The following is a 141,577-nucleotide window of genomic DNA, read 5'->3' as shown; positions in this document are numbered from 1 at the left end:
GGAGAGTGCGTGGAGGGGAGTAGAGTGAGATGAGAGGGGAGAGGTGGGAGAGTGCGTGGAGGGGAGTAGAGTGAGATGAGAGGGGAGAGGCAGGAGAGTGCGTGGAGGGGAGCAGAGCGAGATGAGAGGGGAGAGGTGGGAGAGTGCGTGGAGGGGAGTAGAGTGAGATGAGAGGGGAGAGGCAGGAGAGTGCGTGGAGGGGAGCAGAGCGAGATGAGAGGGGAGAGGTGGGAGAGTGCGTGGAGGGGAGTAGAGTGAGACGAGAGGGGAGAGGTGGGAGAGTGCGTGGAGGGGAGTAGAGTGAGACGAGAGGGGAGAGGTAGGAGAGTGCGTGGAGGGGAGTAGAGTGAGATGAGAGGGGAGAGGTGGGAGAGTGCGTGGAGGGGAGTAGAGTGAGATGAGAGGGGAGAGGTGGGAGAGTGCGTGGAGGGGAGTAGAGTGAGATGAGAGGGGAGAGGCAGGAGAGTGCGTGGAGGGGAGCAGAGCGAGATGAGAGGGGAGAGGCGGGAGAGTGCGTGGAGGGGAGCAGAGCGAGATGAGAGGGGAGAGGTGGGAGAGTGCGTGGAGGGGAGTAGAGTGAGATGAGAGGGGAGAGGCAGGAGAGTGCGTGGAGGGGAGCAGAGCGAGATGAGAGGGGAGAGGTGGGAGAGTGCGTGGAGGGGAGTAGAGTGAGATGAGAGGGGAGAGGTGGGAGAGTGCGTGGAGGGGAGTAGAGTGAGACGAGAGGGGAGAGGTAGGAGAGTGCGTGGAGGGGAGTAGAGTGAGATGAGAGGGGAGAGGTGGGAGAGTGCGTGGAGGGGAGTAGAGTGAGACGAGAGGGGAGAGGTGGGAGAGTGCGTGGAGGGGAGTAGAGTGAGATGAGAGGGGAGAGGTGGGAGAGTGCGTGGAGGGGAGTAGAGTGAGACGAGAGGGGAGAGGTGGGCAGGGACACATCCACATATGATCTTGAAGACTGGGAGTGCGATCTTGTCCTGATTGGAAGCCAGTCGAGAGTTGTGGTGACGCGGTCGTGTTTGTGGATGTGGGCTCGGAGGCGTGTGGTGGAGTTCTGGGTTGTGTGGAGGTTGGAGGCGAGGGATTTGGCCGTGGCGGAGAGAGCTGCAGTCATCGCGTTGGGAGGTGATGGAGGCATGCAGGGAATGGCAACGGCCCCATGACCCGCACGGGGCGTAGAGGCCTTCATCCAGCAGTGGAGTGGCAAAAGGGTTGTCCAGCTGCTGTCACCATACAGCCCTCATAGGGGACTGTAGGAGACTAAGCCTGAATCCCGTGTAACGAGAAATGTCATGCAAACGCGCATCCACAAAGGCAAAGATCCCCCGTGTAGCCTTGAAGAGACTGTTGCGGGAAAGTGCTGTTAGTGAGCACCTATTAAGGCCAGCACAGCACGCAAGAGGGTGGGTGGGCGGCACCACGTCTAGATTGAAAACTCATTTCTTCAGAACTGCTTTTTGTGTTTAGTTTTGTCTTTCACCCGCACCTCCGATTCGCACGGTTGGCTACGTACGGTACGAAAGAAGTTCGGCACACGTGTATATAGGGGATGATACGTGTGTGTATAGGGGATGTTGTAGGCAATGATCCTTCATCGCATATTGGGGTCCATTGCGGGCTTTGGGGATGTGAGTGACCGTGGCATTTTTAATGGACAAAGGGGACCGGCGACGGGGGAGATGGAGGGGTTGGCAAAGCTGGTGAGGAGGGCGCGGGGCTGGCGTGGAGCGGCAGTGTGGGGTCAGCGTCGATAGGAGACGCGATCCAGGGTGGGAGAGGACTCGCTTGGGTCGGGGATGAAGGTCGTGATGCCCTCTGGGGTGGCTGGAGGGAAGACGTCAAGGGGGCGAGGTGTAGTCAAGGAGGGCAGCTCAAGGGAGAAGACAGAGAGGCTGGAATGGCTGTGGATTTTGAGGCGAGTTGGATGGCAGGTCGGCGCAATGGTAACACTCGTGCCTCGTAGCAAAAACAAAACCTCGGTTCGATTCCCGACTCTTTTCTGGGTGGCGTTTAAACATCGGTCTCTCCATGCTGTGCATGACTTTTCATTGAGTTCTCCGGTTTTCTATACCACAGCAGAAAAGCACGCAGCCTAATCTGTATTGGTCATAACAACCCAATGCCGAAATATTTCCTGCAAGTTATTCAATTCGAATCAGGCAGCGGCAGCAGCAACAACATCACCCCTCTACTGCGAAAAATATTGTCAGGATCGTCTTGAATAATACGTTTGAGACTCGCCGAGGCTTTCCTGGGTAAGCGAGCTTAGTCGAGAATAATTAATAATTATAAATTTAAAAAATGATAATTGAGTTGGTCCTGCTTGCCAACTGACGGTGGAGTGGTGGGTGCAGCAGGTTCAAGTGTCGTGACGAGGTTCAACACGGAGACCCTGGCGTGGTGCCCAAGCCCCTCGGCGTTCCTTCGCGTTTTTCGTGGATCCGCGTACGGGCACGGGTGGGTCTCGTCAAGTGGAAAAACACGACCACGCAGCCGCGACCCGGTGTTTGATATTCGTTTGAATTTTTTTTCGCTACGACCTCGCATGGCCACGGGAAGAGCACTCCGTGTTGCTTCTCAATGCTGGACTGCGTCTGGAGCGACCGCCACAGAGACTTTAAATTATTTCCACTTTTTTGTTCGGTCGCTGTTTTGTGCGCGATGCTGCTTCGGTAGGTGGCGCACAACTGTCACCAAGCACTGAACAGCACTGCCCCGGATAGCAACAAATGTATAGAATAGAGTGACGTTTCGGGCAATGGCCCTTCTTCATGGCAGCATACATCGAGTATGTCGAGGGAATGTCTTGCGAGCACAGGCAGCGCGCAACAGATGCGATCCCTTTTTCTTCTGTCTGTCTGTCTGAGCTGGGATCACCAAATCCTCCTCCCCGCCGCCTCCCTCCCTCCCTCTACCTCCAACCCCTGTGCGCCTTCCCCTCGCACCGCCGTCGACCTAAAGCCCCCGCCCACTTCAATCGGCTGAAAAGATCTGCCCGCGGTTGCTAGGCAGCTTCGTGGGAGCTGTATTAGTCAAAGAAAACAAAAGCCCGGGTAGCCGTGTGGGGCGGGAGGAGGAGCGGGAGGAGGGGGGTTGCGAGGTGATGTCCGTGTGAGTGCCGCGCGGCGCTGCTGCTGCTGCTGCTGCGGCGGACGGAGGAGAGTGGAGGGGGGTTTTTTGTGTTTCGGGGTCGGCTGCTCGCGAGAGAGGGTGGAGAGAGGAGGAGGAGGAGGCAGCGTCGAGTTTTTTTTTGCGCGGGAAGACGGAAACGGCAGAAGCATCATCAGCAGCAGCAGCGGCATCAGCCGTGCGCTCGTTCTCGTGTCACCGATCGCACGCGCGCGAGCGTGCGCGCGCGCGCGTTGGCGCACACACAGCACACAGCACACGTGTGAGTGCGTGCCCGGGCTGCCATCTGTCTGCGTTAATCGGCTGCCGGGGCTGCGGCGAGCGAGCGAGAGGGGCGGGCGGGGAGGGGAGGGGAGCGAGCGAGCGAGCGATGCTGTCGGGGATGGTGGTGGCGCGGCGCTCGGCATCGCCACATCCCGCGGCGAGCGGGGTGTCCCTCGCGGCGCCGTGGCCGAGCCGGGCCCGCGGCGCCGCGGGTCGAGGAGGCCGCTAGATGAGAGGCGCCGCCAGAGCGCGAGGACGAGGAGGAGGAGGACGAGGGGGAGGAGGAGGAGGAGAGCCGCATCCCGAGCACATCCGAGCAGGCATGGCCGCGCGTTCGCCGCGGGGACTGTCGGCGCTCGGGGTCGGAGAGATGTCGTGCGTGGCGGAGGAGGCCGAGCTGGAGCTGCTGTACGAGGAGGAGGAGGAAGAGGAATACGAGGATTTGCGTTGTTTTAGCCGATACTGCGAATCACCGGTAAGACGCCGCCGATGCGCACACCGCTGCACAGATACCTGTTTTTTTTTTTAGCACGCAAACGCTGTGGCTGGCTGCGGTGCGAGAGAATCCGCGATTCGTGCGTAAATAAATAAAGAAACTGATTCTCATGGTAAGGCAGAGGTGACATTTGAATGAATCGGGCCGAGCGAGGCCGCGTGTGTGGGCGGTCGTGAGCAGCAAGGGGGGGGGCATTGGGTGGGGCGGTGGTGACGGTACGGATCTCCCGGGCCCTGCTGCCAGCGAGACAGCGCACGCGATGCACCCAGGGCACTTTACCTGCACGGCAGGAGGAGAGGTGCTGCACTGCAGAGGACATCAACAACAACAACAACGACCCTCCCCTCTCCCCCGACTGACCACGTTGAACCACGGAGCGCGTGCTCGTGGACAATGCCGTTGAGCGACGTCGCCAATGACTTTGGATTTTGGAACACATCCGCTGCGTCATTCACTCGTCGTGAATAATAATAATAAGAATCGTTTTGGCGAGAAACATTTGGGACCTTGCTGTGTCGTGCAAGGCTCTGGTTGCGTTTTCGCGCTGCTCGTCCTCGCTCCTGTAATTCGTTTTGGGAATGCAAAATTAAAGGGGGGAAATCCGTTATGCAATGCAGTGTCGTCCCCGATCAGCGTTAATGTCATGCTTGTTAATGATTGCGAATGGGATGTTTAATGAGTGCTGAAGGCTACTGTGAGTGGCTAAGCTATTGCTGCATTGCAAGCGGGGCCCAGAGCCTACAGCACGGTGAAGTTATTGTCGGGGGGTTGATTGGTCAGTACCAGCTGGGGTGAACATTTGTACCAGCAGTGTCCACCATCAGCAGTGTCCACCATCAGCAGTGTCCACCATCAGCAGTGTCCACCACGGACAGTGTCCACCATCAGCAGTGTCCACCACGGGCAGTATCGTCACGTGCAGTCTGTTCTATAGAGACGCTTTTTATGTATCCTCACATTGCATCGATGTGTCATAGACATTATTTTCCAAAACAAAGTACTCAATCAAACATGCGACGGTAGTCTGACCTTACAACATTTTCACCCATCACAAAAGCTGCCACCGTGATCTTGCGTTCATATCCGCGTGCGATCTAGAGATACAAGTTTCAACAAGATGTTCGCAATTGCCACCCAGGGTGCGAGCCACAAGACGTGCTTGGGCCAACGTCTCAAGGACCACAAATGGCATTGAGAGAGCGTGACACCTCGCTGTGTCACCCTCGTCACTGCCATTGGTGAGTGGCAGTGCGCAGAGGAACGGCGTGAGCGCGACTTTGCCCCCCCCCCCTTGCCACCTCTGCGGCCGGGGAAAAGATTCGATGTACGCTGCGGCGCGGTGCCACATGCCTCGTGGAGTTCGCATGCTGTGTGGTCGACAGTGCGGTTATCTCTTTTATTACCAAATCAGTGGGGAGGTGGTGGCGGCGGCGGGGGGGGAGTTTCGCGATTGATGGCGACGCCTTCACGACGACGATTCGATTGAGCGATTTTCCGCGAGGGTGGACCACACTCGTACCGCCCCGTCGCCAGCGTGTTCTGCACAGCTCCCATGATGCATCGTGCTCCATCGATTCCTGCGCGAAACCGATCGGTCCCCGACGCGTATTGATCACTTATTGATCACGCCGGGCAGTTGCCGGAGTTGGGACAATGCCTGGCGACGCCCACTCAGATGGAGGTGCCGCCCCCCCCTTTGCGATGCAAAATCGAGCGTCGGACGCCGACGACGTTTCGTCTCACGAGCCTCGCCGTGCTCGTCCAGCGGGAGCCCCCGTCTTGACCGAACCCCGCGTCCAACACGAACCCCCCCCCCCATTCGTTCCCCCGGCGGTTCTTGCGAGCCGAACCGGGGGGGGGGCGGTGGTGATGTGCGGGCGAGACGCAGGCCACGTGGGGGGGGGGGGGTCTCGGTCACACGCCACCAGCAGCAGCTCGCGGCCCCTCGCTGGTGCCCTGAATTAAAAAGTGAATTCAGATTTTAGTACAAAGGCCTCGAGGCGTGCCCAGTCTGGTGTGAGAAAAAATAAATCCAAGCGCAACCCCCCTCTTACCCCCCCCCCCCCCCACACACAAATACTGTAATCTGTCTGGTAGTGTGAGGGTTGTATCAGTGGTGCTGCATGGCTCTTCAATGTTGTTTTGTTGGGCTGCGGTCAGCACCGTCTATGGGGGGCACCCTCCGACGCCTTCAAACTAAACCGGAAGTATTGCATCTGATACCGTGACGCCAAAGCCCCCCCCCCCCAAAGCGCGGGGCACGGGGCGGTCGCACCGATTCACCGTTACCCGAGCGACGGCTCTGGCTGCGGTGTGTCGTTTGCCCGACGTTTCGCTCCTCCGCGCGTTGTTCCGAAGAGTTCCCGGAGAAGCTCCCCAGCACGTGGAGAGAAGCAGTCGGGCGCAGTGCCGAGACGAGGTGCGGCTCGCACCGCGTCGGGGAGCTCCCGGGTCTCGTCGCTACGCGCCAGGGGGTGTGGGCTGCGGGGAGCAGCTACGCTCTGACACAGCGGGAACTTGAGCGGCGTCGTTGAGTGCCGCCCCATGCGGGTCCTTGGGTGGAGGCACGGCGCGGGAGAGTGTACGTCAACAGAATGCATTCAATTTCGATTTAAAGCTTTCGTAACTGCAGGGATTCATCTTCTTGGTTCTTTCGGCAAAGTCACGTAGAATGTAAATAATAAAATAATAAAAATAAAACATAATAAAATCATTCTCACGACGTCTGTCGAGAGGACAGAGTCAGACTCTGTCTTCTAGACAGACCTGTTCTCCACCTGAGGACGGCTGCTTGCGTTGTGGCCGAAACGTCGTGAGAATTATTTTATTATGTTTTTTTATTATTTTATTATTTCCATTCTACGTGACTTTACCGAAAGAACCAAGAAGAAGAATGCATTCAACAAAAGCGTTTTTGCGTGGGTTTTAAATGCCACGTTGCGCCGTGCACCGGTGCGGTAGCCCGTAAAGCTGTCTCGCAGGTTAAAAGGAACGTGGCTTGAGGTCGCGGTCAAGCGGAACGGCGTTTGGGGCATGCTCGTGACGTCCGCGCGCGTTTGAATCCAACTCGCGTGCCGCTGCTCTGGTGGAGCATCCTGGGCGTCATTCTCTCTCTCTCTCTCATGAATGACGCTTCCAGCTGGTGGTGGGACAGCGTGAGGACCCGCAGCCTCTGCGCTCAGCTGCACGACGAGAGTTCTTTTAAATGACAATAACCAATCTTGATTTGAAGCTTTCGTGACTGCAGGAATCCACACTCTTTGGTTCTTTCGGTAAAGTCACGTAGATAGAAAATTCATAGATCGCGACGTTTCGATCGCAACTACAAGCAACCGTCATCAGGTGAGACAAGCACAGCAGGAGAACTTCTGAGGCCGGAGAAAGAGCTGCTCCAACAAGAGTTTATATAGGCTTGAGGGGGCTCAACCCAAGGGTGAGTGGGCGGAGCTAGAGACGGAATTTGCACGTAATAATCAACTCACCCGGAACGCACCCGATCTCGCCAGATCTCAGAAGCGAAGCAGCGTTGGGTGTGGATCGCGCTTGAATGGGTGACGACGCCCGTTGTCACCGGGGGAATGCTTTGATGTTGACTGTCGGCTGGGTGGCCCTTGAAAAAAATCTTCTTATCTCACTGGGCTTTACTCGGAAATGAACTTTTGATTCTCCCGAAACTTATGACTGCAGGGCCATGGGTTTGGTGGCAGAGGGAAGTGCAGTGTTGTACGGTACTTCTAGGCTTCCGATTCTACGCCTCACCCCTTCACCGCCAACGCGCACTTCCCAGCGTTTGGTGAATCACGGCCAAACAACGTCGGTGACCTGCGCGGCACGGGGAGGCCCTCGTCCAGCAGCGGGCGGCACGCGTCCGTTCCTCTTAGCGTCGTCCCTCGCGTGGGTGGCCGCGTCGCCCGCTCGGTCCCGACATCGACCCTCAGCCCGTCCCCGTGCGCATTTGGCACCGACGCCCAGGCGGCCGAAAATCAAAACGCTCGTGGCGATGGAGGCGACGCGGTGACGCGAATTGTCCCACTCGCCCGACTGATCGATCCGGTGGTTCGTCAGTGCCTCTGTCGAGCAGCGGAGCCGAATCGGGCAGTTCGAGCGCTCGTCAAAGGAAACGAGGCGGCCAGCGTGGCACCGCTTTGGTAGGCACCGTACATTTGCCTACCTGGGAATAATCTGCAGGCGTCGCCTGGACATCAATTCCAGGCACCTGCGATTGCGCACTGGTTAGCGCGCTAGTTTCATTGCTGGCCACGGCCAACATCAGTGGCGAGCGACATCTGAACAGGGCCTGGTTCCTCCGTTCACTGATCCTGGTCAGCGTGATGAAGTATGGGCAATCAACCCCGCGTGACCACCACGGCAATGGGGAAGCATCCTTCCAGCAGCAGATTGACAAAGGGCTACAATGCACCCCAGCCACGATGATCCACCACTCACCGATAATAATAATGATCCCTCCGTGCAGCTCACAAACTGCCCTCGGCCGTGGCCATGGCAGTGGGAGGGCGGCATTGGCCTCGTGGCAGCCGCCGCTGCCAGGCGAGGACTGCGTCTTTTCACAGTCTCCGCGCAAATTAAACCTCTCCCGAGGGCAGTGGAGTCGTTGTGTGTGGGGGGGGGCACCTTAACAGTGATACCCCACGAAAGAGAGTGAACTTTGGGACGGGGGGGGCACAGGGACATGTGGTGGTGCAGCCTCCTCTTTCCTACCCACGCCCCACCCTCTCCGCCCACAGGAACCGACGCTGCCCAGATGTTGCCAAGTGTCCGTGTCAAGAGCACTCATTACAGATAATTGAAAGAGCGATGGCACCAGACGTCAATTTCCATCTCATGCCGTGAGACGGCCGGGGGCGGGGAGGTGGTGCCGGAATGCAGCCGCCCAGCGGAGTGAGGATCGCAATCAGAATACTTATTTAGACTGGAGGAGGAATCCGATGAGCTATGAAGCTCTTTTTCACAGATGTCCAGTCGGGGTGCGTGAGAACGTTACAGCAACAAGCCTAAAACACGATAGGAGTGCAAAGTGAAGGTGAACAAACCACTTAAAAAAATGTATACAAATAAAACTAAACCCTTTTTTATATATATCACCAGGTAAAGTCTACCAAGGTGTTTGACTTATTGTTCAGAAGCCACCTGGCCACGGATGTCCGTGCCCACGTGGCACAGTTGCTTCGTCGTCGATGCAGCAGCAAGGCAACTTCGCCTTGCCGTGGCACGGGAGAGACGCAGCAGCAGCAGCATCCAAGCCGCCGGCTGGCCAGGCGAGCCGAGACGGGGCTGCGGGCGGGAGGGGTTCATTGAAATTCACGTCTGGGATTGTCAACGGGCCAGGAGGCGGTGAATATTGGCGAGGCGCTGTCACGAGTCGACGTTCTGCTCGAGAGGTTCCGCTTGTACAAGAAAGAGGCTTTCGCAAACGCCACGCCGCGTAGCCCAGTCCACCCGTTTGGCTTTGCCGTTCATTTCAACGATAACGCATCAAGGGTTGTGGCTTCAACATAACTTCTTCGTGGCATTTGTGCGCTTCGAGTCTCCGCATGCGTGTTTGTTCTGCAGTTTTAAGCTGATTGACATGCGGAAGTCACTCTGAATAACAGAGCCGATATTTTTTAGAATGTAAAACGTCTTCGTGCGCAGTGTTGACGAGCTCGGGTTGTCATTAAACAATGGCCGAGCCAGGATTTTCAGGTTAGGGGGGGGGCAACCCCTCCAGCAATGAAAAATGATAGGAGTTGTTATTCAGTAAGGACTTGTCCCTTGCTTTTTATTCGACGCGTGTGCGGCGATGGCGCAGCCATCGATTGAGGGTCGAATTCGAACCGCGTTGTGTGATCGGCATCGCGCTCGCTGAAGGTGAATGCCTTCAGGGAAGTCGTGTACTGTATACGCAACTGCACACAATTCTGAGTCACTTATAAGTGCTTTGCTGTTACTTATTGCCAATTATGGACTCAGACTATTGTCCTATCATCTCATAGAGTCCCTGGCATTTATTACAAATAAACCCCACTGATCCGATAAAAATTAGGGATTTCAATCGGATCATTGGTGGGGCACGTGCCACCCCCCACTGGCTCCGCCAGTGGCCATATATAGTGTTTCGGCCTCGCTGTGCGCTGCGTTGCACCGCTAGCTGAGTAGTTAACCTCGCGTTCAATAAACCCTCGGAGCCAGGATGAACGTCCGACTCCAAACGTCATTTATTGAGTTTAACGAGGTAAAACTGGTGAGAAAACACAGATACAGCATCTGTTATAACCCGGAAACACCAACACAATGAATGAATACCACAGCATCATAACCTTGTCTTAGATAACATATGTCTAAACAATAGATCCTGGAGGGGGCAGGCACCTACATTATCATCACACTGCACCCCAGATGTACCGCACTACACATAACACTGCACTATGGATGAGACATTTTGTCATCCTTGCTCTCAAGATCGCAATGTAGTTACTTGGGTACAAGTTTGACTCGACGTATTAAATTGCAAGTAACATTCACAATAGGGAAAGTTGCAGGCTTCGTTGTTAACTAGGCCTCGTATTTAACATAACAATTGAACGGCATTATAAAGGCATTTACATCATTATAACGGTCATTCTTTCATTATAACAGCATTGCCAATATTATAAGAACATAAACGAACTTAGAGACAATGTCTTCTTGGTTCTTTCGGTAAAGTCACGTAGAAGGGAAGTAATACAATAATAAAAATAAAACATAATAAAATAATTTTTATTATGTTTTATTTTTATTGTTATTATTTTATTACTTCCCTTCTACGTGACTTTACCGAAAGAACCAAGAAGATGAATCCCTGCAGTCACGAAAGCTTTAAATCGAAATTTAGAGACAATGCTTCTTAAGCTCCCACAATGGACAATTGCGGCTGTTTACTTATTGCCAATTATGGACTCAGACTATTGTCCTATCATCTCATAGAGTCCCTGGCATTTATTACAAATAAACCCCAATGATCCGATCAAAATTAGGGATTTCAATCGGATCATTGGGGGGGCACGTGCCCCCCCCCCCCCCCCACCGGCTCCGCCAGTGGCCATATATAGATATCTATATAGTGCTGCACCTCTATAAACGAGATTAACGCGTCGCGCTGCTCGTAAAGTGTTCCGCGGATTTTTATTGTGTATTCTTTGCAATAGTTTGTTACCCGGAGAATCCCTTGAGATGGAAAGGTCGTAGGGGAAGTCCATGCAGCAGTCCCCAACCTTTTTGGCACCAGGTTTCGTGGAAGTACATTTTTTTACGGACCGGGGTGGGAGGGGGTTCATCATTGGGTCTTTCCCCATTTTCAAAGAAGCTCTCCAGCCACGTTTGTCTTTTACTCATTGTGGCTAGGGGTTAGCAGCTTCTGGGCTTACAAAAACTGTGACCGAGACAAGTGCGCGGTGCGGGAAAGAGGCGCGGATGGAAGTGGTGAATAATAAAATAATTTGGCGGGTCACGCGCGGACTCACCGCTCACCATTATGCGGTGTGTAAAGTGTGTACACACACGGACTCACCGCCCTCACCTCCTGCTGTGCGGCTTGGTTCCTAACAGGCCACGTGGACCGGTCACCGGTCCGTGTACCGGGGGTTGGGGACCCCTGGGCTAAAGTGCGAGTTGCGGGCAGCCGTGGTTTGACTGCCAACCCAAACGGCGGCTCCCCCCACTGCACGATGATGAGCTTGGTGGTTGGGCGAGGGTTAGGGGAGGCGAGCCGGGGCCTTACTCACTCACTGCGGTCACTCGCTCGTTGGGGGTCAGCCACCTCCGTATCCCTCTTCTATCGCTACTGCTGCTGCTGCCATGGTCACTGCTGGCAGAGCGGCCTCGCTCTGCGGTCCCTGGCGTCGGCGACACCGCAGCTCCTCGGGTTTATTGGCCACGCTGGAGAGAGAGCGGGGGGGGGGGCTCCGCGTAGCTACGCTCGCTGGGAACGCAGCGTGAGGATGAAGATCCACAACCACCCCCACCCAACCGAGCCCTCCCCAGGTCCCTCGCTTGTTGGGTCCAGGACGACAGAGACGCGTCTGGAACTTGCCCTCCCGACGAACGTTCTCTCACGCTCTCTCACGCTCTCTCACACTCACTCACGCTCTCTCACGCTCTCTCACACTCTCTCACGCTCTCTCACGCTCTCTCACGCACACTCACTCACGCTCTCTCACGCTCACTCACGCTCTCTCACACTCTCTCACGCTCTCTCACACTCACTCACGCTCTCTCACACTCTCTCACGCTCTCTCACACTCACTCACTCACACTCACTCACACTCTCTCACACTCACTCACGCTCTCTCACACTCTCTCACGCTCTCTCACACTCACTCACACTCACTCACACTCTTTCACGCTCTCTCACACTCGCTCACACTCACCAGGAATGAATCGCACTGTTTAACGAGCCCAGTGTGGATATAGAGGATTACGTATTCACGATTAATGATACTGTGCATAGTGGGATAATGTGAATCATTAGCCCACGTGAAGTATAATAAAATGTGAATACATTAATTTGTAATGGGTATTCTTTGGGTCTTTCGGTAAAGCCACGTAGATAGAAAAAACAATAAAAATATCACGACGTTTCGATCGCAACACAAGCAATCGTCATCGGGTGAATATCCAGTTGAAATGTGGCGGGTTGTTGCTGTGAGGTCATGGCCACTGTTTAATGAAACTGGGTCAGGTGACACACACTGACTCTTAAAATTCTGGATCTTTTCTCGATTATGCTTTATGCAGTTTCAAACAAAGCGTCGCAGTGTTCGCTACTTTTTTGTGAGGATTATTCTTCAGTTTGCCGGTGGGGATCTGAAACAAAAATCACGAAAGGCTTGCACAGTACACCGAGTGACTATTAATTTGTTTGGCTGTGTAGGGTGGGTGGAAGGTTAATGACACAGATTCGTCAACGATGGATCAGTCATCTGGCTGTGAGATATCCGCCTGGAGTCCTTAGGCAAGACAGTGCTAATGCTGATGATAGCCGTGGTGATTCAGTAAAAAATAACTTTATATATACCTGTGTTTTACAAAAAAACACTACCTATTATTTGTCATAAACGTGAATTTAAAATAAGTTTGTGTCTGTTTAAAAGCTTTAGGCGGTGTCGTCACCCGCGATTGAACGCGATGCTCCATTGCAACGCGATGCTCGTGAACAACGACCGCCAACAACAAACACGGCCTTGGCAGCAATTTGGTAGAACCAAGCCCTGGCCACCGAGCCATCGTGTGGCCCGGGTCACGTGCGTGTGGGGCATGAGATGAGCAGCCCCGACACGCACCGTCGGGGTACACCGGCTTGCGTGGCCGCCTTCACCGACCCGCTCTGACCAGCGTGGCGAAGTGCGGTCGGGTAACGCGTGCGGTGCCGTGTCGCCTTGCCAGCGGAAGCGTCTCCCGAGCGATGGTGAACGGCCGCGAGTGATAATCAATGAACGCGTCGGTCGCTGTGCCCGCCAGGTGGATCAGTACCACCGGCACTCGCTCTCGCCCGTGCTGGAGGAGTCCGGCGAGGAGCAGGAGGAGGAGGAGGAGCCGTGCGGCGTCTCCGCGGGGTCCGCCGGCTCGCGCTCGTCCTCGTGCGAGGACCTCTCGCCGGGGGCCCTTCCCAGGGACGGCTCTCCCAAGCGGGTGAGATGGCGGCGCGTACTTCGGGAGGGGAGGTGGGGGAAGGCGGGGGAGGGGGGTGAAACAAAACCACAAAAATCCCCACCGTCGGCGCTGATTGGGAGCGTTCACGCCTGTGGGCAGAGGGAAACGCACGCTGTGCCGGTCACCGTAGACACGCCGCAGATCTAGCAGCAAAATCGTGATTATAAACCCCCATGAGCCCTGGGGGCCCGCCACACCTACGGTGGACACAGAGAGGGGGTGTGAGCAGGACGCTGGGCACGCGGCCGCACTGCGGCGTTGGTGCGGCGAGGTTCGCCTCCAACCCCCACCCCGACGTCGTGACGGATCAGAGGAGTGGCACCGCGCTCTCACGAACTACGCCAACGCCACGCTCCTCGTGCCGGCCGGCTCGGCACCGAGCGGCCCCGTGTACGGAGAGACGCTGCGCCATCGGCACAACCGGCAACCATCCACGCCGAGAGAGAATCGCACGCGGGGTGTCTCTTAGTCGCTCGATGTGAACGTGCCGGTGTGTGTCCGGAGGCGGGCACCCAGGGTACGTGGTGTCTGAGAGCGCTGACGTGAGCCGCCGTGCGCTCACCCCCGCTCACCCCCCCTCCCCGTGCCCCTTCGCTCGTGCAAGGTGGCGACGGCGGCTGCTGCGGTGACTGCGGTGGCGCAGTCCGATTGCGAGCAGGAGCTGCTCCGGGCCGCGGCGGTGAAACTGCGCACGCTTGCCACGCCGCGGCTGCCCGGCACGCGGAGGCGCGAGGAGGAGGAGGGCGAGGAGGGTCCCGAGGACGCCGAGGAGGTCGAGGAGGTGCAAGACGAGAAGAGGCCACTCAGCTCCTGGGAGACGCTCGAGTACCTTGTACGTGCTGAGGTGGTGGGCGGCGGTGGGCGGATAAAACACAGCGGGGGTGCACGGTGTGGTGCGTCAGTCAACCCATGACACCTGGGTCTGTCCCGTGACAAGAGCCAGCGAGCCTTCGACACTTCACGCGGCCTCAAAGCGCACCTAGCCTGGCACAAGCACCGTGGTGACGTCACGATAGGCGGTTGTTGTTGAGGGTGGTGGCCACAGCGCCGGCCTTCATAGAGGTGTTGCTCGCTAACAGCACTTGCCCCAACAGGCTGTTGAGGCTACACGGGGGGTCTTTGTCTTTGGGGGGTGGTGGGAAGGTGCTGGGGTGGAGGAGGCGGGTGCGGCACACGCCTCCCCAGGGCTCCCGCAGCTCCCCCAGTGTCACCACCGCACCGCGTGTTTGCGAACACATCCAGCTCGCAAGCTGAGCAGGGGCTGAGCCTGGCTAGCGCCTGGATGAGTAGCCACCGCGCGCCTCACGTCGGCACAGGCGGCTACGAGCCCACACAAGGTGGGCAACAAAGGGCAGCGCGGCAAATTTCCGTTTGTTTTACCAACCCGCACCGATCAGCGTGGGGCGGCACTCATCCAGCAGTGGAGCGACTGGCGGGCTGTACACATGCAGGTGGTCATGTTTATGACGATATGTTCCGATGCACCCATAACTCATCGATTTAAGTTTGAATTGAAGGCATAATTTTCAAGAGCGTTTTGAATGTAACTGATTAAGTGAACGAGAGAGCGAGAGAGAGAGATGGCTCACGCACAATTTAGAGTTTCTCTTGCGTTCATTCTCAATCGTCCGTGTGCATTGTCGACGATGCGTGGAGCGCCGTCTTTGGTGTGCTGTCACTTTCCCAACCGAGTGGACATCTCAGATGCCCCTTGGCTCTGGTGCATCGAGACGTTCCGCACTGCAGGCTTCGCGGTGCGAACGCTCACTCCGGCACGCGTGCGCTTGGAGCGGGTGGCACGGTGACCGGCACCGTGTGATTCTCGGCGACAGGACCGACCGCTCCAGGACCGGGCCGGCGTTGCGTGGCAGCAACGGAGGAGGAGCAGTGACGACGAGGAGTACGTGGAGTACGAGGAGGAGGAAGAGGACCTCGCGCGGTCACAGCCGAGCCGGCAGGACGGCGTGGCCTCGACGCTTGGCCCCGACGACCCGTGGGGGTGCAAGCAGAACCGTCGGGACGAGAGCGAGCGCCGGGCGGGCACGGGTGGCCGCGAGCGCGAGGAGAACGCGGTGCGGGAGGCAACCGCCGCCGCCCGGCACCGCGCGTCCAACGGGCAGCAGCCCCGGCAGCGGCACCGGCGGCTGAGGAACGGCTCGGCCCCGGAGGCGAGCGGAGAGCCGGACGATCGCTACGAGGAGGAGGAGGAGGCGGCGGCGACGATGGCGCTGTCGCGCGCGGCGGAAGGCGGCGGCGGCGCCGCGCAGGAGGGCGGCTGGGCGCTGCAGGTGGCGCTGACCGAGGCGGAGCGAGTGCAGAGCTGGCTCATGCAGGCGCACGCCTCCCTGGGGCGCTGCGGCGCCGTGCGGTGGGGCCGCACGCGCGACGTGGCCAGCCAGCTCGTCGACTGCCAGGTGAACGGAATGCTCGGAGGGTGCAAGGGATGATACTGGACACCTGTGAAAAAGTGCTTTAGAGCTCATCGGATTCCTCCAGTACACAGGAGAATAATAAATCTTGACTTAAAGCTTTCGTGACTGCAGGAATTCATGTTTTGTGTCTTTCGGGAAAGTCACGTAGATAGGTTAAAAGAAAATAACAAAAAATAACAAAAAACTACGATGTTTCGATCGCAACGCAAGCAGTCGTCTTTTTTTTTTCTGAAGACGACCGCTTGTGTAGCGGTCGAAACGTCGTAGTTTTTTGTTATTTTTTGTTATTCTCTTTGAACCTATCTACGTGACTTTACCAAAAGACCCAAGAATATGGTAGAATAATGCTGAGAGATACCACGTGCTCTGATCTAGGTGCTGTCGTGCCTCTCTCTGGAGTCGCCGTTTGATGTCGTCGAGTGGCAGGAGAGGAGTTTATCTTCGCAGCGTGCCTCTGTCTAGAGAGGCCATGTTATGCATTGAAATTCTACGAAGAGAAGCGCAAATTAGTGGCACCGTAGGAGGAGACCCTGAAAAATGGAGCGTGGTGTCTCCGAGGAGAGGGGAAATTGCCTTTCCGTAGAAAGTCCCGTCAAGAATTCTTCCTCCGATGGAGCGTGGCACGCTCACCGGGACGCTGGAGGTCAGTGTTTATGTTGCGCTCCTCCTGCTCCCAGAGTTTGCGAGTCGCACGCGAACGAACACCCTCTGTGTCGTGATCAGGCCAGGCGTATTCATGAGTCGTGTTGCTTGAGTCGTCAGGGTGAGGCGGGCATGTCCCTCCGATCTCTGTCCCCATCAAGAGCGATTCACAGACAAGCCAAAACTTGAAGCGGTGCGAGGTGGAGACAGATAATGATGTGTAGAGGTCTGATTTGTGAACGTCTTTAGACAATGACAATTATAACTGCACCAGGTGTGGGCGGGTAATTGGGCCGGGCGCATATACGTGACGGTTGGATATGTCACTTTGGACTACATTGCTGGCAGAAATCCTGTTGTTGGTCTGGGGAGGTAGTCCCGTTGTCAATGGGCTCTGCTCCCCACCGTCACCGCTCGGCCGCCGCTTTCCCCCCTCTCGTGCGGTGACCCTGCTCTCATTGGCTCCGGCACCGTCGTCCTCGTGGGCCATGATCTACCCGCTGCTGGACGAAGGCCGTTGCCATCTCTCACGGGTCACGGGTTCAACGCGATGCAACGTTCCGTCTCGCTCCTCCCGCCCACAAGCTGATTTCGCCGCTCCGTCTCCCCGCGGCGGGCGCGTTCTCTCCACCGGCTGCCGTTGGTCTCGACCGCCGGCCATCGTCCCTTCCAGCGACGACGCGTCCTGCCCAAGCCCGCTTCATTTTCTTCGCGGTCAACACGACGTCCGCAGCCTGCGTGCATTCGCTCGCCAACCTCTTGCCGTTTCTCACTGTAATTCCAAGCGTGCGCCTCTCCGTGCGTCTCTCCGTTGCGCCGTTCACACTTTTTTCTCCGTCCTCCTCATCGGTGTCTCCGTGCCACCGATCCTGTGCGCCACAGCGGGTGGGCGACACACCCCCCCCCCCCCCGCAGGCACCGAGAGGTGACCCAGCAGTGGCGAAGCGAGCCGCGCGATCGCCGCTTCGACGCTTCCTTCTGACCGCAGACCTTGCGCGTCCACAATGCACTCGCGAGGACGCTGCCACCAAGCGCTCGGACCGCCTCGCCCAGATTGCTGCGCATCTCTCCATCGTTTTTCCGTCGCGAGCGCCAGACATTGGATCTCCGGCCCGCTTGTCGCTTTGCTGGCGGAGCCCTCGGGTTGGTTTGTAGGGAGCGAGCTTCGAGCGTCTCTCTCTCCCTCCGATTGCGGCGACGATCGTGGAGATTGCGTCTCGAAGGGCCCCGTCAACAAGCGCGTGCGCGCACGTGTCAAGCCGCATCGTCCACATTCCTCCCACTGCCGAGTCGAAGTATCCTGTGCGATGTGAGCATAGCACACTGTACTTGTATACAGCTCGTACATGTTGCGATGTAGTCATCTACACGTGACTTGAAGAGAAACCAATGGAATCCTGTTTTTAACCGTAAGAAGAGACAACGGTGGCGTGCTCTTTTATTCCATTTATTTCTTTTTACAAATTAAACGTCAAAGGGCCCCTGTCCTGTTAGTGAGAACGTGGCTGTTCATCCAATTTTTATGAAAAATATCTCAATTACCAACACCAGGGAAACTCACCCATGCGGTGTGTTTCTGCCTCCCTCTCACCTCTCCCCTCTCATCTCACTCTACTCCCCTCTACTCTCCTACCTCTCCCCTCTCATCTCACTCTACTCCCCTCTACTCTCCTACCTCTCCCCTCTCATCTCACTCTACTCCCTTCCACGCACTCTCCTACCTCTCCCCTCTCATCTCACTCTACTCCCTTCCACGCACTCTCCTACCTCTCCCCTCTCATCTCACTCTACTCCCCTCCAACCATTCTCCTACCTCTCACCTCTCATCTCACTCGACTACCCTCCACTCTCCTACCTCTCCCCTCTCATCTCACTCTACTCCCCTCCACTCTCCTACCTCTCCCCTCTCATCTCACTCTACTGCCCTCCACTCTCCTACCTCTCACCTCTCATCTCACTCTACTGCCCTCCACTCTCCTACCTCTCCCCTCTCATCTCACTCTACTCCCCTCCACTCTCCTACCTCTCCCCTCTCATCTCGCTCTACTCCCCTCCACACACTCTCCTGCATCTATCATCTCACTCTACTCCCCTCCACGCACTCTCCTACCTCTCACCTCCCCTTTCACTCTACTCCCCTCCACGCGCTCTCCTCCCTCTCACCTCTTACCTTGCTCATCTACACTCAACTCTCCTCCCCTCTCATCTCACTCTACACCCCTCCTGCACGCTCCCTCTTATCTCTCCCCTCTCACATCTTCACCCCCATGCTACACAAGTTAGAAATGAGTCCACGCCATAACCAAATACACCCAGGGCACCCTTCCCTCATCACTCCGGATCATCGACAGACTTACTCTGCCTCTACTCGAATCATTGATTTGAATCAAAAACGCGAATTGCAAATGTGGACATTGTGCCATCTGGGCACTCACGACCTTGCACAGCCCTGGTGTCAATCCACTGCTGGATGAGGGCTTCCCCGCACCGTGAGGGTCCTGGGGGTTATTGGACCATCCTTCGTCACGCTGGGTGGTGCGGGTTGGTGAAGGCGTCGAGCACAGACGTGGGGAGCGTAGAAGTGCAGGACAGCAATGGACTTTGCTGCACTGTTGCCACCACGTCCGGGTGTCTGTGTGTCGGGCGGCAGCAGGAATTGGTGAGTACCGAGATCTTGTGCCGGCGTTGCGTTGCACTTGAGTTCAGGAGGCGCCTCGGCTGACTGAGAAATACGTGTGGGGTTTGGTCTCCGGTGGAGAGAATGGCAAGCTGCACCTTCTCAAATGCAGCCACGCAGTAGCCTATAGCGCCTGTTTTGCGCATTGTGGTCACTCAACCAGGGCTCATTCTTGTTTAACCCGGTTACCCTTGCACACGGGGGTCGTAGGTTCAATCTCAAGGGATTATCTCAGAAAACGATGTTTTTCTAAATGAATTAAATAAAAATCGCTTCCGTGGTGTGACGAGACCGGGCTCGTCCCGGGGTGATTCGGTCGGCGTTTCCGCTCGCGCGGCACTCCCCTTGATCGCGCCGCCGCCGTTGGCCGTGCCACTGGCCGTGTCGTGCGCAGAGCCTGCTGACGGAGATCGAGCGCAAGGTGTCGGTGCTCGGCGCCCTCATCACGCGGAGCGACGCACTCCTGGAGGAGGTGCGGGCCCGGGCGGGCTCGCGGACCCCCGTCCCCGCCCTCGGCGCCGCGGGCGGGGACGGGAACCCGGCGTGCCTCGACTCCGCGGCGGCGATGGAGGGTGTAGAACGGGCCGCCCCCGACGACGGCCAACCGACGGACGCCGGGGCCGGCCGCGAGCCGGACGACGACGACGGCGACGACGACGACGGCGACGCCGGAAAGGAGGTCGCGTCCGACGAGCCGGAGAGTGACGTCCGCCCCGCCGAGTGGCCGGGCCGCTGCTGCGATGGCGAACAAGTGGATGCGCAGCACGTGGACACGCAGCACGTGGACGTGCAGCACGTGGACGTGCAGCACGTGGACACGCAGCACGTGGATGTGCAGCACGTGGACACGCAGCACGTGGACACACATCACGTGGACACGCAGCACGTGGACACGCAGCACGTGGACGTGCAGCACGTGGACGTGCAGCACGTGGACACGCAGCACGAGGACACGCAGCACGTGGACACGCAGCACGTGGACACGCAGCACGTGGGCGTGCAGCACGTGGACACGCAGCACGTGGACACGCAGCACGTGGACGTGCAGCACGTGGATGCGCAGCGCCTGCGGAGGAGGGCGCACGCCGAGGAGATCTCCGCACGGCTGCGCACGCTCAAGGGCAGCTTGCTGGGGCTGCAGAAGGTGCTGCTCGACCGGCAGACCATCCTGCAGGTGAGCCCGGAGCGCAGTCGATCATCGGCCACCTCCACCCAGGTGGCTGAACGGCGTCGTTATTGGGCGACGAACTGTGCGAGTCAATTTTGAGAGTCCACGCAGGCGCTTTTGTAGTTTTTTGGGGTTTTTCGCGGTTAGAAGATCATTTCAGAATCGAGGAATCACCGCGCAATCTGCGCCCTAAGACGCCCGTTACGTTACGGGCGCATTACAAATGTTATTTTTTTGTTGATCGCGAGTTAAAATTCTGGTCGGGGCTCAACTCGGCCCCTTCATCACTGCGGAGTGGATCAAATCGGCACTACCACGGTACGGGAAGTCGTCGGCGGTTGTTACGGACCGACCCGCTGCTGCCATGACGATGTGGACTCACCACCACAGGCTCGTGGGCCGATGAGTGCCTGGGCTCTGACTCGACGTTGTTGGGTGAGGACGTGCGTGGCGGTGGCGTTGTGTCTCGCAGGGACGGTTAACGCGGCAGGAGGCAGAGGGAGAGGAGAGCACGTCTCACGTAAATACCGCGCGCTCGTCGTGTGGTTTCGAACGCGGCCTTCGCGGCAGTGCCGCGCTGCCGCTTGCCTGCACGTTACTCGCCTGGTACTAACCCCTAATTACCGCTGCAGACAAAGGCAGGTTTTGTGTGTGTGTTCGCTGCAACCCCCCAACGCCGCACAAACAAATCTCTGGGTCACAATAAACAATGTTGTTCAAACTGTACGGTGACTGAAAGCGCCTTTAGCACATTGCGAGAGAATAAAAAGGGATAATCGCTAACCCCCCCCCCCCCCCGGTCGGTGGGTTGTTGCTGTTCTGCGGATCGTGGCGGTGACACGGGCCGAACGGTAACGCGTTCCCTGCTCGACTCGAGCCCACGGGCGCCCCCGGCTAATTTACCACGGGTGTGTTCGCCGTAAAAAAAACCACGACGTGCCGTCTGGTTCACGGTGAACTTCAAGGATTCCGTGACGCCGATCGAGGGAAGAGGAGAGTCCACATGTGCCCAGGTCATGGTTCAAATTTTCCGAATGTGAATAATTACTCGCACGGTGCTCGATTGGGAAACACGAAGCGACCATCGCGCTTGTCTGCGAATTCTTGACTATTTTTTTTATAATAATGACAACAACAATCAATAACAACAATAGCATTACTCAATAATAACATAAAACAATAACGGCGGCTGACGTCCACCCGGGGTTCGATTTGTTGGGGGTGAAAAGTGGCGCAGCCAGCCCCATTCGGCGGGCACCCTGAGCCAGCTGCCGGGGGACGGTGCCACGCTCCGACCTGAGCACCTGCGCAGATGGACCCTTGGAACCAGAGGTCGCAAACGGGTTTTGATTCCTTACCCGTACCCGTACTCGGCCGCACCAGGGTCGCAAACGGGTACGCCTACCCGTACCCAGACGGGTACGGGTAGGGTACGGGTATCAGGTACCTGATTGCGACCTCTGGGATGAAGCCATGTTGCAGGCGCGGGTGGGTTGATTCTAGGAACCTTGAATTGTGAGAAGAGACAAGACGTTGGGAAATGAGTGACAAACAGTTACTCACCAGTGACTCATGGCCTACCCGTACCCGTACCTGGCCGCACCAGAGTCGCAAATGGGTACCCGTACCCGGCCGGGTACGGGTAGCTGGGTATCGAGTAGGGTACGGGTATCGGGTACCCGGTTGCGACCTCTGCTTGGAAATCCCCACCCACCCCCCCACCCCCGCCGATCCGCGGGAGAAGGTGGGGTGCGGGGGGCGGCTGTCCGCCGCACAAAGACTCGGAATTCGCGCCGGAATCCCTTTGTCCACCCGCTGGAGAAACGTCAACCTCCGCTTAGCCGAGCGGTATTTGGTTTCGGCGCTTTGGCGTCGACGCGCCACCGAGATGCAGCTCGCGTACGGCACGAGCCGGCACGTTGCCATCGATGTCTCACGGACATGAAGCCGACCGTGCAGATGCGAGCGACGGACCGTCTTGCCGCGAACATGTCGAGCGTTCAGCACGAGAGACGCTTCACGAACATTCCCTTTCGGCGCTGTCTTAATTCAGCCTCACTCTCATCAGCCATGGCCAATGCACTGCTGGATGAAAGCCTCCCTAAGCCATCGCTCGCGGTTCTGCGATGTAACATCGTACATTCAGACACACTTTTCTTGTCTCTCAATTATTGTAATATTACACATATATACAGGAAAAAACACACGATGTTACGTCACACTGTTGTACACTGTAATTTATAAATATCCAGATAGTATGGTGGACAGCGGTGGTCTAGCGCCGAAAGCACTTTACTATGAACCCGACCACCTAAGTTCGATTCCCGACCAGGGCTAACGTCTTGGCACTCCCCCCTCCTTCACCAACCCGCGCCGCTCGGCACGCTGAATAGTGTGGTCATCCAGCCCCCTGGATTGCCCGGTAGCTTGTTGCTGTCTTGCTAAACGACAGACAGTAGAGACTAAAAACAAACGCCGGTCGGGTTACACATCCTGTTGGCCTCCCCGGCGGGTCGCGATCGCCGCACCTGCGCACTCCACCCTGCCCGCGGCTCGCCGCCGCTATTGTTTGCCTGCGGCGTGCGAGCCGCAATGCTTTCCTGCTGCCGCTGTTGTGGCGTTACCACTACCACCACTCGCTTGCACCGCCCTTCCTATTCCACCGCCCACGCCCACCACCACCACCAACCACCACGGCGGGTGCCGGTGTGGTCATCGACGGTGCCAAAAAGCTCGCCCGGTACAGTGTCACCGCGAGACACGTGGTGACCCTCCGCCAAGTTGGCTCAGCGTTGGCGAGATGTTGATCATCTTGCCTGGTATACAGGAGGTCGTGGGTTCGATACCTACCCAGACGCCTGCTGTATATTTGGAGTTTTAATGTCTCTATCCACGTGGTTGCATGGATTATTTTTATCCGGGTATTCAGATTTTTTCCTACACATTTAGAATCAACGTGTGTTTAGATTATTTGGCTGCTATAAATTTCCACACGATAAGCCACTTCGTTGAGTCATCCTTTGTGGCCAGGTCACTTCTAAAAAAGAGTTACATAGCTCAGTGGGCCTTACCTAGTAAAATTAAAAGAATAGTTTCAAATAGTTTCATAAAAAGAATAGTTTCAAATAGTTCCATAGTTTATAGTTTGTTCTGCCGGCTCCGTGTCGCCAACACAGGAGCATCTTAGGATTCAGTCCCTGATAACTTTCTCTTACAGCTTGGGTGGTGACGCAATTTCTGTCCGAAATCACGAGCGAAATGAAAAGAGCGCCTTATTGACGTGCGCGGGCGCACGTTATTACGGCCATGGTTTGGCAGACGCACGCGGAACTTAAATGCACCATCCCAGCACGGATGAAAAAGTCACGGATTGAGTGCGTCCCACAACGTGGTGATTGGCGAGCGAGCGTGCCTCCCGTACCGGGGAAGGTGGACGATTGACTTCTCTCTGAATGACAGTTCTGATTGGTTGATGTACTTTGTCAAAGTAAAATGCCGCTAGTATACAGTAATCAAGGGTTATTATGGATAAGCATAACCGTATACTCTCGTGGTTGTACCTTAAGCTGACAACACAAATTTGTTCATGTTATTAATTTATGTAAATGGGATGCACATTGCTGCCGTTACACAGGTTGTAGGATAACGGAGTGAACCAAACTGTTGAGGCAACCCAGAACCGAACGGAATAAAAACTCGACGAGTATTGATTTTGAATCAAATTGTGGCCCAGAATTGTGATAATCGATCGGCTCTCTGGGGCAGTGAATCGATGGAACCGTGCCGCCCGGAGACCGGCGCGGTGCCCCCCCCCCTCCCCCTGGGGCGCATCGTCTCCTCTCGCACGCCGCTCCGCACGGCACTCAGAGGGCTCCCTCGCCCACCGAGCGAACGCCGCTAACGATCTCACTCGCTGTCAGACACCACCGATTCATCGTTATGACGCGTTAAATGGTTTTAGGTTTGATGTGTTTGGTTTGTTTTAATGACCCTTACTCACACATTAACTGTTTTAGTAAGTGCTTGGAGTGTATTTTCCAGCGCATGTTGCCGCGGTCGAATCTTCATGTTCGAATAATCAATGTTTGCGGGTTCACGACCGGCGCACTTGCTCCATGAATCTAACGGTTTGAGTTAGATACCCATCCAAGGCTAACTTCAGCGGCGAGTGACGTCTGAGCTTTTCAACAACCGTTAGGGTGAAGTATGGTGTAAATACGCCTTGACTGGCCAGAGAGGGTGGTGCACTCCAAGATTGCCGTGCGCCGCCGTGTGCCCCGTTGGTACCGTGCACACGAGACGCTGCCCAGACGCAGTGGGCACTATTGGGGCCGAGCTTCAACGGGTGGCAGGGAGTCGACAGCATGGATGTCTGGGGCAAGGGTAGTTCAAGATCAGGGGTCGGCAGCCAAAATAATAAGAGGAGCTATTTTTTTCAAATTGGGTAAAAAAAACCTCGATGATTCAAGAGCCACAAGGCGTGTGAATATGAGATGGTGGTGCTCCTTGATAAATAACATCATGAAGCGCTCCTTAAAGAGCCGCATGCGGCTCCAGAGCTGCAGGTTGCCGACCCCTGTTCTAGACTAAGGTCACAGCACAGAAGAATGATCGTGTGCGTCCAATCTTGACCCGGTCCCAGGAGGACCTCGTGCTGGAGGAGTACAGCGAGCGCGTGGAGAGGCTGCCCACGGGCTCGCTGCTGTCCGGCGGGGTTTCCCTCGCGGCCGCCGCCGGTGCCGCTGCCGTCTCCGCCAACGTCGACCACAACTGTAACCGACAGCCGCAGGTGCCCACTCGCGCCTTCGCCCGTCGGGAACCGGTGAACGCGCCGTGCAGTGCAGTTCAGACTCAAAAGTGTCTGCAGCAAGAGTGACCTGGCTCAACGAGTTGGCGACAGAACCGGTCTCCCCATCCCGGCGCGATTCACCCACGGCCGAAGTGCTCTCGCCGTGTAGCTCTGCGACGCGTTTTCGGGTCGTGCCGTCCGGTGCGATGCCCGACGTTTCGCGCCCACGTGCTCGGAGCATCTTTGCTGACAAAGCTCCCGGCACGTGCGCCTCCACAGACGCTCCGTGGCCTCCTGGAGGAGCTGAAGCTTCTCCTGGACGAGGCGGTCTCGGAGCACGAGGCCCTGTCAGCCGGGCGCGGTCAGGCGAGCGGCACGGCCCGGTCGGAGGCCCTGGGGGAGGACCGCCGACGGCCCCCGTGGGGCCTCCTGGAGCAGGAGCAGCAGAGCAAGATGAGGGTGCTGGCCGACCTCCTGCACTGCCGCGACATCTCGGGCCCGGTGAGGGGCGGCTCGTTTGGGTTGTCTTCCCGTGTTGTCTATTTCAGTGGAAAACACCGGTGTACATGAGGACATTTGCATTATTATTTTTGCTATCAAGGACTTGAAATACCAAAGCAAGCCTGTGTTGTGCTTTATTAGGCCCTGTGGTTTTCATTTATAATCGGAGACTTGTGGTGATAATTCCAGTCCCAGTGAGACTCAAGCGAGTTTGTCCGCATCGTGTCCAATAGTTTGTATAGAACACCTGGTGTGATTGAGTAAATATCAACAGTGGGGCATCACGCGCACGATTCGCCGCACGTTGCCATTACGTGTCGGGTATACAAGTCATCGCTCGTAGCAGCTGACGTTTGCCAGTGGGCTGATGTTTCAGGCAATTACCCCACTGTAATCGGCCTCCATGAGTGACACGGCATGGGGAAGTTTTGATCCAGCAGTGGAATGACAATGGGCTGTACACTGTTGTTATTGTTGTTGTTATTATTATTATTATTGCACATGGTTGCAGCAGCAATATGTGCAGGAGCTAAATTCCAGCGTCGAGTTCTGCTCGCCAGAACGAGAGCCCTTCAGGAGAGAGTTAATTCCTCTATGGAAGAAGCGCAGACGGCTCCTTCACCGGAGGTGTACCGTACCACGGTACCGTATGGTAAACCCACTGTGGTCGCTGCTCCTTCAACGGAGGTGTTCCGTACTACGGGACAGTATGGTAAACCCACTGTGGTCTCTGCTCCTTCACCGGAGGTGTTCCGTACTACGGTACCGTATGGTAAACCCACTGTGGTCTCTGCTCCTTCACCGGAGGTGTACCGTACTACGGGACAGTATGGTAAACCCACTGTGGCCTCTGCTCCTTCACCGGAGGAGCAGGAGACAGTACTGCTGTGAGCGTGTGCCTTGGCTGGCGAGAGCCGGCCATATTGATCCGATGTCACCCCGCTGTGTAGCGGCCTACGTGAGCAGCACGGTAACGACGCCCTCGCGCCCGCCAGCCGACATCGCTGAGCGGCGCGGCACGTAATTATTCGAGTAAAAAAATATATATAAGTGGTGCTTGGCGCCGAGTAATTTGACATTAAAGGCCGCGGGTGAGATTGCATAACGGAGTGGGGGGGGTGGGGTGCGGATGGCGATTCATTTGGCGCTGATAGGACTGGCGGAGGTGCGTGTGGCGGTAATGCGTGTGCCGAATAGGGAGCTGGGTGGAGCTGACAGGAGAGTGATTAGGATGCTAATTGGATCAAGCAGCAGGACATGTCAGTGGGATAGACTCGCTAATGACGAGATTAGTCGGCCGTTGTGTGCAGGGGTTTAGTGCCTGCCCTTTAACGAACCCATCCGCAGTCACCGATTGACGGACCGCCACGCGCTACGCTTCTGGAGTTTGCATTTCTAACATTTTTAAGGGATGCGGAGAGTTCGCTTGAAACAACACTCACGCCTCTTCTGCTGAAATTGTTATCACGCCGAAAGGACGGGAATGTGCACCTTAGGAATGAGGAATGTCCACCCCTGTCACCCAACTCAGACGATAACCACCGAGCCCAGCAGTGGCTGGACACACGCGCACACCTTGCACGAGCACAGTTCTGATCTAGGCAATGCGCGATTATGTTTCACTGGTGGCGGCAGGCCAAGGGTAACCATGGAGACGAGCACGCCGTGCCCGCACAGCTGGCCGTGCTCCCAGAGGGCCGTGCTCGTGCACAGCCGCTGCTCTGCTCGTCGGAGGAAGGAGACGTGACATTTCTCTAACCGACTGTGCGGGGAGGGACGCGCTTGCTGGGAATTCCACCGAGGGTTGAGGGAAGAGGAGCGCACGGTTTGGGGACACACACGAGGGCCGCTCGCGAAGCAGAGGTCTCGCTCGTGCTGGAACGGATGATGGCTGATGGACAGGACTGGTGATTGAATGGCAACCAAGGGAGGGAATGCACTTTGGAGGATGACCACCACGGAGATGAGATACGTCTGTGTGCGTGTGTGGAGCAGCGGTGCGATGCTTAATGCACCGGGGTACGGACCCAGCAATTTGAGTTCAATCGTCAGCAATGGCTCGCGTCGGTGCCATCAGTGGCGATCGGTATCTGAATCCCAGGCCTTCCCTGAGCTGAATTAAATAGCTGGCTCGGTGTGCAAGCATCAGCACTGGGGAGACAAGAAAGGCTGAACTTGGCATTGGTCACGCCGCTCACTCGTGCAACTGCGCTGGCCTTGATAGGCGCTCGCGAACAGCACCTGCCCCGACGGTCCATACGGCCACGTCGCGATCGTTTCACGAAGCGGATTGTTGCATCGGCGGGGCCGTGAGCGAGGGGTGGCGAGGCCGTGAGCGAGGGCCTTCGTCCAGCAGCGGACTATGGCCGTGACGGCCGACGAAGGCGAGTACCGACTTTACCCCCCCGCGCGCGCGTGCAGGTGCCGCTCGCCTCGACGTCGCCGCTGGAGGAGGCGTGGGGGCCGGGTCGGCCTCCGCCGGCTCCCCGCGTGGCGGTGGTGGCGCCGCGGGCGGCAGCGAGGCTCGGACGCTCGGCCGGGGGGGGCGCCGGCGACGGAGAGGTGAAGCGTGGCGGCCCCTCGCGATCGCGCCCTCACCCGCTATTCACCCCTCTCGCTCATCCTTGATCAGCACAAAACCATTTGCCTTCTCTCACTCCCCCACTAAAAGTTCGATGAATTGTCACCATTGGTCTCCAGCAGCCCCGTTGGGTGGAAGGGGGGACGGGGGGGACTGAAAGGGGCTGACCTCCCCCCCGCGCTGAATTCTTGTCATCAATTCCCACACCTCCAATTAGCACGGCTGGCTACGTACTGTGCGAAAGAAGTTCAACGTGCATACGTTGAACTTCTTCGTGCATACGTTGAACCTCTGGCTACGTCCAACAACATTGGCTGCTTCTGCTGTTGCTGCTGCTGATTCTCATCCCAGGTGCAGAACGGTGTTGAGCACCATGGGGAGGGGACGGTGGAGGAAGAGGTGGAGGAAGACGGTGAGGAGGAAGAGGAGGAGGAGGGGGAGAGGCCACGGGACCCCGAGTGGAAGTGTTTCTCCGCGCTGCGGGCGGCGTCGCGCCGCCTCGACGCCGTGGAGGAGGCGCTCCTCCTGCCCTGGGTGGACGGCGACGAGGAGCGGGAGGCGCGGCTGGAGGAAGAAGAGGTGACGATTCGGCGAGGGGCACAGTTGTTGTACGGTTACACCTCGTGTTCATTCCACACCGGAGTGAAATTGGACAATGATGATGATGATCCTCATGATGACAGCACTAATTGTGATGATGATGATGACAGTAATGATGATGATTATAATGATGATGTTGAGGTTGGTTCTAATGATTGTAGTGATTATGACAAGGTTGATGATGATGTTGTGGGTAACATTGAAGATAGGATTTTTGATGATGATGATGATGGACGCTTAACGATTGCGGCGGTGATGATGATCATGCAGACGACGAAACAGAGGACGGCCGTAGTAGTAACAACAACGACGATAGCAACGTTGCTCGCGACGAGTGGCCTAACAACGGCAAGCGTGCTACCGAGCCGCACGGCGGCGGTGCTCGCCTCACCTCGACCTCCGACCCCGTGTGCGCCGGCCCTCGGCCACGGCAGGAGCTGTGCGTCCACCTGGCGGAGTTGGACCGCGAGTTGCGCCACCGCTCGTGGGAGGACGATGCGGCGAGCGAGCCGGGCCCGGGCGACGCCGCCGCCGCCGCTGCCACGAGGAGGGGCGTGCAGCTGCGGCTGGGTGCCCTGGAGGCCGCCTTGCGGGCCAGCTGCTCGGCCCTCAGGGACGGGATATCCAGAGTCGCCGAGCACCAGGTGCCAGGGCCACTTCATCATCATTACCGTGATCATCATCATCATCACCATCGTCGTCATCATCTCATCACCGTCATCATCATCATTGCCATCATCATCATCACCGTTGTCATCATCATCTCATCACCGTCATCATCATCATTGCCACCATCATCACCATCGTCGTCATCATCTCATCACCGTCGTCATCATCATTGCCATCACCGTCATCACCATCATCATTCCAATTTTTCAACAGCAGCTACCGATAAATGGCTTTTTGTGTTTAGTTTGCTGTCCTTCCTCCGCACCTCCGATGAGCACGGTTGGCTACATACAGTGAGAAAGAAGGTCACCATACACGCAGCAGCAGCAGCAGTAGCTGATCGACGTGGCCCCGACGCGCGCTCTGACGTGGCTGGGATGAGGACTCCAACTTCGCAATTGGCGAGAACAGGCGCACTCGTCAACAGGCGCACTCGCCGTGCACGGACAAAGGGGAAGCCACTGAGACGGAAGTGACTCACTCGGAGCCCAGCAGAGACCGGGGTTCCTCCCTGGATGAAAGCATTTGTTTGCAAAGGAAAGATAGCCCCGGTGATGTTGCTTGTGATCAACGACTCGCCTTGCTGGCATGACAAACACACCGGTAGATGGCAGGTTTTCACAGCAGGTTTAATTATTATATTTTTCGAAGGGCTGGTAATGATACGGTGATGGTGTGGTGCGTGTCTCCGTGCGGTGACGGTGCGGTGCGTGTCTCTGTGCGGTGACGGTGCGGTGCGTGTCTCTGTGCGGTGACGGTGCGTGTCTCCGTGCGGTGACGGTGCGGTGCGTGTGTCTGTGCGGTGATGGTGCGGTGCGTGTCTCTGTGCGGTGATGGTGCAGTGCGTGTCTCTGTGCGGTGATGGTGCGGTGCGTGTCTCCGTGCGGTGACGGTGCGTGTCTCTGTGCGGTGATGGTGTGGTGCGTGTCTCTGTGCGGTGATGGTGTGGTGCGTGTCTCTGTGCGGTGATGGTGCGGTGCGTGTCTCTGTGCGGTGACGCTCCGTGTCTCCGTGCGGTGACGGTGCGGTGCGTGTCTCTGTGCGGTGATGGTGCGGTGCGTGTCTCTGTGCAGTGACGGTGCGTGTCTCCGTGCGGTGACGGTGCGGTGCGTGTCTCTGTGCGGTGATGGTGCGGTGCGTGTCTTCGTGCGGTGATGCTGCATGTCTCTGTGCGGTGATGGTGTGGTGCGTGTCTCTGTGCGGTGACAGTGCGGTGCGTGTCTCTGTGTGGTGAAGGTGCAGTGCGTGTCTCTGTGCGGTGATGGTGTGGTGCGTGTCTCTGTGCGGTGATAGTGTGGTGCGTGTCTCCGTGCGGTGACGGTGCGGTGCGTGTCTCTGTGCGGTGACGGTGCGGTGCGTGTCTCTGTGTGGTGAAGGTGCAGTGCGTGTCTCTGTGCGGTGATGGTGTGGTGCGTGTCTCTGTGCGGTGATAGTGTGGTGCGTGTCTCTGTGCGGTGACGGTGCGGTGAAGGCGCGGTGCATGTCTCTGTGCGGTGACGGTGCGGTGCGTGTCTCTGTGCGGTGATGGTGCGGTGCGTGTCTGCGTGCGGTGATGGTGTGGTGCGTGTCTCTGTGCGGTGATAGTGTGGTGCATGTCTGCGTGCGGTGATGGTGCGGTGCGTGTCTCTGTGCGGTGATGGTGTGGTGCGTGTCTGCGTGCGGTGCGTGTCTCGGTGCGGTGACGGTGCGGTGCATGTCTGCGTGCGGTGATGGTGCGGTGCGTGTCTGCGTGCGGTGCGTGTCTCTGTGCGGTGATGGTGCGGTGCGTGTCTGCGTGCGGTGATGGTGTGGTGCGTGTCTCTGTGCGGTGATAGTGTGGTGCATGTCTGCGTGCGGTGATGGTGTGGTGCGTGTCTGCGTGCGGTGCGTGTCTCGGTGCGGTGACGGTGCGGTGCGTGTCTCCGTGTCTGCGCTGCAGAGGGAGGTGGCGGTGCTGCAGAACGCCGTGTCGAGCGAGCGGCGCTCCGTTCAGCGCAAGCTCCAGCACTGCGCTGATCACAGCCCCACTCAGCAACTGGAGGCATGCGGCTGCACCACAGGGGCGCACGCTGATGGCGGTGATGCGCGAGAGCGCTCCCTTTCCTTCTCGCTCCATATTTATCCCGACTGTGCGTTTGGCGTCACGTCGCTATAGAGACGCCATTCAGAACGCTCACAGGAGTGCCGTGAGGCCACGTGATGCGTGGAAGGTTCACTGACAGGCGATCACAGGACCCAGGTGTTACGGGTTAACTGACCGACATGACTGGCAGATGCGCCTTCCGTGCTCCCCGCTGCACTTACTTACTGTATTTTAGCCGACCGATGCTCCACTCGATGTTGTGAGCATTGCTCCTCCACCCTCCATTGTTGCTGGAGGGCGACTGCCTCCGACTGCCCAGTGGCGTCCTTCACAAGCCTCTTCCAAAGACAAAGATCCCCCACGTAGCCTTTTGGGGGCAAGTGCTGCGGAGCCTCCTGTACACGCACGCCGTGTGCCAGACGGCGCAACCGCCGTGCGGCACTGACTCGGTCCCACGTGCCTCTCCGCCAGGTGCTCAGAGAGGTGGCGCGGTCCCTGGACAGCCTGAGAAGCCAAGCGGCGTCGCTCCGGCAGCGCCAGCTCGAGGCTAAGCCCACGTCGCCCGCTGGCACCGACCTGGCGCGCATCGAGGTTGGTGCTCGGGAGGCCCCCAGTCCTGGTTTCCCCACCATCGTCCTCTTGCCATCCTATTGAGGGAGGTAGCTGCCCTGGGGAGTCTCTAACTCTTCCCACTGTGTCTCTCCCTTTCTCTCCATCTTCCTTTCTCACAGCGCACACTGTCTTATAGCCTCATGGGACACTCTGTTTCCCTGTCTCCCCGTCACTCCATCTCACAGTCCCACGGGACACCGTGTCTCCTTGTCCCGCAGCACATGCTCGAGACGCTGGAGGAGGACGTTCATGGGCGGCGGCACGCCCTGACGCGCGCTTGCGCCGTCGACCGGCGCTACGAGCAGGAGCTGCGGGCGCTGCTGATGCTCGCGCGTCTCGCGGACGAGCGGCTCCTCTCCGCTCCCCGGCTGCTGCTCGCCGCCGCAGACCTCGAGCAAGCGGAGCGGCAGTGTCTGGCGCTGCAGGTGCGTTGCCTTTTGTTTAGAGCCAACGCATTTCTGGGAGGACACGTGGTGAGATGGGCATGACACTCGGAAAATGTAAATCGGAATAAAATAAAACATTTCGCAAATGCTGTGGGACACTGGGAAAAGCTTTACTGGAAGCCGGGCTGCCCCAGCCAAACCATGACGTCTGGCATCGGTAGATATATACTATATATATACAGTGCATTTTTTACTGTATATACGTGTACTGTTGACGTGAAGTGGCGGTGGTGAGCGCACGTGATGCAGCCGCTCCTCCGTGACGGTCGGTAACGCGGCGTCGCGACCTCCACGCAGGAGTTCTTCCGCCGGCTGGAGGAGCGGCGCTTCGCGGTGGAGGAGTGGGTGCGCCGGGCGTCGGGGCGCCGCGACGCCGCGTGGACGCGGCTGCAGGCGCGCCTCGACACGCAGCAGGAGAGCCTCCGAGCCGGGGTCGCCGATCATCGCTGGATCATCCAGGTGCGGGGACCTCTCGTTACGATCGCATTTGTGTTTCCCTCGATCCAGCGCAACGGCTCACCATTCGCTTTGTCCCCGCTGCCCCGCTGGCGCTCGTCAGGCGTGGCGGCAGCTGGAGCGGGAGCACGAGGATCTGAGCCGGCAGCTGGAGCACGCCGAGGGCTCCATGGTGGCCCGCGGGGTGGTGGAGGAGTCGGAGGAGTGGCTGTCGGACCGCATCGCCGCGCTCCTGGTGAGCATTGGAAAGATCCGGCAACGACGGTACTCAAAAGCCACTTGCTGTCCTGCCATCTTCGCTCACCTTTGTACGACGCAGCCCCGGCGAGTTTGTGGGTCTCACGGATCGCTGCGCGGTCCGCCGGACCCTCGCCTCCCCAAGCGTCGGGTCGCGTGCGCCACCACGCCCGGCTCGTTCCCGTCCCAGCGTAAATTCCGTCGCGCGTCTCTCCTCCTCCTCCTCGCTCGGCCATCGCCCCCCGCGCAGAGACTGCGGTCGCACCTGGACGAGCACCTGCCCCGGGTCTCGCAGCTGCTGGCGGACGGCAAGCGGCTGCACGGCCTCCTGATGGCGCGGCTCACCTCGGCCGACGAGGCCGCGCGGGCCGGGCGCGACGACGGGGATCCTGCCGAGTCGACCCTCCGGATTTCCGGTGAAGGCGAAAGGTCGCCGGCCGCCCCTGCGTCGGACGGCGGCCCCGAGGGACGCTCGGCGCCAGAAGGCGAGCCGGGAGACGGGGCCACGCGCCCGACGGCTCTCGCGCTGGGCCTCGCTGCCGGGCCGGGCCTGACGTGCCACCTCGAGGGCTTCGGCCAGCGCTGGGCGGACTGCGGCGGCCGCTTGGGCGCGGAGCTGCGTCGGCTCCAGGCCCTGCTGGCGCACCTAACACGGTACGGCGATCGCGAATCCACGCCGCGCTCGCCGTAACGCCGCAACGGCGTCTGGGAGGGGCCGGCCGATACGACGCCGTTGTTAACGCGCCGCTTACTCTCGTTTGCCCTCACCCGCCGACCTCCGTTCGCCCCGAAGGTTCCGCTGCGAGTGCACGGAGCTGCTGCTGTGGCTCGCCGAGTCGCGGGGCCAGCTGGACTACTGGAGCAACCAGGCGGACACGGTGGCTCACGAGCCGTCCACGGCCCAGGAGCTCTTCCATCGGTTCATGGTGAGGATGCGGGTCAGGTGACGCCACGAGGGTTCGGGCTGTTAGAGTCCAGTTTGTGTGACCGGGTGAGAACTCGAGAGACCAGGATAGAGGAGTCTCACTTGCAAGATTGACCTGCGTCACTCAAGATCGCTGAAAGCCCAGCTCGCTGAGCAGAGTGAAGGGAATGAGACCCAAAGTGGTTTGACCAAGGCAAGAGGTCATTAGGCTTGGCCACAGACGCTGAACCACAGGCCCACCGGCCAACAACGCAAAAACAGCCAGCGGTTGAGGGCTCTCATGTCGCTACGTAGCAGATCAGAGCTCATATGTTTCACAGGGACAGCTGCCATAAGGGGGTCTCCAAGGATATAAAAAAAAATACTCCTGAGACGTTTATTGCATTGCTAGCTTTTTTGTCCGTCCAAGGACGAGTGTATATTGCAGTGAATCTGAAATATTAAAGAGAAAAATTGTTCAGCTCATGATTATTAATGAGGGGGGGGGGGTTGCCCCATGCGGAGTGACGTCACCCGTTAATGTTTATTGTGGAGGGGTGCGGCATGTGGAGTGACGTCATGCGCGGGACACACACACAATCTTGGCTTATTATAATAGTAATGGGTGCAATATAAATGCTGTTGGAATTGTTGTTGTTGTGAATGGAGCAAGGTTACAGGAATTTGGGTGACGGGGTTTGTTTACTGAGAGGTGGGAGGGAGGGGCTGCTGCTTTGCCACCACGTGTCCCGGTTGAGCCTCCCCGAAATTCGGTCGCTGTACCCGTGCGCATGCCTGTGTGTGTGCGTCCGTGTGTGTGCGTGTGCGTGCGTGTGTGTGTGTGTGCGTACATGTGTGTGCGTGCGTGCGTGTGCGTGCGTGTGTGCATGCGTGTGTGTGTGTGTGTGCGTGCGTGTGCGTGTGTGTGCGTGCCGTGCGGCGGTACTCCCGTCCCGCCAGGCGTTTGTGCACGAGGCCAACGTGAAGGCGGCCCTCAAGGCGGCGGTGGTGGCGGGCGGCACCCGACTGCTGCAGCTGCAGCAGGGCGAGGCGACGGCGCCGAGGACGCAGCTGGCGCAGCTGGAGACGGCGTGGGCCGAACTGACGGCGCGCGTGCCGCTCGTGCAGGAGCGCCTGCACCAGGTGGGCGGCGCCCGCGTCCCCCCGCACGCGGCAGTCGCGTCCCCTCGCCGCGTCGTTACCGGCGGTGCCGCCACCGCCGTCGTTGTTGTCCCCAGCGACGGCAACGGCAGCGGCAGCAGTAGCCACGTCTGAGTCGTCATCATCATCATCGTCGTCGTCGTTGTCTTCGGCAACAGCATCTTAAGTTTCACGAAGAATCAATTGCCGTGCCGCCGTCTTCAGGCCACCTCGCAGCCAGCCCCAACCCTATGGCACACGCCCACATTGGCAAGCGGCCCCCCACGCAAGCACCGACCAGGCCGGCAGTGTCAAGTCAGCGTCTTGTATCCGCGTGGGATAACTGGATTCTCCCACCCAGGAACTAACGAAGCCAGGGAAATCCCCCCCCCCCCCATGAAATCGCGCCGTGACAGCAGCGGTCGCAGTGTCTGCACCATCGTCGATATAGAAGGCAGCCGAGCCTCCAGCAGGGAGGGGGGAAGGGGGAGGCTCGGTCCCCCTTGACGCTCCGGGGCTGACGTGAGCCGTGCGTGTCCCCGCAGGCGTTGGTGGCGTGCCGCCCCTCGTGCCAAGCCATGGCGGAGCTCCTGGACTGGGTGGACGAGGTGGAGCGGAGGCTCGCGAGCGACGGAGACGAACTCTCCGGCCTGGTCGGCGCGACGCCGCTCAGGGTTCTGCTCGACGAGTACAAGGTACCGACCGCCGTCGAGCCGCCCGTCGTCCGGCACGGAGTCCCGGCCGTTCCGCAACGCGTGCCGGCAGCCTGGGTCCCCCGCGTGCGGAGCGTGCTGGGAGCTCGTAGTTCATCGGAACGAATTGCCGTCCTCGCAGAAGCGTGTGTCGGCAATCTCGTTCCGCAGTCGCTCGTCCGACAAGCGCAGGGCGTTGCGAAGTTCTCTTCTGCATGGAGTGACAACGCTGTAGGACGCGAGCGGACGCCGCAGAGTACGGAGAGTTCCTAACGCGAGCCCGCACGAGGCCGTCCGTGACGGGTGCCTGTGAATGCACGCGCGCGTACCAGACGGTGCCTGATGGGTCCACTTCCTCATCTAATTACTTTTATTTCTTGCTGTGATTGCCAGCGTGAAAAAGGCCTCCAGCCTCCCACCTGACAACCCCCTCCAGATGCCTCCATCATCCCCTCCGTGAGCCCACGTCAAAGCGGGCCTTGAAGTTAATCCGGCGGCACAAATCCCCGGCACAGACCGCTTCATCAGATGAAGCCCTCTCACTCGGCCGTCGCGGTTCTGCATATTTTTCATCAGCGTCGCTTCAAATCCCATTACGCCTCTGAGACGAGAGGCGAGCGTGCGTGTGCGTGAGCGAGCGCGCGTGTGAGCGAGCGCGCGTGTGCGTGAGCGAGCGAGCGTGTGCGTGAGCGAGCGCGCGTGTGAGCGAGCGAGCGAGTGCGCGAGCGCGCGAGCGTGTGCGTGAGCGAGCGCGCGTGTGAGCGAGCGAGCGAGTGCGCGAGCGCGCGTGTGCGTGAGCGAGCGTGTGCGTGAGCGAGCGAGGCGCGCGTGTGCGTGAGCGAGCGAGCGTGTGTGCGAGCGAGCGCGCGTGTGCGTGAGCGAGCGAGCGCGCGTGTGCGTGAGCGAGCGAGCGCGCGTGTGCGTGAGCGAGCGCGCGTGTGAGCGAGCGCGCGTGTGCATGAGCGAGCGAGCGCGCGTGTGCGTGAGCGAGCGAGCGCGCGTGTGCGTGAGCGAGCGCGCGTGTGAGCGAGCGCGCGTGTGCGTGAGCGAGCGAGCGCGCGTGTGCGTGAGCGAGCGAGCGCGCGTGTGCGTGAGCGAGCGAGCGCGCGTGTGAGCGAGCGCGCGTGTGTGTGAGCGAGCGAGCGAGCGTGTGCGTGAGCGAGCGAGCGCGCGTGTGCGTGAGCGAGGGAGCGCGCGTGTGCGTGAGCGAGCGTGCGTGTGCGTGAGCGAGCGAGCGTGTGCGTGAGCGAGCGAGCGTGTGCGTGAGCGAGCGAGCGAGCGAGCGTGTGCGTGAGCGAGCACGCGTGTGAGCGAGCGCGCGTGTGCGTGAGCGAGCGAGCGTGCGTGTGCGTGAGCGAGCGAGCGTGTGCGTGAGCGAGCGAGCGAGCGCGCGAGCGCGCGTGTGCGTGAGCGAGCGAGCTTGTGCGTGAGCGAGCACGCGTGTGAGCGAGCGCGCGTGTGCGTGAGCGAGCGAGCGCGCGTGTGCGTGAGCGAGCGCGCGTGTGAGCGAGCGCGCGTGTGCATGAGCGAGCGAGCGCGCGTGTGCGTGAGCGCGCGAGCGCGCGTGTGCGTGAGCGAGCGAGCTTGTGCGTGAGCGAGCACGCGTGTGAGCGAGCGCGCGTGTGCGTGAGCGAGCGAGCGCGCGTGTGCGTGAGCGAGCGCGCGTGTGAGCGAGCGCGCGTGTGCATGAGCGAGCGAGCGCGCGTGTGCGTGAGCGAGCGAGCGCGCGTGTGCGTGAGCGAGCGCGCGTGTGAGCGATCGCGCGTGTGTGTGAGCGAGCGAGCGCGCGTGTGCGTGAGCGAGCGCGCGTGTGAGCGAGCGCGCGTGTGCGTGAGCGAGCGAGCGCGCGTGTGCGTGAGCGAGCGAGCGCGCGTGTGCGTGAGCGAGCGCGCGTGTGAGCGAGCGCGCGTGTGTGTGAGCGAGCGAGCGAGCGTGTGCGTGAGCGAGCGCGCGTGTGCGTGAGCGAGCGAGCGTGTGCGTGAGCGAGCGCGCGTGTGAGCGAGCGCGCGTGTGCGTGAGCGAGCGAGCGTGTGCGTGAGCGAGCGCGCGTGTGAGCGAGCGCGCGTGTGCGTGAGCGAGCGAGCGCGCGTGTGCGTGAGCGAGGGAGCGCGCAGCAGCCGTTGAGCACTGATAGCCGTGCGCTCACACTGCCCGGCAGCGCCGCTGGCCACAGCGACGCGCGGCGCCGTGCTGTGTTAATCCCGGCTAAAGCTTCGGGGCAGGTATGGTTCGATACAATAGTTTCATCATCGTCATCAGACATGGTCAATCCACTGCTGGATGGAAGTCTCCGCAAATAGACGCCGCATCCCAAGCCGACGCCACATCTCAATAATCCGCCCAGCGCTAGCTGCACACGAGAGCTGATTTCATCGCTGAATGATCATCCTCACAGCCACATTCGCCACCAACAATCCCATTCTGTTCTTCCTCGTCTTGTCAATCACACTGCTGGTTTTCAATAGAGATATAAACAAGATAAAACGTAAAGAGTTTGTTTTCTTCCGTGTTCTCTGCAATTCTCTTGTTTGAGCCATTCTGAGAAACATCTCGCCTCCACTATGTGAAGTTTATGATTGGATCTGCAGCTCATGACATGACCAGGATTACAGTTGGGGTAGAGGCCGACGTTTGCTGGAACCTGCTCTATTTAAGACCGGAAGCAGGTGGATTGCTTCACTATTCTGGCAAATCGCCCGATGATGCTGGATGTAATTTGTCAGCGAAATGTCACGTGACTCAAATTGTAAATGTTGCGGATTTACTCTCCAACACACCGGTGGGCTGAAGTAGTCACTAATTGGTGCGTTGATTACTTACGCGATATAACCCAAAAACCTTTATTATTAATAATATTGGTCGCGAAAGCATACATGTTAAACTGAGAATGAGTTGATGATGGTCTCAACCCAGGCACCAATTTTTATGCGAAACAATCATCACACCAAATGTGGTTTTCACCTCATTTGGCAACGTTCTAGCTCTGAGAATGAAATAAGATTTCACGTGAGCGTGTGGTGAACATCGCTGTCGCAGGGCGCATGCTGAAGTGCAGTGCCTCTTGCAGGGATCTCGGAAGTAGTTCTGCAATATACACTTCAGAAGGCCGTTCTCTCACATGGCTTGATGCGTGGCTCCACAAGAAATTGACACTTCTTCCGCTGCACTATGGTCGGAAAAAAATTACAAAAATAAAGAATACGGAATCACTTGTGACAACATCAAGCACTGCACGGATTTCTTTGCTGACCTCCCGTTCCCACCCACGGCCAATTGTGGCCTGTGAGAGCCCGAGGGAGGCTCAATCGGTCACGTCTCGTGGCGTGACTCCTGGACCATCTGCTCACTGCTGGCCGCTGTGCGTGACCAAGCGCACGTGTTTGGGGAGTGGGAGTGCAGTGGTTAGTGCATCGCACTACGAACCAAGCGAACCGAGTTTAATCCCCGCTCAATAACAGTGGCTATATTCCTGGGCCTCCTCTAGGGTGACTCAGCCTTGAATGAGTACCTCGTCCAGTGTGTAAACATCAGCACTGGGGAGCCAAAGGCGACCGGGCGTGCCGTTGGCCGCCCACCCCCTTGTGCGCCGTGCCGACTTTAATACGTGCTCGCTAACAGCCCTCGCCCCAACGGTCTGCTCGTGCACCTTGGTTTGTGTTCGTGACGACGCAGGGCTTGACGCTGGACACGCAGGCTCGCCAGCCGCTGGTGGACAGCGTGAGCCAGGCGCTGCTGCAGCAGCAGCAGGGCGCGGCGCACGTGCAGGCGCGGCGGTGCGAGAAGCTGCAGCTGGCCGAGAGCGTGGGCGTGCTGGACCGGCGCTGGCAGGCGCTGCTCGGCCGCCTGGCCGCCACGGTGGGTAGCGCCGATGGCGCGTGCGTTGACGCGGCGGCGGTGGTGGTGGTGTTGAGTCGATAGATGCTGCCAAGCACCAGTCCCATTGACAAACGGGCCTCGGGTGTCAGTTTACGCGCACGTGGTCACGCGTATTCAAGTGGTTTTGTGTACGGCAGCAAGTCGATCAGCAGCGTTCCGCTGCTTGTGTGGAGGTCGCTGAGCGAGCCGGTGGACGGCTTCAGGAGGAGTGGCCCAAACAAACATCTGAAACGCTGCCAGGGAATGATCGATGCGGGCGGAGGTGTTTCCGTGTGGTCCGTAGTTTTGGATGTGTATGTTTGTATGTATGCACGTTGACACCCATCTACTCATCTTCTTGGTTCTTTCGGTAAAGTCACGTAGAAGGGAAATAATAAAATAATACAAATAAAACATAATAAAATACAATGTTTCTTTTATTATTATTATTTTATTATTTCCCTTCTACGTGACTTTACCGAAAGAACCAAGAAGACGAATCCCTGCAGTCACGAAAGCTTTAAATCGAAACCCATCGACTCGTATAGAGACTCGCAGGCGAACGGTCGACGGGGGCGGCGTTGTTACGACGGTTCGTCGCTCGGAGCGCGTCGAGGGTCGTGCGTGACCGTCGCCGTGTGCCGGCGCAGACGGAGAAGCTGGAGACGCGGCTGGAGGCCTGGACGGAGTGGGAGGCGCAGGCGCGCGCCGTGCGCGACTGGCTGGAGGCGCAGGCCGCGGGGCGACTGGCGGCGCTGCGGCAGTGTCGGGGTGGCGGGGCCACGGCGACCCTCGCGCTCGGCGCGTGCTCGGTGAGGCCCCCACGCCGCCGCGTGCCGCTCGAGCCGCCATCTTGGTTGACCATGGCCCCTTGTAGAGCACAGAGACATCCGGTCGTAGTTAGTAATAACGGCAGTTAAATAGTATTGGCGGTTATGAAAGGATAATTGCGAAACAAAAAATTAGGTTTGTTTTGAATGTGCATCATTAGACATAATTGTTTAATATTAAATTGTAATATTACGAGAATAGGTTTTCCCCTTTTTTCTGGCAACAAAACAGGTGTTAAGATTTTAAAACACCAAACTGAAACCTTTTACAAGGAATCATGTCTGCATTAACCACAATACTTGTGGTCAGAATACAAACAAAAACATAATATATGCATTGTCCTTGAAACTGATTGGTCCACACCAGAGACAGCTTTCTTTGGAGCCTCGTTTCAAAAGGTGTTAGACCAGAGGATGCCAAAAGGACGCCTTTAGACCAGAGGATGCCAGTTTTGTTGCCAGAAAAAAGGGGAAAACCTATTCTCATATTTTGGTACTGGCAGAGGAGGTCCCAGGTTGTAATATTATTTTATTCACTCATGACAGCTCATCACATCGAAGTTGAAACTGACACTGAAATGTCTGGGGAATACACCACAGCCGGTTGTTAAATGAGCAGCACTGTAATCACACACCAAAAGCCACGTGCAGATGCAATAACACTCCCAGAAGGCCATGCGACGAATGGGATGAGTAAAATATACATTTTACTGCTGCCAATATCAGCGCAGATCCGCTCACGGTGAGCGGTAAGACGTGTCGTGCTGCGTTCGTCAGGAATTGCAGGACAAGCTGAAGGCGCAAGTGGAAGAGGTCGACAAGCTCGAGGTGTGTGGCGGCTCCGTGGTGCCGGCCGACGGGAGGTCCCCCGGGGGTCTCGTCACAGAGACTCTGCGCGAGCTGCGGGCGTCGTGCAGCCGCGTGCAGCAGGAGGTGCGTTGCCTCCACCGCCACCGCCAGCTGCTGCTGCTGCGCTAACACGCATCACAAGAATAGCCAGCGCTTACAGCCACCGAGGGCAGTTGCCGTAGAGGCAGCTAGACGGCGTTCATGATGATGCAAGAGAGGACCGAGACCATCGTTCGCAGCAGCAGCAGCAGCGATGATCAATTCACTGCTGGAGGAAAGCCTCCCCAAGCTGTCGACTTTCATGGTCTCGTAGTGTAACGACCCTCCTAGCTTCTGCACACCGGCTGCTTGTGTCACTCCACCTGCCACTCCATCGTGAGTCTCGACCCCTGTCGACCCCTTCGATAGTGAGGCCCTTTCCGTGCCAACTCACGCTTCTTAACACTCAACACACAACAGATTATTTCAAAGCCTCTGCATGTCTCCCATCAATCTCAGAGCACTTAGTACTCATTTAACACTCCCCTGATACACGTTGCCCAACGTGGCCTGTCTTGATTTTTCCGAGTATCTATAAGCGGATCGCCCTGTGTTTGTCCACCAGCTGTCGCAGGCTATGGAGCAGCAGCGGGGGCTCGTGGAGGCGTGGGGGAGCCGGGACGCGGCACACGAGGCCGTGAACCGGGCCTTGTGGGAGGCCTGGCATGGCCTCAGCAGGGCCAGTGTCCTCACGGGGTCTGCTCAGGCTGCCCAACGGCAGACGAGCATCCTGCAGGTGCGTGTGCCGCACGACGACTTGTATGCGTGTTTGTTCAACTTCTTTCACACCGTACGTAGCCAACCGTGCTAATGGGAGGGGCGGGGGAAGGACCACAAACTAAAGTTTGGCTTTTGGCCACCAAATGAACCGCTGTCTGGGCGAGTTGTCGGAATGTAACCATTCACCCACCTCTCCATCCACTCTTCCTCCCCCCCCACCATGTGCCATGATTCGTTGAATTATAACGATTCAGGGTTTACAGCTGTATTGAAAAATAATTGTCCATGCTGTCTCATTTGTACAATCTGCCTTGGGCACATTCCGCATGATGTGGCCGTGAGTAACGATTCATAAATAAACTCGACCTCGGTGACCCCGTGACCCCTATGACCTGCGCTTGAGCTCAGCAAGGCCTCTTCGCTCGTCCTTGGCAGCGTTTGCAGGGAGAGGGCGAGCGCAGGGCGGAGCTGCTGCTGGAGCTGGTGGGGGTGACGGGGCGGCTCCGCTCCGCGTGCCACCCAGTGCTGCACGCGCGCCTCTCTCGGGGCCTGGACGATGCGAGGAGGAGGTAAGCAGCGTTCGCTCACGCTTGCGCTCGCGCGTTTAAAGGCGCCGTTCTTGAATAGCCGCTCGTAGATCGGTCAGCGGGCCGCAGTCTCCGAGGACTTAACTGCGAACCGCACAGTGGTATGACGGCCAATCGGTTAGCGAGCACCTGTGGTAGTGGTGGTGTGGTTGGTGAGACGAGGTGCATTCTGGGTGAATCGGTCATAGTCCAACCGAATAATCCTACTGCAGCTATTGGGGCTGAAGGGTGGTGTAGTGGTGGCACCCGTGCCTCACAGCCTATGGCTACTTTGTTTTATTCCCAACTTGAGCGCATGTCTGTGCAGTTTGTATGTTCTCCCCCTGTTCTGCATGGGTTTCCTCTGGGTTCTCCAGTTTCCTCCCATAGCTAAAAACAATACACACACAATGTAGCCAGTATTGGCCAAAAAAGCATATCCCCATGCTGAAACATAACTTGCACATCACTCAATTAAGATCCAACACAGCAGCAACATCTCCCCCTGTGGAAAAACACTTTTGAGGACCCTTCTGACACTGAGGCTTTGAATGGTAAAAACCACAACGATTATAGTTGTTGTTGTGGCAAGATATTATCCTACCTCGTCTGGTATGGAGGAGGTTGTGGGTTTGATCCCGACCCTGACGCCGGTTGTATATTTGGAGTTTTTTCCCCTCCACATTTAGAAAGATGCCTTGAATATATATGTATTTTGAACTTGTTTTGCACTATACGTAGCCAATAGTTTTAATCGGAGGTGCAGGGGAAGGACAACAAACCAAACACAAAAAGCAGTTCTTGAGGATTTGGTTGTTATACATTTCCACATGATAAGCCACTTCCTTGAGCTACCATTTGTGATGGCCAAGTCGCTTCTGAAAAAATTAACCCGTAAAAACAAAGTTTTTCACTATAAATCCTTTATATGCGTGGCGGCTAGAGTCCTCTCGTCCTTTGGCTTGAGATGGCTGCCACCTATGGGTCAGATGATTGCCTGCCACCATTAAGCAATTGAGCTGATATTTTTTTGTTTCTAAAAAGTGTAAAATTTTGGAAAAAATTTTTCACTAAAATAAATTGTCACGCACAACGAGTCTGTGTGCAAAATATCAGCTTGATTGGATCACGCGAAGTGGGTTAAAAAACGACCGAAAGATTTGCACGGTCGTAAGCGCGCAAGCAAGCAAGCAAGTGAACTTAATATAAAGGATTTAAAAAGAGCTACGTATCTCATTGGGCCTCACCTGGTAATGTACAAATAGTTTCGTTTTAAAACTCCGCTGTCTCTCCACGCGGCGCGCAGCCTGGAGGAGCTGGAGCGGGCCCTCACAGAGGGCCGCGCCCGGGCCGCCGAGCTGCGGGAGCTTTGGGCGGCACTGGGGGCATCGAAGGCGGCGGCCCTCGGCTCTCTGTCACGCCTGGAGGAGGAGGCCGCCACGCTGGGGGCGACCGTCTCCCCCTGGGACCTGCCGCTGGAGGAGGCCCACAGCTGGCTCTCCAAGTGCCAGGTGACACCGACAACGCAAACGCTCCTGCTCCTCCGACTCCAACCACCAACAACAACAAAACACACGGAGCACGGCGCTGGACAGAGCTTGCTCAGTCGCAGCACCACAACCTCTGGGACAACCCCCCACAAGCAATCTGCACACTCGACTCAACCATCACCGCATTCACAAGTCAACAACTCTCTCTTGCACTTGCACAAATCAACGATTCATTCATAGCAACAACTTGCTTTATATATATTCTATTTTTACTATAGACAGTTTGTAAATAAATATATGCTTTTCTCATGGTTTAGAATCTTTCTAATTTCATGTTTAGTTTGAGTGTTAATGCGACTGGCAACAAAGTGCTTTGTTTCCGCCGAAACGGTCGGGAACGGTCCGAAACGCGGTTTTGGGAAAGCCAGGGTGGCTGCCGAACCTCCAAGGGGTGGTGTACATTTCTGTCTCCATTGCTGGGCCCCGCTAGGAGATGGAGGCCGGCGCCGATGCCGCAGAGAGCTCGCTGGCGGCCCTCTCGGCCCGCGCGGACGAGCTGAGCCAGCGCGCGGGACACACGGCCGCGGCCCCCGCCCGGCTGGAGGGGGGGGCCCTCGCCCACCGGCTGGGCCGTGTGCGGCGCTCGCTGCGCTCCAGCCGGCTCGCACTGCAGGTACCGGCGTGGCTTCATTATCATCATCATTATCATCGAAATCGCTACTCTGTTTCAGGAGGGTCCTGCTGAGTTTTCGCATGTTGCTGCTGCTGTGTGTGATCCAAATTGAGTAATTTACAAGTGATGTTTTAGCATTGGGATACTTTGGTCAATACCACCGATGGGAGGAAACCAGAGAACCCAGAGGAAACCCATGCAGAAGCGGGGGAGAAATTCCAAGCTCCGCACGGAGTTAGGAATCTAACCCAGGGGCTTCTTGCTGCGAGCTACAGTGTCACCACCGCGCCACACCGCCGCGCCTAAAGGCGACCGTAGGCAGAGAAGAAAGACGAGCCTCGAGCCCGCCCGTTAGGCCAGTGGTGCCGCCGGCGTGGCGACACCGGTCTGTCCCACGTGGGGGTTCGGCCCCCAACCCTTGCGTCTCTCCTGCAGCACGGCAGCAGCGTCCACCGGGGCCTTGTGGATGGCCTGCGGGCGCTGGGGGCCGTGGTGGAGGAGGCCGAGGCGGTGCTGGGGAGCGAGCGGCACGACGCCCGTCCTCCCGGGGAGCCCGGAGGAGCGCACGGCCGCGCAGCGGAGATTAAGGTGCCAACGCCGCAGGGTCCGGCGTCCGCATGTGTTCCGCACGTGTTCGCCAGTCGCTCGCGAGCCACGCACGCGTATGCAAATATAGGCGAAATGCGGGTACCCAAGCGAGCTCCCCGACATCTACCCGCCGGTGGACTGCCGTAGGCTTCCGATCGCTCGCGTGTTGCGGATGCATGCTCAAGATCTCCTGGAATGCGCCCGATCTCAGCAGATCTCGGAAGCTGAGCAGGGGTTGAGCCTGGATAGTGCGTGCATGGGCGACAACCACCATGCGTCAAAAGGTGCGATAGGCTGTTGCGTTTGCTACGTTGCGGTCAGCAGAGGGCATTGCGGCAAAATCCGTCTACACCCACACGCGCTAACCAAATAACTCCCACGACCTCGCACGGTGCGGGGAGGCCCTCATCCAGCGGCGGATTGCCAAGAGGGCTGTACGTGGACTCTCTCACAGGCAGTATTGCGCTGTCACATTAAACGGTTCCAAGTGGCTCCCTGAGGTTCGGTAGCGGCAATAACCGCGACACCGACGCCCGTGACCTTGACCGCTCGGTGCCGCCCCCTGCACCCCCCGTGCCCCCCGCGCTCCCTCCGACGATTCCGCTTCAGCTGCAGCTGCTGAGTCTGGCGGCGTCAGTGCCGGCGCTGGAGGCGGCGCGAGCGGACGGGCGCCAGCTCCTGCTGGACGGCAGCGATGCGCAGCACCTGCGAGCGCTGTCCGCGCGCTGGCACCGCGCTGTCTCGCAAGCTGCACTCACATCAAGGTTTGTTTGTGTGGGTGTGTGTGTGTGGGTGGCTGTGTGGGGAGCGGTAGTGTAGCAGTTAGCGCGCCGCCCTACGAACCCGGGGACCCGAGTTAGATTCCAACACCAGTGACGATTACCTGAATCGGCCCTGGGTCTCCCCTAGGTCGACTCAGTCTCAAATGAGTACCTGGTGCGTTGTGTAAACAACGGGGGGGCAAAGGCGGCCGGGCGTGGTGTTGGCCACATACCCCCTCATGTGCTGTGCCAGCCTAAATAGGTGCTCGCTAACAGCACTTGCCCCAACAGTCTGTCAAAGCTATAGGGGGGATCTTTGTCTTTGGTGGTTATCACACTGCGCTGTGAAAGGGGAGATCTGAAGTGAATTCCCAGCCATAATTAATAGCAGCGCTTCATGTCTCGATGAGTCGGTCAGTATCTACAGTATCAGTAGTTATCCCCACTTTCGAACACAGAGACATCAGCACCTGTCCATCACAAAAGAAACACACGAGGATCATTTGATGACGTTCGGTTCCGGGACGCGTCTTCGGGGTCGCGCCACCGCACGTTGTTCGTCGTGACGCCCGAAGTTTTGCACGCGTTGCTTTGCCCTGATGGCGTCCGCCTGCATCATCATCATCATCATCACCGTCGTCGTCGTCATCATTGCACCTCTGCGCCCCCCGCCCCATTCTGCAGCCAGCAGCAGGGCCAGTGGCTGCAGCGACGGAGCTTCGTGGAGAAGTGCAGGTGCTGGAAGAGGCTCCTCCTGGAGATGGAGCAGAGCCTGGACGTGGAGGAGGCTCCCGGCCTGGAGGACGGCCGCCACGCCAAGGAGAACGGGCAGGCCGCTCGCGTGGACCTCGCCACGCCCGGCGCGCGCTCGTCCCCGCTCGAGCGCCACGGGGAGCGTCCCGACGCCGGCGACGCGACGGCGCTCGGCGAGCGCTACGACAATCTGCTGGAGCGGCAGAGGACCGTGGAGGTGCGAGGATGCGTAGATTTTATTTTGACGTGAAAGCCTGTGGCAAGAGGTTCGCGGTGGTGGTGGCGGTGGTGGCGGTGGTGGTGGTCGTGGCTGAGACTTCATCAGGATGTGATTGTGTCCTGAGGGTGGATTCTGAAATCATTTATCCAATAGTGGATTCTATTCTATTCCTGCGCGTGATGGCAATATGTTCAGGAGCGAAATGCCAATGTCGAGGTCTGTTAGCCACAAGGGGTTTCAGCAGAGAAGTGTTTTGGTCTTTCTCCGTTGAAGGAGCACATATTACATTGGTTCACTATATGGCCCAAAGTTTGGGTCGCCTGGCCACAATCACACGGTGGCTTGTGTTGAATGTATCTCTATGGGTTTCTGTGTATGTCTGTGTGTTTCTACGTCTCTGTGGGTTGCTATGGGTTTACTATATGGTCCATACTTTGGGTTGCATGGCCACAATTGCACTGCTGTGGCCTTTGTCTTAAAGGGGATGTGCATACCAGAACATCCACAGGCTTTATGAAGGGCTGTTGATATTCTGATCAACAGGAGGTGCGATAATGTCTGGCTTTGGAATGAGGGGTTTATTGTGGACTTCCCCGTTGATCCACTCTGTTGGCTAGCAGCATCCTTCCGGATCCTGGTGAGATTCCAGGATGGTATTAACAGCAGCAGAAGCGATCCTAAGAAGGGGGGGATCGGGCTTTGAGTTGGCGGCACGGTCGTTAATTCGAACAGTGGATTGATACTGGGGGACGACGGTGGTGGTGGTGGTGGTTGTGTCCAGTGCCTCCTGGTGAAGGTGCTGAGCCAGCAGGCGCTTGTGCAGGAGGTCGTGCGGGAGGGCCGGGAGCTGCTCGAGAGCGGGCGAGCAGCGGACCGGTACGCTGGGCAAGGAGGACACGCAGGGACTACCCAGCACTCGCGCACACGTGGCAACGCTGCGCATCTACGATCAAAATCGAGTACATTCAGTGCTTTGCCCAAATCATCTTATTGTGCTTGGCAATATAAAAACATATTTTAACTTATTATTATTAAAACCATTGAGACTGCAACCAATGGCAGCGTAGAGGGCAGCACTCTCCCTGCATCGTGAGAGAAATGTTCGTCACGTGACAGCCAAACCGATATTTTATTTCTCAGAGCTCGATTTCAGACAAATGGAGCGCAGCACCGCCGTCAATGCTCACACGCGTGCCGCTTCTCGCCACGCAGCTCGGCGCTCGGGTCCAAGCTGGCGCTGCTGGCTGTGGTGTGGCGCGGCACGGTGCGGCGCACGCGGCACGCGAGGGAGGAGCTGGCGCGCCGCGCCGCCTCGTGGCGCCGCTACCTTGAGGCGGGCGCTGCCGCACGTGACGCTCTGCACCGGCTGGAGGCCGAGGTGACGGAGCTGGAGCGGGGCAGCTCCGGCCTCTCCCACTCGCGGGTGGCCCTGCTGCTGGAGGACACGGAGGTACGGCCCGCCCATAGCTGCCAGTGTGCACGTCTGTACCGGTACACGTTCGTACAGGTATAAGTCCTTACAGGTACACGTGCAGCCTTTTCAGTAGGTACGTGGCCGGTGGCCGCAGTCATTGGAAGAGGTATACTGGATGTGGTGTGCCACAGGGCTAATCCTGCTGGTGCCCACACGTGGAACACACACAGGCCTCTTGTCAGCCCCTTGCTGGTCGAGAGGCTGGGGTGTTATTTGAACATACTTCACCACACTGGTCACTGTGGGTTGGTGAAATCAGGGGGAATGCACCAAATCTCATCAGATCTCGGAAGCTTAAGCAGGTGTGAGCCTGGAAAGTGCTAGCGTGGGCGACCACTGTGCATAGCACAGGCGTTGTCGGCTGTCGCGGGCACCAAAGAGAAACGCACCAAGATAAATTATTGTACAATACTATGCGCACTCACCAACGTGGTGAAATAAGGATAAATAAACTCCCATAATCCACAGGGTGTTGTAAGGCCCTCATCCAGAAATGGATTGACAAAAAATTGACTCTATGACCAGCAGATTAATTTCAGCCGGGCCTGACCTGGCCTACCAGCGACCCCGGAAATATTTCCGCACGCGGCACGCCGCGTCCAGCGTACCTCTCGCGACGGCTGGGGCTACTCTGGTCACGTGCCACCTATTCCAGCCTTTCCAGCAGCGACCCGCGGAGATATTCGGTGATAAATCAAACCCCGGGGTCTTGGCACTGGAGGTGAAATCTACGACCCGTGGACGATTCCCTCTGCACCCCGCCCCATCCACGACCGTACCGCGTGCCGTGCGTGCCGCAGGCCGTGACGCGCGCCACGCAGCGCACGCTGGGCGGCCGAGGGACGGCACTGGAGGCCGCTGCCGCGGCCGCGGCGCTACAGCTGGAGCCGGCGGTGCGAGGCCGCCTGCGCCACGAGGTTGTTGCCGCACACGAGCGGTGGAAGCAGGCCGGGCTTCGTCTGCACATCCTTCATCAGCGGCTGACGTGCAGCTTGCAGGTGCCGTGTGTGACGGGGGGGAGGGGCGGGGAGGCCAGGGAGCGCAGAGCAATGGGAGGTGTCTGCAGCGATCCTATCGAGTTTGGAGACACCGCGTGGATTACGTAACGCTTTCCATCGCGCAGTCAGGGCATAACACGTTTATATTTTTGCAAATACTTTCCCCACTTCGGTCTGCCAAGTATTTGGGCGACCCTTTGATCAATCCCACTTGCTCTGGTGGTGCTGATATCTCCTGGCCACATCACAACTCAGCGGGTTTTGGAGTTTCACACACACAAGTGTGTATGTGAGATCCCAATTGAGATTATTTTTTTTTGCAGGTAATTTTTTAAATGTCGACCATATCACGGGCACACAGTGGCCTACTCTGGCGATTGACATTGCAGGGCCTGTAAAGGTTGATAAAGCCGCAGTGTTAGCCAGGGTGGCCTGCCGGACTCGAACCACGAACTTTCCCAAGAAGCAGAGAAAGCACCACCATGAGACCATGTTACGCCACCCTAACCCCACAAAAAAATTAAATCACAGGAAATCTCCGGTAAAACCTCGCACTTGTTTTAAACGGGAGCATTTTAAGTGGGATTACTTACGACACGATCTGAAATTCACGTTAAAGGGAGTTTCATCATTTTCATTCCCAACAAAATCGTTCTCAACTGTGTGTTCCTATATCAATGGCAATGCCAGTCCTTTGACTGTCCAGTAGAGCGTCACTCTGCAGGCTCTGCAGGGTATTCCTGCAACCGCCGTCTGTTGTTGTGGTCGTGGCGTCCGTCCACGTCCTCCCCCCGCAGTGAACGGAGGGCCTCTGAAGATGCGCGAGGACGCGTGGCCAAATCTCAAAAAACTCGCTTTCATGCCAAGCTGGCTGAATGAATAATTCAGCCGGTTTGCTCGTCTTGTATATTTAATTAAAATCGCAGCTCGCTTTGAACGCAAACGAGCGGCAAAACGCGTGTGCCTGTTTACTCTCGCCAGAGCGCTCATCGCACGCAGTGGCCTCCCCGCAGAATTAATTAATCGCGCGTAATTGCTGCGATGCGTCTGCCGGGCGGTGGTCCGGGTGCGTCGTTAATTGAATCGTCGGCTTCTTAATCTGGCCAAGAGTTTTTGCCTCGCACGCATTGCCGCGGCGGGGCTCCTCTGCAACTCGGCGTTGGCTGCTGTGGTTGCGGATGCTGCCACGGTGCGATGGCGCGACGCGGTGGCTCAGCACGCTTAGCTCGCGATCCAAGTAGTTGCTGGTTCCATCTCCCGGCGCAGCAGTTGAAACCATGGTGCAAGTTTCTTGAAGCCCCCCGCCCCCCCGCCGCTATCGTGCATGTGTGCGTGCGTCTGTTTGCATGCGTGCGCGTACGCGTGTGTTCGCTAAAAGCACTTGCTCCGACGGTCTATTAAGGCTATGCGGGGGATCTTCGTGTGCGTGTGTATGAATGCGTGGCCGAGCAGGAGAGGGAGGGCTGGGAGTGTGTGCTGGAGGGCTCTTTGGAGAAGCAGGCCCTGCTGCAGGAGAGGCTCTTCCTGCTGCTGCTGCCATCACAAGAACCGGAGCTGCAGGAGCAGCAGCTGCAGTGCAGGGTGCGCGTGGAGACAAGACGAACACCGCCATCACACCAATCATAACATGATGATTGCCGACTCGGCACAATGAATGCCGACTCAGCACGACGAATGCCGATTCATCGTAGTGGCGAGACTGTGGCGGGTCGCCAGTGAACGAACGGTGTTCATTATCTTAATTTGTTTATTATTCTTTTTATTTGACTTGGTAGTCGGGTTTTCATTTGCTTGGTAGTGGCTGTATATGGGATTTGGTCCTTATATATTATTAATGTACAGCATTATCGGATGCTATTAGCATGAATGACGCTATATTTAAATGAAGCTATTATTATCTTTCAATGTTCGTGCCCGTGTCATCACGTGCTTGCGATGTATTAATCAACAGCAGAGTGAAATATTTCAGTTTAACACGTCGGCTTTCGCGACCAACATTATCCGTAATAAAGATTTTTCGGGGGGGTTAGATCTCGTAAATATAAATGCGTCGTTAAACGCACCACCACCCGACACGGCCAATTAGCTTAGGTTGAAAATTATCCTCTTGAAATATTTCAAGAGAGTAAAATCTTTTCCTGCACCGCGAGCGCCTGTGCCGGGCCTGCCGTTGAGTGTGGCGCCGTGGGCCAACGGAGACGTGACGCTGCGCCGTGTCCCCAGGAGCTGGGGCAGCTGGTGGGCGAGTGCACCGAGGAGCTGGAGGGGCTGGAGGGGCCGGAGGGGCCGTGCTCTTCCCTGGAGCTGCCGGCGTCGGACGAGGACCGCGCACTGACGGAGGCCCGCGTGGCTGGCGTGCGCTGGCAGTGGGCCGAGCTGCAGGACCAGGTGAGGGGCCACACCCCTGGGGCAGGCGGCAGGAAAGAGCGTTACGGCGTTCTGAATACGTCGGGTTTTTGGGGTCGCGCTGCGTGACGTTAGGCGTCGTGTCCAACGTTTTGTTCCACGTTCTGGGAGCTTCCTATTCGGTTGAAGAGGAAGTTTTTGGCCGACCAAGCAAATGCTTAGTGCCCCTAGCAGCTCAAGGAGGGCATCAGCTCAAATTCGAATTATACTGTAAACATAACCAGCCAATCTAAACATCTAATTAGTCCCTTTCATCCCTATCATATCTGCATTTATTTTCTCTTATCTCACTAAATCTTCGTCTACAATTCTCGCGTAACATTACACCTCTATCTCTCGTCTACATCTGTTTCTCTCATCTTGCGCAGAGTGTTTTTGCCGATGGCACACAGCCAGGTGGCTCAGCGGCAGAGCGCGCGTCTGACTATCGGTAATCCTATTTGGGGGTTGACTCGGCCCATCATCCCGCGTCAACGTCAGTACGTCGAGCATCTTTCGCACCGTACATGGCCAACCGCGCTCATCGGAGGTGCGGGGGAAGAACAACAAAGATAAAACGAGTCCCACTTCGTGGGAAATTCATCATCGGTTTTTTTAGAAATAGTCTCGCCCCTGCCACAGGAATGGGAAGATTTCCACCACTGGGTCATCTTTGTAAATAGGAAATGAGTCCTCATTTGAGCAAAATAATTACGTTGAGTGCCCCCGAGAGGTGACCACCAAACAAAGAACCCCTGTATAGCCTTTAACAGACTGTTGGGGCAAGTGCTGTTAGCGAGCACTTGCCCCAACAGGCCGGAACGGTACATGAGGGGGTGGGTGGGTGGCCATCACCACGCCCGACCCCCTTTGTCTCCCTTGTGACAATGTTTACACACCGCACCAGGTACTCATTTGAGGCTGAGTCGACCTAGGGGAGGCCCAGGACCGGTTCAGATAATCGTCACTGGTGTTGGCCGTGAGCGGGAATCGAACTCGTGTCGCTCGTGACAACTCTGCGCACGTGTATGCCCGCCGGGGCGTGCAGGTGAGCCGGCTGTCGCGCTGCGCGTCGGAGCGGCACGAGGAGTGGGAGACGTTCGCGAGGCGCGACTCGCGGCTCTGCGAGTGGCTCGTGCGCCTGGAGCAGGCGGTGTCGCGCGGAGGCGAGGGCAGCCTGGAGGAGACGCTGGGCTGGCTCGAGAAGGTGAGGCCTCCGGACGTGGGCCTCCCTACGCCCTGCGGGTCTGAGCAGGGGGGCTCATTTTGACCACACTTCACCACGCTGGTCAGCGTGAGTTTGTGCCGGCCGGGATGTAGATTAACGGTGTAACGGTGGATGTTTCTGCTGTGCACAGCATACGGCCCCACAGCCTGTAACACCTGTTGTACATGGTGGTCGTCCATAGAAGCACTCTCCTGGCTCAACCCAGCCTTGCTTTAGATATTTGACGAGATCGGTCCCATTCCTACAGGGGAACCTGTCTCTTCATGAGGGCCCTATGGGACTTCCACCTATCTTGAGCAGGAAACACATCAGCACTCAGCTCGGTCACGTATTGAATTAGCAGTGCTGAAGCCGACACGTAGCTAATAGCCACACAATGCAATACTTAAGTCTCGTTCGTATCGAATCGTCTTTATGAGAGTTATCGTGCCCCCTCCCTCTTGTTACAAGCAGAGAGAGTTAATACCTTCAACCTGAGATGGAAAGCATTAATAATGGAAAGCATTAATAACAATATCAAACAATATCCTTGGGGATGTTTGGAAAATTTTTATTACATTCAAAAGTTATAGAGTGGAACACAGACAGACGGATGGACGGGCGGACAGATTTAATGCATCGGCACTTTCACCCTTAACATGGAAGCGTTAAACGTGACAATCTGCAGAATCTGCAGAGCCGTGATCTGCCGGTGCTGATGCTGCTGCTGCCGCCGCGCGTTTTGCCGTGCGCTCCGCGCTAGGAGTGCAAGGACGAGGTGGAGGCGGCGGGCGACTGCTGGGCCCGGCTCCAGGCGTTCGGCAACCAGCTGGTGGCGGCGAGCGGAGCGACGCGTGCCGCCGAGATCAGGGACAGGCTCGGACGCACGGAGGACCGCTGGAACCACCTGCACTACTTCTGGGCCACCAGGTGAGACGGGCAAGCGAGCGCGCGCGACAGTTGCCACCTGCCCTGGTTTTTCCCAGGATCGTACTCGCATCGTGGTGTCAGTAGCTGTCGTGGGGGAATATTTCGTGAGTCTTCACATCCGTCACAGCCGGTCCTGGCTCTTGTCGGGACTCGGCGATGCCCTCCTGTGGTCGGGGCCGGTATTTCACGCTTTGCGGGCAGGATGTCTGGGTCTCTGGGGTGTCTCTGCTGCCATCTTGTGGCAGCTTCTGAAAAAGAGAAAACAGACAAAGGAGCGGGGTTATGCCCCCTCCCGTTCATTCTGCAAATTGTTTTTTTTTGTGAATCACAGCAAGCAGCACTTCACTAACCTGCATTGAGCATCGTGGTAAAGTATGGTCAAACACCTCCCATGAAGGACACGGCGTGGAAAGGCACGCCATCATCCAGCAGTGGATTGACAAAGGGATAACAAACGTCATCGGTAATGCGTAGCACGCGGTCAGTGACCCACTCGGCGAGTAACCGGTGAACAAAGTCACGTGGCCTGCAGTGCAAAACCAGCGTGTGGCGTCGGTGAGGACCGTACAGCCACGTGGTTTGGCAGCACCGCAGCAGCAGTGGCTTCTTGCACGCGCGTGCAGCTCCGTGGCGACAGCGATGGCGGTGGTGGCGAGCGGTCGTCCCCACGCGCCGCCGCGCCGTCTCCCGGCGCGTCGACCCGCCCTCCATCCCCGGCGTTGACGCCGATTGTTCGGCCGCGGAGAGGGGAAAACGAGGCCGTGCCGGCTGCGTTGCTCGAACCGACGACGGCGGCGCCGCGCGAGACGTCGCGACGCATCGGCCCTCGTTTAAGCCGCGTGCGGTGACGTGCGGAGGCCCGGGCTGATCAGGCTCAGCCGTGATGAACGGAATGGGGCGGAGGGGGGAAACGGTCGTCAGATTAGCGTTGGTTGGCTTTGTGAGGGGAAGGGCATCGCATTACCTTCGTCCGTTTGTTTTCCTTGATTGTGAGCCGTGGATCCATGCTCGCGTCATGTTTCCAATCGGGGTTACGAAGAGCACACAGAGATGACACGTCGACACCTTTAGTCAATGAGGTGTTAGCAAGGCACGTGTTGCATGTGTATCAGTGTGTTCTGCGTTAGCAAGGCATGTGTTTTATATTGCGTGTCGGTGATTTTTTTTCGCCACAATAAGGCTCTGAAGTTCCTCCCCATATTAAACATCCTGCATGGTATCAATGCTGCAGCCTGCACCCTTCTGTAAGATGCTGTGGTTGAGAACCATTGATTGTGCGTTGCATTTCTTGTAACATATCACCCATAGAAGGTACATTTCTCGTCTTGCATGAAAATGTTGTTTTTAACAGTCTCTGACAATTGCACTCTTTCTCATCTCTCGTCAGCGTTGGCATTGCCTTCGAGTGTTTGTGTTGCTGTGCCAAATGGAGCAGCCGCCCCTTGAAAGCGTGCATCCTTGTTTACACTCAGCACAGAACTCCGTAGCAGAATGTCCTTCAGTTCAAACGTCCGTGGCTGATTTAATGGGAAGCACCGGAGAAAATCAGAGCACTTTAAACGTGAATCGGGCATTTAATGAACTTTTCAGCTTCGGCGCTGAAAAAAAAAGCCGCTCGGATTGCGCAGAGTAAGCGGAGCAAGGTTCTTTTTTAAACTGATTGGTTTTTACAGCTCAGCTCATTACCGCACTAAATTTAGCCGAGCCAGTGTGAACGGCGCTCAAGGCACCAGTCGGGTCAAGGGGGACTGGCGCCCGTCGGAATAAAAGTCCTTCTCACGCCAGCTCTCGTCCCCGCTTCTGCGGCAGCAGTGTCCGCTGGCCCCCCCATCGACTCGCCGTTGCTATGCAGAGGCACGAAATGCCTCGAACGCAAAGCAGCCAGCCTCCACAAGTGCTCTTGACCGGCAACATCTGCTCAAGGGTTTGCCCACAGGCCCTTGAAAGGAGTAGAAAACTGAAAAAGGCCACCCATGAGTAATGCACTACTGACCAACATTTTTCACCAAACGTTGAAATAAAATAAAACGAACTAAAAAGGCCAAAAGCGGTGCAGCCCTGTGATGGCTTGTTCACACAACTGCTGGTGGACGGGCGTGCAGAGCCCCCCGAGAGGGGGTTTGGCCTATTCTTCAACACTGTCCAGACATCTTGGAAGATGTGAGAGCACCCACACTTCACTCCACCACATACAATCTTGGAGTGGGGGGACATTTGAACCATTTCTACAGCTACCTTGCCGGGAGACGAAATTGAACGGGCGATCTCTGGACTGCAAGTCCAGCGTGCTGACCCTTGCACCGTGTTAGCAACCCACACACGGAGAGCATTAGTCGAGAAATAATGATTGTAGCAGGGAGGGTGGATGTAAAGCAGAAAAGAGGATGGCAAAAACTGAGAGTGGCTGATAACATCGGGACACCGTCACAACTCAAGACGGGAGCGTCAAGGGCAGCATAAGATCAGACGATCGCTGTCGACCTCTCACAGAGCGTTACTCACGGGTCCCAGAGGGACGACAAGAGGAGTTAACCCCCAACGGGGTTCTTAGCTCACATCGCCCAGACTTGAGGTATCCGTCTCAAACCGCTGTGCCGCTCAAGATGAGCATCGGGACCTTTGTGAGGTCGGTTGCATCGGTCTGGTTGGCGGTTGTTTTGTGGGTGTGGTTGGTGGTTGGTGTGTGGATGTGGTTGTTTTGTGGGTGTGGTTGGTGGTTGTTTTGTGGGTGTGGTTGGCGGTTGTTTTGTGGTTGGTGGTTGGTTTGTGGGTGTGGTTGATGGTTGGTTTGTGGGTGTGGTTGGTGGTTGGTGTGGTTGGTGGTTGGTGTGTGGGTGTGGTTGGTGTGTGGGTGTGGTTGATTTGTGAGTATGTGGGTATGTAGGTGTGGTTGATTTGTGAGTGTGTGGTTGGTGGTTGGGGTGTGGGTGCAGTTGGTGTGTAGGTGTAGTTTGTCGGTGCAGTTGGCTTGGCTGCCCTCTCTTGGATGCTACTCCGCAATGGTGGCGAGGGCTCTGCTCCCCAGCCAGCAGCGTGAGCTCTCCCCATGGCCCCCATGGAGCATTGCCACGCCGGAGCTCTTGACGCCTCTCGTCGATCGGCACCTGCCGCCCGGCTGTCAATCGGCATGGACTTGCGCGACGGCGCTCGCCGCGTTCCACGCAGGCGGGCGCCTCTCGCGTTCGTGGGGCCCCGGAGGGAACGTGCGAAGGGCCTTCAGCTGCAACGCACGCACGAGCACAGAGCCAACAACATAAGTCCCCTGCTTACGCTGAGTCGCACGACGCTGTAGCCGGTGGGGTGACGATATCCTCCGTGTTGGTGGAGGGAGCTCTTTCACAACATTCGATGTGGGTTATCAGTGACCTACTTTCTGTTTTTGGGCTCGCAGGCACCTCGATGCCCTGCAAGGACTAAGGTAGTCTGTGTAGCCTGTTGATAGCCTGTTGGGGTTTAACCTTTGCTTAATGAAACTGTGTTCACGCTTACCTATTACAAATGTGATGGTGCTGTTTGTTACTGGCCGCTTGATGTTTTGGGCCTTTGCGACTCTGCTCCGCAGCTGCAATGGGCAGCTGGTAAGGTCAGCATGGCACAGGATAGCGTCGTGTGGCCAGCACCAGGCCCAACAGACCTCCTCTCCCCAGTTCTGATGTTTACACGCCACACAAGGTGCTCATTTAAGGCTGAGTCGACATGGCGGAGCCACTTGACAGGTTAAGATCCTACCGGCCACAGATTTTTGCCATGTTCGGTGATTGAACCTAGATCACCAGGCCTGAAGCGCAGTACGCTAAGCATTATACCACCGCTGGCCTTCAAGTTGGTTTTTCGCACACGTGGCCTGGACTTTTGCAGCTGTTTTAGACTAATTTCAGGGTGCTGATTCCAAATCTGATCTCAGATTTGCTCTATCACATCTCATTTTTATGCTATCGGCATACCCCATTTTCATTGATTTTACCCGAAATTAACTCTGTCACTTATGATTGCAAGTTGTTGCGAGTCAGTGACTGCTTTAGTGTTAAAATATGGGTGCTGTATTTGTAGGATAGTGTGTTTATAATATCATTTTATGTAGATATCCACATTTATTGAACATTTTTCTTCTGCAGTTTTTATTGAAAATGCAATATTTGATATCTCAAAAACCTGATGTGATAAGACAAAAACTGATGCCAGATTTGGAATCAGCACCCCAAAATTACCTTAAAACCGTTGGAATACCTTATGCCAGAAAAAGTGTGTTGACCAGTGATACAGTAGAACCTCTGGTCACGACCATAATTCGTTCCATAACTTTGGTCGCAACCCGATTTGGTCGTGACTCGAACCTAATTTCCCCATTGGATTGTATGTAAATACGATTAATCCGTTCCAGACTCCTACGAACTGTATATAAAGTGTTTTTTAAAACATTTTAAGCACAAAAATAGTTACTTATGCCATATAATTCACAGTGTAATAGTAAACTAAATGTAAAAACATTGAATAACACTGAGAAAACCTTGAACAACAGACAACTAACATTGCCGCGTAAAGGTTTAGAATCGTTGAACAAGATGATTGTTTCGTCTGCGACATCAGTCGGTCGATTCTGAGAGAGAGAGAATATTCGTATGAGCAATTCATGTTTCTATTGAAAAGTAAGTTAATAGTAATATTTGGGTACAGTATTGTTTTTGGAAGCATTCACCGTAATATCGTATGAACGTTTACTTCACCGCATCATCGTATGAATGATGCGAGAAGAGATTAACGGGTTTTAATGTTAGCGATTTACGTACTCAGCGCTTTCTCTCTCTAAATTACGGCTTGAATGAGGGGGGAGGGGTATGACTACACTCACAAAATTAATATCTTACTAGGAATTTTATATAACAAAAGTTATATATATATATAACTGTTACGCTTTGTGTTGTTTGTTGTAAACAAACAACAGGAAATTTGGCGTTTACAAAAAAAATGGCGCGGAAGGGGAAATCGGCCGCGGCCGTGTTTGATCGTCACCCGAGTTTGTGTTCGTGACCAGATTCAAAAATTTTGTGAATTTTTTTGGTCGTAACCTGATTTGGTCGTAGTCAGATGCGTTCGTGACCAGAGGTTCTACTATATATCTGAACCGGTCCCACCTGTGCTCGCTCCCCTTCACCAACCCGCACTGACAACCCACACGACCTGAAAAGCATTGGGATAAACTCCCGTGTATAACGAGCAGATCTGGATCAACGACTAACGACCCTTGCCCTCATCCTCCCCGTCCGCTTCACGCGACCAGACTCTTCTTCCTCCCCCGCCCCGTGAGTTGTGTCTGTGGCTCTGAGTAGGGTGAGTCTGCTGTAGCGTGTGTTGAGTTTGTTGTCCTTCCGCCGCACCTCCGATTAGCACGGTTGGCTACGTACGGTGCGGAAGAAGTTCAACATACATAAGAGACAGATAATTACAAGAGAGACAGTCCAAGCGCAATTTTATTTTATTTTATAATCTCATTGTGGACCCTGGTTTGGGACGATTCCTCAATCCGCTGGTGGGTGGAATTGGTGCAACCCTTCATAATTACTGTACGCCACAGTGGCAGCTTCGCCGCTCATTAATTTGAAAAGACGTTCCTCGGCCAAGTACTGACCCCCGCGTTATTCTGAGCGACCTCTTTGTTAACCCAACAAAAAAAACGACCCTCGGCAGCAAGCACAAGCCTCTCCGCTGTGCGCGTCGCGATGCTGCGTCACGTCCTATTAATTTTACCGCATGCCAGATTTCTTTGATATGTCGTCGTCGTTGATGTGGTGGGGTTTTTTTTATTCGCTGTCCCGCCGTGAATGTCAGAGCCGCACGGTTTCCCAGCCAGGGACCATCGCTGAGCCTCCCCACGCCAGCTGAGGGAACCCTGAGAATCGCGAGAGACCTACTTTACGCCTCACTGCTATTTAATTGCCCAACCGTTGAGTCTCCCACGTTAATCCTTTTACATTTTCATCGGCCGTGCCACTGAATTAAAGCCAAACGTGGAGAGACATATTTCTGTGAATACACACGACGTGCGTATATCGTTTTGTCTCGTCTATGTAGCAAATTCAAACTTGGCAAGGCTGTCAAATTTGATGTGAAGTGAATAAAGCTTCCAAATCAATAATTGAGCCGAGCTCTTCCGCGCGTGGGAACGATTTACATTTGAATTTCGCTGGCCTGTGTGGAGCCGCCAAGGGTATCCACGAAGCCTACTGAGGGTACACATCATATGCCTTAATCCCCTCGTAAATAAACTTATGAAGTGTGGGGGGTGTCATACGCCTTCCCCTCCCTTTCCACACTAATCCCACACTACTCTTTGTTTTTTTCGGTAAAGTCACGTAGGTAAAAATTTAAATAAATTGAATCACGACGTTTCGGAGGCAACACAAGCTTCCATCTTCAGGTGGAACCGTCACAGCAAAATTACTGCATCACTTGATACAGCAAAATTGCTGTATCACTTGACACAGCAAAATTACTGTATCACTTGCTGTGACGGTTCCACCTGAAGACGGAAGCTTGTGTTGCCTCCGAAACGTCGTGATTTAATTTATTTAAATTTTTTACCTACGTGACTTTACCGAAAAAACTAAAGAGTATGAATCCTTGCAGTCACGAAAACTTCAAATCTACAATTAATCCCACACTCACACTAGGGGCTTAATTTCTCACTCGATTCTCCGGAACGCTTCTAGGCTGGCTTGGAGTAGGGATGATCGGCATAAGGCACTACGACGAGAGTACAATCATAAAATCAACAATCCTACATCCTTTTGATTTAAAGCTTTCGTGACTGTAGGGATTCATATTCTTGTTTTTTTCGGTAAAGTCACGTAGAAGTGAAATAATAGTACATTTTTATTATTATTTTATTATTTCCCTTCTACGTGACTTTACCGAAAGAACCAAGAATATGAATCCTACATCCACCGAATCACACGAACGCGTTAGAACAAAATAAGGCGAGAGGGATGTGTCGAGCCCAAAGTAAGCCTTGGAACACCCACGGCATACCGCTTACAGACCCACCACAACATCCAGTTTCCATTCTCTCCTTGACGTTTTATCACCAATTGACAAGTGGATTGGGAGGGGGGGTGTCCGATGTAAGTTTGTTCGGGAGATCAAGGGTGGCACAGTCGGGTTTTTTACAATCGGGTTTAATTGTCTTTTTATATTAAACCCGATCATCTGAGATTGGGAGAAATCCGGTTTAATTGGTTCTAATTGCAGAACCGCACTTCTCAACGATGGGCTTCATCCATTCCAAGCTCAGGAACTCACTGGCACCCACGATTGTGGAGGAGAAACTCGTGTTCATCACGACCAACCTGCCCGCATTCTACGCTAGCAGCACCAACGAGGAAGCAGCCTAAGCCGATCAGAGTTTCGTATTCATTAAACCAGGTTTTAACTCCCCGAAATCGGGTTTAATTGTATTAAATAAAAAACCCGATGCCTGCCGCTGGAAAAAAAAATCGGTTTTTCATCCATGCGAGAGGTCAGCGGCTCGCGTCTGCACAAGACGACCCACACCACGACCCCACGTGCCACACAGGAGAGGGCCTTGGGACCCGAGACCGACGGATGAGTGGCGCTGCCAGGTAGCCGGCCCCCTCACTTGGTAACAACAACAACAACCACCAACTCGCCAGCCAAGCCAAGCCGCTTAGTGGCTTTGTGACGTGGTAATGTGGTCGCGTCGTGGTGCAAAAGTGGGGGTGATGCCGGATCTGAGTGCGTGTGGGTGGGTGGGGGTGTGCTAGACGAGGGTTAGAGAGAGTGTGAGTGTGTGTGTGGGGGGGGGGTAGAGGAGGAGGAGGCGTGTGTGGGAAGTAAGAACACGTCTGTCCGAGTTCAAATCCGCTTGGCGAAGCCGGGCAGCCGTGCGTGAAACGGTATATATTGTCAACGTAACCTCCTCGTCATCCTCCTCCTCGTTCGTTGCTTTTAATTGGTACATGTTTCGTGTGTTTGAGAGTGAAGTTGCGATTTAATTGGCGATTAGATTCCAGTGGATTGCTGTTGCTGCTGCTGTTGTTGTTGTAGTTGTTGTTGTAGTTCGTGGTCGTTATTTTGGCGTTGAGGGCGACAGTAGCGGCCGCTCGCGATCCGCGCGGCGTCCCCACCACCACCCGCGTCTCGCTCGCAGAGTTTGTGGGTGGGTGGCGGAGTGTGTGTGGGTGGTGTGTGTGTGGGTGTTGGGGTGTGTGTGGTGTGTTTGTGTGGGTTGCGGAGTGTGTGTAGCGGTGTGGGTGGCGGGAGGTGTGTGGGTGGTGTGTGAGTGGGTGGCGGGGTGTGTGGGTGTGTAGGTGTGGTGTGTGTATAGCGGGGGTGTCTGGGTGGGATGTGTGTAGCGGTGTGTGTGTGTAGCGGTGTAGGTGTGTGTGTGTAGATGTGTGTGTAGCGGTGTGGATGGTGTGTAGGTGTGTGTGTAGCGGTGTAGGTGTGAAGAGGGTGTGTGTGTAGAGGTGTGTGTGTAGCGGTGTAGGTGTGTGTAGCGGTGTAAGTGTGTGTAGAGGTGTGTGTGTAGCGGTGTAGGTGTGTGTGTGGGGTGTGTGGGTGGCGGGGTGTGTATGTGTGGTGTGTGTAGGTGTATGTGTGTAGCGGTGTAGGTGTGTGTGTAGAGGTGTGTGTAGCGGTGTAGGTGTGTGTGTAGAGGTGTGTGATGGGTCTTGTGCGAGTTCTCCCTGCGCGGCGAGCGTGGCGAGGCGGCGGCCATGGGGAGCAGGAGGTGCCCCCCCCCCACCCCGTCGCACTGTACGTGTGCTGGCAGAACCTCGTCCCTGCTCCCCACCACCTCCTCACCCACCTCCTCACCCACCACCTCCTCCACCTCCTCGTCCACATCCTCGTCCACCTCCTCCTCCTCCTCACCCACCTCGTCCACCACCTCACCCACCTCCTCACCCACCTCCACCTCGTCACCCACCACCTCACCCGCCACCTCCTCACCCTCCTCGTCCACATCCTCCACCTCGTCCACCTCCACCTCGTCCACCACCTCCTCCACCTCCTCACCCTCCTCCACCTCCTCACCCACCACCACCTCCTCGTCCACATCCTCCACCTCTTCGTCCACCTCCGCGTCCTCCTCCGCCTCCTCACCCACCTCGTCCACCACCTCACCCACCTCACCCACCACCACCTCGTCACCCACCACCTCACCCACCACCTCCACCACCTCCTCACCCACCTCCACCTCGTCACCCACCTCCACCTCCTCACCCACCTCGTCACCCACCACCTCACCCACCACCTCACCCACCACCTCACCCACCACCACCTCCTCACCCACCACCTCGTCACCCACCACCACCTCGTCACCCACCACCTCCACCACCTCGTCACCCACCGCCACCTCGTCGACAACGTCTCCGCTCCCACCGTGGGACGCGCTGCCCCGGCAGAATCCTGCCCCGTGGATCTCGATCCGCATTCCGGTTACGTCTCTCCTTTAGTTCACTTCCCCCGCCCGCCCGCCTTTGTCTTTCTTCATCATGTCACTGTTATTGTTGTTGTTGTTCTCGTCATTGCTTTAACCTCCTAACGGATCGCGCCGTCACTGAGTTGTTGTTAGACGCTGGGTGCCGCTGCCATTCGCTCCCGTGTCGGATTCGCACGAGGAGGAGGCCCGTGGGATGCTGCTGCGGTGATGTTAGAGAGGCAGCTGCTGCTCCTATCCCATCACCACCATCATCACTATCATCCCATCACCATCATCACCACCACCATCACTACCATCACCATCATCACTATCACCACCACCATCATCACCATCATCATCACCACCACCATCATCATCACCACCATCATCACCATCATCATCACCACCACCACAACAATCATCGCCACCCAAGCAGCCTGCGTGTTGCTGCTGTCTCAGCCTCTTGCGTGCGTAAAGCACCGATTATTTAATGCTCAAGTCGTCTTCTTCTTGCAGTCATTATTTATCGTTCTGGGTGGAGGAGGAGTGGGCGTTGTAGCAGTGTGATCGCAGTGTATCCTGGTGTCGGTTCAAATATGCGTCCTGCTGGTGTGTTATTAGTACAGTGCGGTGTTTATGGAGGCCTTGGTGGTGTCTTGGTGGTGCAGTGGATTTGGTGCAGGGGCCTCTCTCAAGGCGCTGCCTGCGTCTTAATTACTCTGTGAAGCTGACCGGGGTGGGTGGAGGAGGAGATGATGGTAGTGGGAGAGTTGCTGCTACATCACTTATTCTCAAAAGCAATCTCCTCCTCCGTTACTTCCCCACCCTCCCCAAAAAAATATAAACTGCTCGGACGGGACCGCGGATCAAATGACTCGACTCGGTTTGTTGCGGGGAGAGTTGATGTGGATGGAGGGAAAGGGAGTTCGTGGGTGAGTGGGTGGGTGGCTTTTGGGGAGGGATGTGGCTGCCCCCGTGGTTTGATCTCACGGAGTGGGTGGGTTGGTGGGTGGGAGGATGGGCGGGCAGAGGAGTTGATGGGTGGGTGGGTTGGTGGGTGGGCGGGCAGATACGTTGGTGGGTGGATTAAAGGGTTGGTGGGTGGGTAGGCGGGCAGATGGGTTGGTGGGTGGGTTGAAGGGTTGGTGGGTGGGCGGGCAGATGAGTTGGTGGGTGGGTTGAAGGGTTGGTGGGTTGGTGGGTGGGTTGGTGGGTGGGTGGGTTAAAGGGTTGGTGGGTGGGTGGGTTAAAGGGTTGGTGGGTGGGTGGGTTAAAGGGTTGGTGGGTGGGTGGGTTAAAGGGTTGGTGGGTGGGTGGGTTAAAGGGTTGGTGGGTGGGTGGGTTAAAGGGTTGGTGGGTGGGTGGGTTAAAGGGTTGGTGGGTGGGTGGGTTAAAGGGTTGGTGGGTGGGTGGGTTAAAGGGTTGGTGGGTGGGTGGGTTAAAGGGTTGGTGGGTGGGTGGGTGGGTTAAAGGGTTGGTGGGTGGGTGGGTGGGTTAAAGGGTTGGTGGGTGGGTGGGCGGGCAGATGGGTTGGTGGGTGGGTTGAAGGGTTGATGGGTGGGCGGGCAGATGAGTTGGTGGGTTGGTTAGTGGGTGGGTTGGTGGATGGGCGGGCAGATGGGTTGGTGGATGGGCGGGCAGATGAGTTGGTGGGTGGATGGGCGGGCAGATGAGTTGGTGGGTGGGTGAGCGGGTTTGTGTGGGGGGCTGGGTCGTGTTTGGTTTGCTCGGGGGGGGGTCGGAAGAACGGACTCGTCCAGGGAGGGAGTGGGTGTTTGTGTGCGTGTGTAAAACAAAAGGCACACATGGAGGAGGGAAAGGCCGTGTGACACACACGCACAGAGAGAGAGGTAGACGAAAGAGATGGACGAGGATGGCGTGGGGCTGATGTGGCACGGCACGGACATGGAGTTCGCTAACTTTGAGCTGGGACGTTTCACGACCGCCTTTCGATCTCCCACCACGAGTCCGTGAGTTCGTCCTCCCGAGACGCTACTCCCACCCCGTGTGTGTGTGTGATGGAAATCTAGCAGCAGCAGCGGCCTCTGTAGAAGTGGAATGTTTGTTGGGCAAGTGAGGGAGGCATGGCTTTTCCCCGCTGCCTTTTGTTCGGAATGTTGTGACGGTCCCCGGCCTAAATGTATTTATAGCAAAGCTTGAAGCGGGCTTTCGTTGTCGTTTTCCTACACGTCTTAATCGGTTTTGGTTTGCGTTCCATCCCAAGCTGTTCAGTGCTGTATGATGCCTTTGCACAAGCAGATGTTGTTTGGGTGGCTTTTACAGTCATCTCCCGTGTGCATAGTGCAGCACCTCGACTCAAAGAGCGATGCAAACACAAGCTCGCGGTTGCTGTTTTACTGCTTGCTGCACGCCGTCGTCTTTAACAACCAGGGTCATTTCAGGTGGTGCCCCATTCATGCTGCAGACATGAATCACGTGCAGTATTTTTCATCTGTACGCCTGCTTTCATATTTTTTGTAGCTTGTGATTATCGCTGCTGTGTACGTTCTTGCCTTGTGCATTGCATAACATTGGGGTTCTCCACGCTTGTCTTATCCGTGGGTAATTGTACTACATTGACACCAACAGCATTGTTTGCATAAATTGCATTGCTAATGACACAATTACACAATTATAATTGAGCCCGGGTGTTTGTGATGCGTTGTTTGAATGGCAGGCCAGGGCTAAAGAGGGAAAGCTCTCCTAGGTTCACAATTAGGTTTAGTGGCACGTAAAGAGAACGGTGCCAATTCGTTACTAGTGCAGCACACCAGTGTGTCGGAGAGCAAATCCACAACATTTACAATCTGCACTAAGATTGTAAATGTCGGAGAGCAAATCCACAACATTTACAATTTGCACCAAGATAGTGAATGCCGGAGAGCAAATCTACAACATTTACAATCTGCACTAAGATTGTAAATGTTGGAGAGCAAATCCACAACATGTGCAATCTGCACGTGACAAACCTTACTAATTGGCTGTGTCGTGTGGTGGCGGGTTTAACGACACATTTATATTTACGCGATCTAGCTAAAAAAAACCCTCAATGATGCCTCCACAAACTCGGCCCAACACAGCCGAGCCGGTTTCTGACAAAAGCCGATGGCGTGGACCTTTTGAGAATTTCTGTTTTTAACTCGTTCCTAATCTGCTAAGTGATCAGTAAATAAAAGGCTTATTGAGCAGTGGTGTTTATTTTAACTGAACAAACGAGAAGATGCCCGGGCTCTCGTCTGCGATGGCTTGGGGCATCATTTGTAACCTATGAAGGCTGAGAGCAAAGGTCCTCTTACACCCAATCGTAACCTTGTAACACGATTTATGTTCCTGGGTAGTGTTATTTCTAATTGCTTATGCCTGAAAATTATAGAAAATGGCTAATATTACCCCACAAACTTTGCTTTTGTGACCAAGACTTTATGTGGAGGAATGACACAAATGCACACCACGTTTTCTCATTAATTATGGGTACATTTCAAAACATCACTGTCCTGGTCGCAAAAGCAAAGTTTGTGGGGAATAATAGCCATTTTCTGTACTTTTGAGGCATAAGCAATTAGGAAATAACACTTACTACCCTGGAACAAAATAAATAAATTTGTTCCACAGTGTTATTAATGGAGTGGATGATTAACTTTGCTTTTGTGTCGTGGTCACAAGCAAAGTTTGTGGGGAATAATAGCCATTTTCTGTAATTTTTGAGGCATAAGCAATTGGAAAATAGGATTTACTACCCAGGAACAAAAAAAATATGTTTTTGTTACACAGTATAACCATCATTCATTGGGCTCTTGTAGCATGCGAATTAGTTTGAGCTCTTTCTCTCTTTATCTATTCTTGTTTGTGCGTCGATGCGTTTGCAACTGGGCTTTGATGCTGTTGTTTCATATCCTCCACGTTGCTCCACGGATTGGCGCACTTGCTCCAACTATGCTTAACGCTGTTGCTATACATTGAAAACTCATTCCTTTATCCACTGCAGTTTGTGCTCAGTGTTGTTGTTGCACCCCCACACGTGCATACATGGCAATAATGATGAGTGTACAGTGCAGTACTGCACGTGAGATTTTTCACTGAAATTTACATATCTGTATTTATTTTTTATAAAAGTGTACCAGTATGTCGTATTACCTTGCTCTGTTGAAGTGACTTGACCTTTTGAAAAGTAAACCTCACCGACCTTCCACTCCGTTTCACTGTAGAAACATTGCTGTTCAAATGTTGTTAGGAGTTGTGTTGATTGATGGGTTGTAAATTGATGGTGGCGTTCACATAGACTTCGTAAATGTAACTGTCGTAAACCGGATGTAATGTTTCCCAAACTTGAAATCATAGTTCTTTCCTGATATTTAAATATACATTAATTCAATACTCAATTGAATGTTTCACAAATGTAAAAAGTATGGGCGGAGTAACTAACGCACACTTGCTCCATTATAATAATAATTCAAATGTATAATGCGCATTCCATCTTAGTATCCACAATGTGCAATTCATGGAAAGCAGGAAACAAAAACAGAACCAGGGCCAACCGACCAAGCTAGAGAGAGAATGCCACTTTAAAGAGATGGGTTTTTAAAGCAGGCTTAAATATATCTACCGACTCCGATTGCCTGATTTCAAGTGGGCAAGGCGTTCCAACATAACTTGGGTGCCACGCTAACAAAAGCCCGATCACCAAAAGAGCACAACCTCGACCCTGGGAGTGCTGAGCAGTTGGAGATGCGAAGATCTTAAGGACCTTGATGGAATATATAAATGTATTAGTTCCTGAAAGCAATGTGGGCTGAGCCATTTTAAAGCCTGTTAGGTTAATAGCAGTATCTTAAAATCCACTCGGAATTTGACGGGTAGCCAAGGAAGGGATAAGAGGCCCGGTGTAATGTGCTCACGCAGTGGTGTACGTGGTGTAAGCACTCTAGCAAGCTGCATTCTGAACAAGCTGGAGTCTGCCCATTACTTTGCTCAATATCCCAACCAGTGATAGTCGAGTCGGGATAACACAAAAGCATGGACCAGTCTCTCCAAGTCAGCAGGTGACAGGAAGTGATGCGTTATGGCAAGGTTTAGTCGGTGGAAATATGACATTTTAACCACCTTAGATATATGTGCCTCAAAGGATAATGACTGGTGAAACTGAACCCCGAGGTTTCTCACCTCCTGTGAATGAGATGACGCTCTCTGTGATCTCCATTCTGAGTACCTCTTCCGTGGGGTGTTGAATAGTTGCACAACTCCATGACTCTGAACGGACATTGCAGACAATTTCGAGATGTGGGTTTCTCATGAGTTTTGATTGGATTACACATCGGGCAAAGTGTATGCCGTTCAGGGTGTGTGGCGCATTTCTTGATAAGGGAGAAATGCTCGCAAAATGCTATCTGGTGACAACTGCCTTGACATGCACACTGGGATGTGAGGGCGTATTCGGTTTTGTGTACACGTGTCAAGCAATTGACACGCTCCATAAATAAGCCCCACATTGTATTCCAAAGTGGCACGTAACATTATTGGGCTTTGTCAGCAAAGGGGGCAGTACAGCAACCTCTATTGTAACTGTACTGTGCTCTCCGCCTTAACCAAACCCATTCTAACCAGTGTGGTGAAGTATGATCATCTAATCTTGACAACTCGTACCATATGGGAAGACCCTCGCTCTAGCAGTGGATTGACAAAAGGGCTGTACAGTTACACATGTATTATTAGGGTGATTTAAAAGATTTTCACACAAGTTGCTTAAGTTCCGGATTGGCCCAGCGGGGTGGGGGATCTATGCGATTTAGGCTTCGACAACAGCTGGCGTGACTGGGGGACGGTGGACACTGAAGGCATTCCCAGTAGAGCAATCGTTAAAGACGCCACCAAGGTGCCGGCCGTAAATCCTCGTGATGGCTGTGCGCTATTAAACGGACCACACGCGTAAATGTTGTTGTGCTGCCAACGCCTTTAAAGTGGAAATCGTCAAACGCGCTTTAAAAAAAGTCACAAGTTCTCACGAGATGGACCGTCTCTGTCAAAAAAAAAATCACTGCACAATGTAACTAGTATTAAACATAAACTAATTGGAAAAGGTACAGCCCAGCAATTCCTCACTCCACTCCACTGCTGGTGGAAGTGCCGTTGCTACAGTGCTAGAAATACCTCCTCTGGAGAGGGCGTTTTTGGTCTACTCTTACACACTGACCAGACATCTTGGAAGAACATTAGCTGATACCGGAGCCTAAAAACATGCCTGGGATGCCTCCTAAATCTACGTAATGCCCTCGCCCCTGAAGTAACGAGATTTGCCAAGTAATGTTTTGCTCGGGAAACCCAAAAAGTCGCTGCCAAGCCGCTGAGTTGGCTAGCTAAAATGTTGGCAGGTTTATCGTTGGTCTGTGCAAGCTATTTTAGCTGCTGGGTACTATAGTTGTCCTCTTGTTCATGCATTCTTTTTGAGTGAAATTTTTTGTATGGGTGGACATGAGAATGTATCGTATGTATCGTATGTATACGTTTTCCTGCGCTATGCATTGTTGCACGTCGTCCAGTGACATGCCCTGGAGCCTTTGTGTGGGTGACAAAACCCGTGGCGTGGACAGTAACTTAATATCGCCTGCTCAGCGTGACTTGTATTTGTGCGTCTTTACGATGTAGCACAGTTGTCGCGGCCTCTGATTTAGTGAGACCACTGCACGGGTTGCATGTGTGAAGCTCTGTGCCTGAAATGGTTGCTGGGTTAAGAAGAAAAAAAAATGTCAACTTAAATAAACTTTTGTTAATTACTGTGTTTGTAATTGCAAGGGTGTGTGAAGTTTAATGTTCACAATTTACATGCACAGCCCTTTTCTATTCTATTCATATAGGATTTAAATAGCTCCCTTTTGCCAGCCCACTGCTGGAAGAGGGTCTCGCAGGTCATGGTGGATTTTACTGTGCTTCACCGCACTGGTCAGTGTGCGTTGTTGAAAGCGGGGAGCATATACATACGGTACAACAATGCATTATGGTGCACTGCCCTCTGCTGCCCACCATCCAGACACTGTCCAGGCTTATCCTAACTCGGCTTACGAAATCTGGATAATTGAATCCGTGAGTAGACCGTTTAATTATGGATTTACCAACCCACACTGTCCAGTACTCTTAGGCATTGCTTAATAACACACCCACAACCCACACGGCATGGGAGAGCCTTCATCAACAATGCACAGGATATATATTCTGTAAATATATTAGATGGGGGAGCGGTGCTGTCACAGTGGTTGGTGCACTCTGGAATTAAGTAACAAATTCACAAATGCATGGTGCCAGAAGATAACGTGTGAAATGCTGCTGGTTGAAAACAAAAACAAAACGGCTGGGGGTTGACACCGGCCGGTTCAGCGCAGCAAGCTTCGGTGACCTACAACGGGGAGCGCTAGAGTCACAACGTGGCGCGCTAGCGTCGGACCGCGTGTTGAGCGACGCGTGCCGTGCGCGGCGTGCAGGGTGCGCTGGCTCCAGGATGTGAGCGGCAACAAGCAGCATTTGGACAGTGCCATGGGCAGCCTGCGCTCCTGGCTCGCCTGCATGGAGGCCACGCTGGCGCAGCCCATCGTCTACCACGACTTCGAGGCGACCGAGATCCAGCTGAAGCTGGCGCAGCAGCAGGTACGTGCTCGGCAACGGGAGCCGGCGGCGATGGCACGGCTGACCTCTCGGCGCCGCACGTTCGTTCTCCTGCTCGGAGATTCGATCGCTCTTGCCGATTCGCAGCGAGCGCCGGCTATTACGCACAGTGTAACACAGTACAGCCACGCAGATGATTCTCATCATTGAAAATACGAGTTGGCAGCCCGTCATTTGGACGGGTGACGCGACGCTCGCGTGACCCTCACTTGACCCCCCTCGTCAGACATTAACTCGCCTAGCACCACTCACTAGCAACTCACCTGCCACTCACAATTCAGCTTGTCTAATACTCACCTGACCCTTTGCCCCTCATCAACTCACCTGACACAAGTCATCAACCATGTGTCCCTTCACCACTCTCCGTTGTGTGATTTTTTTAAATGGGGTTGCGGGGCTCACGTCACACGCCTGGCTATAATTTCAAATGGTTGAGCCTATTGGCAGCCCTGGAATCGTGAAGCCAACTTATCAAGTCAGCGGTCAACGTCTTAAAACAAATTGACTTGTATTATGAGCTTTCATTTCATTCCTCATTAAATCATAATGGTGGCGTGGTCTTGGAGTTCTGTGGAAAATAGGAAAGTATGACTCCGTACTCGTGTACTCCAGGGTAAATCAGCAGCCATCAATGGTTGGTGCTGAGCCAGTGGTGGAATTTTGGCAGACAACGCCTCCGTACAGATGACCGTACAGATGACCGTACAGATGACCGTTGTTGACTTTCCAGAAAGTGGCGATTATTATCATTGACCCCCACAGGGATTACGATAATAATCGTAAGGCTGATGGTGGTCACTGCATTTATTATAAGGGTGGTGATGATAATGACAATGATAATTATCATAATGGTGGTAAGGGGGATGATGATGACTAAGGTTGATTAATGCTCATGACAGTGATGATCATTACAGCAATGGTGATCATGGTAAGAACGGTGTGATGATGATGATCATTATAATGACGATGGTGGTGGCCTGATTCGACCCCTGACCATGCATTGAACTTGCTTTTCTGCTGATCGTGAGACACAATGCACCCTGCCCACAGTGCCATATGATCGGATTTCATACAAAATTGACTCACATAGAGCTAGTCCACTGGGCACCACCCTGAACTAACAGTGGAAAATGAAGCCGGCTGTAAATAAGTGACATCATCTCCCAAACACAACACCACCACCACCAGCACCTGCACACGCATATGCACTTCGTGCCCTGCGTATGCCGGCCAGGCAAACATGAAGTATCCAAAGGGCACACAGGTGTGCAACTGCTGTTTGCCATTTTATGGTCACCGTTTGCTACCTCTTGGGAGGAAAAAATATTTTGGTGGTGGTGGCTATGCACGTAGCAATGTGGAAGCAGCAAGGGTTGGTGGATTGCGCAAAAGTTGTGAAGCTCCCTTCCCGAGGGCGTCGAGGAGGTGCCCGTACTGTGACTCACCAGGAGAAGGCAGCACAGCGTGTGGCCTAGTTGCCATCCATTTCCGTCTGTACGGGGATAGTGTTTCCCCCCTTGCACGTGTGGGTTGCCTCTGGCTGTTCCGCTTTCTTCCCACTCGTGTAAACACTCACGAATTTAATGTCTGAAAATATCTCAAGTAAAATCCCAATGCAGCAGCAGGATCCCTCCTGAAAACGAGTCCTACAAATCAGCGTGGCTCTGCTGGATCATTAAGTAAATTAATCATTCAATAGAACATTGTCTACGCCATCATCATTATCATCAGCTTCAGCCATGGTCAATCCACTGCTAGATGAAAAGCTGCCACCAACTCTCACAATCTTGCAATGTAACAATCCGCCTAACGCCGCCACATGAACCGATTTAATCGCTCAATCTCCTCTATGGACGTCATCTCTGGCACGTTCCATTGCTAGGCTGCCACTGTTATTATTGGAGTGCAGCTCATGACAGTCAGACACAGTGGTTGCAAACATGTCTATAAACAAACATCTGGTGGGCTAACTTTATTCAGTACTCAAAATAACTCTTAACCAACAAATCTACGAATCGCACCAAGACAAAAAAAATCCCACTCAGCACTGGTAGACTTCAGATGCGTTTTTAAGACTTTAATCACTGAATTGAGGTCTCTAACCTAACATTGACTGGCAATGCAAACCCACCCCAGTTAAGCTGAGAAACACAGTAGGTGTTGTTTCTCTGCTCTGTTGCAAAAATAAGCCAGCCAAATCAGGACCCTTTAAGATGGTCCATTGTATTCTTTCTTGAGAGGGATTGAAGACACACCCATTCGACATGCTTGCATTCCTGCAAGAGGCCTTACCTTCAGTCATACCATGGCCAAGTTTCCCAAATCACTCTGACCAGCATCCAACCTGCCTCTCAAAGCGGCAGCATTGCCAATGCAAACCCAAAACACCAGTCCAAACCACCCCACCATGAAATAAAGCCATCGTTGCAGCCTCTTGGATGTGGCCATGCTGATATATTTGATAAACTTTCACGGGGTGGCGTATTTTATAATGGACATTACGATTTTTAAGAGCATCGAAAGGATGTGAGAATTGCGTAGATTAGTATTTTTAAAGGAAAGGTGTAAACCGATGGAAGGAAAACAAACAGGTTTTCCTTCCATCGGTGTCGGGGAGTGGGTGGGGCTGACAGAGGGTGGGACAGGGTGAGAGACAACGAGCCCAGCGTGGCACAAGCTCGCTCACCCGTTGGCTCGTTCGATTGCGCTGGGGCGTAGTCGAGACATAGTCGAATGCCACGGCGCGGATGGAGGGAGGAAGTAAGGGGGTGGCGATGTGGAGGGGGTTGGGCGTGGGAGCCAACCTGCACCTGTATCCACGTGAACAGTATCCCTAGCAGCCGGCTTTGCTCGCTATTCCAACCGCCCAGAGGAGGGAGAGTGGTAGATCGAGCGAGAGAAAGAGAGGGGGGCGCACAGACGTTCCCGAGTGTGGATGTGACAAGACTGGCGATTCTGCGTTGGGATGAAATTAATTGTGGATACGGCCGTGCGACGACATGGTGCCTGGAGCGTACTTTGACTTGAGTGCATCGTAGCTTCGGGGCAAGTTGGGATTCGCCTGCAGGTACGGTAGTGAGATGTTGCCTCTGTTTGCTTACGCTGTACGGTAATTGTTGTGTGTGTGTTTTTAATGCGGGCTGTATGTATGCGTGTGGTGGCAGGTAATGGATGCCCCTTTGTACTGGATGCATGGTAAATTGGTCGTAGTAATAATAATAACTATGATGTCATGGAAAAAGGGGCACTGAGATGCTTGCTCTGTGTAATAGCTAACATCTCCAAGACATTAACAGTATTCTGTGAAAGTCATTAGACGTGTTGAAAAACAGAATAACTTAAACGTACAATCAGAAATCAAGCAGCAGAGTGGCTCACAATTGTAAGGTTTCCAGTTAAAAGCCCGGTTGGGGGTCAACTCAGTCCATCATAATCTAGGATTTAAGCTTTCGTGACTGGAGACATTATACTCATTATTTTTTTCGGTAAAGTCACGTATGTAGAAATAAAATGAAATTAAAAAAAATTAAATTAATAAAATTTAATTAAAGTCCATCATCTCTCCGGGGCCAATATGAATACCACTTTGCGGGCAAGTTAAAAGTGGTTGTCCTATGGATAGGTTCACCCCGGCATCATAATGTGGAATTTCCACCACTGGCCTAGGGCTGCATAACGTAGATGAGCACTGCCTCAATGCTCATTCGGAATCCCTTCTAACCTTTTTTTTCTGACAAGCAGAAAAGCAATCTCAGTGCAGATCAAAATGAAGTGTCGAATTCTGACTGCCGTAAAGTTTGCATATATAGCAAAGTTAATGCTTATTTACGGCCTCTCAAAGTCCCTTATGACGGCTGCACGTTGGATAGTAAACAGTTTGAAGTGGGTTTTTTTTTCCTCTCCCCGAATCGCCCCGCCTGTGCGTGACGCTGGTCACGTCCGTCACGCAAGCGTGGGCTTGGCGCCTTGACACTCGTTCGGTCAGCGAGGAGTGAGCTTTTAGCATTGGGGCTCGAGTGAACTTCGCCTGTGGTGTGCACACGGTCTTGTTAGGGAGTGTACTGTCCCGGCACGATTTACAAGGGAGGCGTTAGAAAAACATATGAAACGCAACATCAAAAAACCCCGCAAATTCCCGTCAACTGAAATGCATAAACAGGGGTCTTTTAAATGCATATTTAAAATCTATAAATCATTCATGCGTCGTTTTTTGAAAGGCGAGTCTCGATAGATGAAAGGTGTGTTTGTGCGTAATTATATTCGGCACCTTTTAAATAATGGAAGACTTGTGAAGCGCGTCGAGATTTATTTGTCTTGCCGAGGGATGGGATTGCATGAAGGCGAATCGCTTTGCTAGTCAGTTACCACGTAATAGCGGGACCCCCAACCCTCTACTCACAATGAGACACCCAAGCTCTTTAAGCCGGCAAGAAGGAAAATGGGACCTTTCTCTATTGAGCTGCCGAAACAGGTGCACCATTGCCTCCAGAGCGTGTTTGTGCAATCACGCACAGGGATTCTTTTGTGAGGTGGTATTTGATTTGGTCCCACTGCAATGCGATCTTATTACTCTTGTGGCCTGCACACGCTTACATAAGGGCCACTGTCGCATCGCAAATCTGTGCAGTCCTCTTTCAAACTGTACCCCGTTTCGAACTGTCCCCAGTGGATTCAAGAGCGTAAACAACGGGCAGCAAGTGATGTGTGAAATACAGCCGAGGTTCCTGCTCAAGGGAATTTCTCTTCCCCGAACTATAATCCACACGGACTGAAATGTTGCTGTTAGGCTATTAAGCCTTGTCTAGCGGTACTATAGGTCTTTTTTCGCAAGTGGTTTCCCTCGTCTCTGTGTTCCCACATGACGGTGAACAGTTTCCATCGTTTAGAATGCCAGTCTTAGTTTTTTTGCCATTTCCTCCTAATTAATTGATCTTGTGATGCAATTCCGATATTGAGATTGGAATGTTGATAGAAAAAAGGAAAACAAATGCAGATTCACATTTGGGATCTCAGCGGTGCTGGCTCAGGGATTTTACACTGTTAGACTTCAGAGGCATCCGACCACCTCTGCTTCTCTTAACTAAATATTTTTTTGTTGTCGTAAACATCTGGTGTTGACTAGAAGTTGGTGCCCAGGAGGAGGGATGGGGTTGTGCGGCTCGTCTCGCTGGTCCGATCTCTCTCCGTCTGTCTCCCGCAGGAGCTGCAGAAAGACATTGAGGAGCACAGCGCCAGCGTGTCGTCGGTTCTGGGCGCGTGCGGGGCCCTGCTGCAGGATTGCGACGCGTGCGCCGGCAAGGCAGAGAGCGACGGTCTGTCGCAGGCGACGCGCGGCCTCGAGCGGCGCTGGAGGAACATCTGCGCCACAGCCATGGAGCGTCGGCTCAGGTGGGGCTTCCGTTCGTCCTGCGCCAACCCCTGAGTTTGGGAAGAGCAGTCACAAAGTATGAAGTGCTGCCGACTCGCGATTATTTGGTATTTGGGGTAATAGGGCGGAGGGACTGCACAGATAAAACAAAAATGTAGATAATGCCAAATCTATTTAAATCGAGATGTACTTTTTTGTTGTTGCAAAACTAGCACTGCCCGTGCATTTGCGTGGGATACACATTTGGGGTGGGGGTAGGAGGGGGCGTAACGTCAGTGTGATGTCGGAACCCAGCTCGACGCTGTTGGATGCAGTGGCGTCATTGTGCAGATGTGGGTGGTGACATCAGCACCGTGCACTTGCCTGCCCATGCGCCAGCAAAACTTTTTTTAATTTAGTATGACATTTCACCTGGATAATCACTTGAGATGGAATATCTTATTTGCACAACATCAATCGATACTTAACATATTTTATTTCGTGCCTATGTGAAATAAGAGTGACGACGTAGAATACATCATCTGTTTTTATTGTATTTTTAAAGTTATCTATTTACTTGCCGACGTGTTTGCAGTCATTTAGGCTCTGAGTCACATCGACTGTGAATCATCTAATAATAATTAAACCAGCATGCGTAAAGATTTAGTTTTTAAAAAAGTCCACGTGGACGGACTTGTAAACCCACTTCTTATACTGCCATCTTGGCAACTCAGTTTTTACAAATCTGTGATCCACTAACCTTTTGCCTGCAAAGTGCTGCTTCTCTTGAGAACCTTCCGAAATTTCAAAGCCCATTAATTCCGAGCACTTTACATTGTGGCACTTTTTTCTGGTGAAGTGGGGCACAATTTGGAAAGTTTTTACAAGCAAATAAAAGTGAAATGTTGGCAACGGCACCGCCATTGAGCCTCGCTATAACAGCATCGTGTTGTGCGAACCGTGTCCGGACCGTTTTAATTAATGCCGTGTTCACGACTGCACACATTGCTGTTTTGGCCACAGAGGGGTAACGGAGCTGCTGGGCACAGCGTGTACCTGGCCGTGTTGTTAATCGGGGCCGCGATGGAGTGTAGTCGCAGATCACAAAGAGGAACGAAAGCTGAGCTCTCTCACCATTCAGGTTTACCTTGGAGGCACGAGCAATGCTTCAAGGGATCATTGCTGCTATGTTACATCCAGTTGTGTCACAACCGGTTGCCACACATGCCAATACGATGCCGCTTGAGGTTTTTTCGACGATGCCACCGTTTTGTGTTTCTTAAGATGGACTCAACGCCTGTAGTGTTTTCTTATGATAATGTACAGCTCTTTGTCAGTCCACTGCTGGATGAAGCCCCCTTCCACATGGCGTGTCGGTGGTGGGGGTTGTTTGACCAGACGACCCAAAGGCTGGTCGCTGTGAGTTGTGGGAAAAAGGCGTCGTGGGGGTGGTGGGTGTCCAGGACGGTTCAGATATTGCCCGCCACTGATGTTGGCCGAGACCAGGAATTCAACTCTGTTCACCAGGTTCTTAGCGCAGCGCATTAACCAATGTGTCACCACTCCACTCTTAATGTTTTATTGCTTGTGGTATTTTAATGGCTGAAGCGTACGCTATCTATCACGTTTAACAAAAACATTGAGAACCGAATGTGCTTGAAAAGACATCGTAAATAAAATATATTATTTCCGTATTTGCAAAAATTCTAGAATCAATTTCGTAATATAGTTTATTGTGATGGGCAGTAGGGGGCAGTGCAACTAAAGCTACTTTTGCGCTGCATATGCCACCAGTGCTGTTCATATTCCCCAACCATATCGACCAGCAGGGTGATCTATGGTCAAATAGCACGACCACACAGCATGGGGAGGCCCTCATTCAGTATTGGATTGACAAATGGGCTGTATGTGCACATAGCTGTTTAAATTGTGCATTTGAATTGATGCCAGCATATCATGACCCACTCCTGCGAATGACGGTCAGAGTTTCTTTAACATCCGTTTTACTGCAGTCCGTGCCTTTTTAGTGGAAATGCCATCTTTGCACAGCAGGGGTAATTGAACCGTCACTTAGTCACATATTAACTTTAAGATGTTTTTTGTTCATGTTTTTGTTTTTTGTTTGTTGCGGTTGCACCCGATTCACAGGGCTATGCCTAATAAATGAACTTGAACTCGAATGCAAATGGTCCTGTTGGTGAGATAGCAGAGTACTTTACTGGACAAAGAGGTGGCCTCTGCCAGCTGCCACACCACCTGATAGGGGGCCGTGGGGGGCAGGGTCCAGCGAGTCGTCGTACTCTAGCGCAGCCACTTGCGCCTGCGCAATGCGGAGCGCGCCTCTCTTCGTCGAGTGCCCTCTCCTCGAGGGCTCTCGCCTACCGGCTCGCTCACTCCCTCGTTCACTCGCTACAACTGTAGCGAGGAGGAGGCGGCGGCGGCGCCGATCGTGAAGCGCGCGGACCCATGCCGGGGCCAAAAATTGAAATGATATGCCGAAAATCGAGGTGATTTTAATTACAATGCTTTTACAATACAATTTGGATGAATTTAGCGTCTAAATACAGCTGCATCTCAATATGGTGTACAAAACAGAGTTACGTGCGCTTGTAGATGGTAATCTATACAAAGATATTCTAGAGAATAGACCGTCAGTGACTCTAGCTGCTATATATGGACATTTCTGTAAATTTTTGGTAACTTGCCAAGTCACCTTTTAATTAGTTTTTGGAGTCTTTGATCACCCCCTTGGATGGAGGTGCTGTGGGTATATGGTACCTGCTGCCCCCTGGTGCTCACCCGTGTGCCATATCGGGTGCGTGCCCCGTTACCCGTGCCCGCTGGCAGGATTGAGGACACGTGGCGGCTATGGCAGAAGTTCCGGGAGGACCACACGCGGTTGGAGGAATGGCTGGTGGAGCTGGAGCGCACGGCCGCCTCGCCGAACTCCTCCTTGGTGCTGTACACGCAGGCCAAGGAGGAGCTCAAACGCTTTGAGGTGCCGCCCCCCCCCCCCCCTTCAACCGTGGGCGCTCGTGAGCACTCGTCACTCTACAAGCACGGATTTTACACCGCACACGGTCATCAATACTCGACGCACGACAGCCGCAGACATTCAACTGGTTGTATTTCAATGTTTCAACAGTGGTGGTCATAGGAAGGAGGGGCATTATAAGTACAGTCAAAGTCAAATGTTTCCTGAGTGCATTGGGCGGCGTTTATTGCTCTTGATAAAGAGGGCAGCAGTCGCGATGGCACCGCTGATGACTTTATAAGCGACGCCGCCAGCGTCAGCATTGCCGGCGATCACGATAAAGCCGGTGCTGATGCCCGATGTCCCCTGCCTGCGATCACCACCACCCCCGCTACCACACCCCACCCCATCCAGGGCATCCAGCGGCAGGTGCACGAGAGCCTGACGCAGCTGGAGCTCGTCAACAAGCAGTACCGACGGCTGGCGCGCGAGAACCGCACGGACGCGACGTGCTGCCTGCGTCGCATGGTGCTCAGCTGCAACCAGCGCTGGGACGATCTCCAGCGCCGCGTCGCCGCCATCCTGCGCCGCCTCAAAGTGAGGGCACGCCAAGACGCGGACCGCACGGTCGCGTCGCTCGCTTCTGGTCCCGGGCTGAGATACGGCCCTTGGGCAAGGCCAGCCCCGAGCACACAACCACGGTGGCTGCTCGTGGGTTGTTGTTTTTGCATCTTGTTGGAATCGGTATATGCTTTATTTTTGTAAAAAGTGTGAGAGAAGAGGGGAGTACGATGAAGGCGTTTCACTCCGAATGACACTCACGGGCCTTGTGGTCTGCTGCATGTGCTTCTTTTTCCCTCGAGTTCTCTGAGATGTGATCTCCCAATACCTTCTTCCTGTCTCCCTGCCCCGACACCACGCCCGGTCAGCACTTTGTGAGCCAGCGCGATGAGTTTGAGACGACGCGCGAGAGCCTGGTGGTGTGGCTCACCCAGATGGACCTGCAGCTCACCAACCTCGAGCACTTCTCCGAGTTCGACCGCGAGGTCAAGCTGCGCCAGCTGCGGGTGAGACGCCTGCACTGTCCATCATCTGATCACGTTTCCTTGAATCAGCCGTCCGGTAGGATCGTCTTGATTTCCGCCTTTTGGCGTCTGTCTTTTTTTTACGCTTTACAGCGAAGGTTGAAAGTGCTTATGCGCTAGCCCTGCCCATTTATCTGTCATCAGCAGGGTTCGCGATAACTCTCATAAAGAGAATCCATTATATATTACATTTGAGTGAGTTTTGTTGCAGTTCGGGACTTAGCTGATATAAAACTTAACTGATATAAAATGTATCAAAGGGTTGCCCATCACAGTACAAAAATCCATTACAAATAGATTAGCTTTTTCTGCCAAGGCGATGGCATCGCGCTTAATGCTCCTGCCTAATTTCTCCATGACTTCATTGGGTGTGACGTCATCTTCGCGACGTCGCGTATCACGCGCCGTGTGACAACATCTCGTTGTGCGGCTTGGAAAGCGTTACACGGTCCGTGCGCGTGCACGATGTTCCATCCTTGTTTGCGATTGTCACGGCCCGCAGGCCTACCAGCAGGAAATCGAGCTGAACACGGCACGTATTGAGGAGCTCATCACTCACGCTGAGGAGCTGATCCAGAAGAGCGAGCCGCTGGATGCCGCCGTCATCGAGGAGGAGCTGGAGCAGCTGCGGCGAGATTGGCAGGACGTGTTCGCGCGCGTCGAGCGATATCTCACTCGCATCCACGGCCTCCTGGTGAGCGATGCTCTCTCTCGTCGACACGGGCGGGCGGCCGGGCCAGACTTGTACCCCGCAGTCGCGGTCTGGGTTCATTCAGGAGTGCAGTGTGAGGTCCACCGCTGTCCGTACGTCAGACAACACTGGATATACAGATCAGCCACAGCACCCTGGGGCTACTTTGTGGACAGCAGAGGGCAAGCAGAATCTGTATGGTTGTATACCATGCTCCTAAATTTGTGCTCAGTGCATTCACCAATCAGGAATAGTAAAACACGAACTCTCGCATGGATGGCCTCTCATGGCTCGCAGACCTCAACATTGGCGTTTAGCTCCTGAACATATTTTACATATGCAAGGGTTAGTATAGAACCAACCTACCCTGAGCAGCATGGTGGAGTATGGTCAAGTAATCCCCATGACCTGCACGGTATTGGGGCAGGCCCTTATCCAGCGGTGGATTACCAAAAGGGCTGTTCATGTACAAAACCACCGCTTGATAGATAGACCATCCGTACACCCATCAAACACTCGATATGTGCAGACATCATATATGTACACCAGCCACAAGCCACCCACATATATAAGCTGTCAAGTACCAGCCACGTAGTCAGAGTCATGTCAAAGTGTCTCCCTGTTAATTGCTCTTGTTAATCCTGATCTAGTGGTGGATATTTCACATTCCTTTAATGGGGACCTTTCTCTTTACCACAATACATGTGCACGGACATCCGTGCTTGTATCGTCACATGCATGCTTGAGGTTAAATTGCATGCGGTGATGGTGTCCATTGTCACCTAAAAAACACTGCCGATGAAGGCAAGGCCGAGACCAGCTGAACTCTCCTTCTCTTCCCTCGTTATATTTCAACTACTCGCGCACGGAGAGCGATGGTGAGAGATGAAGAGCTGGAAGTGGGATTGGATTCGATCCGATGGGAGTTTTAGCTATGCACCTGCTCTTGGGCAATGAACTTGTGAATACAAACTTAAGCAAAAGGGGACGACTGTTGAGAGGCGTGCGCATTGAACTGAACACCGCGCCGCCACCGCACGGGGCCTCTGAATTGTGTGCAGGTGGTGGTGACGGACGATGACGACGATCAGTCGGACGCCGAGACGGAGCCGGAGGAGCTGGACGGGGTTCCGCCGAGCGTCGACGGCATGAGCGTCGGCGTTGCGAACGCCCCGATCGTGGGCTCGGTGGGCGATCCGTGCCTCTTGCGGCCCTCTGCCACGCGCAACGCAGCGCTCGCCCACCCTTCGGGACGAGACACGCCAGCCAGCCTCGAGTGGGACTACCAATTTGACATCACCCGCATGGAGGGGGCACCTGAGAGAGGGGAGGAAGACGACGATGACGGGGGATATGATGACGCTGATGGCACTCTTACCGGTACGTGGGGTCAAAGGTCGGTCAGGTGCCAGGGGTCAAAGGTCGGTCAGGTGCCAGGGGTCAAAGGTCGGTCAGGTGCCAGGGGTCAAAGGTCGGTCAGGTGCCAGGGGTCAATGGCGATAGAAGACCCTCTGTTTCTTCACAATACTTTCTTAACCACCAAATTGTTGAATGTTGAAACCCAGGTCTCTGTTAAAATACATTGATCTCATTGAATATATGATTACAAGTATGTAAATGTATGCGCATGTCCATGTTGTACTCCTCGGTTTTGGGTATGAACATGAAAACTCTTAATTGTTTAACGAAGCACTTCACCAAAGTCTAAAGATTAATTATGATGTGATTTGTCTAACAAGCAAGCCTTATGAATCTCAGCACTTTTTCTCAGGGAAACCTTGCATTGAAATTATTTGATTCATTTCTTTTTAAGGAGTGATTTCCACGTAGGAGGAACCAAAACACTCGGAGGAAACCCATGCATATGGGGTGGTAGCACTCAAAAATACAAGCAGATGGATTTATGAACCTACTTTCCTCCAAAGCACCTGATTACAGCCATGCACCACTACGCCCTGCTCCTGTGACATCACTTTTTCTAGTAAAATTTTCCTCGGTTACAGAAAATACATTCATAATAATTATCTGCTTAATGTTTACATGGAACGAGCTGAGCCACACGTTTCAGCTCTTCGTGCACTGCAACATCGCAACGTTGGAAAGTGCAAACCGTTGACATTTTATACATTATCCCTGGGAACGTCAGTCATCACAGACAAACCCGTTGAAGTGAAATCGCATGCCGTTTTATCACCGTTTAACAAATGCACACCACTCCAAGGCTGTCGACCCCTGGACAAACCTTCAGGCTGGTACCAGTCGCGCAGCCTCGTCCCCCAGACTCACACACAGCCTTGTGCTGGGCAGGGCTGCAGGCTGTGTTGACAGCCCAGGATGTGAAATTGTGCGGGTTTTGTCCTTTCAGATATAGCTGTCACTGAGACTCATGAGGCCTTCATCGCTCAGACAGAAAGTGTCCTCAGGACATCAAGGGGTATGATGCAAGGCACAGCGGGCGTTGCGCTCTGCATGCTCATTGCCAACCACCACTACTCGCCCCCGCGTCCCCCCCCGGCACCAGGAAAGCGCTTTCCATCCAGCCTCGTGCCTGGCTAGGCAGGTCGGATGGAAATATGCCCGGCAACCTGGCTTCCTAATTCCCATGCTGTGTGGCATCTCATTTCAGAATAACCCCTTGCAGTTTTATAATGCAACTTTACGCACGGCCTGTTTACCAGTCACTAATTTCTGCCTCTGTGGGGTTACTGCAGCTGTTTGTCAACCACGGTCATCGCTGCTTTTGACGTTGGTTGTCGGTAATCATCGCTGTTCATTAACATCCACTGCCGACGTTACCCTTCGCTCATGCTTAACTGCATCATCGTCTTCGTGATCCATACTGTGAGCTCCAAAGTGGGATAAACTAAATGTGCGATATCAAACGTCTGCTCACAACTGGTAACGTAATGTCAAGGTAATCCTGAGAATGACAATGTCAGAATACTGCATTTTATAGATTTGATGATAATGTAAAATGGCAAACGTATTATCTATAATGAAAGCGGCTATCAATTTATATCGGAATTTTTATAGTTTTGGGATCCATAAAATGAGTGTCTGTTTAAAATGCATGCGTTGTGGTGTTCTTAATTTTCTTTGTTCTGGGGAGCTATATTAATCTGCCCACAATTTATGATAAATGCTGACATGGCCAACAGCATGCATGAGAACATTTGATACAATTTTCAATTTCTTAAACTAATTTCTTACACATGTATATGTTTTCAATACAGCATGTCAGCATTATTAACATTGACCATAGGTCGACCTTAATTTGTTCAGTTGCGTGAGTTCAGCCAAATTACGAAACGTGAACGGACTTCCATTTAACCATGTTGACGTCTACTGTGCTGTGTGGGGGTGCCTGCGCACGACTTGCCGATTCTGCTGCTGACGGTGATGGTGACAATGTCAGTGACGATGTCGGGGACGGTGATGGTGACGATGCTTCTGAATTAATGGCAGATGGAAACGGCAACGTCCTTGAGCTCCAGCTGCAGCAGCTGAACATGGCATTGGAGGCCACGCGCTACCACCTGCAGCAGACGGAGCACTTCCTGAGCCGGCGCACCCCAACGGGACCGGACCTGGATGGAACCTACGCGCAATACGTGAGTCCGGGGACCCGAGGGCATACCTGAGTCACTACCTCTCGATAGAACACCGCGGTCATCACATTAGGGGGGTATCGACAATAATACAGTTGGGATTTACATACCAAACTAAATGTGACCGCATCTCGAGATGCTCTGCAAAAAAAAAGTGAGCATGGTTATTTTTTTTAAGGCAGTCTGTAATGGTTGCATTTACAAACTGCTTCTCGTTTCTTCCCTTGTGGCACATGCATAATGTATTCGTGCTACACAACAAGTCCTAAACATGTGTGAAAAGTAAATGATCAGTTATTATAAACACGATTCAATGCATGTATTTTGGTTCCCAATATTATTTTGCTTTAATTGGCGTAATTGTTTAAATCGTAGAATTAACTACCCACCGAGTAAGATCTCACAAAGCAACTGTGACACAACACATTTTCAGAAATAAAAAAATGTTCATCGAATTCTGCCGTGATGCTCCTCGGTCAGTTTTTGATGAGCAGTCGGATTCATTGCTTGGACAGCTCGAATGCACTGCGAACGCTCTTAACTTACCGCATCATAGCCTCATCCTCTCTTCATGCCGGCCCCAGGGGAATGAAGCATTATTTGAACCCGCAGTCTTTTATGTGCGAGCCGCTCCACCTGCCACTGGCCTACCTGGCTGGTGCACTCTTGAGTTTAATCGTCACGAAGATTTTACTCATCACACTCGTATAACGACTGCTTGAATTCTAAAACCCTGAACCGTGGTGCTACGTGAGGACTGATAAACAGGAATTCCTTGTGTGGCAATTGTGTAGTGCATGGGAACGGTGTGGTGCATGAGAATTGTGTGAACGAGCGGAGTGCCTACCTGCCGCATGGTCTCGCAGATGCAGCTTCTGACCGAGTGCCAGAGCAGCGTTGAGCGCGTGCGCTGCATGGGCGAGGCCTTAATGGAAGGCCAAGAAGACGGCAGCCACTCCACGGGCTTGCAGCAGCAGCTGTCCGGTACGCAATGTCGTAGCTGTTGAGTGTGAGCAGGTGGTGCATCTGCACCAGGACCCCATGGGTTGGACTACGAAGAGGGAGAGGAATTGGACAGCTCCTTCCGCCTCCTCTCTCAACTTGTTTAGACGCGGCAAATTTTTTATTCTCTTATTTCTTTGCATATATGTATTTGTGTGCACGTGTTTGTTTGTGTGTGAACCCGGTGACCTGATTTCCATTCTTGCCCATTCCCAATATCAGTGGCCAGTGATATATGAACCAGTCCCAGGCTTCCCCTAGGTCACCTCAGCCTTAAATGAATACCCGGTGCATTATGTAAACATCAGTGCTGGGTAGGTAAACAGGGCCAGGTGTGGTGTTGGCTACAGCACCCACACGGACACTGTGGGGGGAGGGGTGGGTGCTGCTAACAACAATAGCCCCATCATTCTGTAAAGTCTTACGGTGATCTCTGTTTTCTGACTTGCATGTGTGTGCCTGTGTGGCGCGTACCGGAGCGCAGGCGTGTTCGAGCGTTGGGAAGAGCTGCGCGAGCAGGCGCAAGCCAAGGAGCAGCGCATGGTCACGCGGCTGCAGCAGTGGCGGCAGCTGGACGCGCAGGCGCACGAGCTGGCGCTGTGGTTGGACGGTGCGCAGGCCACACTCGGCCAATGCCGTGCCTCCACAGCTGCTCACTCCCCACAGCTGTCCGCCTTGCAGCTGTCGCTGTCCCAACTGCGGGTAAGCACGCGGTGCCTTTCACGTCGCTTTGTGTTCACTGTACGTGGAGACTCGACCCAAACAACAAGAACAACAGGTGTTATCTTGCGCTTATAAACCTCGTCGTTAGCAGCAGCAGCAGCTGTGATCTATCCACTGCTGGATGAGGCTTCCCCAAGACATGTCAATCTCTCATGGTCTTGTGATGCAGCGATTTATCTATCTCCTGCACACGAGCCGATCTCAGCTCCCATTCTATTGCCAATAGGCATGCATTGATTAAAGTCAATTATTACACTTATGATACATGCACTGGGATCATGCATATAAAAGTCACTTAAACATTTCGATTTAAAGCTTTCGTGACTGCAGGGATTCATCTTCTTGGTTCTTTCGGTAAAGTCACGTAGAATGGAAATAATAAAATAATAAAAATAAAACATCATTAAATAATTTCACGACGTTTCGACCACAACGCAAGCAGCCGTCCTCAGGTGGAGAGCAGGTCTGTCGAGTAGACAGTCTCATTCATTATTATTTCCATTCTACGTGACTTTACCGAAAGAACCAAGAAGATGAATCACTTAAACATCACAAATGAGACTAACAATGAAGACAAATCGTCTATATTCAAGGTGTTGTTGCATTTTCCAAAATGCGATTGTCTTCGGAAGTATTAATTAGAGATATTAACGTTATCTTCCGAGCCGTATGAGAGAACCTCACACGGTGCATGGCGTGATGTCCTCTCACACAGATGTAATCCGTTAACACTTTCACCCACACTTAAAAATTGTTGGAAAGAAAACGAGATGCAAAAGAAGTTGCATAGAATCATCGTCATCTCAAAACATGACAATTCAACGGTCCGTCGAGTCACTTGATTGGGAGGTGTTTTTTTTTGTTTTTGCACGTGGTGTGCAGGAACTCCAGGAGGACGCGGAGTCGCGCCGTCCCCTCGTGCTGTCGCTAACGCTGGGTGCGCGGGAGCTGGAGAGCTCCTGCGGCGACGGGGATGAGGAGGAGGAGGAGGAGGGCGACAACGATGACTCGTGGTCGAGCACCGACAGCGAGGCAGAGAGCGCAGCGGCGGCGGCCAGGGTCTGCGTGCCGGGGGTCCGCCCGACGGCTGGGCAAACCCTCCTCCAGCTCCTGCCCGACGTTCTGTGCAGGTGGAAGAGGGTGAATGGCAGCCTCGAGGAGCTGGAGCACACGCTGTTTGACAACATCAGCAACATCCACGCAAGTCGTGAGGTGCGTTTGGGGCCAGCATTTGCAAAGATAATAAAATGTCAGCGTTGTGAGACGATGTTAACGATGATTCTGGTAAGGACCATTTAAATAGTTTCCTTGTTTAAGGAAGCCATTGGGCTGCGTTTATGTACGTTGGTCGTCTGATGTGCCATCATCAGCCATGTCCTCTCCATAGCTGTATACTACTTCTCACACTGTCATCACCCTTCTTGGGCCCCCGATGCCACAATTCGTAATCCATCGCGCTCCTGCGAGATGAATCTCACCGCTACATCAACTTGGTGGTCTTCCTCTTGGATGTGTTCCATTCTTTGGCTGCCTTCCATTACACGCCTTGTCCATTGGCCATCTTCACTTCTAGTGATGTGTCGTGCCTGAGATGACGTCGGATGTGGAGATGGAGCGATGAACACTCATGTGCTTGTGTTCGGTGAATTTTTGTATCACACAACTGTAAGAAATGCTAATGGCTTTTCAGGACTTGTAGTAACTATTCCAATAATTATTATAATGCGTATTACTTTATCCAGCAGTGGATTATGGTTGACGATTTTCAAATAAAAAATTAGGCATCATGCCACGATTTTAGGTTGATATATTTCTCTGAGCTTTTTATAGTCCTGATAATTTTGCTCCAGCATCTGCTTATTTTATGATGTTCACAGTAATTGCATCTTATCACAGAGCTCTCTCCCTGGCAGTATTCACTTGTGACGTCTGGAACCACCATCCCGTCATCTGAAAAGTGATTTGACTTCCTGGAATACACGAGTAGCTATAGAGATCCGCTTAAAATCCCCCTACTAGTTTTTAGATAGTATTCTTCGTGTGTTATGGTTCCATCCCGCTCACTGCCAGCTGCCATTTGTGAATTACCTTTAATCAGCCTCCGTTTTACTGCTTCGATGCTCCTACTTTTTGCCTGAGCCACTGGTGGCACTGTTTTATTTCCATGGCAGTGATCATTGTGTCTCTTGGACATCCACTGTTGACTTTATGTACTCATCTTATCCAACCTAGAAGAAATGTAGCGGTCTGTGGAGTAACTTGAATAAAAAAACACAATGGAAATAATCGTATTGTCGGATGTTTTCTTAACAGATGAAAAGAGACAAGGGCAGCCATCCAACAGTGAATATCGACCATCCAGTTCACAGGTATTCTTCACTCTCGCCGCTACTGTGCAATGAAAATGAAACCATTCAATGTAACGTAGTCATGCTATTGCTCCTTTTAAATTAGATGTCCTGTGCTAATATTACAATTAGAAAATGTGTCTTCATAAGCTCTTCCAATTTATGTTTTATTGATGCAAAGTATTAACTGAATAACATCGAGAGATGAAAAAAATCAACTCTTCTCAAAGTAGAATTCATGTTTCAATGTTTGCATGTTCTCAATCATTATATGTATCTTCAACATCGCATTCCCCTAATTTTCTTATCACGGCATGTAACGATGCATTTGTGCATTGATTTTAATAATTTATTACAGTCAATGTGAAGCATGCACTGATATATTTCGTATCGTGACCTACGTAATCGTGGTTGTAACTAAGATTTGTATCTTATAACATCTATACCGTGGCAGGACGCCCAACAAAGAAACCCTAACAGTTCATTGGCTCTTCCTGCTGAAAGAAATATAATCTCAATCCATGATACCTGGACTGAATTGTGTACGATAATTGTTTGGTGCTTATGCAACCGTACGCAAACAACATGTCAAATCTTCTTGGTTCTTTCGGTAAAGTCACGTAGAAGGGAAGTAATAAAATAATAAAAATAAAACATAATAAAATAAAATAATTCTCACGACGTTTCGGCTACAACGCAAGCAGCCGTCTTCAGGTGAAGAAGACGGCTGCTTGCGTTGTAGCCGAAACGTCGTGAGAATTATTTTATTTTATTATGTTTTATTTTTATTATTTTATTACTTCCCTTCTACGTGACTTTACCGAAAGAACCAAGAAGATGAATCCCTGCAGTCACGAAAGCTTTAAATCGAAACATGTCAAATGTCACATTTGGGCTAAAGGAGCAGAAAAAAAACTTTGCAGACGATACAGAAAATTGCAAAAAAATAAAATGAAATGAAGATAAATGTATTACCAATTCAAATGACGGTTCATCATTCGTTCCATATATATTTTCTTGCAGTGAATGCCTCTGCGTGTTGCGAGATGCGCTAATTGGCGTTTTGTGTCTGGACGTGTCAATGCCTTCGGTTCTCGGCAGTCTACACAGCGGAAGCAACGCTGTGGAACGGGGGGCGTCAGCAGCGCAGAGCTTGGCCCCGGCTCGGAGCGCAGCGAAGGAGACGCCGGGGTCATTTGCGCGGCGCGTCGTGTTCGCTTCGCTGCCCTTCCAGCTGATGCTGCTCTTCACGTTGCTCCTGCTCGTGTGTCTGATGCCCTCCACGGAGGAGCACCCGATCTGCGCCCACGTGAACAACTTCGCCAGGTCCTTCCACCCGATGCTCATTTATACCAACGGGCCACCTCCAACGTGACAGCCCCTTTGCGCAGATGGAGACGCACACGCGCACACGCGCACACGCGCACACGCACAGACGTCATCGTTCAAACGTGTCTCGAGCAGCGTCGGCACCTGTTATGCAGTGATCGGTCAGGCTGGGATCTGGGAGTTGTGGCTGTGGGGGTACAAACTAAATACAACATTTTAGTTTCTGTTTAGATAGCAACAGATCTGACAGTTTTCGGTCAAATTCAAACGGTGCATCCCTGAAAATCACACAGGAAAACGGAAGCATTACATACTGTGCATCAACTTAAAGCATGACTGTTTCACTATATATGCAATAAACCTGCCTAGTAATTTTTTTCCAATATGCAAGCACTGGGCGCATGTTGTCTTAATCTACAAACTCACGAATGAGCAACATTTCCTAACTATTTGGCCAGCAATGCCTGTAACAGGAGATTTGCGTCAAGGTTGCATTGCATTATCAGATACATTATTCAACAATAAAATATATTTTGTATGACTTGTTGGCCACTCGGTAAACTTGCGCGTTCTTCGGTGCACTCCAATGTACGTCGAGCTCGCGTGAAGCCACACTCAACAATCGCAGGTGAATTGCCAATCCACACCAGGCGTAAGTACAAAGGGGTGAGCACACCACCCTCATCGGATTGCTTCGTGACACACTGAAGAGACTTACACTCGGGCAAGGCCTCAATTGTTTCGCAATTACATTTATAAAGAACTGTGTGGAGTGGAGCCAGTGGTTTCTTGTTTTCATTTTCAGTTCAAATTCTTGTCCATAGATGAATGCAAAAATGTTTTAATACATGCACAAACTCCATTGGGTTAATTTTCTTTTAATTCAACACTTTAAAAACTTTCACCAGCAATTCTGACTGCAGACAGCCAATTGATAACATTGTGGTGTCCACGCAGCCTCGCAACTGCAGCCGCCTTCTCTTACGACCAACGGTCGACACCAGGAACGGCAGTAATTTAGAATGGCATCTACCATTGCCGTATTCTAAATCTGTAATTTCAAACTACGCCACATGCCTTTGTCTTGTGAGGGACCTACAGAAATCACAGGCAGCAGTCACGAAGAGTTGGAATGAGGTTCAAAACTGCGTCTTAGTCACGAATGTTAAGCCTGATTTATATTGATGGCCACTGACTTCTCCAGGCATTTGATCTCTTATCAGAATGTGTATTTATCCTGGAAGAATCCAATGACCTGGAAGCTCTTCTTCACCGCAAGTCAGCAGGAATCTAAAAAAACACACACAGGCTCCCCCCAGGGCATCATTGAAATATACAATACCCCATCACGTGATCTCTGAGCAATTATTTTATCAAGGACAACTCTGAGCCCAAGTACTATACAGCTCGGCCCAATTCGGGAGCCCCATTCAAACACTTTGGGTCTCGGGCCAACAATATAAAACACTGATAAAATGACAGCTCCTAGGTCACATGACAGGACTGGCTAAATTGTGATGATGCCCTGGGGGAGGCTGTTTTTAATTATTTATACGTGGCGTGGGTTAGAGTTGACAAGTCTGGAGAAGGAGTGTGTCGGCAGGCAGTGTAAAACTCTCACAAAGCAAAGCCCATGTTCTCATAAAATCAGTCAAGGGCTACTGTTTTAACTTGAGATCCATCTTGTTTAAATATTCTTTGGGGGTTACATTAACATTTTTAATTATTCACAAGATGACTTTGTTTTTAAAATATGTTCGTATTGTGTGATTTGATTGAGTGGGTTTTTTCTGCTTCTACATAGCCAGTCATTAAGCAAAGTAAATCAATTGTTAGGTGAACACACCGCTAAAACTCAGAATGGGCTCAAACAGTGCAAACGCATGACATTACAATTGATGCATCTGCCACCCTCACTCTAATCCCCTCCTCCTGGTTTGCAAAATGTGCCACGGCTGCGTTAACCCCCACATGGTGCTCGTACAAAAGGCAGTCTGTACGCTTGCAGTTGTGCCTCCTCTTAAAGCACAACAGCCTTTGCACGTGTAAAACACTCACGGTTTGAATAACGCTGACATTGTACACTGTCAAAACGCGCCTGTGTATGTATTTGTATAGATATTTATAAAACTATACCGTAGCCTGTATATAACTGATGACCAATACTTGTGTTTTTTCATTTCAGTATTATCAGCATTATAAAAATAGAAGATATACACAAATTGTTGTAGTTATGGGATAATTAGTTTTGTAACTTTAATACAACAAATCCAATAAACACTGGATCGTATCAATTCTGAAAAACAAGTTCTGTAAACGTTTGCTTCCCTGATTGAGGGTACGAAACAATGAATCGGAATGTTTCAAGATGTTTTTGTCTTTGTTCACCAGGCTCTTTTGAGCTGTTCTTAGGGCATCAGATTTTTGGAGCATGGCCCTTGTGTGGCGTTTTGCATCACTAGCTCATCTCATACACCGGCTGTCCTCTGCAAGTCACATTTATTTGTGCTGTAAATGTGTTGATATTTTTTTAAATAAATGCTGTGTACATAATGCACATGAAGGAGTACGCGTACGCCATCATGAATAACATTCTTTTTTTGGTGAGCGCTGTTGGATAATGAGGATTGCAGAAGGACTTGTTCTCATGAATGAACATGGTGTCTGTCTGGTGATGAGCATTAGTGTCTGTGGAAAGCAGGTGAATACCATGTGTTGTGCAAGAAACAAGTTAAGTTCTTGACATGAGGGCAGATCTCAACTCCATTCTTCAGCTGCCATCGACACAATGCAGCATTTCTCTTCGTCCAGCCTTCTGCATTTATCCTGTGCTATATATACCGGATGGTGTACTGTAGATTATCATTCGTGTTTTATTTTTTATTAAATGTTCATTTCCATTGTCTGTTGATTGGCACGTGAGAAAAGCCACAATGCGGTGGGTCCCAAATTTGGTGTTGAGAAGTGCTCACCTCCATCATTGTGAAGACGCAGTGGAAATCTGTGACAACTGGAGGTCTAAGTGATGACACATGGGAGTTCACCACGTGGGAGTGAGGAGCATGCTCTTCACCACCTACAATAGTTTTTGTTTTGATGTATTTGTGTGTCAATGGTAGCTCACAAGTCTGATGGATAACTTTTTCTACGTGTGGACATTTGTGAAAATCCCACTTGTCTTTGGGCTGTAAAATTAATTGCTGCAATAAGGTACTGTTTAAGTGTGCGTACTTCATGGCTGTTGGTAAGCCGCTTGTAGTGATTTGGTAAATGAATAACATACAATTCTAGATTTGAAGCTTTCGTGACTGCAAGGATTCATACTCTTAGTTCTTTCGGTAAAGTCACGTAGGTAAAAAAGGAAATTAAAATTAATAAAAAAATAAAAACAATAAAATCATTGTTTTTATTTTTTATTAATTTTAATTTCATTTTTTATCTACGTGACTTTACCGAAAGAACTAATAACATACAACTTTAATATCCCTTGGATCGACCTTAATTGGATCTAATATAAATTCCGTAGACATTTTCGAAATGACTGTAAATGTATTCAAAGCTATTTAATGAGTTGAAGGACTGTAAGGAGAATCGTTTCTCAAACATATACTATACCTTTGTAAAAACATTTTGCTATGTTTATTAGTGATTAGCTGATTGTGGTTGGCCCAGGCTGAAGAATGTTGAACACTAAACACATGGCTCAGAATAAGCAGATCATAAAATGTATAGATAAGGTTCATAATATCAGTGTTAAGAATTATGAGCTTTCGCCCTGGTGAGAGATACCAACCTTAAATGTATCTTCCATGTATTGAAAGCTGTGGAAATCAATCAGAAATAAACCGATTAGTGACTTGAATTGAATTAATACTACTTCCAAGTGTAATGACAAATACAGCAGTTCCAGTTTTGTTGGAAATAGTTATATGAACTAAGTACCGTAACCAGGGTGATGTTTGTTTCACAGTGAAGTTGGGAATGTGAACCTTGAAGCGTTCTTTTAATTGCAAAGTGTTTGACATGACATTTATTGAAAGCCAAAGTTTGAATTACATCTGTGGTTCATGGGTTTTCACTTTTCCCATGTAAGTTCTAGCATTAAGCCTTTTTGTTGCTGCCAATCCTTGAGTTAAACATTTGTTGTTGTTCGTGAAGTCACAAGGTATTTTATGGCAAGAGGTCGCGTGTCACCTCAAATGACCTAACCCCCATTACGTGACATGCGAGAACGTGAAAATGTTTTGATGAGCAGATCACTCTGTGAAAATCCTTGTTGTGTGAAAGTACTGTCATGCTAATTGTGATGGAAGCACATGAAAAACATGCATTGGTTCTGATGAGTTTTATTTTTTCATAGTTAGTATGAAGCACAACAGCTGTACATAGGCCCACACCAGCCCACAAGGAGCCAGGTCTTGACGTGCACTACCTGCCCTGTGCCTTTTAGAATGATGGGCACTCATATGAGCTGCACAAATTCCAGTCGAGGCATGGACTCATTACAGTACAGTACTCTACTTAGGTTTTCTATAACCCCATGTGCACTGCTGGCTCATGGCCCAGCTCTCCATTGTGCCCATCATGGCCAAGCTTCAAAGTCCACCTCCCCACTGAAAAGTCCGATTAAAACAATATGACCCTAAATAAGCAAAGGCATTGCAGGCAGGATTGCCTGCAAGTGAGCAAACGACTTTGTCTACATGTACTGTATGAGTCTATGAATCCCAATATCCTAGCTTTAGGCCCAATGTTGACCTAAATTCAGGCTCCTTTACAATAATTATTTCTAGAATTAGTGTGCCATAGCTTTTTCCTAAATTTACGATACAAGACCTGGTGTTATTTTCCACCAAAATTAGAAAGTTTTTTTTTGTTTTCTGCTTATTCTGACCTGAATATAAAAAGTGTTGTGAAAAATGTGAGATTTATGCAGGTTGTAGAACACGGTACAATTAGCCAAACAAGTGTTTTTAGACACTGTAATTCTACTGACGTGTAATATGTTTTTTTAGGGAAATGTTTCCAATGTATTTTTTTGTAAATGGTTCCAAAGAGATTGCAATGTACTGTATGAGATGTCTGCACTTTGTGATAAAAATTAATTAGCAGCAACTTCCTGTTGTGCGTCTTATCTATTGGTTGTGCCTATATAATACATGCCTAAATCAAATACATCCATCACATTATCTTTAACATTGAACACTTATAAGAGAAAACATATAGGACTCACTCTCCCCCTTATCTGCTTTCGTGTAGCGGATGTTGTTGGTGGACCGTTTTCGCTTATCTGCTCGGAAAATTCAAGATATCTGTAATTTCCTGTGCATAATGGAATGAAAGTGCCACCGCGGACAGGTGAGCCGTCTTTTACTTCAAAATATGCGGAGAATAGCATGAATGTATCACTTGTGTGAGGCCAAAACTTGTGCGGGTGACTTCTCTGATCCGCTTATACGGATAATACGAATGTGTAGATAACGAGCGTGGATCAATTGAGGACATGTTTAATTATGTATGCTACTAGCAGATAATATGGCTGTGTTGCTTTTGGGAAATATGAACGTTTTTCTTTCATCTTACAATGTAAAAAATATTGGACCAGGATTTGTGTAGTCTTCTAAGGCATGTATTGAAGACAAACACTTTTTTTGAGATGGGACTTGTGAATTGCTGCTGGCTACTTAACAGTTTGGCCTTGTGCTCAGCAACTGTAATAATATATAACTAGAATAAACGTATACAAGATAATTATTCAAATTCTGCTCAAGTTTAGAGAACATATTTCCCAGTTCAAAAAACATTACAATTTCCATTTCACATCAAGTGTCCGAAACAATTGCAGGCCACGTGCGCAGCGAACTCAGCGCACTGATTGGTCCGGCCATCGGCGGGAAATTCAAAAACGGCCAATCAAAAGGCGCCCTGTGAAGGGTCGATATCAGAGACTTCAGATTGGTCACCGATGACGGGCAAAATACATACTCTTAGGTTTCTTCGGTAAAGTCAAGTCACGTAGGTAAAAAATAATACTTTATTTATTTATTTATTGTTTACATACGTGACTTTACCGAAGAAAGTGATTTAATTGATTTATTTTCATGTATTGTTATTTTATTATTTTTTACCTACGTGACTACCGAAAACACCTAAGTATGAATCCTTGCAGTCACGAAAGCTTCAAATCTAGGGCAAAATACATACTTGAATATATTTGATTTTTTTTTTATCTACGTGACTTTATGAAAAAAAACAAAGAGTATGGATCCTTGCAGTCACGAAAACTTCAAATCTAAAAAAAAACTATTTTTGTTCTCTCGGTAAAGTCACGTACTTAGAAATAAAATAAAAACAAATCACGACGTTTCGATTGCAACACAAGCAATCATCATCAGGTGGGAAACCCACAGCAAGAAATGTTTTTTTATTTTTTTTCTAACTCCGTGACTTTACCGAAAGAACCAAAGAGTATAGATGCCTGCAGTCACGAAAGCTTCAAATCAAGATTGGGCAAAATACACTTGTGCGTGTTTTGACGCGGCGGCATAGAAATACAGTAACAACGATGGATTATGTTGCACGGGCTATACGCTGCAATCTCTATTTTAATACTGTAGATAAATAATAAACCTTTTAACAGGACCCTGCGGGGTGGGCTGGTAGGAATAATACTAATACCGGTACAGGGATATCGACCGCACGCACACGCGCACACACGCGCATAAACGTACACACGCACACACACACGCACACACACCGCACGCACACACACATACATGCACGCACGCACACGCACACGTAATGAAGTTGTGTTGCTACGCTTCCAGTTCGCCGTGAATAACGATCCGAAGCCCAATAGCGCCCATTCATCACGCCGCTCGAGTGGGCCGGACACGCACACACGCACGCACACACACGCACACAGTCACACATATACACACACGCACGCACAGACACGCACACACACGCGCATACACACGCACACACACGCACGCACGCAAACACAGACGCACACACACACGCACACACACACACACACGCGCGCAGGGGGAGCGGGCGGCCATCTTGTCGGACGGACGGACGGACAAACGGACGCGGACAAAAGGTCGGACGATATAATCTATTGGTGGTCTGGTCCACTTCGTTCCTACCAGTAAAAGATTACCTCACTAAAGCAGATTATTTTGAATGGAAAGATATCAGTGTTTTCAAATTCGCTATATACTCTGAATAGCCAAGCTAGAAAATGTCTGGCGCAACTTAGCCAAGTTCAATATTACCAGCCTTGGATTTTCACTGCTGGATGAAGGCCGAGAATGAGCGGCACGTGATAGCTAACGTCTCTTACATTATGTACTTATACTGGTAGGAACCTCCTGGTTACACCAGCCCACAGGGGATTATTGTGTCCGTCGTGCAGGGAGGGGCTGGGTGGGGAGGGAGGGGCTGGGTGGGGAGGGGTTGGGTGGGGGGTGAGAGGAGTGGGGCTGGGTGGGGAGGGGCTGGGTGGGGAGGGTGGCGGGTGGGAGGAGTGGGGCTGGGTGGAGAGGGGAGGGTGGGGAGGGGCTGGGTGGGGAGGGTGGGGAGGGGCTGGGTGGGGAGGGTGGGGCTGGAAGGGTGTGGGAGGGGTGGGCTGGGTGGGGAGGGGCTGGGTGGGAGGAGTGGGGCTGGGTGGAGAGGGGAGGGTGGGGAGGGGTTGGGTGGGGAGGGTGAGGAGGGGCTGGGTGGGGAGGGTGGGGAGGGGCTGGGTGGGGAGGGTGGGGACGGGCTGGGTGGGGAAGGTGGGACTGGGAGGGGGTGGGAGGGGTGGGGCTGGGTGGGGAGGGGCTGGTCACTCCGTGGTGCCCTTATAAAACTCAACGTTTAACCTACTCACGCCGGCTTGTGCCCGCCCTCACAGTCGGGCATACAGTATTTGCGGAATACACCACGCCGCCGTTGACCCTGGCCATTGACCGAGCAACCCAACGTTCCTACCAGCTCCTTCCGCAGGAATGTGTTCTTATGCTATCTTCACTTATCCTCCCCATTTGCCAACCCGCACAGACCATTGTGGTGAAGTATGGTCAAACAACTGGATGTGTGGATAGGTCTTCATCCAAATTTTGACTTAAAACTTTAGTGACTGCAGGAATTCATATTATTTTGTTCTTTCGGTAAAGTCACGTCCATATAATAATAATAAACAAATAAAATGAATAAAAATGAAGTGCGTTATTTTTATTCCACTTATTTTTTACTTATTTTATTACTGAAAGAACCAAGAATAAATCATGTACCCGATTATAGACTGCTAGTATGCTGAGTTTAATAACCATTGCTAGTCTACATTATAGACTACCAGTCCACTCACCAGGCTTAACCATTACTACAGTCTACACTATAGACTGCCAGTACACTCACCAAACTTAAGAACCAGGCTGCAGTCTACATGAATGGTTTTTAGTTTTTTATTACTGAATTTTTATCGTTTTTATTTGTACAATATTCACTTTATTTTTTATCATCATGTTTCTATCTACGTGACTTTACCGAAAGAACCAAAGAATAGGTCTTCATCCAGCAGTGGACCAATTGCGTGACGTCACTACAAAGCTTCACCATCACTCGACGCGCATTTGAAAACTCAATCTGGCGCATGACATCATTCACCAGTTGCGTGACGTCACGACTAAGCTTCACCACTCGCCGCGCGTTTGAAAACTCAATCTGGTGCATGACATCATTCACCAGTTGCGTGACGTCACGACCAAGCTTCACCATTCGCCGCGCGTTTGAAAACTCAATCTGGTACGTGCCATCATTCACCAGTTGCGTGACGTCACGACTAAGCTTCACCTTCACTCGCCGCGCATTTGAAAACTCAATCTGGTACATGACATCATTCACCAGTTGCGTGACGTCACTACAGTACTGAACTCCACCACCTTACTCTTAGGTTTTTTCGGTAAAGTCACATAGGTAAAAAAATAATAAAAATAAAATTTAAATAAATGAACATAACTAAATTAAATCACGACGTTTCGGAAGCAACACAATCCTCCGTCATCAGGTGTAACTGCTCCAGTAAAATTACCACCACCTTGCCGCGCGTTTGAAAACTCAATCTGGCGCATGACATCATTCACCAGTTACGTGACGTCTCTCCAATACTGAGCTCCACCACCTTGCCGCGCGTTTGAAATCTCAATCTGCTACATGACATCATTCTTCGTCAAGGACCGTCAACTCTTGCGATGTGACGTCACCCCGTGGCCGTTTGACGTCGCCACCAATCCCCGCCTCCACCCCCCCCCCACGTCCGTTTGAGTGGAAATGGCGGCGAGTGCGAAGCGCGGGATGTGCAATAGCGGGAGCTGGTGAGCAACAGCAGCAGCATCAGCAGCAGGAGGAGGAGGAGGCGACTCCGTGAGCTGGGAGTGCGGCCCTAGCACAAGCTCAAGCTGCTCCCCGCCCGCGTTCGTGGAGACGCGTCTCTTGTCCCTTCGCTTGGTGAGCAGCAGACGGCGTGTGGAGAGTCTCTTCCCCGCACGCCCCGTGCCTCTTGCCTCGCTCGTCTAGGCCGGGCGGGCCTTGGGCTCGGGCTTCGAGCTCCGGACAGGGCTTAAAGTTGAACTTGGGTGTGCGTTGACGAAGGTGGTTCTTGTCGGAGGGACGCGGTCGCCGTCGGCAGACGCCTCTGCGACCCCCGCGGTGACGCGAGGCGGTGGTTTCTGCGAGAGAGGCCTAAGTAAGGCTTGGGACGTGCGATTCTTAGGCTTCAATGGCTCCAACTCCTTGACTATTTAAATTCCATTTCGATTGCAGGGCGATCAATGTACAGGCCCACAGATGATTGTCAACGGGCGATTGAATTCTGTGAAAGCAATATAGCCATGCCTTGTAAATATTGTGTTAAGAATAGATCATTTTTATATTTGGAGGCTTGTTTCGAATTAAAATGTTTGCAAGTTTTTTTTCCACAAAATGTTGAATGGGGGGTGTCTGCAAATGATGAATCATGTATAATCGCATTGGTGCATACTTGTTCTAATTGCAACGAGTCTGGCCGGGCATCACTTCTTCCGGAGCGCCATGGGGTTAGAGCACCATCTTAAAACATAATAAAACAATTCTCACAAGTGAGAATTGTTTTATTATGTTTTATTTTTATTATTTTATTACTTCCCTTCTACGTGACTTTACCGAAAGAACCAAGAAGATGAATCCCTGCAGTCACGAAAGCTTTAAATCGAAAATTAGAGCACCAGTTTGGGGAAATTCGACCCATCATCGTTCTTCTGGGGTCGATAACATAAATCCTTAACTGCAGTCAGAAAGAACCAAAGAGTATGGTTGGCCTATGGATAGACTCCTTCGACAAGGTCGTAAACATGTGGAGTTTGCACAAGTCGAGCATGGGAGACGCTTAAGTATATCAACGATGTGTGCCGTTTGTAAATAAAAGTTTTTCTTTGTGTCCCGTTATTTTACGTAACGTACCGGTGTCTCCATCGATATGGCAAGTCGATGTTCTTTCCGCTATCAACACGTGGATCTTTTCATGAGTTGATTCATTACTATGATTTTTCCACTGCGGTTAATAGCAGTGAACCTTGCATAACTGCAAATATTCCTAAAGTCAGGTATCTATTGACTTAAAGCTTTCGTACCTGCAGGAATTCATATTCTTTGGGTCTTTTGGTAAAGTCACGGAGATAGGTTCAAAGAAAATTATATTTTGTTATTTTATTTTCTTTGAACCTATCTCGGTGATACTCTTTGGTTCTTTCGGTAAAGTCACGTAGGTAGAAATAAAATAAAAATGACTTTACCGAAAGAACCAAAGAGTGGATTCCTGAAGTCACGAAAGCTTCAAATTTATCTCCGTGACGTTACCGAAAGACCACACAGAATATCAGGTATCTTTATTATAATCAGCGGTACTATATGTAGTGGTTGATTTGGGGTTGACGCAAACGGAAATGATTACCTTTCATTTGAAACGCCGAATCTGCCCAGTTTATTTGAGTTAAAAGAAACCCGGCTTACGGCAAACCACGTGGCCTGGCCGTAACCCACACGGAGTACCGCATCCACTTTACTTGTGCAATGTGACAGTTTTCTCGCATAACGGGTCTCGATTGGTTTCAGCATTGTTTTCTTGTCTGTAACAGTATTTGTTAAATACGCTTACCAGTCTGCTGCTGAACCAGAAGGGCTAGTCAGGTTCATGGTGTATCTGCTGTACCAAATTCTGGAGGAAGAAGGTCTAGTAGGTGTGCAGGCTGGACGACTAAAGTGTGTATTTTCTTGTGGTGAGACAGACATTTGATAGGTGTATTTTAGACCCTGCTGAGATGTCTCGTCTTAGGCAATTTAGCATTGTTGTGTATGAACCCACAGTCCCACCAGTGTTGGACTGCATCTTAAGTTGTGAGCGTGCACTTACTAAATGGCAAAGCTGGGCTTAAGACTCCCACCTCCCCGTGTTTATTGTGTACAGTACTGCTCGTGGCTACAGATTTAGTCTTCATCACTGATTCGTGCATTGTATGATGACCAAATGTACTGTGGATGTTTGTGTTGAGAATCGAGCCTGGAGAGCATTGCAGTGGAATGAGTTCTGTGTTAAATGTGCCTTGTGTTCTGGAGGGAAGAGCTTGCTGTTGTGCTTAGTAAGACAGGTTTGGCCACAGGCTGCTTAAGTCATCCCTATAAATTTACTCAACGCGTGAAGTAGTGACTGTTTAAAGGAGCACTGTGCAACATTCCCAGCCACAAATTTTGTTATAGGTACAGTGCCCCTTTCACCAATCCTCACTGGACAGTGTGTTGAAATATGGTCAGACAACCCTTATTATTGACATGACATTGGGATGGAGACTTCGCAGAGCCATTAGAAACAAGTGAAGTGGTAAAGCAGGTGCTATGTTTGATACCGTGAACAATCTCTTGTGTGACTAATCCCAACAAAGTTTTGGTCTGTTGCAGCAATAAGGCCAGATTAGTGCTAGAGCCAAGGCGTCTGGGCGGCCTGCAGGTGGCATGAGAGAGCTGCGGGCGCGTACCAGCAGCGGGCTGCTGCAGCTGAGTGCGGGCACCCGGCTCGCTCTGGGCACTGACGAGAGCACGCATGGAGCCCCTCTGCTGGGACAGTTTGCAAAAGGTACCCACGCGCATAGTAGCCCTTGCACATCACATTCAGCTGCCTCCTTACTGCAGAGCAAACTTTCTTAGGTAGGATTCCACCTACTTGCAAATGTGGATTACGGTAGTTGTGGAATACAGATATTTGACATGCGTGTACCCGTGTTGATATTTACTTGCACAATTGTATAAAAATGGATTTTGTGATCTTTGGACTTTAACACACGTATAGGATATGCAAAATCAGTAATTGATGTTGATTTAGTAATAATTTGTAAATAAGCCATAATATAAAATACCCTTAAAACCCTCACGTGGTCTGAAGGCTAATTTTCAGGAGAAACCTACATCAGGATGTTTGGCCAGTTCCCTTTCAAGGAGTGTTTTACATGTGGGAGAGAACTTACAGTACCTACAAAGAAAACACACATAATTGGGGCTAACACTCAAAGTCCACGCAGATGAGTTTCAACCATCCACTTGCTGTACTGCCATCACCTGGCCACCTCACAACTCAATGGGTATGCCATTCTCAGATCTGCATGGTCCAGCAACGCTTACCTCCAAGGTGCTGGATTACTGGCAAGCACCACCACAGTGGCTCAGCCTGTGAGGAAGTTACACGCATGTCCTGGCTTGCACCCTGTAACTTCCGGCAGGAATTGACTTGAATGGCCATGTTTATTTTCTGCATCAGATGTGGGCGTGAGCTGGCTGGCTCGCGGTGCCGTGCTGGAGGTGTTGAGCCCGCGCTCCGGTCAGCGGCTGTCAGCGTACTGCTTCTCGGGGCCCAGCGGGGAGCTAGCCGTGTCGACCGTAAAAGGGCTGACATGGGCTGGCGGGCGCTACTTGCTTGTGGGGCTAGAGAATGCACAAAGGCACGAGGGGGTGGCAGGCATTGGTGGTGAGGAGAGCGACTGCTCAGGCATCGTGTGTCTGTACGACCTGGGAACATCGCGCGTGACTCGTGCCATCGAAGTTCCTGGCAGGGTGAGATTTCTGCTTTTGTGTACCTTGTATATCTTTACATGCATCGAATATCTTTCCTTTGCAAGTGATGAAGAATGATGCTGATGACGTCATCTTTGGTGCCATTAAAGCCTGCGCTTAATACACATTTTTAGCCTCGTGTGTGGAAGATTTTTCCACGAACTGCTCATTTGTATGTGAATAATAAAGTGAAGCGATAATCCATAGATTCAACCATAATTTCAGGAGTTGATAGTTGTGGTTCTACATCTCTGTCCTTGGCTCAAACGACACCTGTAGGTGAAAGCCTTGGAGGTGGTGAGCAGTAGCGGCGGTGCCGATGCCTCCACGCAGCACCTGCACCAAGACCTGCGATGGCTGTTCGGGATCGTGGCCGTGGCTACCTACACGGGGCACGTGCTCCTGCTCGACTTGTGCCTGGACGACATGTCCGATGGCAGCAGTGAGGGCGACCCAATGGGTAAGAGGACAATGTTGGCTTGTCTCCATTTTCTTACGGCAAGGTTTCCCATGCTGCAGTTTTCAGGACCCACAACATGCCACCTTCCTTTGCCAATCTTCGTTCAATTACAAATCGAGTCGTTGCACTCTCTGTTACATGAGATGCATGATTTAAAGCTTTCGTGACTGCAGGGATTCATCTTCTTGGTTCTTTCGGTAAAGTCACGTAGAAGGGAAGTAATAATAAAAATAAAACATAATAAAATTTATTTTATTATGTTTTATTTTTATTATTTTATTCTACGTGACTTTACCGAAAGAACCAAGAAGATGAGATGCATGCTTACACAAACACAGCATGTCTATATTAATTTAAATTGGCACTTGTCATGGAGAATACAAACACAAGCAATCTATCTTGCTTTGAATTGACACCGAGTGGCACATACATGCACAATGTCACTTGTGTTCCATTTAAAACGTGTTCTGCATCATGTGGAATGCATGTGCACGATCTCTAAATTTTAATCATTCTTTATGACATGGATGTGTATCAATCATCGGACACATGCAGAATGTAAGAACTTCATCTGTGAATGAATGGAGAAGATAATTTAAATGTAAGGGTGCACTGTGCTAGGTAGCAAAGAATAATGTTGGGGGGTGATTTTTACTGGTAATAAGATTATCTTTTTTTTGTAAATGCAGCAGTTCAAAATGTATTATTCTTTCAATGATACACAAATACCACTGAACATTTTTTAAAAATTGCGAGCAGCTGAATTTGTGAATAGTTTATCTGAGAACAGGTGAAGTTTTTCCCTTGAACACCTGTGGTTTTTTTGTGTGTCTCTGCAGGCCTCGAAGCAGTTTACGTATCAGCAACGGGGTTGCCAGGGAAACGTGAGTCCGCTGGCAGAGAGGGGCGGCACATTGGCTTGCAGCTGTGCGGCCCAGCTGCCTCGGCAGCGAGGGGGGAGGCTCGCGTTGGCTCAGCCCTCCTGTACGTGCAGCGCACCAATCAGCTGGTAGCTGGCTTCTCCGATGGAAACATGCAAATCTGGAACCTCGCCACGCTCAAAAGAGTGTGAGTATTGAATGAATGCTTGCATTAGCTTTTTTAGCTATATGCGCTTTGTCGTATGAAACAAGGTGTGTGCTCATTTAATGGGCAGTTGACTTAGCTCCTTGCTTTCTTCTTTGTTAAGCAGGTATCACACTCAGGTGGATGGAGGTACAATCCCTGTGAGTGCCTTTGCATTCCAGGAGCCAGAGAATGATCCACGCAACTGCTGCTACCTCTGGGCGGCACAGTCTCTGCCCGACGTGTAAGTAGTTGCGTAGCATTTGTACTCTAACATAGGATTGGTCTCAGCACCGGTACTTTGCGCAAATTACAAAATGCGTGTGTGCAAACTCAAATTTATTCTTCCAATTTTACAGGGATGGGGAGGTGGTGAGCTTGCATCTCTTCCAGATGCTCTTTCAATCTCGTAAATGCGTTCTTGGCGGCAAGGTCATCTATCAGGTGAGGCCACCCTGGTGAGAGTAGTCGTGCTATTCGGATGCAACGGCATTCAAGTTGCACTTCTCATCCGATCCAGAGGCTGACCCTAAAGCTTGCGGCATGTGCTGCGTTATTGGTGTGCACAGGGCCTCAAGTACTGTGAGGAGTGCTACAGTCAGGAGCTGACTGACCAACTATACCCTGCCCAGGGCTCCCCTGCTGGTAGCACCCTGCTGGGGTGCCAGGTGGTTGAGCGCTACCGGCACAGAGAAGACACAATTCTCGATGAAGGCACGTCGAACACTAACCATACGGATGTGGTTCTGTCTTCGTATAAGTGGTTTTTACTTCTGTGTTTTGTGTAGTTAACGGGTGTGCTGTTGGTTGATAGTCATGTTGCAATTCCCCTCAGGCCCTCTTTTGATCTGAGTTGATACATTGTTACGGTTTGGCATGACAATTCAAACACAATTTTTTGTCTTTTTAGTATCGTCTGATGAATTCATTGGCATATTTATAATTTTTTTCTTTATCAACTGATTGATATGTATACACAATTCAGTGCTTGTGTCAATGCATGAATCAGTACGTGCCTGCTAATAACGATGTTTAAAACAATCCATTGTTTTTTTACATTGTAATCCAATAATTGTCGTGATAGCGGCATTTTCTTTACTCATTGCAGGTTGTGAATTGTGAAATTATTTGAAGTGGTCCTTTTCTATAAGAACAATGTATATGTTATACCCCTAAAGTACATTTATGAAATGTAGCTTTGATGGTTTTTGCTCAAATCTAGTTTAGAGTTCATCAACATCTCCACAGTCCTGGAATAAGTGGTGAGTCAAGACACTAATGACGTATGCATACACCTCTGTACACACAGGAGCCTTCTCCCCTGACATAAGCGTGGCGGTGTTTGTGTGGGAGGCACATTCCTTCAGGGCCACACAGCCTCTTGTTTATCTGGGCATCTTCGACATAAACCGCTGGTATCACGCCCAGATGCCCAACTCCATCAGGTAAAACAATGACAATTTGAACAACAATCCCATTATTTGGTCTCATTTCAACATGCATGCGTACTACCAAGTCATACACTGTGCTTCTGCAAGATGCAGCATACGACTACGAGTTTTGGTGTTTTACAAAGGTTGTATCCTATAGATTAATTGTAGACGATTGGGAATAAATATTTTAAATGCCCCAAATACAATCAAAGGGTTGATTTCTCTACTAATTTCTAGATTATTACTTTTTACATGTCAATGTAGCTGTTCCATCTTCATAATGGTTTTGATCATTTCTATATCTTTTATTAAGATCTTGATTTTTGAGAGCTTGTATCATCTCATTGTAGATAACAATCATCATGGTGATCTGTATGTAATAATATAAAACATTGTTTTAACTAAGTGGGCAATGATTGACGACTTTGAATGTACGTGGTGTCTTCTGCACATTACCCATCCGTGCGTTCCGTCTTGGCGGCAATGCCCACCGCAGGCTGGAGGACTCCATGCAGGGCTGCAACTACTTCTCGCTGTGGTCGCTGGAGGCTCTGCGCGACGTCGCTGGGCCCTCTGCGTATGTGCTGCATATGCTGGCTCTGGAGCGCAGCTTCAGCCAGGGCGTGCCCACCATCCACCCGCCCCCAGAGCAATTCTACTCCTCCACCTCCTACACCTTTGGTACATGCGACTATCCTTTAGTTTATGAGACCTCCTTTACCAGTGGCAAAATATAGTAGTTGTTTTTTACCCTTTAAACTGGTACAAAACTGACACCTTTATACACCTTTTGGCGTCATCTGGTCCAACACCAATGGAGACTAGGCTCTAAGGAAAGCTGTCTCGGGTGTGGACCAATCAACTTCAAGGACAGTGCATATCATTACCATTATCAGAGTTGTTTCTTTTTGTTTGCATTTTGACTGCTTGTGTTGTGGTTATTGCAAACATGATGCCTTGTATAAAGGTGTCAGTTTTGTACCAGTTTAAAGGGTAAAAACCAACTACTATATCCTTTAGTTGTGTGGATTATATGCAATGTGGTGGCCTGCGGAATGTTTACTAATTGGTGAATAATTGACTTGGAAATAACAGGAAAGCATTTGAGTGCTGAAATGATATATTGATTAAATAGACAAATAACATTCCATTAAATAGCAGCCATTTAAAATGCTAGATGCCATGCGTATATCTTATAAAACGTGTGGAACCTGCTTAAAATGTTAAACATGCAAACGATTATATTAATGTACTGTCACTTGTTATTCGATTATGCAGATGTCACTTGCTTGATGAACAATGGAGTCGTGAACGTAACATGCCCAGGACTTCAAACAGAGGTGTGTTTTACAATTTAATTGAAAAAGCCACTCAACATTCATCATCATCAACAGCCATTAGGGATATCACAATATACTGTTTCTCCCTTGCCTTCCAGCCACCCATCCCCCCACTCCAGTTCTCTCGGTTTACACGGTATGGGATTGCCATTGCATGCAAAGCTGTATATTATTTTAAAATATCTCTCTTGCTCCATCTTATTGATTTCATTGGCTTACAAGTACAATTTTAATATAACCTGTATAAACAATATGGAATGTTTTCATGAGCATACTATTAATGTATTTTAAAAGGAGATACGATTTTAGTTGATGAATCATTACATGATTATCACCCATTGTCTCTCATTCCGGTTTTGTAGATAACTTGAAATATACAACTGCTGAAAACAATAATGTGTCTAAATAAGCAATTCGTTCAATGAAGAGTTCAATTGAGTAATAAAGAAAAATCAGTTGGCTCAAGATCCAGAAGACACTACAGCCCTCAAAGACCATGCTTGTGCACCCCTGATCTATCGACTGCTGGATCAAGGCTACACGCATCAGTCTAGTCGACTAAATAACTGGATTTGGGTAAATATTTAAGTGGGTGCTGTTTTCTCCCATTCCTGTGTACAGACCCTGAGTCATCTGAGCCGTGCGTTGCTGCTGACAGCCGAGGGGCTGCAGGAGAGCTACAGCCGGTGCCGAGTAGCCGGGCTTCTGCCCTCGCGGCTCGCCAACACCACAGCCAACAACCTTTCATGGGTACGCGCAGTAACCTAGCATGGTTGGCATGGGCCTCGGTGCAAAGAACAACGTGGGAGCTGTTTGCATTAAACCATCTCTCACCTCGTGGCTCCACGTGCCGATGGTCTGTTTCTCAGGCGCGTTTTCTTCAATGATGTAGACCAAGTTGTCTGTATCATGAGTGCATTTCACGTGCATGCACCCACTACTCAGACCCATGCGACTGCAGAACTTTACATTGCCATACCTCCCAAATCCGATTCGCAATCCCGCACTTCCGATTAGTACTCCCGCACCTCCAATTAGCATGGTTGGGTGTGTAGGGTGCGAAAGAAGTTACATATATGTACAACTATTGGTGACTGGGCCAAGACCATTAACTTGGTACACATGAGAACCTGGTTTTGTCATGACTTGCCGTCAGTATTCGAACCCCATATCTAAGTTTTTCCGGCCGAATTCTCTTGCGTGGTATTAGCCCCCTGAGCCCCACTCTTCTACGTCATTCAATGACTGTTATGGCATTGTAGCCATCATTGCGGTTGGTTCTTGTAGCGGATACCCCAGAATGCTGTGGAATGTTGCCCATGATGTGTGATATTTTCCAGGAGGAGAAAATGGAGGCTGTTCTTTCTGTGGCACTGAAGAAAGGAATTCTGGGAATGATAACAAGCTCCATACGTGCCTGGGCATCCGCAGGTTGGTGTTTTAAATTGTGTTGCAAACTACTGCTCTAAAAGCTGCGCCGAATAACTGTTTCAATGGTTGTCTTTCCAGTCCATAGTTTTAGAACACACTCTTGTGCGATGGTGAGGATTAACATGCATGCAATTGTCATTTTAAAAGCCCACTCAGTTTTTATTATCGCTGTGAGAGTTGCTTAAACAACTTACAATGTCCCAAATTGTATTTTTCCATTGTAAGCAAGGTAGCTATTGTCATTCATAAACATGACGATTACATCACTAATCATACAAATGGTTCTGCCTGTATCAGCCCACTGTTGGATGAATGCCGGCCGATGCTGTGTCAGTCATGGGTGGTTATTTGACGATACTTTTCCACGTTAGTCAGTGCAGGTTGGTGGAGTAGGTACCCAGGGCCGGTTCAGATGTCACATATCACTGATGTTAGCCATGGCTGGGAATACAACTTTGGCCTCTGGGTTCATAGCGCAGTACACTAACCACTCCACCACTCCACCTTTACATCTATTTATGTACTTAGAATATCGTCGAAGTTAAACGTGTTTGATGAACGTCTTGTTTTGTTAGACAGCTTACTTGGCTGGCTATAATTGTCAACTAATCCATTGATGTTTGGTTCTAAAGAAAGTAGGAGATGCCCCTCTGGTGTCGTGTGCCCGGGTGTGTTTAATAGCGGCGTGTAACGTGACTCCATTCGCACCTGTGCCTTGTCTTTGTTTCAGGTCAAGTTGAGTCCACGAGCAACCTTCGGTTCCTGTTGGATTGGACTTGGAACAAAGTGGTGTCAACCAAGGAAAAACTGGATCAATTATGTAAGCGTAAATCTTTTTGATATTCAATATGCCAGCGCTCGGACTCTGAAATTGCACGTGAAATATATGCCGGTTCAGGCGAGGCCAATGTTATTTTGCATTCTAAATCTTAAAATGCGCTCACCTGTTGGCGTTTTAAAATATGATATACGTAGCTAGCCTCTAAGTTCCGCATGGAGATTGTTTGACCATTCTTCACTTTGCTGGTTTGTGGTGAAGCAAGGACCCCAGGACTGGGTTGTCAGTTGCCTTTTTGTCTTGAGTGAGACGTGTGGACCTTGGATTGTGTTGCTGCAGCTCTTTAGGCCTTGATGTTATGTTCTACTTGTATCATTGTGCATTTATGATTATTCTAACAATTATTGCATTTGACCTGCTTTTGGTCAAAATCGTTAAAAAGCACATTCTAGGTCCCTCAGGGACAGTAGCTCAGTAGACAAATTGCAAACATTGCTCCAGTAATCTCTGGATTATAAGAATCGTGTCTGTATTTTAAAGCAATGGTTGGGTGAGTGAGCCTGGTTACACAGGAGGTGTTTGTGACTAAAGTCGTGTAGCTTAGTTGACACAGGCATCACGTGCAGCTTATCTAGCGGAGTGTCTTGTAATCCGGAGAATAGAATTTGGTGGGACTGTAAACACGTGTTTGTGGGTGTCTGTATGTGTGCGTTAGCGCGCTGCGCTATGAACCCAGCAATCCGGGTTCGATTCCCGCTCACGGCCAACACCAGTGACCATTTTCAGAACCGGTCTTGGGCCTCCCCTAGGTCGACTCAGCCTCAAATGAGTACCTGGTGCAGTGTATAAACATTGCCACTGGGGAGACGAAGGCTCCCCCGTGCTGTCCTTCACAGGTGCTCGCTAACAGCACTTGCCCCAACAGTCTCTTATGGCTATACAGGGGATCTTTGTTTGTCTTTGTTGTGACCCTGCAGGCTTGCCACTTTTTGACGGCTCATGCAACGCACTGGACCACCAGCGCATGCAGGCACTACACGGCTGCCAACTGGTGCTACTACGCCTGTCCTCCTTGCTCGGCTGCTTCCTCTCAGAGGCACCAGCCCTCCTGCCATGTGGTAAAGTTGCTTAATGCCACGCCTCAGAATTTTAATTCGTGAAGCCCATCCTATATAATTGTGGGTTGTTTTATCAAGAGAGTGGGCTGGTTTGGCCATTGAGATTTACAGAATTCACGGTTGCTTTTGATGTGTGCTTTTTCCACTTTTGTGAGAGATTGCTTTGGTTGAATATTGGCTTCATTACTGCCAAGTGCCATGGCTTTGATGTGCGTAAATAACAGGGTATTCATTTTCATCTCCACAAGTCTTTTGTATTCTCTGCTAATTTAATCTGCTGATGCGATGTGGGATTTATATTTACCCCTTATAATACATGAGCACTGTAAACCACTGTAGGCTCATTAAACAAAGATGTAACTCAACAATACATAGCTCTCATTTTAGATATGCACCTAGGCTGAGGTCCTGAGCTGTCGAATATGAGTTTGAAGTTCCATTAATGAGAAAATAGACTTTAAAGTGACATGAATATATGACTTTGTCATTGTAGTGATCTCAAAGGTTTACTTATTAATACAGAATTTATGCAGTTAGCTTATTAGAACACACTATGATACGACGCCACGCCATACCATGATTTATTCTCATTATTGAAGCTTGAAACCACTGCCTTAGTGCCTGGGACACAGTATCTACAAGATGAGCTATAGACATTTAATTCCACTACTGACAAAAGCTGCCCCACATTATGAGAGTCATAGTGATTCTTTGACCATATTTCACAACATTGGTCAGAGTGGTTTGGTGAAGTCTGAGGTCCAGGACAAGACCAGATATATATCTTGCCACCAACGCTCGAATTGCTGAATTCATAGCGCAGCACATGATCCACTGCTGCTAATGCTTTACACAAGAGAAGGGAGAGCTAGTGCATCTTCCTTTGATCACCACTCACTCTCATTGTTACATTGTGTCCACATTATTTTTTTCCGGCACTAGGTGTGGAGGACGTTGCTGGCAAGCAGAAGGTGGTGGGGCTGATGGCGCAATATGCACAGGTGGTGTTCTGGTTCTGCCATGCCGGCCTGCTGCCTGAATCCCCAGGTACATTCTTAAAATGCCCGCAAGGGCATCAACACTCCTTTATCATAGCTGGATTCCTTGCCAGCCAACTATGCACGATTAGTTTAGCCACCGCTGGTGACCATTTATTTGAGCTCTAAACTTTATCGTGTGTTGTTGTTGGCTGTAGATGAAGAAGAGGATGATGCGGTTGGGAGGAAGGTGGTATACCGATGGATGACCCTGCAACACTACTACAGCATGCGCAGGCAACACCTGGCTCGGCTCGCCGGGTAAGCTACTCACTTTACTCTGCTGTCTGCCCAAAAGTGCTTGGTCAGAAACAACCTGGCAACCTTGGCCTGCCGAAATAGTCGGGCTGTACTTGACAAGATTATTTTGTAATAAATATATATACCACTTTATTAATCGACTTCTGAATAAGGACCTCCCCTGTTTCGCATGGAGATTGTTTAACCATTCTTCACTTTGCTGGTTCGTGGTGAAGCAGGGACCCCAGGACTGGGTTGTCAGTTGCCTTTTTGTCTTGAGTTGTGGCTTGTCTCGTGTAGCTCGCTAGCACGGCATTTCAGTGATCATGATTCGTTGATAAAAACCTACTTTAGCGCTCACAATACATGCTCTAAATTGTGTGTGTAAGAATTAATTATTCATATTTAGTGTGTGGTTGGTGCACAGAAGGTCTGTAGATTATGTGCAACCTTGTAGACATTATTTATTCTGCATGAACCACAAAGGCAAAACTAATAGATGTTTGAATCCAATTGTGACCACAATTTCGTCATTAATCATGTAGATGCAAATTGTGAAAAGTCTTGCATGTAACATTGCCGTGTTGCTCTGCAGTGATCGGTGGAATGCCGACTGCCTCCTGATCGATGGCTTCGTGGCGGAGATTGGGGAGAAGCTGCAGAGGCTGTGGAGAAGGGACGAGGGTGGCACCGGGCAATACCCCCCACGCTCCCTCCACGTATGATACCTGACGCACCCTGCCTGTCCCCAGCACTCGTAGTAAACGACCTCGCTTTGTTCTGAAGCAGGGTTGGGGAACCTTTTTCTTACTGAAAGCTGAATAGGACTTTCAAATACTTTTGTCGGGCTACCACACGGTAACATACACCTGAGCATTATCCGGTAATTTTACTGGATAAAATTGCACGTGTCAACCGTGTATAAAAGAGTGACAGAAATGAATATATTGTGGCATGAAGTCTCATGGACCATATCAGGCCTGCAGGCTGTAGGTTACCACCTAACCCTGGTCTAATGTCTCCACACAGCTCTCTGCGACTAGTGTATATATTATACACCTTTGTAGGAATCATCTATTGTGCTCCATATAAATGGTTGACCTAATCTTAAAAAAATATCCTTGGCATTGTTTTGTGTCATGTATGCAGCATTTAATTCCATTCACTGCTCTCATTTGCGTTGCAGGCCCTCCTGGACATATACCTGCTGGAAGATTTTGACTTCCATACCAAGAACACCATTGTATCCATTTTTATACTTGCTGTTCACTAATAATTTTCCTCTAAGGGTTTTAAAAAATGCACAAATATTGTCATTGTATAAGTCAACATAACTGTGACTAGCATTAAGTTCCCAGGCCAGACTTATATTTGTGTCTTCTGTGTTCCCGACTGTGGTTGTGTACTCATGCCAGTCACTTAAGTTTGGGAGTTGAGGAACGTTTCCTTAGAGCTCAATAGGACTACATTTGGTGGGCGGCACATAAACACACGTTATCCAGAATGCAACGCATAATTAGGGCTCACCTTTACAAGTAATTGGGCATGCAAAAACTAGAACATGAGTGTTGCGAAATCGAAATGATTCTACTCTAGTACACTGGGATCACAGATTTCTGAGATCTACCAATAGTGCTCTACTCGGCGTTCCACGCTCCAGGTTTTGAACCTTTGGTGACTACCGAGCTTTTGTTTGCACAGCACTCAGGTTCCGGAGTTCCCTGCGCTTGGAGGTCACAAATTCAAGGCCGATGGAGACTTCTAAGTCCTGGCTGAAGACCCCACCTATTTAAGATGCCTCTCTCTAGTTCTCTACCATGTCTTTTAGTCTTTCTCTCCCAGATTACTTTGCAATAATTTTCATCCTATATATTCATGGCTCTCAGGTCCATTGTTTAAGGACGCCTTATACATTATTATTTGTACCTGATTAGTGCGGCAGTGATACAAGGATTTATTAATGTCATTTGTGGGTAATTTTGAAGGTTCAGGCCTCATTTGGCTGCGGAATGGGGATTGGTTTCACATCTTTCTCAATGCCTGGCCCTTGGGTCGCACGACGCCACTCGTCGCAACGGCTCACGCGTAGGACCTTGACGCAATTGCGCCGCGGACTAGGTGACGTACCTGCTCTTGGACGTGCAGCACTCGGGGCAGGAGCGGAGTGGCCCCACGCTCGAGTCCTTCCCGGCCTCCATGGGGCTGCCCCTCGACCGCTTGCGCCTTGTGCACGCGTATTGGCTCCTCGACCACAAGGACTTCCAGGTGAGGCTGCGTTGCCGCATTGTGCGAGGACCGTGCGTGTAACCGTTTGCCGAATACCGATTGCCGAGATCAAAATAAATGCATTGCATATGTCACGTAAATAGTGATTTGCTTTGAATCGTGCAACGTAATCATTTCTTGTCTGCATCGTTATTACGTTGCGTCATACACATGAGGATTTATTGGTTTGTGCGAATTGCAAATATATAATTGTTAACTTTGTGTAATTGTAACTGAGATTATACGGATGAAACAGAATGTATAAGGCAGAGAATGCAAATGAGGTCAGAGTAATTTATTCTTGAATTAATCGTGACCCTTAAGCATGGCATTTCATTGATTCGCTGGTGTAGTGAATCATTGTTCTGAGCAAGAAGTATGTATTCACCATTATGGTTGTAGAATGCACGTAGTGCTTGGGAATTTATTTTTGTGTGCCATTCGGCATGTTTTCTCAGCTCACAATCTGATCCAAATACAATTGTGCATTTAATTCCTGTGAGTGGTTGCATTTTTCAATGTTTCAATGGCTGTTTAAATATCACAACAAATAAATCGTGTTTATATTGCGCATTTTGTTGTACCTAATTGTACTTCCTTCATACCACTTTTAGCTCTCACTGCTCTTCCACTCATGTAAATTCATCCAGGAGTAGTATGCAACAAATTACTAGAATTGTAAACTATCCATAATAGAGTCTTTTTTTTTGGGTTAGATCGCGTAAATATTAATGTGTCGTTAAACCCGCCATCACCCGACAGCCAATTATTAAGGTTTGTCATGTAAACAGAACATGCCAATTCGTTACTAGTACAACGTACCGGTGTGCTGGAGAGTAAATCCACAACATTTACAATTTGAATACGATGTTTCGCCAATAATTACAACTCTCCAATCACTGGTGTGCTGTACTAGTAGCGGATTGGCGTGGTTTTTTTACATGACAAACCTTACTAATTGGCTGTTGTGGGTTTAACGACATCTATATTTGCACGATCGAAGCCAAAAAAAAACTCTTATGGATAATATTGGTCACGAAAGCCTACGTGTTAAACGAATTGTAAACTATATCTACTCTGATTAAAATGTCTTGACAATATTTGTTTTTGGCTTGATATAAAATTAGACCACAATGCATAACCAAATCTAAAGGAAAATGGTTCCACAACGTTTAAGCACGTGTTGCAAAGAGCGCTGTCACCAGCAGATGGGCTGATGCCAAAAAAGTTACGGTTCACTGACTGCAGTGTCCAAGATCGTTTATACGGTTTCATGAGTTTAGTATAGATTGCTTAAAAGTTTGTGTGTGATTTAAAAATAGAAGCATACTTTAATTGCAAACGAATGCAGTTACTGTGGATTGTGTGAATTTTATATTGGCTTTGCAATTTGAAGGAAATTTAACTAACACGGTTGGCACTGATACCAGAAAAGTCATGTCATCAGAAACGTTAGTTAGCCTTGTTTGTCTTAAGAAAGCGTGTATTGTTTGTGCTGTTGCATGCCAGGCTGGGCTGGACGCCCTCTCCCACCCGGGCTGCCGGAACCCCCTCAAGCCGTGGCAGCACGAGCGGGCGTTGAATGCGCTGCTGAGCCAGCGCGAGGTATCCCTCGCCCTGCGCTACCTCTATCAGCTGCAGCCCCCCGTCAGCGGCACGACCGACGTTCTGCTTCACATCACCATCCTCCTCGCAAACAGGTGCTCGCTTGGGCCGCCCGCGTGCTTGCCGCAGTAGTGTCGTAATATCGTACCTAATTTTCGATTTAAAGCTTTCGTGACTGCAGGGATTCATCTTCTTGGTTCTTTCGGTAAAGTCACGTAGAAGGGAAATAATAAAATAATAAAAAGAAAGCATAATAAAATACAATTCTCCGACAGACCTGTTCTTCACCTGAGGACGGCTGCTTGCGTTGTGGCCGAAACATCGTGAGAATTGTATTTTATTATGTTTTATTATTTTATTATTTCCCTTCTACATGACTTTACCGAAAGAACCAAGAAGACCGTACCTAATGTCTGAATCTATGTGTATCTACGATGTTTCTGGTACTGCAGCTGGGGCACATGGAAACATGGAATGTTTTTGACTGCTGCTGCTGCTGCTGCCATTCCCCAGGTGCGTGCTGGAGGCATGGAACTTGCTGCAAAGGCACGTCCACAGAGATTCAGCCGGCGAGCTGCTGCAGCATTTCTTCTCAACGTGCCTGGAGGGCGGCCTCATGGATCAGGTGCTGCGCCTGCCTTTCTCCCCAGCTGAGCAGGTGAGCCTCTAAAACCCTGAAGCCAGTGTCCAGATGTTTACATTCAGATATTCTAAGCCAGGAGTTCTGCTCTGATCACCCACTCCTGTAAGTCTGAGCCTAGTGTATTGTATTTGATAAGGATGATAAAGGGACGATGGCATGACAGTGAGATGAGGATTCATACTTATGTGGACATTTACCAGGGTGATGAAATGCGCTCATGTGCAGTTACTTGAAGGATTTTTGCATCGCAAGACCAAGAGTCGGCGACATCTTCAGAAGACCATCACGCAGCAGTGGATTGATAATGGCTGAAGATATAATGATCAGCCATGGGGGGGTGTCCAGATGAGGGGCATTACGTTGTGTTGCCATCTGACCGCAGCAGGAGTTGGTCGGAGCAGCAGCGGTGTAAGGAAGGGGGTAGGGCTGTTGTCTTGGTGACTGACCGCAGCAGGAAAAGTGGTATTGAGATGTCTATACGTGTTTCTGACTGAAGTTATTTTATTCATTCGGTTAAACCAACGTGTTTCCATTTTAATGATGACTGTTATCTTGAGTTGCAACACCTCGAATGATAACGGGGGACAACTCCCCCTCGGTTACAATCCACAACTTGAGAAATGCGTTCCAAGCGATCGGATTGTGCGTTTGGCAGGAGGTGCTGGAGCATTTTCTGGACAGCAGCGAGCACCCGCTGGGCAAGGAGCTGCTCCTGGTCCACCACCTGGAGCACGCCAACTACCTCGCTGCCCTGCGCCTCGGGCACGGCATGCCAGGCGTTCAGCCCGTGAGTTTCACTTGGGACGAAGCGGTGGTGGTTGAAAACGGTCTGTGGACCGACTCAAAATTGTTTGCCTGCAACACCAATCGTCATCTAATTTTTTAAGCTTTACAAACTCAGGTTGCAAACATTAATGCGTTCGCTCTGTCGGTCTGTAACGGCGGTCACGATAACTCTCATAAAGATGATCCATTGCACATGTAACTTTAGTAAAAATTTGTGCCGTTATTGGGTACTTAACCGATTGAAAACTCGCCAAATAGATCAAAGTGTTGTCAACAAAGGCAATCGCATCACAATGCCATGCCCCTGCCTCCGCTCTCGATGTCACACGTCGTGCGCCACGTAACGTCCTCTCTTGCGGTTAGGGATGTATCATTATCGGTACTTAAATATTTCGAGGACAAATGTTGGCAAGTGTCATAGAATGCGTGCTTCCTTGCTTTTCACTTGGGGTAGGGCGAGCGGGACCCACGCGTGCGGGAGCGGGTGGCCGTGCGGCAGCTGATGCTGGAGCAGTGCAGCAAGATTCTGCCGCGCGTGACGCGCCGCCTGGCCTTCTCCGAGCGACCGCGGCCCTACCACCTCCTGCAGCACAGCACTCGTGGTGGTCAGTGCATTGCTTGTCTTCACTTTTTATACACGCGGGGCGAATGTTTATACACGTTGTGCTCGCGCAAGATTAATTTTGACGAGTCACAAGAAAACACAATGTAGCTGGTATCGGCCAAAGATCCCATTGCTGAAAATTACTCACTTGGGATGGCACACAATTGGGATGATTATTTAATGACACTTATCACTAGTTCTATGAAAAACCCTGGCATGTATGTTGAACTGCTTTCGCACTGTACTTAGCCAACCGTGCTAATCGGAGGTGTGGTGTATATATTGATGATGTGCTCGTCGTAAAATGAGTGGTGCTTGAGAATAAATCATTTGCGTGACAATCGTTTTTTTTTTTTTTGCAGAGGATGTGCCAAAGCCCCTCTCGACCGTGGTGCACCGGGCGGGCGGGCAGGTGATGTCGCGCGCCACATTCCTCGGCGCTCTGCTGCGCAAGATGCGGGAGGTGCACACAACGGGGGGCGACGCCGAGGGCGACGCGGGTGGGAGCACCCCAACCAGGTGGGACGTCTGCAGCTCGCACCTTGGCCATGTCTACGCTCTCTGGATGATGCCACGTGTATCTACAGCAGGGCCGGGGAACCCCCCCCCCACCCCCTGGCGCTATTGTTTGCTATGACCCGCGCACACCAGGCCTACCACTTCGCAATGACTCGCACAACTATAACAGGTGTCTTCGCTGCACTCATTTTAGCACGCTCGTTCACTGTCAGAAGTGAATGGTTTGTGTTTTACCGTGAAAGGTATTTGAAAGCCTTATTCTGCCCTCGGTAAGAATATGTTTCTCTACCCCTGATCTGTTGTGAACTGGTACAGCTTCTATGGAGCATTCAGAGTTTGAAATTTTAAGAAAACTAGTATTGCCTTTGATATTATATTGTAAAACCAGACATAGTGGCACACTCCGATATGCCGGCACTTGGGAAATGAAGATTTAGAAATTATGCAAATTTGTGGAAATCCAAAACCAGCCATACTTCCAGCTGTCCAGGAGGTGGCAGTACAGCAAGTGGGTATTTGCAAACCTGTCTTCGAAGACCTATGTGTTATCTCCACACAAGGATGGGTTTTCCCCAGGTACTCCACTTTCCTCCTACACTCAAAACTTCCCTTAAAAATAAATTAGGCAACATTAAAACGCAAAACCCATGACCCTCGGTGTGAAGCTTTGCTGGCTAAATACATGACATTGCTATTTTCGTGGTTAAACTGTGAAATGTAGAATCATTGTTCAATAACAATATGCTTCTTTTCTGCAGAGAAACAGAAGGTGGAGGCGTGGAGAGCAATGGGCTGGATGTGTTTCTGGACACACCCATTCAGCGAAAAAGCACAATGGAGGCCAGGTGAGTGTACACAGGTGCATTGCGACAGCCCGGTGGTAAAGTTTGGATTAAATCCTTATGATCGTTCTGGGACTGCTGATTAGGCAGGGGGGGACAATCATTGTGAGTTTACGTTGTCAACACGGGTGATTTAGAGCGGCAATTTTTACTGCAGCAGCAGGACCTTAATCCTCAAAAGTGCAAGCCGACCTTGGCTAAAGTACAGGTGCTTAAACATTATATCGAGCTACAGCCCGGGGATTATGCAATTGTATGATGTGCGTTACCCTCGGTTGCCAATATGCCTGTCAATACAGATATTGTTTGATTTTTTATTTTTCCTGGACATTGTGTTCCTGTGTATTTGGAAAATATAGATTGCAGCGCACCATAGTGGCGCCGAGCCCCAAGGCGACGCCATCTCGCAAGACCCCTGAGCGTTCGCCAGCTCCCCAGCTGGTGTCGCCTGCTGTTGGATGGAGTTCAGCGATGAGGCTGGGGAGGTTGTTGTCTCGTCGGCTCACCAGCCCGGGCACCGGCCAGCAGGCCACCGTCGCCACCAGCAGCAGCAGCAGCAGCGCCCGTAAACTGCTGCAGACCCCACCTATCCTCAAGGTAGCCGCGATGCCTCCACCAAGCCGACTGACCACTTGCGTTGATCTCACAGGAATGTATATAATGACACCCCACTCACGTGTTCGCGTACACGTGGAGGCGTGCGTAATTTTTGTTTATCAAGGAAATTATTGAGTCAAGTTTTCTTGCGGTAAAATTATATTGTCTTTAAAAACAATATCTGACCTGGTGTTGGTGCAGCGGTTCAAGGACACGAATCACATTCGGAAGGTTTCAAGTTCAAATCAGGAGACCACCGCTTTCTGCTTGTGAGCGTGTGTACACTACGTCGTCTTCAGCTGTCCTGTTGAGATCACATTCAGAAGTGAGTTGTGTGTGTGTTGCGCCGTTACAGCGAGCGAGATCCATGGCCACCGGCGCAGAGGTGGACGGCTTCACGCCGCACTCCATCCTGCGCAGCCGCCTACGCGCTACGCTCGCCGCGTCCGAAGTGCCTCCTGCCTCCCTGCTGCACCGCTCGAGGATCTCCTTCAGCCTGGTGGACAAGGCTCCCCCGGCCACGGACGTGGTACGGCAGAACCACTGCACCCACGCAGCCCCCGCGTCGCACAAGGCGACGGCACTCTGCATAGGAAAGCCTCGCCGAATCTTTATTTAGACTGTCAGGAGGGTGCTGCTGCCGCCTTCGGATGTGTGAACTGTGCTAGAAGTGTGCGTGTGGCTTCATGTGGAAGGGCAAGTGTATGAGAAGGTAACATTCAAATCTCCACACAGATTTAATACTATTGCTGTGCCGCCATCTTATTTCCTCCTCACAGCCCAAGCCTTCAGGCAGTCTCCTTTTCAAGTACTAACCTGTCTCCACCCTGCTTGGCTTCTGAGATCTGATCTTGTGAATTCAGGGCGATTTCGTCATCAGCATCATCGTCTGAGATGTTTTTGCATGTGTCACAATCGAGATTAATTAGTTTTTGCTCCCGTCTGCTCCGGCGCAGGCTGCGCCAGCGGACGATCAACAGAAACCAAGTACAAGCGCCGCTGCCTCCAGGGCGTCCTTCCCAGTACCTGCACCTGGCCTGGAGAGGGTTTCTCACTTGGCATTGAGCAGCAGCAGAATCTCCTCTGCTGACGTGGGAGACCGCAACACCAGGCTGCTTGGAGACATCACCAGCAGACCCAGCATCCTGGACCGAATCTCCAGCTCTCACTTCAGATTCTCCACCACGCTCGGAGATCAAGGAAGGGGAAGCTTTGGCACGAGTGAGAATGGCCTCAGGTAAGTCTGTCATGGGTGCAGCGCTGGTACCGTGGATCACACGTTGCACTATCAGTTTTATCACGTAGGGCCTTCGCGACCAATATCATCCATAATACAGGTTTTTAAGGGTTAGATCGCGTAAATATATAAATGTTTCGTTGAACCCACGTCCACATGACACAGCAAATTAGTAAGGTTTGTCAGCCAAATCTGGCTGTCGCCTGATGAAGCTGGTTGTAATTACTGGCGAAATATCGTACTCGGATTGTGAATGTTGTGGCTTTGCTCTCCAACACATCGGTGTGCTGTACTAGTAACGAATTGGCATGTTCTGTTTACGTGACAAACCTTACTAATTGGCTGTGTCGGGTGGTGGCGGGTTTAATGGCACATTTATATATATATTTACGTGATCTAACCCAAAAAACCTGTCTTATGGGCGTTGCACTATGATGAACCCGGCTGCATGGGTGATGGATTCCCAGCCACGGCTGACACCAGTGGCGATCGATAACTGAACCACAAAAGCGTTTTGCCTTCACCCCTTCAACCCGCATTGACCAACATTGTGACGTATGGTCAAGCAACCCCCAATGACCAAAAGGCGTGGGGAGGCCTTCATCCAGCAGTAGACAAAGTGCTCTTAACTTATCTTAAAATTCTTAGGAATTGTCAGACAAATACATATCTTGGCATACCTCAACAATTTGCACATTCGTCATGGATCTAACTTCACCTTTTTTTTACTCATCGTTCCTATTATTACATGTTGTGTTTTCATTATTTCATATGAAGCTTGTATCCAGCCTTGATGTGTCTGTACCTGTATGCACACGAATGCATTTTGCAATATTACACAATAAACCCTCAGCTATTGGGTAATATGGCATAATATTCCTATTATTCACATGTAGATACGTGTGAACAGCTGGCGTTTGCCTCTCAAACTTTAATAAATTAACACCGTTGTAAAGACCTTTGTTCAAGCCTGAGACTGGTCCTTCAAACATAAGACTAGTTAATTGTAGCAGCTACTCGAAATTCAGCATCGTTAATTCACCGAGTGTCGCATTGCGCTGTGGCAGTGCAAGCACTTTGCAGAGGGAAGAGCCTGTGATGGAAAGACATTCACCTCAAGAGAGGCTTCACGAGCCGGAGAAGTCGGAGGAGGAGGAGGATGACGAAGAGGAAGCAGGCCACGGGCAGCATTCCGTCGTCCAGGAAGCGGCCGCCGGCAGTAGGGACGAGCACGCCGGCGATCGAAGTCCCGCAACCCCCGAGTTTTCAACTGCCATCGCGCCGGAGGACAAGAGCCTTGCGGAGTACGAGGACACAAGTGGCACGGTGGCAGAGACGTCGAGTATCAACGCCCCAGAAGACTCCATTATCCTCGAGCTGGAGGACTCGGACGATTTGAACGTGAATGCACCAGAGTCGAGTGTGGACGAGCCTACGGAGGAATACATGTCCGCAGAGGAGCCCATGGACCTTACGTCTTACGACGACGGTGTGTGCTCAATTCGAATCAGGAGTCGGTACTCAGAAGTCCCCGTTGTTTTTGTTTCTCATTTGTTCTGTCTGGTTTGCACAGTTTCATTTGTTTCGCTCGCGTAAATTTGTACTTGTGCTCATATTTTTTGTTAATTTCAATAAATCATGAATAATGCATATTTCACACAATTATTAATATACTGGTGCCTAAGAATTGGAGTGAATGTATGAGCGTTCAATGCTTTGTGAAAACACTGCCCATTTTGATGTGTTCTTGTCGGTTGCTGAAAGTGAGGCACACCCTCACTATCATTTATGTTTGTTAGCCAAGTATAACTGAAAGACACGATCTAAAGCCTAAATTTGTTTTTAAATACAGCAACCACAACTGTTATCCTTATCTGCACAATGGAAGGGTGTTCTGATTTTCGGTTCTTTTATCCTAAAAGGACTTATGTTATCTGTAACCACCTCTAAAGCGATGTACGATGTTTACATTCACAGAATATTGTCCGGTCTTCATTGTACGGTGTCGATTGACGCCGTTGTCTTTGAACCGCAGATGTTCCTATCAGCAACGGGCCGCAGAAGGACGCACTGGCAATGGTTGAGATTGAGGCAGAAGTGCCGCAGTCGACCGTGGCCACAGACCCTGAGAACCTCGTCTCTGCACTTACGAACGAGGAGGGTGATTCACCCGATGACTCGTAAGCTGCCCTTGCATCAAGTCCCGTCTCTGCATGAATCTGGCGACTGTTTCCATGTGCTGATTATGTTGAGACTATGCGGTTTCTCTTGCTCCTATTGCTTAATTACCAAAATGCGTTTTCAAGGAAGTTAACCTTTCTGTTGTTTGTCAAGGTCGAACGATGCCAACTCCACAGTGGATTTGTCCAAGCTCTGCTACGTCTCCTCGGAGGATGAGGAAGATGAGGAGGAGGATAATGAGGATGATGAGGAGGATAATGAGGATGATGAGGATGAGAAGTCGGAACAAGAGAATGAGGAGGAGTCTGAGGAGGAGGAGGAGTCTGAACAAGATGATGACGATAGTGAGATCACTTTCAAACCCTGCCACAGAGAAGCCATACTTGCGATTTCCAAAAGCGCTCCAACCCAAGGCATGTACACGGCACAAGACGACACATCGCTTGTATTTGTAACTGACGTTTGCGGATCACAAACACAGGTTTCGTAATTTTTAGTTGTGCAGCATTTTTCAATTCTGTAGTTGGTCAAGTGAAGAACACTTTTCATTGTGGGTGAAGTATCAATATGTGAATATTTTGATTATTACACAAATTATCTTTTTTTACTTTTGGAATGAGCGTTTGGAATTTCCCTGCAGTTTCAATGGAACGATCTCATGGTTCCAATTGTTAAGGTTTTGCCCACCATTTAAATGCGCTTTTTATCTCAAATAGCTGTGTCCTCAGCTGGCCATGGAAATCGAAGTCACGCAGTGGAAGTGCTGGAGGTGAGGGAAGAAGCCATTGACCTGGCCCTCCCCGCTGCTGCAGTGGTTGAAGAAGAAGAGGTGGAGCCTCTGACAGGGCCTGAACCTGTGTCCAACATGGCTTCGTTTCCCGTGGAGGTTCGAGTCGAGGTATGAATCCATTTGAACACAACTGACGTGGAATGTTGCACATTAGCGTTCATGTTTAATCGCATGTTCCCTCCTACGTACTTTGTGTTGGTGATGTTAATTTGTTGTTTTGATGTTCATTTTGGTGATGTTAATTTGTTGTTTTGCTACATACGGTGCGAAAGAAGTTCAATGCACGTACATAATTAAAATGTTTTCAATTTAGTGTTCAACACTGACTCATTGACGGGTACATATTTTTGTCCAGGATGCACAAAAAGTTGAGGTGGATGTTCCAGAGATGGACAAAGAGAGGCAAGAGACGTTACCGGACATTGCTGACACATCCGAGACCAACTCTACATGTGACATCAAAGCTCCTCAGGTGAAGGAAGTTGCAGCTGAAGAGTCGAAGGAAAAGGAAGAGGCTGTTACCACAAACACAAGTGTGAGCGAGGCATGTGAAGGCGAGGAGTTTGATGATGATGATGATGATGCAGACCTAGCACTGCCAGATTTGGAGGAATCTACCTCATCTGTGGAGGTTTCTCTAAAGAAGCAGTCAAATACCAGAGCAAAGAACAAATCCAATTACACGCAAGTTAAAGATAAACAAACTCCCACGCGAAGATCAGCCAATAAAACGTCAACTGCCAAGCGTGTTTCAGGTGCAAAAGATTATTCTGAACAATCGTCTCTGTCTGGTGATAATCAAGGAAGTGTGAGGACGAGTCTTCGCCGCAAGGGCAGGAGCGTGACCGCTGCCAACGAGCGTGAGGGTCACGTGGACAGCACGGCTGCGTACGACTCCGTGCCAGCTATCGCCGAGCAGCCGGAAGCTTTGACGTTGACAAAAACCTCCGAAACAGATTTCGGTCCCGATTTGGCTGCAAGCGACGTCCCCAGAAAGCGTCGCAGTCGGAGGCTCCTGCAGGCGTCTCTGGTCGAATCGGTCGAAGACCACCCGACCACCGAAACTCCGGTGACGCCCTCGCGGGCGCTGCGACGCGGCAGACGCTCAAACCTCAGGCCCCTACCGGAGGTGTTGGCCGAAACCCTAGCGGATGATGCCACCAAACCCGAGGTGCAACCGGCAACTCCCCTCGGCTCCGCCAGCGCCACGCACTTTGAGTCGAAGCGGGCCCTCCGCTCGGCGAACAAGAGCAGCCGCACCTTGCCTGCCATCTCGCCCGTCCCGGAGAACGCAGACGGCGGGGAGACTGTGCCGAAGCCGGAGACGATAGAAGCCACGGCCGCGCCAAGGCGCGGCCGCAAGAGCGCAAAGGCAGCGGACGTGTCCCTCGGTGTCGCCGACACGCCGGCGGCACCCGGTACCGTGAGCCGGGAGCCCTTCGAGTTCTCGCCTCCCATCAGACGATCCACCAGATGCATCGAGAAGGGTGAGGCTGCAATCAACAACACCTATAATCCTTTTACCCCCTCCACCAAGTGTTATGGAGGAATTGTTCCACAAAGCAAGGTGATCTTTTATTTGTTGTTTGAAAATGTATAACTTTATTGCCGTATTCCGATCGGTGGCTTTTTGTTTCAGCCACGTTGCTCGACAAGTCACAAATCGAGCTGCCCGAAAGGCCCACCGTGGTGGACTACGGCTTTTCCTCACCAAATACTCGGATGCGACAATACAAGAAGTTACGGACCCCTGAAAAACAGCCGCATGTGGATGTACGTATGTGATGAGGCCTTAATAAAGCACATAGTTGCAGCATGCACTTGTCTTTGAGCATCTAATAATCCCCCTATTCTAGACGGTTTAGTATTTTTTTTACACTTTGAGCTCACGATTGATTCAAAAATGAATGTTCTGTTGTGTTTACAGTCTAAATCGCAAAATAAGTATGAATGTAATATTTGCTTATCATTTCCGTAACATTCCCGAAAATCACAAATCATTATTTTGCATAGAATTTGCTCATTACATGTGTTGCGAGTCAATTTTTCCATGCCCTTGTATCATGGTTGATAAGAGCGTTTATGGGTTGCTGGGAGACTTTCATTACGTTGTGTGTACATTACTTGCAAGCAAACTACAAGAGGTGCAATGTACGTGTTACGTATGTGCTATGGAAATTTTCCCCTACCTCAGGTGGCCACCGAAGAAATAGTGGAGATGAAGATGCCACCCATGGAGGACAATGAGCCCATTCCTGTGCAAGAGGCAACAGTACGGCAACGCCTTCCAAGGAAAGCCAAGAAAGCCAAAAGGTACTCCTCAGTCTTTTCGCAGCCATGACGTGCTCCCTCCGTCCTCTATTGAGCAATGAACTCCGTCCCGTAGACTGGCTCTTCAAGAATATCTGGAATGGAAAAATAGCTCCGACCAGAGCACATCCTGTCTGTCTTGAGTAGTCCTTCCGACAAGAGTTAATCTCTGATATTCTGGAGACTTGCGCTGCCTGATTTACACTCTTCAAATTGGCGAGTAGAATCTTGACTCTCAGCTTGGATGCCCATCCTTCGTTTAATCTCTTATCAGTTGTCAACAGGCGGTCGATGAGGTCGGATTAAATGTTTCCACTCTTTCCGGTCTATGGCCACGGCAATTGCTTCCTGCATGCAGTTCCACATTTTTTTTTACTGTAAGTTCCCCAAACAATTTTTGGGCAGTACTAAAGTGTTTTCTGAAGTTTGCACCAAATACAGTGTGGAAATTAAAATAGAAAAATGGAAATTTCAGCATGCAACAACTGCATTTTATGATGTTCTGCTATTTCATGTGCCGCATATGATGGGTCGAATGTTGAGCAACCTAGCTTAAAAGCCTCGTGCTTTCCACAGGAAGACAGAGTGGGTGCCTCCTGAGATCGAGCTGAACTTGATCTCTCCGCCCGTCACGCCCGCATTCCCGAAGTCCTCGCTGCGGAAGAGGGGGCTGCAGGAGACAGAGCCGCCACTGCAGAGTGCCGAGGAGACGTCAACGGCCCGCACAGGCCTGCGACGGTACACGCGAAACGCCTTTGGCCGTTCCAGGAGCCGTGTGAAGCTTTGAGTTGGTCCCAGCAGTGTTTTAGATTTTCTTAAATGACTGTACTGTACTAGTAGTTGTTAGCTAAACCAAGGAAGGTGTTTTTAGCTGACATCATTATTTTGCTGCTGGTGTAATTTCATTTCTTGCGTAAAAGAGCCATCAACGTCACCGTTAAATATAACATGTACCCCGGAAATGATTCTTTTGATGGCTATAAAGTTGGAACCGTTGAAAGGATAATATTTTCATATGCTTATATTTTATTGCTGTATAAAAGTGTGTTTGATTTACAACCAAGACAGCCATGGGAAATAAATGCAAGATAACGTTTAATAGGTGACATTTTATTTTTATTATGCCAAATGTCAAGTTCCGTTTTTAATAGGCTTTGTGCATTGATCATATTTTTGCATTCAACAAAATCTAATGTTGGGTGTCTTTTTTTTCAAAATTAAATCAAATTCAAGCAGGGGGTCACGGTTCATAAGGATGAAAGGTACCTGGTCAAAATACACTGCAATTGCCCATGGTAATTTGACCACTTTGGTATATGCAAATCCTTTATTGTATAGAATTTGTACTTTGCATAATTCTAAAACTTTTCAAGGACTTGTTTGTTTATATGTGTAAATTATTGAGTGTCTTGCAGTTTTTTCTGCAATTTGTGAACAAGTTGTTTTGTACGTGGCTGACATTTGTGTACATTTTATTGAAAGAGGCATTTCTGAAAGATGGAAATCTATACTTGATCTAAGTCGCAAATAAAGCTTTAAGAATTATCACCTTATCCAAATTTTGTATGGTGCCATTTCATATTCCATCTTGACGTGATTTATTAAAGAACAAGTTATGTTTTTATCTCAAACGACACGTTTAAGCAATGAAACTTTTATGTTGTGGTGCACAAAGCCTCGAGTGGTACCTAATTATAATCATTGACTTGTTGATGTCCACCGGAGCGCTGCAAAGCGGTGCATCAAAGGAGCCCTCTAGCTGACCCCCGACACCGTTGCGTCCCTTGTTGTCGCACATCGCTCGCCCAATCCTTTCGACGTGACGCCGCAGTCCTCCAGGAAGTCCAGTTCATTGTAGAGAATGTCCCCCCCCCCCTTCCACCAGGATCTAAAACATGTCCCTCGCCATTGCTGGAAGTCACGCAAGTAATTTTGGACCCGCGTGTTTAACCTTTAAAATTTGTATTTCAACCCTGAACATTTCTTTTAAAGCCAAATGGAGTTCACAAGAAGTCACAAACTCCTTGTGAAAGATCCGACGCAGAAGATCGCACAGCTTACAGGCCACAACCTTAAAGCCGCAGTTACTTGATGCACAAATGGAGTCTTAAAAAATCTTGTGCGACTAGTCACCCATAAACCTTACCACAACTCGCTGCTTGGCTCACAAATACAAAGGAGGCACCACAGCCGGGATACTCCACTCTGCTGCTCCTGACACAATCATCTGGCTCAACCACCTCGATGCAAACTTACAATTATTGCTCTACATCAGGGGTGGGGAACCTTTTTTATGCCAAGGGCCATTTGGATATTTATAACATCATTCGCGGGCCATACAAAATTATCAACTTAAAAATGAGCCTGTTATATTTGGTCAAACATTTAATACTGGTAGGAACCTCCTGGTTACACCAGCCCACAGGGGATTATTTATGTCCGTCGTGCAGGGAGGGGCTGGGTAGGGAGGGAGGAGGGGCTGGGTAGGGAGGGGCTGGTCATCCCGTGGTGCCCTTATAAAACTCAACGTTTAACCTACTCACGCCGGCTTGTGCCCGCCCTCACAGTCGGCCATATTTGCGGAATACACCACGCCGCCGTTGACCCTGGCCATTGACCGAGCAACCCAACGTTCCTACCAGCTCCCTCCGCAGGAATGTGTTTAACTCACCCCTAATGTGATGGCTGGAACAGACCAAATGATTTTGCGGGCCTTACACGGCCCGCGGGCCGGACGTTCCCCACCCCTGCTCTAAATAAAGAGTCATACGGAGACGTTAATTCGAGCAACCTCATATCCAAGCTCACTTCGGAACAGTCATGATGTCTCTAACTTTGCCCATGTTCTCCGACTCCTCGCGAGGTGTGACATTGGGATAAAGCCACGTGGACAAGTGGAGGTGGGATTTTCATTTGGGTCGGAGCTTGGTCGAGTACGTCATCGGTAACCTCGGCAAGGATTTTACAGGGTTTTGCGGTGTCGCCCAGCGCCACGATGTCACCACTGTTCTAACGCTCAGACCCTGCCCGACCTTGGTCTGGCCAATTCATATCTGGGAAGTCGCCCTCGATCGGGAGGTCACCCGTGCGACCCTTGAGGCTCTGTGCTCCACGCGCCCGGCTTTGTGCGGCCAACAACCTTCGCTCCAGGGACGGTGAGGGTATTGTAACATAGCAGGCAGCAGGTGGCGGTGTAACTCAATTTGAAATGTGCTCCCAATGAGCACAATTGTACAGATGTTTTGCCAAACCACTCCTGGACGAGGATCCTCCCCCCTGCCGTGCAGGTCGGTGTTGTTTGAGCCTATTTAGAGCACTTGCTATGGCCTTCATTCAGCAGTGGATTGACGAAAGGCTTTACGTTTTAACGTGGGCATCAGAAGTATTTGTTAAATGTGGATTTATCCAGAGGATTTGGGCTGCTGGTGAGTGGGGACTGGGGAAGGTGGGGAGTGAGGACGTGGTAGGACGGTGCATTGGATTTTTGCTGCATGCTCTCTGCTAAGTGTCTTGAGACGCAACGGGCATGGATTACGCTCTATAAATCATTACCAACGTAGGCCGGCAACGGGCTATGATGCATGTTTTACGTGTGGCAAATGCGTGACCAGTGGTCACGCATCCAAGCATTATCCGGGCTCATTCCTGCTTAGCTTCCGAGATGTGATGTGCTTGTGTGCTGCATTCCAGGTGATTTGGTCCGCAGGCTTTCAATCAGTTTCGTATTCAGCACTCGTATTTATCAGATAACACACGGACTGTTGGGTTTAATATTTTATTACGTACCTTTTTTTTTACACTTACTAAGTCTCTAACGATGGTATAAAAAAATAAATGTGTACAAATTGGCAAACATTGAACGCCTAGGCGTCGTTACGTTTTCATGGAAAACAAAACGTTGACAAACGTCGTAAAACTCGCACACACTGCCTACTCTTATTAAAATAAATATTTCAGTACGTAAATATTACATCAAAAATATACCTATGTTTTATATATTAACTCTCGATTTCCGTCAGTTTGTAAAATGGTTTATTTTTTTAAGAAAATAGAGGCATGCAGTAAATCACACAAGGTCACCATGCAAATTACCATATCTTTTCGAAATTCACCGGAACCTGCGTATATTTTATTTTTGTAAACTACACATCGGCATACAAAGCTTTGCTTTCCAAACTAAGATCTAACACTCTCCATGCAGGGAAACACATCGAGGCAGATAGTGGCTTCTGGCCCAATCGGATTTAATACCCATGCCCAGGGGTGGGCAACCTGCGGATCCGGAGCCGCGTGCGGCTCTTTTAAGGACCGCTTCTTCGTGATGTTATTCACCTGCGTTGCTGCTCTTGAAATATAGTTTTTTTAGCAAATTCGAAAAGAATGGCTGCTCTTGTTATCTTTGCTTGCCGACCCCTGCCCTCGCCCGAACGCTCCTTCTACTCACGGCCTACAACTCGGTGCCAACTGCAGCCTCGTCCGGAAACGGACCACCCGGTCACGCCATACACGCCACACGGGCCTCACTGTTCAAAACTAAATTCGCGATCCACATCGAGTGAACGACATTTCGCGTGCGCCGCGGAATCCGATAAATGCGCCCGTGTTTATTTTTCGTCGCACAGCGCCGACGCCGGAAGCAGGACCGAAGCACGCCGAGCGATTGCGTCCACGCGCAAACAGCTGTGCGCGCCAACGTCACGTGAGCGATCGTGACCATGTCGGTGACCGTGACCGTGCTCGCGCCCTAACAATACCGTCACACATAATGTAGGCCTACTTTGCTGAACACAATGATCCTGGGGTCCGTACGCCACTTGAGCTGGCAGGGTTGCACTCATTTCTGGCTGCGATTCCTATGTCGGGTAATGTCAAGCGTCTGTGTTCAAGTGCTAGTATGTTGTTATTCCACGTCCCTACGATAAAGTGTATACCCAACGTGTTCTGAATCCAGGATGGCTTTAGTAGCTGCATGATGCCCGGGTGTATGGGTTTTTATTTATTATTTTTATCATCTACGATGATGATGAAGAGTTGATTTGATACCAACTTCTGGCCACCCCAGGCACTGATGTAAAAAAACTACAGTGGCACACATTTCAACAAAATGTAAATATCTGGATATTTTATGGTATGCTATTTGCATGTTGTGAAGCCAAGTATATTTTCTCGTTGGAGACCACCAAGTGCATTATTGCAAACTTACAAGTAGGGGCAATTATATATATATTCAAAGGTAAAAGTATGCCTTTAGAAATACATTACGTGTTACTTTTTGTATGAAAATAATGTACTGCAGCTGACTTTGTTGAAGGTAAACAATCACTGTTAAACGGAGAGCACTTCTCTTGCGTATCACTTGTCAGTGGAATGACAGTGGCCACTCGGCGAGTGATTACCACGACTCCAGGCTGCCTGCTGAGGAGGTGAACGATCTACGTTTGCTCACAAAATGTACAAAAATATTTGTAAACATGACATGAGTGGAATGCCTGCAAACTGGCAGTGTTACTTGGCGTTCGTCTCGTAAGCGCGTTCGCGTTTTAAAACCGTTGCCATACGATGCCAACGTGGGGTTCACATCACAGTGGTGACTTGGGTATCCACGTACCGGAAAGCACATTGCGCCAACCCTTTGTGTCAAGGACTTCGTCGACTCGGTTTCAAATGGCCACTGTTGGCACCATGCCGGCAAAAATAACGTACAATTCAATAAAATGATTTAACGGTACGAGCAGTAGTGCTCCGCCAAGCTACTACGTCCATTCGCTCGTTTATAATCCCGGCGAAAGTCGTATAAAGCCCTTGGTCCTAAAGTATGGCACCACAACTGATTGTCTGGCCGCACGCGGGCTGGTCAAGACACCACTGCGTTATTACAATGAGATAAACTACGTTTCACAGTTGTATGCACACGATATTAAGAGCTGCCTTGGTTGGCGTTTTCCCATCCCTGGACTCGGCTGCTCTCTTCGGGCAGCCGCCTCACCCCGTTAGCGATGGCGTCGCAGTACAGGTGACTTAGGGACTTGTTTTTTCACGAATCTTCTTGAAACCAGGGAGGGGTGGCGGGGGGCGGTAGGCCACAAGTTGTGCCCTCGCCGAATATCCTTTCTGGACCCTGTCGGCGACACGATGTGTGCCGACATCATGGTCACTGGTCCCCCACTCCCAACAATTCCAAAAATGATTCCCACGCACCGCATACTTCAGTCGACGACTCAGTGCAAAAAGCTTTTTTTTTTAAACAAAATAAATAGTTCGTAAAACTAGCTTCATGTTTTTTCAACATTTGTTTTTAAAACGAGCCGAACGTTGACACCAAACGTACAAATAAATAGAGATAACCTACGAGGAATAAATAAATAAATACGCGTCACTGCTGTGTTGCGCAAGAGCGAGGCTGTGACCATCCTCACGCGTGCCGCTCTCCACGGTGCCGTGGGCACCAAACGTACGCAGCGAACAAACATTGGAAAGGCCGGACTCCGCAAAGAGTTGGCAGGGTACGTTGTTAAGAGCACACGGGCCAAGACAAAACTGGAGCCACCCTTAATGCTCACCAACCAGCCATTAGTATTCGCGTCACTTCTAAGCCTGATGCAAGCACCACATTGGCCGAGTGGTTGGCATGGGCCCTGTTCCAGCGACTGAAACGGGGGCCTCCCCTGTCCAGCTCCCCCCCCCTCCCATCTTGGTAACCCAGTGCCTGGGCTCCTCCTGCCCCGTGAGTCCATGTGCGGTTGTACCGCCCGCACCTCTGACAGCAGCGCCACCGACTGCGCCCCAACTCCCCACGTTTTCACTTTTTCTCCGCTTTACGCTCTCGGTGGGGGTGGGGGGGGGTCTCATAGCGCGAGCAGCGTGGGGGACCCAAGTGAGTCGGGCGACTCCTGCCCCCCGCCGCTGCCTCCGCCACTGCTGCTCACGCTCAGGTGGCGCAGGCTCCCGACATACGAGGCGCATCCTCCCGCCTCCTCCTGCGATCCGCGCTCGCCGCCGCCCACCGACGCCACGGGGCAGCTGGCGTATCCCGCGTAGCCGCCGTGTCCCTCGTGGCCGGGGTAGCCTAGTTGCCCGGCGTAGCCCGTGTAGGCGAGGGCGCACGCCGGCGCTCCGGCGCTGCTCAGCGGCTCCAGGTCGAAGTAGTAGCTGCCGGAGATGCTCACTTCCGGCGCGGGCTGCATGGCGCAGTCCCCGGCCGCCGGAGCGAAACTTCTGGACGGTGGCGGTGGGGCCAGAGAGGACGGCTCCTCCCGCTTGGACAGAAGGTGCGAGAGGCACGGGGAGGCACGCGCCAATCCCTCACGCTCGCTCTCCTCCTCGCTGGGCATCTTGCAGACGGGGCGGTGAGCGGCCAGGATGAACTCGAGTCGCTCCTTATCTTTCTTCAATCTCTCGATCTCCGACTTGAGCCCCGCGCCCTCGTCCTCCAGCTCGTCCGTCTCCTGAGAAACATTGAAACACGTTGTCGTAAATTCCTAGCGCGTGGCGGAATGAATGGCGACCGACGAGTCCGTGTCCAGGTTCGTTAGCTGCCAGGAAGGGACTTCAGCCGATTGGAGGAGGATTTCTCCGACGCCTCCGCTGAGGGTTTGGGCTTGACAGCGACTGACGTTGTGTTACGTGGACGATAAGTGGGAGCACGTTTGCTACGAAACCCCCTCCCCCGCCCATCTGTACTGTGAAGATCACACTGTTGTAACACATCGCTGACGAGTTGCGCTGAGAGAGGGCCTCCCATATCGCCCGGCGCCGGCACGAACATCTCTCCGTGCACCCGTCCACCACCCCGCCAATTTAAACACTTCCCAGGAGCGAGCTCGACAAAAACGTGGGCACCGGGGACCGTCGTCGCACCGAGCGAGCGCCGCGGTGCGGGGAGAAGAGCCCACGGCGAAAATCTTGCCGCGGCTACGTCGCTGAAGATGGGAGGTAGAGCTGGCGGATCGCCACCCTCCCCCCCCCCCCACTCTGGACAATGGGCGGTGAGACAGGAGCGGATGAAAGAGCGCGGCACGGGGCAACAACCTCGAGTTTTGAGAGAGCGGAGCGCGGCAGGTCGGCCACGTAATTGCGCTACAATCCGTAGCGGGGTATTAATTTTTAAAGAAAGGGGATCTGGAGAGAGAGGGAGAGAGCGAGCAGCGTACGCGCGCCTCAAGATAACCCCGCAAGCCTTCGAGCCCGCTCTTTAATTCCTTCCCTGTGAGATCGTCAGGTGGGCGAATGGAGGGCACCGGTGTTGGGCCCAGATGATACTTTTATTAGCACAGGGGCCAGAACCTGGCCTGCAGGAAAGTGGCAGCCGCTGTCCGACAATGTTGTTGTGATGAGAAGGCTCAGCAGGGGATGGTCGGGAGGGGGTTCAGTGTTTAGTTGTGGGGGGCGGCTGGGACCCCACTATGTGGGGTAGCTGTGTGTGTGTGTGTGTGCGGTAGCTGTGTGTGGTGTAGCTGTGTGTGTGCGCGTGGTAGCTGTGTGGGGTAGCTGTGTGTGTGTGTGGTAGCTGTGTGTGTGCGGCAGCGTCGCGGTTAGCACTACGCTGCTCTACGAACCCGGCGACCCGAGTTCGTTTCTCCCTCACGGCCACCAACACCGGTGACGATTATCTGAACCGGTTCTGGTCCTCCCCTAGGTCGACTCAACCTCAAATGAGTACCTGGTGCGCAGTTTAAATATTGCCACTAAGGAGAAACGTGATGCTGGACCGTCCACCCCCTTCGGCCTTCCCAGGTGCTGCTCTCGCTTAACAGCAATTGCCTCAAAGATCTGCTAAGGCTACATGGGTGGTGGTGGTGGTGGTGGCGGGGAAGGGGGGCGATGGTTCTCGGTCTCTTGGAGCTGCACCCACCGCCTGGAGTCGCTCCGTGAGCTCTTGGCGCCGGTTCCGGCAGCGGGCGGCCGCCTGCTTGTTCCGCTCCCTGCGCACGCGACGCTTCTCCGCGTCCGCGGGATTCAGCTGCGGGGAGGAAGAGGAACGGGGGGGGGGAGACGGAGGAGGAAAGGGGATGGCAGGTACAGGAGATGAGATATGCTCAAACGTATTCCTGGCATTTTCCCCCTCCGTGTGGAGTTCTGCCTTCCCGATCCTCCATGATACGAGTTTTTTTGGGGGTTAGATAGCGTAAATATAAATGTGTCGTTAAACCCGTCACCACCTGTCACAGCCAATTAGTAAGGGTTATCAAGTAAACTGAATACATTTACAATCAGGAGTACGACGTTTCGCCAGTAATTATAACACGCATCATCAGACGACACGTATGTACACGATCTAATCCAACAAAAACCTGTATTATGGATGATATTGGTCGCGAAAGCCTGTGTGTTAAACTCACTTCATCCAGCAGTGGATTGACAAAGGGTTGTTAAAACAGACGCACTTTGCGACGTGTGTATGCGATGATTGTCATCAGGGATTTATTCCTCGCTCGCTATTTTCTTGAACGCTGCTCGGGCTTGACTTGGGATAGGGATTTTTGGCGTAAGGTACTAACCACTAGAGTACCAGATATTCCTACCCATAACAAGCCTATATATTGTCCCCCTACATATGTTATAATTCTTTGAACAGGTTCAGGACAAAATAAGACGAGATGGATGTGGCGTGGGCAAAATCATTTCCGGAACAGCATTCCGGACTCGAATTGATGCTCACATCATCGTCTCTCCTTCGCCTGCCGCCTCGGTTGCTCCCATGCGGCCTCACATGCTGCTGGTGCTGCTGCTGGTGGTGTTGGTGGTGCTGCTGCTGATGGAGATGTGAGATGGACGCGAGGGGATGTGTGGGGACCCCCCCCAGCGGGTAGGGCTCTGAGTCCGGGCAGCAGGAGCCGGGAGGGAAGGCCACGGGGAGCGCCTGGGGGTCGTGCGGGGCCTTGCGGGTCCCCGAGGCGATGACCGTCGGCTGAACCATCCACTGCAGCTCCCGGCTCGTGGCGACGTCGGTGACCGTCGGCACGAAGAGAGGGCCGGCTCCCGGCGCGTCGCGCACGAACGCCTGGGGCATGCCGCGGACACGCGCACGGCAGGGGGGCGGGGGGGGCGACTCCTGTGAGAGGTGGACGTCAGGCGGGGCTGGGCTCCACCGATCATCGCGACGGTGATCGCCGACTCAACCGATCGGATAACGCGCATAGAGTGGAGGGGGATAAAAAAAAGGCCCCTCTTCCTCACGTGTGCCGCAGGACGGGAGGTGGCAGGCGGGGACTAGGTGATGCCATCGGCAGCTATCACGCTGGGCGTGTTTTGGCGGGGGTTGCCTGCCTTCTCGAGGCAGGGCGTCTCTTTCTTTTTTTAGAGGGGCCAGAGGAATCGACTACAAGCAAGGGGGAGTCGATTACAATTTATCGTGGATTCATCGACCGATCGTCCCAGCTCTCGATGCCACTCACCCAGGTAGAGCCTCGCCGAGTCTCAAGCCACGCGTGCCTGAGGTTGCTGCTACATTGGAACATCCGCTCAACTCCATGAGAGTTTGGCTTCGTGTGGGAGGAGACCAGAGACCCTGGAGAAAACCCTCTACCACGCATTATACGACGAGGGCGCGACACTCGGCAGACACATTTCCTGACTGCTACCTCGGCCCCACGCCTACAACACGCCGCAAGCCCCAATGATCACCATAGCACGCGCTCACCAAACTCAAGCCTGCTGAGCTGAGATCCCATTCAGAGTGAGCTGGTCGTGGTGGATTGAGAAGGTGTGAGTGCAAGGTGGTGAGCAGATGTGTGACGTGGACTGGTCGCACTCACTGGGCTGTGGAGTGGCACGGGAAGCGTGGTGCAGAGAGTATGCTCACAAACACGGAATTGCCAAGGTTTGGTCAGAGGCTGTATTCCAGTTTTCCCTCGCATGAAGTTCACAACACGTTCAATGGGATGCTATAGTTTAACGTGCTTTATATTTGTAAACAAGTAGAAATAAGCAATTTCCTGGTGCACGATTGACTAATGAATGGGCCAGTACTAGGATTGGCTTTTTTATCAACGTTAATTCAGCAGTTGTTGTTCCGTGGATAATCTGACAGCGTCATCGGAACGTGGAATTTCCACTGCTGGTTCGACAGAGATGCCCATCGTCCCATTGCTGACCGAAACACAACCGTGCACCCATCACCGGGCGTTCGGGCGTATTTTTTTGCCACATTGGCGTGATAAATGCAGACATCAGGAACGTTGGCCAGCACGTGCGCGTCACAGGTCCTGACAGTCTGACCTCAAATATCACAATCAGCAGAATCGAATCTCCTGCGCAGCGGCGTTGCGTAATCGGTATGTGCACTCCCCCCCCCCCCCCGCATCTAATGATACAGGGCCCCTATCAACCTCGCCCCACAAACGCCCCTTCATGTATCCAGGCGCCTGAGTCAACTCCGGCCCGTGGGGCCCAGGTGTCAGTTGCGCCGCCTGCATGCTGCAGTACTCGACAGCCACGACACTGCATGTGTGCCCACAGCGTGATGATACACTCGCACAGAGACCCACGAGTTCCGTGACTCGCGGAGAGGTCCACAGACATTGTCGGGATGTGGTTGGAAGAAGGAAAAAAATGCTCCCCCCGCTATCCCATCCATCTCGATTTCCAATCCCGGCCACCCACTCTTCCCAGCTCGGCGCACGTGCTCGGGCGCGAACCCGTTAAAGAGTTTTGGAAGCCCCCCAAACATCACCCGTCCCGCCTCTCGGTAGACCGCCGAAATTCCCACGTATCCATTCCCGAGCCGGGAGACCCTTTTCCCATTTCGAAGCGTCACTTTTGGGAAGTGAAAGGCCACGTGGAGCGGCGGAACTCGCCTCCTCCCACGCGGTCGACTTCCCGGAGCGCCGGTTCGCCGCTTGAGAGGCCGCGCTCGCTCGCTCGCTGTAACTTCACGCAAACATCGTCCCTGCCTCAAACCCCAACTCACGCGGGCGGCAGCTTCCTTAAAGTTACCTACCGCGGCCTTATTGCATTTCATCATCATCATCCATCATCGTTGTTAACCATGAAGGTCTCTCCAAGGCGCCGCCGCCACCTCTAACGACCAGACGATGATGTCATTACCAACCCACCAAGCACCTGCCCGCACATGCACTGATTTTCGTCGCTCCATCTCCGTGATGGACGCCCTCCCACACGCGTTGCATTCCTTGGCTGCCACTTTATTTAGTCGTCGTCGGTTTGGTTTTGCTCGGCACGAGTGTGATGGGGCAGCATCGCTTGTAGGGGTATTGCACCATTCACAACCTACTTGCTATATGGCCACCTCACAGTCCAACGGGTTTGGGAGTTTCAAACATCTCTACGTGATCCACCAACCATTGCCCCCAAACGCGCCGGATCGCAGGCGTGCACCACCACTCCCAGGCTCACTCTGGGGACAGACTGGCGCTCACCATATGCATACGGAATTTCCACCACGCTCGCTTGAGCAGAGAGACGTTCTCAATTTACAATTGTGGCACCTCCTATAGAGGGGCCCAGGGCACTGCGCTATGAACCCGGCTGCGACCCGAGTTCGATTCCCGGTCACGGCTAACAAGTGCCCGGGAGATCCCTGAACCGGTAGGTGCACGCCCTACCCCCCACCACCCTACCCCCTTTCCTTCATCAGAGAATGGTGAAGTATGGTCAAAATCATCATGAACGGAGATCAATAAACACGCCAAATCAAGAAGACTCCTTCAAACTAGAAGTAGAGTGGCGGAAATTCCACATTCCCATGGTAGGAGCCAGCAAAGCGGTCCTGCATTTATAGCCCCTTAAATGATGATATAGGGCGAGTAGAATATTGGTTTCTGAATTCTTAACAGCCTGTCGATTGTATTTTAGAGACATGATAAACAACGATGCCTTGCCCGAGAATCTAACTCAGGTGGGCCAAGTTCATAGCCACAGTGCGCCGACCACTGCGCCACCGTTCCACCCCCAGCGTGTACTGAGATACACAGCAATTAATTACACTTCCCAGACACGAGCAGCAAAACGCGTGCAGTGATTCACTTTGCACGCCGCCAGCACACACGTGTCACGCACAACGCCTTCAAACACACACCGCGCACACACACCGCACACCACACCGAACACACACCACACACCACGCACACACCGCACGCCACACCACATACACACCTCACACCGAACATACACCGAACACACACCGCACACCACGCACACACCACCCACACACCGAACACACCGTACACCACACACACTGCACAAACACACCGCACACACAATACACACTACGCGTACACACCACTCACACCGCACACCACACCTCACACACCGTCCTTCTAGTACATATTCGCATATACAGAGCTACGCTCGCTACACCTGTGCCTGTAGCACGATGAGTGGAGTCCGGTCATACACAGCAGCGCTTCTCGATTGGCTGTCGTAGACTCCGGATGCACATGGAACCCTCACGTAGCTCCCAAGAACAAAACACTTGTCACAATCATTAAGGAAACTTGCCAAAGCTGCCAGTGCAGGACCCTCCTGGACCACTCGTCCTGAGACTCTGCCCCGCTTCCCCCGTCTCACGTGTGAATGAGCGCTCCTGCCAAGCTACTCGCACAGGATGTCGCTTTGTGTGACGATGTCATCATCGCCCCCACCACCAACAACATTGTCAGCAGCTGTCGCTGTTAAACAACAACAACATCGGCGGCCAGCTAATAGCGAGCACGGCTTCCACGTGCGTCTCGTCCTGTAACAGTGTCATCAACGTCACTTTGATCATCCGCCGCTGTTCCCGTTAAGCAACTTGCACTTTAGCTAAAAGCTGCACTCGTCTTACCCGCTGCTATATATATAGTACAGTCCTGTAACATCGCCACCGCCACCACCAACATCGTCGTCATCATCTGCGGCCGCTATGAACAACAGCACCTAGCTAGCGAGTTATCCGACAGCCGGCGTTCGGCACCAAGGCACTGAGGCTCCGTGTCCACTACGTCCTCTGTGCTCCCACAAGTCTCACCTGGCAAGACGCAGCAGCAGCGGCGGCGGCGAAGACGGCATCGGCGCTCATGAAGGGAGGGGAGCCGTGCGCTGACGAGAGGCTCTCCCGGGAGCCGCTCTCCCGTTCCAGGTAGGAGGAGGAGGAGTCCTGTAGCATCTCAGAGTGGGGGCCCCTTTCAGAGGCTGCCTTCGGCCCCGTGGCAGACGAGAGGGAATCTCTCCTTGCCCACTCGGTCAGGTGGCAGCAGTAGGTAGCAGCAGCAGCAGCAATAGCTAAGGCAGCGTGCGCGGCGATGATGATGTTGTGTGGAGCTCCCGGGTGACTGCGTCAGCTCTTATAGCCACAACCACCACTCGCCAACCCCGCCTTGCCCACCCACGGCTGATCCACCCCCCCGTGCGAACGCGAGAATGAGCAGATACAACGAAACCACACAATGTGGATTTTTCCCTCCGAGCTCGGGAGGACTGTGGGGGGTGGGTGGGGGTTAGGCTGCGTCCGCGTCCACCGTTCGGTT

At 51.7% G+C, this 141,577-nt stretch overlaps 5 protein-coding genes across 8 annotated transcripts; 4 read left to right on the top strand and 1 right to left on the bottom strand.

Moving 5' to 3' along the window:
- Nucleotides 1–3,537: 3,537 nt before the first annotated feature.
- LOC144723741 (uncharacterized) lies at nucleotides 3,538–16,160 on the top strand. The gene is made up of 4 exons (XM_078602675.1): nucleotides 3,538–3,862; nucleotides 13,379–13,549; nucleotides 14,175–14,402; nucleotides 15,403–16,160. The coding sequence occupies exons 1-4, from the start codon at nucleotides 3,617–3,619 to the stop codon at nucleotides 16,015–16,017; spliced, it is 1,260 nt and encodes a 419-aa protein (XP_078458801.1). The 5' UTR covers nucleotides 3,538–3,616; the 3' UTR covers nucleotides 16,018–16,160.
- Nucleotides 16,161–31,933: 15,773 nt separating this feature from the next.
- LOC144723740 (nesprin-1-like) lies at nucleotides 31,934–47,149 on the top strand. The gene is made up of 19 exons (XM_078602674.1): nucleotides 31,934–31,950; nucleotides 32,111–32,282; nucleotides 32,522–32,728; nucleotides 33,047–33,208; nucleotides 33,309–33,440; nucleotides 33,693–34,096; nucleotides 34,236–34,368; nucleotides 35,307–35,489; nucleotides 36,032–36,265; nucleotides 39,851–40,033; nucleotides 40,684–40,845; nucleotides 41,641–41,796; nucleotides 42,317–42,487; nucleotides 42,907–43,040; nucleotides 44,344–44,548; nucleotides 45,018–45,200; nucleotides 45,636–45,887; nucleotides 46,398–46,552; nucleotides 47,125–47,149. Exons 1-19 carry the CDS (start codon nucleotides 31,934–31,936, stop codon nucleotides 47,147–47,149), a joined length of 3,270 nt encoding a protein of 1,089 aa, XP_078458800.1.
- LOC144723598 (nesprin-1-like) lies at nucleotides 45,644–95,827 on the top strand. 2 transcript variants are annotated; one of them, XM_078602460.1, is made up of 24 exons: nucleotides 45,644–45,788; nucleotides 46,398–46,552; nucleotides 47,234–47,519; nucleotides 48,304–48,398; nucleotides 48,735–48,972; nucleotides 49,797–49,994; nucleotides 51,447–51,575; nucleotides 52,218–52,382; nucleotides 53,428–53,586; nucleotides 54,350–54,516; nucleotides 71,425–71,587; nucleotides 76,806–76,993; nucleotides 79,800–79,950; nucleotides 80,341–80,523; nucleotides 80,856–80,993; nucleotides 81,514–81,705; nucleotides 82,764–83,082; nucleotides 84,068–84,136; nucleotides 85,168–85,313; nucleotides 86,177–86,294; nucleotides 86,797–87,014; nucleotides 87,918–88,247; nucleotides 89,349–89,404; nucleotides 90,485–95,827. In XM_078602460.1, the coding sequence occupies exons 3-24, from the start codon at nucleotides 47,310–47,312 to the stop codon at nucleotides 90,756–90,758; spliced, it is 3,906 nt and encodes a 1,301-aa protein (XP_078458586.1). In that variant the 5' UTR covers nucleotides 45,644–45,788; nucleotides 46,398–46,552; nucleotides 47,234–47,309; the 3' UTR covers nucleotides 90,759–95,827. The 2 variants fall into 2 exon arrangements, with proteins under 2 accessions (XP_078458586.1, XP_078458587.1); XM_078602461.1 differs by lacking the exon at nucleotides 84,068–84,136.
- Nucleotides 95,828–100,002: 4,175 nt separating this feature from the next.
- On the top strand, nucleotides 100,003–128,665 carry LOC144723597 (protein ELYS-like). 3 transcript variants are annotated; one of them, XM_078602459.1, is made up of 37 exons: nucleotides 100,003–100,204; nucleotides 102,686–102,860; nucleotides 103,539–103,831; nucleotides 104,111–104,291; nucleotides 105,131–105,359; nucleotides 105,484–105,600; nucleotides 105,716–105,800; nucleotides 105,926–106,070; nucleotides 106,666–106,801; nucleotides 107,286–107,470; nucleotides 108,068–108,129; nucleotides 108,751–108,879; nucleotides 109,470–109,560; nucleotides 110,291–110,380; nucleotides 111,316–111,456; nucleotides 112,399–112,503; nucleotides 112,652–112,754; nucleotides 113,329–113,452; nucleotides 113,920–113,976; nucleotides 114,852–114,998; nucleotides 116,508–116,698; nucleotides 117,117–117,261; nucleotides 117,902–118,033; nucleotides 118,487–118,637; nucleotides 118,999–119,155; nucleotides 119,914–120,000; nucleotides 120,357–120,594; nucleotides 120,950–121,123; nucleotides 121,551–121,831; nucleotides 122,899–123,320; nucleotides 123,867–124,011; nucleotides 124,166–124,425; nucleotides 124,741–124,910; nucleotides 125,158–126,289; nucleotides 126,442–126,575; nucleotides 126,997–127,115; nucleotides 127,689–128,665. In XM_078602459.1, exons 2-37 carry the CDS (start codon nucleotides 102,740–102,742, stop codon nucleotides 127,897–127,899), a joined length of 6,690 nt encoding a protein of 2,229 aa, XP_078458585.1. In that variant the 5' UTR covers nucleotides 100,003–100,204; nucleotides 102,686–102,739; the 3' UTR covers nucleotides 127,900–128,665. The 3 variants fall into 3 exon arrangements, with proteins under 3 accessions (XP_078458585.1, XP_078458583.1, XP_078458584.1); XM_078602457.1 differs by having other exon boundaries at nucleotides 100,004–100,204; nucleotides 124,729–124,910; XM_078602458.1 differs by lacking the exon at nucleotides 100,003–100,204 and adding an exon at nucleotides 100,215–100,442 and having other exon boundaries at nucleotides 124,729–124,910.
- A 2,230-nt stretch (nucleotides 128,666–130,895) lies between these two features.
- On the bottom strand, nucleotides 130,896–141,216 carry LOC144723739 (fos-related antigen 2-like). Its single transcript, XM_078602673.1, has 4 exons — nucleotides 141,079–141,216; nucleotides 136,771–137,112; nucleotides 135,964–136,071; nucleotides 130,896–134,557 (listed from the first exon to the last, which is right to left on the bottom strand). The coding sequence occupies exons 1-4, from the start codon at nucleotides 141,214–141,216 to the stop codon at nucleotides 133,958–133,960; spliced, it is 1,188 nt and encodes a 395-aa protein (XP_078458799.1). The 3' UTR covers nucleotides 130,896–133,957.
- Between the last annotated feature and the right edge of the window lie 361 nt (nucleotides 141,217–141,577).

Source organism: Lampetra planeri, chromosome 18 (genome assembly GCF_965212315.1).
Source record: "Lampetra planeri chromosome 18, kcLamPlan1.2.h2, whole genome shotgun sequence".
Taxonomy (NCBI): Eukaryota; Metazoa; Chordata; class Hyperoartia; order Petromyzontiformes; family Petromyzontidae; genus Lampetra; species Lampetra planeri.
This window is presented reverse-complemented; position numbering and strand designations above follow the sequence as displayed.

Coding starts and splice junctions, on each gene's coding strand:
- LOC144723741 (XM_078602675.1), top strand. CDS start 3,617: ATGAGAGGCGCCGCCAGAGCGCGAGGACGAGGAGGAGGAGGACGAGGG. Junction 3,863..13,378: donor GCCGATACTGCGAATCACCG/GTAAGACGCCGC, acceptor TGTGCCCGCCAG/GTGGATCAGTACCACCGGCA. Junction 14,403..15,402: donor GGGAGACGCTCGAGTACCTT/GTACGTGCTGAG, acceptor TCTCGGCGACAG/GACCGACCGCTCCAGGACCG.
- LOC144723740 (XM_078602674.1), top strand. Junction 32,729..33,046: donor GGCAGTGTCTGGCGCTGCAG/GTGCGTTGCCTT, acceptor ACCTCCACGCAG/GAGTTCTTCCGCCGGCTGGA. Junction 40,846..41,640: donor TCGCGCTCGGCGCGTGCTCG/GTGAGGCCCCCA, acceptor TGCGTTCGTCAG/GAATTGCAGGACAAGCTGAA.
- LOC144723598 (XM_078602460.1), top strand. CDS start 47,310: ATGGAGCAGAGCCTGGACGTGGAGGAGGCTCCCGGCCTGGAGGACGGC. Junction 47,520..48,303: donor AGCGGCAGAGGACCGTGGAG/GTGCGAGGATGC, acceptor GGTTGTGTCCAG/TGCCTCCTGGTGAAGGTGCT. Junction 52,383..53,427: donor GGGCCGAGCTGCAGGACCAG/GTGAGGGGCCAC, acceptor CGGGGCGTGCAG/GTGAGCCGGCTGTCGCGCTG.
- LOC144723597 (XM_078602457.1), top strand. CDS start 102,740: ATGAGAGAGCTGCGGGCGCGTACCAGCAGCGGGCTGCTGCAGCTGAGT. Junction 116,699..117,116: donor ACCATCCTCCTCGCAAACAG/GTGCTCGCTTGG, acceptor GCCATTCCCCAG/GTGCGTGCTGGAGGCATGGA. Junction 117,262..117,901: donor CTTTCTCCCCAGCTGAGCAG/GTGAGCCTCTAA, acceptor TGCGTTTGGCAG/GAGGTGCTGGAGCATTTTCT.
- LOC144723739 (XM_078602673.1), bottom strand. CDS start 141,216: ATGCTACAGGACTCCTCCTCCTCCTACCTGGAACGGGAGAGCGGCTCC. Junction 137,113..141,078: donor CTGCTGCTGCGTCTTGCCAG/GTGAGACTTGTG, acceptor GGCATGCCCCAG/GCGTTCGTGCGCGACGCGCC. Junction 136,072..136,770: donor GGCGAAGGAGAGACGATGAT/GTGAGCATCAAT, acceptor TCCTCCCCGCAG/CTGAATCCCGCGGACGCGGA.